The 144,179-nt window shown below is 41.1% G+C and overlaps 1 protein-coding gene and 2 long non-coding RNA genes across 3 annotated transcripts; 2 read left to right on the top strand and 1 right to left on the bottom strand.

The window, feature by feature from the left end:
• Window positions 1-44,335: 44,335 nt before the first annotated feature.
• Window positions 44,336-52,698, top strand: LOC145423647 (uncharacterized). Its single transcript, XR_013904707.1, has 3 exons — window positions 44,336-44,749; window positions 46,542-46,655; window positions 51,398-52,698. It is a non-coding gene; the product is annotated as an uncharacterized LOC145423647 (long non-coding RNA).
• Window positions 52,699-53,271: 573 nt separating this feature from the next.
• Window positions 53,272-129,938, top strand: csmd2 (CUB and Sushi multiple domains 2). Its single transcript, XM_080295851.1, has 38 exons — window positions 53,272-53,284; window positions 53,400-53,524; window positions 55,815-55,911; window positions 56,575-56,679; window positions 56,790-56,953; window positions 59,469-59,538; window positions 61,396-61,512; window positions 62,539-62,748; window positions 64,230-64,418; window positions 76,446-76,623; window positions 77,866-78,011; window positions 78,105-78,185; window positions 78,708-78,821; window positions 89,716-89,904; window positions 90,711-90,857; window positions 93,096-93,284; window positions 94,291-94,476; window positions 94,601-94,795; window positions 94,935-95,108; window positions 95,229-95,402; window positions 95,928-96,101; window positions 99,855-100,043; window positions 104,330-104,503; window positions 105,544-105,726; window positions 108,696-108,872; window positions 110,364-110,543; window positions 110,687-110,860; window positions 110,996-111,169; window positions 112,541-112,614; window positions 113,155-113,266; window positions 113,492-113,671; window positions 115,046-115,111; window positions 116,045-116,206; window positions 117,769-117,881; window positions 118,532-118,619; window positions 123,103-123,235; window positions 123,983-124,160; window positions 124,697-129,938. The coding sequence occupies exons 1-37, from the start codon at window positions 53,272-53,274 to the stop codon at window positions 124,140-124,142; spliced, it is 5,376 nt and encodes a 1,791-aa protein (XP_080151977.1). The 3' UTR covers window positions 124,143-124,160; window positions 124,697-129,938.
• On the bottom strand, window positions 80,793-83,592 carry LOC145423618 (uncharacterized). The gene is made up of 2 exons (XR_013904674.1): window positions 82,586-83,592; window positions 80,793-82,218 (listed from the first exon to the last, which is right to left on the bottom strand). It is a non-coding gene; the product is annotated as an uncharacterized LOC145423618 (long non-coding RNA).
• Window positions 129,939-144,179: the final 14,241 nt, after the last annotated feature.

Here is a 144,179-nt window from a genome sequence, read left to right as displayed (position 1 = left end):
TGCTTCCCTCATTTGTCTCGTTGATGTCCCCTCCGTTGTCTAGGTGATCAAGCTGACATTTGAAGATTTTGACCTGGAGCGAGGCTACGACACGCTGACGGTTGGAGACGGCGAGGTAGTGGGAGACCAGAAGACCATCTTCCACGTGTGAGTGACTCATTTGACCTCGTTTTCTCCTGCCTTTAATCTACCCTCTGTTCCCTAACTTCTTTTAGCTACCCGTCAGTTTCACTTTTGCAAGTCATGTTCCCGGTAATCATATTCTGCCTTCGCGCTCTCTTTCCTCCTCACCTTTGCGGGACACTCGCCTTTTCTTCCTCCCCCCGCGCCCGACAGCACCCGTCTGTCTTCCTGTTCCCCTCCAGCCCTTTTTTTTCCTACGGTTTCTCTTTTATTTCATCACCACCTGATGCAGCAGGGCATGAAAAATAGATGTCGCACCACATTGTCAATCATCTCTCTTTTCACTGTTAAAAACAAGATCACAGCCATGTGGCACAGCATTGCAAAACTGCATATTGATGCCCCCTAATGGAGTTTGCGCTAGCAGATGCTCCATAACAATTCACAGGATGTTGTTATTAATTGTGCCGAAATTTACCACCTTAATAAAGTTTTTATAGATCAATTTTTATGCAAGGCTGCCGAGCTGGGGTGGAAACCGGGAGGGGGAGGTTGGAGATAAATGAGGGAGAAGTATGCAAAGGAAAGGGTTACTGATGTGAGATCATCCTCACATTCATATTTTTTTGTCTACTTGCTCAAACACCAACAACACACACAGGACAAACACTGAATATGGCTTAATCTCTTCAATTAAAGATTTTCCTCCCTCTCCTCCCCCTTTATGGACTTCTTTATGCTTTAAAAGTAGAGAGAGTAATTGAGTCTTTGCGCTCCTGCACACAAACAAACTAGAACAATTTAGTACTGGAGAATATACTGCAGCTATCAGCACTGTTAAACTCAGGACTATATTTTTTGAGAATCAGTGGTGCAGCCGAGCGCGTGCAGGGTGTAGGGAATTATTTAATATTTTTTTGTAACTTTATGGTCAGAAGCATGTAACCTTAGTGCAGCACAGTCATAAATGTGCTTTATAGGCAGTTAGTCACAACCAATCAAATCCACTCTTTTCATTTCAAGACACTGTGCTCTGACAGTTTAGAATGGAAAGAAACTATTGCAGTGAATATGCGACAAGAGTTTTTCCCATAAGGGAAATAATGTCCTTGTTTTGGATCTAACAGTAACAATTAAAAGGGTGGTGACGATAACAAAAAACACACAAAAACATAAAGTAGGTCATCAACAAGGACAGTATTCTAGACAGTGATTAGCTTACAGGGAAATTATTAGCATACTGATATAACTTGTCTGGGTGGAAATTATATAATAGCCTTGTCTATTATTTTTGACAAGCTTTTTAGTGCTACATTAGACACGCAGCATTTTATACTTTCTCTCACAAGTGCTTAGGAGTTCACAGACATTCAGCGCATTACCAAAAGGCTGTAAAAGAGAACAAAAATCTATCCAGACACTAGTAGCAATCCCACCATCCTACATGTTCTGTCACTAAAATTAGAACCCTTAATCACTTACTCTGCAGCTATACCCTTCCTAATTAGAGTTGGGTGGAATTACTATTCAAATGAGATTAAATTACTTCTGTGGCATTGACTGATCTTGCATTCATTTTGCACTTTGTTGTCTCCTGCTATTTTGAATGTAAGTGTTGGGATAGGATAAAAACATTTCTTAGCTTAAAATTCCTTACAAAATTTGTAAAGTTCTTAATTTGTGTAATGATTTAGCAAAAACAAGGTCTCTCTGTATTTTCTAGGTGATGACAAGTCCACAGCTAAAGCACTTCTACTGCTGATTAAAATATTGCACAAAGATATAGAATATTCAACAGAAAGAAATGTCTTTTTATAAGGTGTATGTTGGCTTTTCTTGCTTTATAGTCTGTCTGGTTCGACTACTCCAGACCTTGTCGTGAGCACCAGTCATCAGATGTGGCTCAACTTCAAAACAGATGATACCAGTGGCTCGTTGGGCTTCAAGGTGTCCTATGAAGGTAAGGTTGCTGTATATATTTTGGTTCTGGCTCATTAACTGCATTTTAAAACGGATTGTTTAACTTCTTTAACCTCCTAAGACCTGAACTCTTTCATGGCATGCATTTAAAATTTTCTTTGCTATTTGTGTTGATTGGGACCCGATGAATGTAAAAACAAAGAATTACCCGATTTTATTTTTTTTACTTGATTTTTGTTTCTGACAAAAATGAGATCTACATATGAGGACATTTGTTTTAAATTTCGATAGAACAGTGGCAGTATAATGTCCTCGTAAGTGGATATCAGGCCCTTGTAGGGAAAAATGAAGTATTTCGGTCTAGTCATCGAAAAATGTGATGTCCACATATGTGGACGCCAGGTCCTAGGAGGTTAAATCATCTTAAGAGTAGCATCAAAGGGGAGTCATGTTAATGGTAAAGTATTTTTTTGTGGTTTTGCAGTGAGTCATCATGGTGCGGTGGTACACTGATGTTAAAAAGCAAAAGCAGTCTTTATAGTTAGACTTTAAATCTCGACTTTCTCCTTTTACAGTTTGAAATAGGAGTGGATTTCTTTTTTGATCAGTTACGCTTGTGCGTTGTGACTCACCGCTCAAGTCTAACTATCATATGTCCAAACATAACACATTTTTCTTCAGTTGGCTGCTGGTCTTCCCAGTATGTGTCATCCCAAGTTTAGCTTCAAAGACATAATCATTGGAGTTTATGTATCTGTCTCATATGAGACTTTAAACAGTAATATGACATCGATTTCATCCATTTTCTTCCACTTGTCCAATTCAGCGTTGCAGTTGGGCTGGAGACTGTCCCAGCTGTCATAGGGCGAGAGGTTGCGTACACCCTGGGCAGGTCGCCAATCTGACACAGAGAGACAGACAACCATTTACACTCACATTCACACATACGGCCAATTTAGAATCACCAATTAACCCAACATGCATGTCCTTGGACTGTGGGAGGACGCCAGAGTTTGCAGACAGACCATACAAGCTCCACATAGAAATGCCCCAGCCTGCCGTGGATTCAACCACAGGACTTTCTTTGCTGTGAGGCGATGGCGCCAACCACAATACTGTCATATCACGAACACAACTAATATATGGATGTTATCTAGCAAAAGAAACCCAAACAAACAAACAAAAAAAGGAAAAGAAGAGTAATTGGAACTATAGGAGAAAATTAAGTCTCCCTTTTTGTGTGCGATCTCAGTGCCTCTGTTCTTGGCTCTTGGCAGTAGAGTCTGGAGCTCTCAGGCAGCAAAACAACTAAACAAAGAATTAAAAAGAAACATTAACCACACATAAGCAAACAAGTATTTGAGTAGTTTATGGGTGATGTTTGTGTCCTCTTTTCAATTTAATTCAGTTTGAGTCTTTACTGCTGTTTTGCTTCTCTCCTTTGCTCTCTATTTCCCCAGCTACATGTCACGTCTGCTTCCCTTCAGCTCCGTGTCGCACATAGTGGAGCATAGGAGAGATAACGATAATGCTACTAGAAGAATGCTATTAAAATGGAGCCACTTTGATATAGTTATATAATATATTATTTTTTAGAATAAAATGTATTCAAATCATAACAAGGTATGAAATTTTAGACCCTCTGATCTCTGTGTACTTCATGTTGCAATACAAAAAACAACCCTGTTTCAAGACCTCATATTTGCGTTCACTAAACTGGTCATAAACAGTCAGTGGGTCATCTAGCTACATTCATCCTACTGTCTAATACCAGTGCGTCTATCTCTGTGTAATTATGTGTCTGTATGTGTGAGCTTTAACAATAGATCAATGTGTATTTTTGCACGCGTGTTTGAAGATCAGATACAAGTGTGGGTTTGTGAATGAGTATGTGTGCGTTCTGTTTTCCAGTGTGAAAGCATGTGAGTACTGGGTGTTTGCCAAGGTTTTTCTTCTAGATAAGTGCGCTGTTTGCCTCTCAGAAGCACAGCAAGTCTTCTCCCTTGCCCACAGATGCTTATTTTTCATCAGTAAAAATAACAGCAAAAGTGGAGCAGCATGCTGAACCAAAGTGTAATTAAAACAATGAGTTCTACTTAATGAAGGGGAAGAAACGCTTTGAACCACTTCACCTCCCAGATTGGAGCACCCAAAATCTAATTTGCATTCTCAATTACTTGTATTTTAAGCCTGATCATCAAGTGTAATTGCAAACACAGTCATACCAGAACCCACACTCCCACCTTACCCATACGTTGTGGGTTGCTCACACTCTGCAGTGGGCTCTGTCTGTTCTGAAAATGCAGCGCTTGCAAAGAAAATCAGTATTAATGCAAATGAGCCTAAAACCCAACCACTGTCGTGCTTTATACTGACAACTGAGGGTATGTGATATGAAACACTTGAACTTCTTGTTATCCAGATGCAAACGAACGCACCAATGGGCTAACACTGAGGGCAAAGCATCATGTCATTTGTATTTTGAGTACTCCAGCCCATTCATTGTGCAGGGCACTAACAGTTTATGATTAAACATCGGATATAATCATCTGTTAGCAAAGCAGCAGTTGAGAAAGCATCTGTTGACAGAATTTTGAATTTTCGCCTCATTGCAAGGTTACCATTATCTTCATGCACTTTTAAATGCGACTGCAATTTTGTAAATACTTTAAATACTGTTGATTCAGTAGTGGAACTGAGAGCCTTTAGAGCCCACTGAGACATTGTGTGCAGTACTGGGTTATACCAATAAACTTGACTAATAAAGTCCTTTTGTCATCCCAGGCCTTAGGAGATTGCAGTGTAGCTGTTGACAGTAATTTGAGTCTGTGTCCCATTAACGTGCCCGGATTATTCTGGAATGTCAGGGAAGGACAACAAATACGCCCTTACATCTCTTCCCTTATTCATGAGAATCAGCAGCTGTTTCGTTCACTTACCACCCTGTGTATGTTGTGTACAAGATGCTTTCATATGTGCAACACACACTTTTATAAATATGTTTTAAACAAGAGACACACACACACACACACACACACACACACACACACACACACACACACGCTCTCACACACACTTCAAAGGATTCTTATATATTAAGCCAATTTTTCCTAAAGTTGTAATTAGAGGGACCCATGAGGCAGAGAGGCCTACGGGTGTAGGGACGAACAAGTGATTGCATGATCTTGTTTGTGTTTGCACGCGTGTGCATTAATATGTAGATATTCTTGTGTTTGCGTAACAGCTGGATTGCTCTTTCAGATCTGGTTTCTGTCATTCCCTCGGTTCATTTTATCCTCCATTCTCTCTCATTCTCTCTTGGATTCACCTCAAAACTTGCTTTCAGCATCCCCCCCACCACCCCTTTTAAAGGTGACTTCCACGTAAGATCAATGAGTTGTCTTGTGAATGAGGCTGCCTCAGGACAGCCATACATCCAAACAGCAGTGAGCTCTAAATATGTGTTCTAAATGATGATCATCGTTAGGGCTGAGTATGGATTTATACCCGGCATCACCCCCGGTGCGATTTAAAATCGTATTAGGCCCTGCCATCATTTCCTGGATGGATGAGCTTATTCGCTCTCTGTGTTCCCCCATCCAGATGCCTCAATAGGATGCCTCAGCATTCCCATCTGCAATCTAAGACCTGAGAAAAGTAGAAAAAAAAGAGTTAGTGAATGAAGGCGGCCGCATAAATCTTGCAATAATGAAATTGGCGTGTTTGGTTTTAAGGAAGAAGAGTGGTCGCAGAGGTGCGGGTGTGTTTTGCGCACGAGTCGTGAAGTACTCACATCAGCTCCCAACACGAACGAGGTAGTTTGTCACACAGTAAGTCGAGGAGTACATTTTCAGTGGGGGGAGGGAGAAGCACTTGGGAGATTTGCACGATTAGAAGGTAATAGTTTAGGAAAATAAAGACACAGTAAAGAGACCAAAGTGGAAAACAGTGCATAAAGAGACAGGGAGTTCATTCATGTTGGCGTCAACAAAGGTAAACGTCAAAGTCAGTGAAGGTTTATGCACAAACTGCGTTATCTGAAACAAAGCCCGGACTTATCAGCATTCTGAATTTGCAGAGATTAAATCCATATTGATCTTGTGGGTGGTAAACAAGTGCATTTCCCATAATGACACTTTTGCATAAATGCTTGATGCAGATAATGTGGAGCAGCTCTTATTCTCCATGCGATGTGCCCTTCAGTGTTTCCCGTGAGTTAAAAATGTATTTTGCTACTCCGCTGCAAGGAAAAGGGGGCAGGGAATGTGCTGTTGCAATGGTCCATCAGAGAGTTGGTGCTTAAGCAGCATTGTATTGTATTTCATTGTATTTTCCATTATTTTGACTCCAAATCACCATTTTTACAAACTTCCTCTTTCAGCAAAAGAGATGATTGATTCTAAATTATTGATTAGTGATTCTAAAATAGTCTTAGGTGTGAATGTGTGTGAATGTATGTCTGTTTCTCTGTGTCAGCCCTGTGACAGCCTTGGCGGCCTGTCCATGGTGTACCCCAACTCTCGCCCTATGGGAGATCAGTGTCGGGAAGGTTACTTTTAAAATGTATTCCATTACAGAATACAGAATACATGCCCCAAAATGTATTCTGTAACGTATTCCGTTACTCAATGACAGTAACGTATTCTGAATAATTTGGATTACTTAATATATTATCATGCTTTTTACAACAACGTGAATGTACTATTGCTGTGTGATTTATTACTATTACTGAAAGTCCGCGACTCCGAACTGTAGTAAAGGGACCTCTGACTAATACGGCGGGGTCCCTGTCGGCTGGTAGCCGAAAAATAGCTTTACTTTGTTGTGTGGGTCAACTTTTCTTGCGAGAGACAGAGAGAGGCGTTGAAAGACTGCTCCAACGGAACTTATTGTTTTCGGAGGAAAACACGAACACGGTGTACAGTCGAGTCTTAATAGCTTACTTACAACTGGGCTCGTCAGGCACTCTTCTTGGCTGCAGTGGTTATTATTATATTTACATGCTTCCAGCTCCCGTTTTTCCTCGATGACAACTCGTACCTTTCCACTCCCCTTTTTCTCCCTCCTCGCGCTCACAGACCCATTACGTGTATGGCAGTCCATTCTCCCTGCAGCACGGACTACACTGCCCATGATGCTACATTCTTTAGAGCTATGCTTGTAGCGTTCTGCCTGTTAGCTTAGCACAACAACAACGAAAAGGCGCTCTCTCACCCAGGAAACACGCAGTCGCAGAGAGAGAGAGAGAGCGTCGCCCTGTAACCATGGCAACCGTAACGCTGCCGCCTGGAACAACAGAACGTAGCTGTCAAACAAAACCCAAACAGTCCTGACCCGCGACAAAATGAAACAGGGAAGTACCGCCGTGTAATCCGTTTATTTCAACAAAGTAACTGTATTCTGAATACCACCCTTTTAAACGGTAACTGTAACGGAATACAGTTACTCATATTTTGTATTTTAAATACGTAACGGCGGTACATGTATTCCGTTACTCCCCAACACTGTGGGAGATGAGGATAGACTTAAGCCCCCCCGTTTATCCAGAATTGGATAAACGGAAGAAAATTGATGGATGGAACAAACCAATGGGAGCTATAATCATATCTGTTGTAGTTTCATGAGGAAGAGGATCCAGATTCAGATTCCAGAGGGCGACAAAGTAAAATCCAAATCTTTCATCCGAGTAGTTGTCATACACAGAGTTCAGTCAGCAAACGCAAACTATGCAGACAAGTACATTAGCAGACTTCAAGTCCATACCCAGGAAGAACAAGCTAGGGTCTACTAACTACATTAATAAAAACTTAAATGAATAGTCAGACCTTTACTTTTTAAGAGTACAATGTGACAGGTGACCGACAGAAACAGGGCCATATATACTGAGGATAATGATTAGGTGAACAGATGTGGCAGAAAACTCGCAAGGATCAATAGTAAAACTATCAAACATTACAAACCCCAACAGGAGGGAACAGAACAGAAACGCAAAACCATCTCAGAGCAGGCTTTTTGCTCCCTCTCTCTCTGTAGTTGTACTGTGTACACCACAAATTCATCTTTCTCTGCATGACACAGAAATTTGCATAAGTCTGTTGCTTGCTGAATTGTTCTGTCTTATGTATTTACGTCCACCTGCGCAGAGATTGAGCAAGGCAGTTGTGGAGATCCTGGAATTCCAGCTTACGGCAAGCGGGAGGGGACAGGTTTCCGTCACGGGGACAGACTGTACTTCGAGTGTCTGCCTGCCTTCGAGCTGGTGGGGAAGAAGAACATCACCTGTCAGAAGAACAACCAGTGGTCAGCTAAGAAACCCAGCTGCGTTTGTAAGTTACTGGACGACTCCCCTCCGATTCGACGTACACCTTGCGCACACGTGCATGAATCAAACACTGCTCGCAGGGACGAGTACAGGGAGGGCTGCATAATAAATTGTCAGATTATCCTTACAGTTTGCCTTGCAGAGGCTGTGGATTTTGAAACAATAGGAGGGATTATTAGCTAATTAACGCCATGAAAGACAAACACAAAGTGAGAGAATTAGAGGGTGAGGAGAAGAGGGAAGAGAGCTGACCATGCAGATAATACCCACTGTTGTATTATTGATGAGACAATAGAATGGACAAAAAGCTGCAGTGTGCAGATAAACATCACAGAGCTGAATGACAGAGAGCTTCCTGGCCCAAATGTCATTTTGGCTGCATAATACTATGAAAAAATGGGTTATTTAGTTAACGCTTAACAAAATATTACAGTCATGTTGAAACAACGCAGCCGGCTTGCTTTTGCCGTTGAAGTTGACGCTGTAAATGTGATCGCATGCTTTTCTAACGTACAACTGTTCAATTGTGTGTTTTCATAGTGAGAGAGTCGCCAGTACGTTTATTTTTACCAAGCATCTTATTTTATCCTCCTTTTCATGCTTAAATGAGATTTGTTGATTTCTGTTAGGTCCTACTGTCAGCTAAAAGTATAATGTATCCAACTAGGACACCTTAGTAAAGCAAGCATTCTTAATTTGCCTTGTCTTATGCCTTTGATTATCTGTAACCCTTTGATGAGCCTAAGAATATGTGCACGCTCATCTGGATGCTTTTCAGAAGCAATTTTTGTCCATACTGAAAACAAAGTGCGTCGCGTAATGCTCAACATATTGCTCGCCTTATCTCCTGTGCATGTAGTCACCAGAAGAGTGACAAACTGAAGAATTTAGCAATGCAACAGCTGTTTGCACTGACAAAAAATGTCAACCATGGCTTTCAATTAACTGCCGGTGGTCTAGGCAGTCTTGTTGTCTTGTGGAAAAGGGTCACAGGATCTGACTAGTAAGGCACGCATAAGCAATTACTGATAAGACCCCATGAGAAAGTGAACATGAGTGCCTGAATCATCGATCAAGTCTCACTTTGTTCGTATCCAGACTTAAATGCTAATGTAGTCTGTAGTGTTTTTACACGGTCGACACATTAAATTGCTTGAATAGTGGGGACAGGAAGGTGAACACAGCAAAAGTGGAGTTATTCTAAAATGTAACATGTATTAGGTTGCACGTCGCCCGAGGTTGTTGTCAGCACAGTGGTGGTTATTGGAGTTGTCTCCTTCTTTTGAAATATGTCTACGGCACGTGTGTCTTGAGGTGGTACAGATTCAGTAAAATGAATCAAGTCATAGTGGCTTGTTGTCAGCAAAGGAAATGGAATTTGCCTCTTGTTTTCAGTCTCCTGAACAATTCTCATTTTTATGTTGCTTATCTGTATTTCTTCCTCTCACCCGCTGTCTTTGTCTCTATCTCTCTATCTCTCCTATAGTTTCCTGTTTCTTCAACTTTACCACTCCATCGGGGGTGCTGCTATCTCCCAACTACCCTCAGGAGTACGGAAACAATATGCACTGTGTGTGGCTCATCATCACCAACCCTGAGAGCAGAATCAATCTGGCCTTCAACGACCTCAGCATGGAGAAGCAGTTTGACTTCCTCTCCATCAAGGATGGGGGAAAGGTAGCGCATAAGCGGATGTCCTCGCTTACTTTGAAAGGCTCTTTGCTGACCTGTCTATCAGTCATGGTGCTTGTCAGCAGGAAAAGCAGCCTCTGTAATTATGCGTACAAGCTAAACAACCTTTCTTCCAGTATCACTGGACTTTATCGCTTTATCTGTCTACCTCACTGTAGGATCCGTCTGCTCTTGTTTTGGTTTTTTTAATGGTTTTAAGCTGAGTATAGCTTTGGTCTCAGCAGAAAATCGTTATCTGTCTTTGTCAGGCTGAATCTCCTATCCTGGGGACCTTCTCTGGTGATGTCCTGCCTCCTCCCATAACAACCAGTGCGCATGTAGCCCGTTTGGAGTTCCTGACTGACCACACCTACACAGACAGAGGCTTTAACATCACATTTACAAGTAAGTACCTCAAAGGAGATAAAGTGAAGTCTTTAAAGCTTATCACAAAAGCCCACATTGACTGTTGGATGTTTTGTATTCTCAATTGTTTGTGCATGTTTTCAGTATGTGTGTGTGTGTGTCTGTGTTTGCGCGCACATACAATAGGGCTCATGAATCATCCACAGTATCTCTGTGCTTGTCTCCCATAGACTGCATAAACTGGCTAAACATTACTTAGACACTCAAAGAAAAATGACAAACTCTCACTTTATTGTCTAAATAGAAACTTGACGTCTAAATAAAACCCAAGCGAAGATGTAGCATCTTTACCTGACAGATGCATTTGCACCTGTGCTCATTATATTCTGTTCTGGGTAGCTGCTGACTTCTGAGGAAATTCTAGAAGCACACTGGCTGCAGTTCTGGTAAACCGTTTTTATGGTTATACTTTGTTCTGAGTGTTGGAAGCAGGATTCATTGCATGCGCACTATTGTGTTATGAGTCTGGTATTGAAATTCTTCTACATTACACCAAAGAAAATAACTCGGGAGGGAGCGTCTAACCCTCACTGAGCCGCAAAGTGTCGGGTAGTTAAGGTGCCTTTTGCTAGAAAAAATCTAAATTTTTTCTCCCGTCTTTAATTGAGAGCACACTCATAGTAGTTTTAAAATGTAATTAGTTAATATTTATCATGCAAATCAAGATTATGAGATTATTAACTAAAACCTAATAAAAGATTCACTAGCTGCACCCACGTCCTCATTTATGTTTGACGGCGTTTTAGTAGGTAAAGGTGAATGGCTTGGACATGAATTGAGCTGCAGTTTGGGGAACGCCTCGAAGGGGACTGGCGGCGGCTCCCAGGCCTGGCAGATTTCCATGCATTAAATAGAAGTGAAGAAGTTAAAGAACTGAAAAGGGGAGCAAGGGTGGAGCATGTAAACGAGAATTAACAGCTTGTAGGACTGGGGGAACCTATATAGATGAGAACTGGAAAGAGCGTGTTCGTAGGCGTGGTCCCGCTCCTGAAATTCAGATACTTAATCTCCAACTAAGAAATAGGTGCCAACCCCCCCCCCCCACCAAAAAAAAAGATGAAAAAATGAACAGAATCAATATAGTGTAATTAGAAACCAAACAATACAGTCAACATGATTAAATATTAAAATATACAGAAAATGTCTACCATGGTTAAGGCCAGATTTGCTAACTCAGTGTGCCAGCGCGACCTGGGTTTTGGCGTTAAAAAAAAGTGCTGTTGGTATTTACGAAGGGAATGCAGAGACAGGATTGCGTGTAGGAGGTGGGAGCTCAGAGGTTTTTGCTGCTGACCCTGTTGCAGTCGTATTTCTGAGAATTCCTTTCGCAAGTTGTAAAATATGGTGAGAGATTAATGAAATCAAGCCTGCAAGCTGATATAAACATAAATACACCGATACTTAACACTGCAAAAAAAAAAAAGCACATCTTGTTTTTTTGCGCATGATATTGAAATAAACCAACTGCCCTCGTTTTTAGTAAGCAGCACCACCTTTGTAAATCATTCATAAAACTAACCACACCTACAGTACGAGTACTGTAGGCACTGCACTCAGATGCTAATTTGCCACATTTAGTCATTTTGAGCCATAGTCTTACATATATGTCTTATAGTATGAATCAGCATTGGCATACAAGTTTTGTTCTCACACTTAACAAAGCCCTGAAAGGATAGCTGCAGCTGGGTTTGTGTTAGGATATTTAAATCAAATCCCCTCCATGACAGAGATCTCTTACTGTTTATTTATATGTTCATTAAATGCAGTGCACAGTGATGCCTGTTTACAGTATACTGTGAAGATTGCTCATCCTGTTTCAACTTAACCTCGGCTCTCACCAAAATATCTCTTTGATGTTAATCTATATCAGCTCAGCAAGGCCAGAATGCTTTCAACCCCCCCCCCCCCCCCCCCCCACCCTTTGCACGAGCTCATTTGCAGACGCGACATCAACCAAGCCCAGGTGCATCTGGAAAGCCACAATGTGGACAACACATGGCGGCTAATGCATTAATTAGCATGCTAGATGAATAAATAAATAACCGTGCCGAACGAATGCCACGAGCAGTTAATTGAAGATGACGGTTTGTTCCTGAGAACAGTGTCATCTAACTGCAGGACGGTTTTTGAGGAGGTTGTGGGGCTGAGCACACAACTTTCATCATTCATGTTAATTAAGGACATGCCAAACTGTATTTAGGCAATTTCTAGCGCGTTAATGAATAAGATATTTGTGATGGATGAGGTGTAGCTGGCACTTGGTTTGGGTCCAGTAACTACAGAACAGGGATTCATCAACACCTACACGCGTCAAATACCTGCATGTGTTTACAAGAGTGAGAGTAAGTGAGAGAGATAGCAGCCGAGGTGATGTATTTGTTTACAGGCCGTGTTTCAGGGTTATGACTCTTCTTGTATGACTGTGTTTCTTTGTGCTCTTTCTACTTGAAATTTCATCGAGAGGCCTGATTGATAAAGTTGTGAGGCTGCATGAAAGCAATTACCCTTGTTTGTTTACCTCACGATTACTTCAGCAGTGTCATCTGGCACTGATGATCTGCATACGGTGTGGTTTCCCACCCTGTAGAATGACTGCAGCAGGGTGAATCAGTGTGACTAAGTGAAACAAATTCCCGCTTGTTACATGCTGGAGTGGCTAAGTGCTGACGGTACAATGACAGAAAAAGTTTTGTCTTGAAACTCAAGCAGTTATTTTGGAGTCTTTACACAGGACAGCATGTGATGTGGATTAATATCAGCAGAATTATAGACAATCTCTTTTTCCATTTCATTATCAAGCAAAGACTTTAAGCAACAGGGAAAGCATTTTTCCTGTTTATAGCTAATGTATTAAGTAGTCTGTTTTTTTTCTAAAGTCTTCTAAAAGCTGACTCTGTACTCGTCACTAACCCCCATCTCTTCTCTGCACTTCCACAAGCGTTCCGCCACAACGAGTGCCCAGACCCGGGTGTGCCGGTTAATGGGAAACGCTTTGGAGAGAGCCTTCAGCTGGGCAGTTCCATCTCATTCCTGTGCGAGGACGGCTTTGTTAAGACCCATGGCTCCCTGACCATCTCCTGCATTCTCAAGGACGGCAATGTGGTGTGGGACAACGCTGTTCCTCGCTGTGAAGGTGTGTAAGAGGGCTCATGTGTACCGTTAGAAGAAAAAAAAACTTCTGATAGCTCATTACCCGGACTGTCCTGGAGGTATAACACAGCTAAACGGGAGAATATGTCCTTCTGAAGGGGATTCTGGCCCCCAGACCTTATGCTTGACACCCCTGGCTTACCATTTGTGGCTGACACCTAAGCAGTTGAAGAGATTATTGGAGGAAAATGAATCCTTTTGCTAAAAGATGCCTGAAGAAAAATATGGAGCAGAACAAATGAAAACCCCTTCCTGGACAAACATACGTACAGCTGCAGGGACTTCAAAGGTTTAGATTACACGCTCCAATCGCTCTTAAATATCCTTTTAACCATATTAGGGAAAGAACAAGTACATAAAATGTTACCAGTAATAAGGGAAGGTTGACCCAAGGGGAGCAGGGAAGTCAGAGACGATCTATGATCTACATTTCATATTGAAACAAATTGCTCCCCTGTTTCTATTTCTGCATGTAACAAAGAGCTAGAACCTTAGTGTTTATATTTTATTTATTCATTACATTTCTCTGTACAGCAGACTAGTAAATTGTATATATCAGAAAAAATCCACATTATTTATTTATTATATACTGCACCTTGTTACCTTGGTATTCACTCTACTAGTTACTTTATGTCCTTCTAAAAAGCACTTCAGTAAAATGTATGACCCTCTATACGCAAAATATCCAAGGTTCACAGGATGTCCTGAAGATAAAAGACTATTTGGTTAGAATAATAAAAAATTCTAACACACACACACACACACACACACACAAAAAAAAAGTTCAAAACTAAGTTCAGAATACGCCTTGCAAAAACAAACTAAGGAGAAAAAAAAGAGATTAAAAGAAATATCTGTACCAGTTTGGACTTTGATGTCCCAGTCCCTCTGAATGCTTCTGCAGTTCTTATCTCCCAATGGTACTACCCAGCCAGCTATTTGCCTCAAATACCGCCAAAAAAAAAAAAGTTTTTGTCACCTCTTGTATACAAACGTTAGCAAACTTTGAATCGCGAGTAGTAGTTTTGATGGTATAGCTAGCTAAGTATGCAAAAATGTTATAAAATAATACTAATAATAGTAATAACTCCACCTGAATTAGATTTTTCTCAAATAGTTAAAGGAGATATAGTTAATTACTCCATTCTCAGTAACTTTATGTCAGTGACAGCTGAGCTCAAATTGAAGCTGGTGATGACCCGGAGGCTTTGTTCTTTCCAGTTTGTGATGCAGCGGCCATAATTTGCTTATATAGAGAGAGCTGAACAATCATCTCTGCCTGACTCAATACTCAATGAACTATCCCCAAGAAGTAGTTTAGTTTAGATAATACTCACCATTAACTAGCCGCTTTAAGTGCAGTCACCATGGCTGGAGCTCCAAGGGACTTAATCAGGTTCTCTGTCTGTGATACGCAAACGAGGCACCACTATTAAAACATGTCACAACCCCCCACCACCCCACCCCCGTGTGCCACAGCAGTTTTGTGTTCCTCCATCTATCATACCCCTGCGTTTGTAGCCTAATGCGTTTTATAGATGTCCTTCAGTATGCTGAGTTGGCTGATTAAATCATTCCACTTCAAAGGGAGCGAGGAGCTGGCACAGTAACGAAGCCGTCCACTGTGCCCGTGTGCTCTGGTTAAGGATAGGCAGTTAAAAGGAGATGCGGCAAAGAGAGCTGTAACAGAGATTAGGGTGCAGGAGAGGGGTCGGCGCACTCAAGTGTCTTTTGTGCTAGCGATCAAAGACGTCCCATTTCGTCTTTTTGATGGGAGAAGGGCTCGATGATATGTTTAAAACCCTGACTCCTTGCATAGGTGGCACACAAATGCGTAATAAATGCTCATGTGCACACAGACACGCAAACACTGACACGCGTGTTCCGGGAGAAGCGGTTAACCTTGAAGCGCGCTGTCACCAGCTTCCATAAGATAAACCTTGGCAGCAAAAAGAAATGGGATGAGCCCCAGCTGATGCATGGGAACATCTGTGGGCAATGGCATACATCATCCAGGATAGACGTGCATTCATTTTTTATTTTTTAATCTGTTCTTTCTCTACCTCTATTTCATCTCTCTGTGTTAGCCCCGTGTGGAGGGGATCTGAAGGCTCCCAATGGAATCATCCTCTCCCCTGGCTGGCCAGAACTATACAAGGAGGCCCTTAACTGTGAATGGATCATTGAGGCTCCTCCAGGCTACCCCATCAAGATCATCTTCGACAAGTGAGTCACCCACATAGCAACTGCTCTTGTGCCAGCACTTTCTGTTTTCTCATAACAGGCTTGGATTTTTATTGCTTTTACCTTCTCACTGTATCACTGTGTTCTTACATCGTTATGTCTCACTTTAACCTCTCCCAACGCCTTTCCTTTATCGGAGTAATGCAGTAGATCTAATGCACTTCAACACATCCACCAACCAGGATAATACTGCTTTATTTACTAAAGTCCTTCAGAGGGGTTTGATGCTTTCATTTGATATCCTGAGCCCTAAGTACGCAAACACACACAATGCAAAGGGCTATGTAAGTTGAGATGGTCTGTCAAGAGGGACTGTGGAAATGGGAGTGGATGTAATTTGTCCTGATGTTTGAGAGAGAGACAGTTGTAGGATCAAATGCTACATCAGTGTTTCACTGAGGCTCATCTTCGCTAACCCGGCTCATCCTGAGCGCTTCCACGACAGCGGGCCATGCAAAATGAATAGCGCGTAAATGTTTGTTGCTCTTTAATTTTATGTAACATCAATAAAATATCACGAACCGCTTCATTTAGATGACACGGTTCTGAAACTAAGCAATTTATTCACGCTTTGAAGATGAAGTGGCTCAGGCAACAAAGACAGAAACACACATACATGCTATTGAAATACTGTATACACCCACCAAAGCCAAATGTCTCAGGATTCTCCAAAAGCAGCATCACTCGCTTTTGTACAGTTACCACTGTTATTACACTGACTGGCTAAATGTCAAAAATACATTTTTAGATGGGATTCTCTACATTGCCTGTTTTTGGTTAAGACCATATTGATTCATTTACTTTACAAATTGTTCATTTCATCAAGTTTTATCCAGCTAGTCAAGCACAGATTAAAACATGAAGTGAAAATGAGCTCTTTGTCCACTCTTGATCTCTTTTCCCTGATAATTTAGCAGAAGGCAAATATATTTATGGAATATGAGAAACCTTATTTTTGATACAATCTACTAATGCAGATCTTACCTTTAAACTCCCGTCTGTTCGTTTGATATTCTGCTTTCGTGCTGCTTAATTTCAAATAAATGCACAGAAGTCCCAGTGGATATGTCACTGTTGTGTGATGGTGTGGAGCTCCAGGGCAGGCTCCACTTTGTCTGATTTGTAACCGAGCTTTGCATTTATTGTAGATCTGACTTAATAATGAAGACGATGAGGTTTGAATTGAGATGCTCATGTAAGACAGACTAGTTCACATATACATTTTTAGCATGATTATGATTGTTTAGTTCTTTATTTTCCCATTTCATTAATTTCAACAATCATTTACTAAAGGCATACATTATTGTCTCGGATCTTGTGAGGTGCAGTCAAAAAAAGCTTTGCTTTGTGTTTTCAGGTTTCGCACCGAGGTTAACTATGATGTCCTCGAGGTGCGAGATGGACGTTTTCCCTCTTCACCACTAATTGGCAGTTACCAGGGCACACAAGTTCCCCAGTTCCTGATCAGCACCTCCAACTTCCTGTATCTCCTATTCACCACTGACAAGAGCCACTCTGACATTGGCTTCCGTATACGTTATGAAAGTAAGGGCCTACCACGTTTGAACACAGTGACACAGGAAGCAGTTTGTTCACTTATGCACCACAGACGCTAAAAGAAATACATCTGTTGCATATACAGTGGGGGAATAATTATTTGTTTGCTCACTTATTAATAAATGAGCAATCTCTAATTTACTGAAGAGAGACAGAATATCAAACAAAATCCAGGAAAACACATAAATACATACATAAACATTATAAATTGATTTGTATGTCATTGAGCGAAATATGAATTTGATCCCCTACAACCAAGACCAAGGAGCTGTCAAAGGACATCAGGGACGAAACTGTTGTCCTGCCAAAGGCCATTAGCAAGAAGCTTGGTGAGAAAGTGACTGCTGGTGCTGTACTTTCCTCATGGGGTGTGGATGATCATGAGAAAGGTGGTGGATCAGAATAAAACTACACAGGAGGAGCTTGCTAATGATTTGATTACACCTGGGACCAGAATCACCAAGAACACCATTGATCTCACGCTACACTGTGATGGACTAAAGTCTTGCAGCACTACCAAGGTCCCCCTGTTCAAGAAGCCTCATGCACATGCGCAACCTAAGTTTGCCCATGAACAATGATTCAGAAAAGGCTAGGGAGAAAGTGCCAAAACTGAGCTCCAATCACCTGCTGTGATTTGAAAGTTGAGTTGAAACTATGAGTTGAAACTATGAGTTTCTAAGCAGCAGCCACGAAACCTAAAAGATTTAGTTTCTGTAAACAGGAGTGGACCAAAATCCACCTGTTGACCAACTACAGGAACTACAGTCTTACTGACTGTTCGCCAACAAGGGTTTCTTCGCCAAGTATTAAGTCATGTTTTTTGATCGAATACGTATTTCACTCAATGACATGCAAATTGATTTAAATAACCTTTATGCAGTGTTGATATTCTGTCTCTCTCCATTAAAATGAAACTATCATAAGAATTAGAGACAGTTTGTTTCTTTGGAAGTAGGGAAACTTTCAGATTCACCATGGGATCAAATAATTGTTTCCCCGACTGTAGATTGTGTAACCTATTTTCTGTACTGCACGTGTGAAAGCTATTCAGTTTTGGCTGTAGATGTAAATGTAAATTCACCACGATGCCACTGTTATTAGAATACGCATAATCAGAAAGAAAATGGGTTTTTCTTTCATATATTTCTGCCCTGACATATTGCCAAGCTCGAGACTGTATTTACACTCCCATGGTTTCACACTTACACATTTCTACCTAGCCTCGTTCCCACCTTTGCAGCATATACTGGCAACCTTTTCCACTTTCTCTGTGGCTAAATCTTTGCAAAGCTTCAATAATTCACTATAAGCACAACTTCACCACGCGAGGTGGAGCGGAAAAGTACTTTGAAAACTTCTTATTGGTTCATTTCTGTGGAAAAATGATATTCGTTTGAATTATTTATAAGAATCGTTTGATAAAAGTAAACTGCCCTTTAACATTTGTTGACCTCCTCGTAACCCGTTATGATAATTACACTTGCAGGTGAATTCGGAGCCTTTTGTGTCTGCCTCTGATCAAATGTCATTTATCCTTTATTTTCTCTTCACTCTGCAGCCCTGCAGCTACAATCAGATCACTGTGTGGATCCTGGCATCCCCGTCAACGGGCAGCGACACGGGAACGACTTCTACGTCGGAGCTTTGGTGACATTTAGTTGCGACGCAGGGTACACGCTTAGTGACTCTGAGCCATTAGAATGTGAACCCAATTTTCAGTGGAGTCGCCCCCTGCCTAGCTGTGATGGTACGTTCCATAATATTGACCTAGAAATGAATGGTCCCCCTGCCAGATTTCTCCCCACTCATAAATGGGATTAAAGCTAAAGTCATTGTTGTGTGTTGTTAGAGATGAAACATGAGAAATCATTTTAAGCACTTTGCTTCATATTGCATCACATTTAAATAGCTATATATTCCTGAGTTATTATAAAATCCATATGAGATGATAACATTTCTTTCAAGGACTCTTGTTTTAGACTTTAAAAGTTTCTGCTTCATTTCATCAGAAATGTTTTATATGTGCGGCAGTGAACATACCCTTTGATGTTTCCCTTTTTCCTCGTCTGTAAATGCTTTTATATTTAAGGACAGTATTGATTCTCCCGTCCTCTCTGTAATGATATTGTTAACATCCACTCGGTCTTTTTGTGTGCCATCTTGAAGGGCACATCTTGGAAAATGCATTCATCCACATTGGAATTGCACAGACGGTTTTAGCATTTATTTATTTATTTTTGGGGAACGTTATTTCTGTCTTCATGTCCTCTCTGATTTTGCTTCTGCGCTCATCTCTCTCCTTCATCCATCTTCCACTGTTTCCATTCGTCCCGCGTCACCAGCATTGTGTGGAGGTTACATCCAGGGCAACGCCGGCACCATCTTGTCTCCCGGCTTCCCAGACTTTTACCCGCATAACCTGAACTGCACGTGGATGATCGAGACCTCCCACGGCAAAGGTTAGCAGAGAAATTCTGTGTCGACACATGCGGCAGTCAAATTCAATTTCTGTTACAATGTCATTTCCCTCTACTGAGTGGCCTTTTTATTTTGCCGAACAAGCTGTCTTTGTAAGGCCGGGCTGCTGAGAGGCTGGCCTAAGGCTACGGCGCCATGGGATGATTCTCCAGCCTTTGGTCGAGCACTCATATCAAACTGACTGAGCCTTATTTGCAGATGCTTTATCTGCACAGGTGCAGCTGTGTTTGGAAAAGGATAGGGAATTTGTACTGAATGTGTTATGATATAGAAAATATTGTGTTTTCAATGTTTTTTTTTCCACCTTCATGATTATTATGTATGTGATGTTTATTATTATGCATATATAAGTTATGTAAAGATTTAAAAAACCCAAACATTTCAACAATGGCTCTTTCATCTCCTCGTATTCAGGTGTCCAGTTCACCTTCCACACCTTCCACCTTGAGAGCCCTCACGATCATTTATTGGTGACAGAGAACAGCAGCTTCTCTCAGCCACTTTGGAGGCTGACGGGCTCCACCTTGCCTCCGCCTCTCAGCGCAGGGCTGTTTGGAAACTACACAGCACAGATCCGCTTCCTGTCTGACTTTTCCGTTTCGTATGAGGGATTCAACATCACCTTCTCTGGTGAGAATAAATTTAGTTTTACGGATTTAAAGCCTTCTGAACTGTTTTTTGTCTTTTTTTGTTTGACTTCACAATTTTAAAAAGTACATTTTCTGCAAATGAATGAAAACATATGCCATATCAGATAAATATAGGACAGTCTGCTATGAATTATCATCACTTTTTCTGTAATCCTACTCATTTATCGTGTACTTTCACTGGTCTGGTTCGGCCTTGTTAAGATCAAAGTGGGCTGCATGTGCCCCAGAACGTAAAATCTCTGCTTTAGAACATTAATCATGCATTTCTTCATGTATTTTTAATAATTATGGTTTCTGAAAAAGTTATTGATACAAACAGTCCTCTGGAAATCTGTGATTACATGTACTCAAGAATGAATAGTAAAATAGGTTAACACCAAGAAAACGGACTCATTTTAAATGAATAAAGTAGAAACGAGCACTAATGACCCTTTACCTACTGAGAGCATAATTTACCTCCTTTGTTCTCACAGCATTTCTAGATTTGAACATTAGGACGCCGAAGAAAGAGATTCTTATAAAATCTAATGAGATGTTATTGATGGCTTAAAATAGCAAGTGTGAATTCTTATCAGTGGCTGAATGGACGAAAGATTTAATGTTTGGAATGGTTTCATTACTTGCAAAGTCCCTTTGAAGGCTCTGCTTGAATAATCTTAATAAATGACATATGGGCTTCTGATCCTTAGACGTGAACTTGGGTTTAGAAGAAAAGTGTCATATTTCAGAAGGTTTAGCCCTCTTTTACTTTTTGAAATATTTTCTTAACTTTCCTAGCATGACAGAAGTCTTAATTAGCCCGTTTCACACATTTACACATCGCAGATAAAAAGCCCCACACAGACAAAACTGTTATTACACTTTCTTTACTTGCCAGTGCTGAAGATTCATACTTTTTTCTCTCTATTTTCCAGATTATGATTTGGAGCCGTGCGAAGATCCTGGAATTCCACCTTACAGCACCAGAAAGGGATTGCAGTACGGAGTGGGCGATGCCCTCATCTTCTCTTGTTTCCCAGGTTACCGACTGGAGGGTCCAGCGAGGGTGGTCTGCTTAGGGGGCAGGAGGCGGGTGTGGAGCTCCCCTCTGCCAAGGTGTGTTGGTAGGTGGTCACATGCTTTATTTTGGCTTTTGTCACTTCCCCGCCTCCCCACCTCTCTAATCTCCCAATGCCATGCCAGCACATTAGCCTTCCACACACCCCCACAATTAAGAAATGTACAGAAGTGTCAGTCACGTTAGACAGCGAGGCATTCCCCTTTCAAATCTCCTCATTATCATCCCTCCATACACACAAGTTTTGTCTCTTCGTTGGATAGCTTCCCAGAAACTGAGCTTTTTTTTTTACTTTGTCCAAATTACATAGTGCCACCGTTCTAATGAGGACAGCATTAAACAGCTTAAATATGTTAATTATTGATCGTGCTTGTTGCTAATGCATGTGAAACATGTTGGGTCAGACTGCGAAGATGTAGGTCAGTGTGTTGATTCTGTGATGCAGCAAACCTTAATGGGCATTTAGGCTCTGATATGAAAATGAATTCATCTTAATGCTCGTAACGATAATGATAGGTGCATCAGTGACCATGGCAATCGTTGACCTACTTGTGTTTGTCCTCAGCGTGGCAGCTTTTAATAAACTAAAAGCACCATTAAAATGGAACTTAATGTGGAAACACTGGAAACTGCACGAATTACTTTATTTGCACATTCAATTTATTTTTTGTGTCTAAACTCGGAACGTAATTGGAACCGCAGATAATTTAACACGCTGCTGAAAACGAGCAATTAGACTCGAGTGAATAGCGTGATGGTGACGTCACAGTGCATTTCGGTTAATACATGATTTGTTTCTAAATGTTTGCTCGCAGAGTTTAGGCGTGTGTAAAGTAGGTCAGTCAATTTCCTGACAAAAACCTGCTCGCTCTGCTTTCTGTTTAGTTGTCTGAAGCTTTGGCTGCTGGTTTTCGGTTTGCCCTCCAGATGAATTCAGGTCTTTGAAGGATGGCACCAGAGACACATTTTGATATTTTCATACTGCTATCACTCTCAACCTCATTTTAGAAACTTGATTCTTCTCCACATGCCTCCAAGACAGCCCCATCACCTTACCTCATCTTACTTGGGTGCATTCTCAAAGTTAAAAAAGGAGGGTGCCTTTGTGGCCATTTCAATTCTGGCTGCCATTTTTTTAAGAGAAAACTTTGTCTTCCCCCAAGTTTCCCCCCCTGATGTGATTCAGAAAAAGTAATTTTCAGATAGAGCTGAAATTAGTGTTAATCATATTCAGATTGCAGTGTGATTATGATGATGTGCCACTCAACATTCAGGTTTAGTCAGTGACCATATTCCTCTCCCCATCACCTCTCCCATCTCCCCGCGCATGACAGCATGAATAAATACACTCGGAGTTTCAAGCATATAGCGATTGACATGTCCTCTGCTCTCTCCAACACCACCACTACCACCACCTCTTTCTCTCTCTCTCTGTCTGTCTCTGCTCTCTTACTTTTTCTCTAGCTGAATGTGGTTCATCCGTGACTGGTATGCAAGGGGTGCTGCTCTCACCCAACTACCCCGGTTACTACGGCAACAACCACGAGTGCATCTACTCCATCCAGACGCAGCCTGGCAAAGGCATTCAGCTACGGGCACGGGATTTCAGACTGGAGGAGGATGACATACTCAAAGTGAGAGGGTGGTGGGAGTTGTATCCTCCCCGTGTCTGTATGACGCCTTGTTAGCATATCTGCGTGCGCGCACCTGCTTCTCCTAATTCCAATACTTCCTCCCACTCTCTCTCTCTCTCTTCCGTCCAGGTCTTTGATGGAAGCAGTAATAAGGCTCGCCTGCTGGGGGTGTTTACAGGCAACGAGCTGCTAGACACAACCCTGAACTCCACCTCCAGCTCTATGTGGCTCGAGTTCATCAGCAATGCGGATAACACCAGTAAAGGCTTTGAACTACACTTCACCAGTAAGTAACTCACTCTGTTGTGCACACAAATACAATGTACTTTTTTTAAAAATTCAGAGTCTTTTGAGTGTAGTTTGTGCTTGCTTTGTCCAATTTTTTCTTTGTTGCCTTTGGCGCATTAAAAGCACAACAATTCTTTCTTTCTTCTCCGCCCGAATTTGCCTCTTTTTTACCTCTCGCTCTCTGCTAAAGGTTTCGAGCTCGTGAAATGCGAGGATCCAGGTGTTCCCCAGTTTGGCTACAAGCGGGAGGACAAGGGTCATTTTGCAGGGAGCATCGTGTCTTACAGCTGTGACCCGGGCTACACCCTGAAAGGTCCTGAGGTGCTCACCTGCCTGAGGGGCGAAAGGAGGGCTTGGGACAGCCCCCTTCCACTCTGTGTTGGTGAGTATGATCGTTTTGAATTTGGCTGGAGATTTTTGAAGTTTGAAGTTTTGAGACAGCAAAGACTTTGGCCAACTGGGTGCTCTGTTTAGATTTGCACTGCATTTTTATAAGTTTGTTTTGTTTTGTTTTATTTAACCCAGGTTTTTGACATCTTAACATGCTAAATTCAACTGTTGCATACATGAATAATTACGTACTTCAATGCAAAAATAAAATAACTAAGGCTGAAAAAAACTGCTTTCTGTCAGACACTGTTGATGCACACAAGGTGTCCTTTGGTGCCGGTGCCATTATGTACCAGACATAGCAATGATGGACATAGAGAGATAAGTTAAAGCGGTACCAGTCACTTGTTTACCCTCTGGAAGACTTTCATTTGTAGGTAAAGTTTTTGAGGGGGGGTTGTTATTTTGAGTAGGGAGGTTTGCCCGTCCTTTTTATTTTCACTTTCACTTGCTGGTTAAATGGTAAATGGACTGTTTCTTAAATAGCACTTTCTTACTCGAGCACTCAAAGTGCTTTATACAACATGCCTCATTCACACTTGCATTCATACAAGCACATTTTTTCTACCTCTGAGTTCTTTCTATCTAGCATATACACTCCAATCAACACAGTAAAAGTGACTTCAAGTTTAATATTTTGGAAAAGGATACTTTGACATGCAGACTGGAGCAACCGGGGGTCAAATCAACAACCTTTCGATCAGCGGGTGACCTACTGTACCTCGTGAGCCAAAGCCACCCCTGAAGCTACGTTAGTTTAGCAACCAAGATTACTTGGTAAACTTTAGGAAAATATTGTGATTTCTATTAAAATACTTCCAACTCAGTCCTAATGTTGTTAGGGGCCATCATAGCTGTATCTCAGCATCAGTGGTCTGTGAGAATTTGGGGGAATTTCAGGGACATAAAAAAGTTATTTGAGCAATAAGGAGTAAAAAGAAAAAAAAAAGCTATTTAAACAATGATAGACATGATTGAGTGATCTGGAGTGAAAAAACTAAAACTGTCTCAGAAATGTGGTGAAGTGGACCTATAAAATATAATATAAATAGATATGTTTCCATATTCAAGTGCAGTGTGTAAGAGCATGACATGTTGTGTAGTATCACATACTTTTGCATCAGTCTATGATATCATGTCTTTGTGTAATTCCCTTTTCTTCCATTGCTATTTGTTACAATATATTGTATTAAAATCAGGCAAAGATTTCCAGTTAAAGTAGCATTATGTGTTGCATCCTCATATATTACAGCATTTATCTGTGTTTTCTTTATAGTTTGCACGGCTAATCCAAGCCGGCTTCAGTTTTTTAGCTGATGTATGACCTAGTTCCTCTTCCTAATAACAATGTGAATATACCAGTTTGGAAAAAAAGCTCTGTGGTTTGTTTTAGCGCTGCTATTCTGGGGCATCCATTTGGTTGCTTTCCCAGCAATTCAGTGCATTATCTCATCCAAAATGACTGTGCTCTATTTTTTCTTTTTATATTCCTATTGCATCATGATTGCAAATTCCCCCTTTCACTCTGTTTTTTTTTTTTTTTCTAAAAAAAGACACTATATCAGCAGCAACCCTGAGCCCAGGAAGCAAGGTTTTAACCCCCCTGTCTGTACTCTGAAGACTTTCAAAAATGTGTTTGATGGAGATAATTTCATGAAAGTTTAGCGGAAGATCCCTCTATTTTATTTTCAGAGTTCATCTACAAGTCACCTGTCACTTATTGCCAGCCACCGCAGACACTGTATGCATATATTCTGGCACACAGACATATAGATATATATATAGTATCATGCTAACCCACCCAGAGCCATTTTTTGGACATTGTCAGGAAGAAAACCAGGGAGACAGGCGTTCTTTGACATCAGCCAAGGTGATTAGAATAGTGTTGCTCTGCTCCCTTTCCGAACCAAACTGACAGGTAATTTCATGTCTGGATATAAACAACATTCGCCAAACTGTATTTCCCCGAACACGTTTGTCCTCCCGATGCTCCTTTCACTGCAGATGATAGCTTAACATCCGGAGTGAATTTAGGAGCAGATGTGGGACTGTTTCTGCTTGTAATGGTGGGATTATTTTCTCGCAGTGAGGACACACTGAGCACAGATGGGGAGGGTATAGCGGGAAGGGCCAGGAAGGAGAATGGAGTTTAAAAAAAAAAGGGGGGGGGGGGGGGGGAGTCTGGTGTATACTGAAAGTCACAGAAGAAGAAATTTGCAAGGTTGAATCTCACACAGAAGCTCCGATGTGGACACCAGGATGTTATTATTGTTATGTTTGGGTATGTGTGCACATCTAATGTCATTCAAAAATGATAGCCCACTATACAGAAAACGAGAGAGAGAGAGAAATTCCATATTTGCAAAGCAGCAACATGACTTCATGGGTTTCATTTGTGATCATACTGAAAAAGCATTCTGGGAAAAAAATGAAAAAAATAAAACCACTAAGGCTGAGACTGAGACAAAGGGAAGAGACGCTGAGCTGAACTTTGATGAATGTGGGGGCAGATTGAAGGGGTAGAGTGGTTCGGGGAGTTATACTGCTATGGCAGAATTGAGCGGTAGTTTCTTAGGTCATAAGGCAAGAAGAAAGCGATGGCTTTGTCTTACTGTGATAGATCACTGCCTTTTCAATCCACGAAACAGCAAGTTTTCTTCAGCACAAAAAAAGGATAAGGGGTAGGAAAAGCTTGAAAATAGACTGAAAGCCTCAGCAGGAGCGTGAAGAATGATATGTTCATATTTTTATTTTTTGGGTAAATGGCCTGTATTTGTATAGCACTTTTCTAGTCCCTAAGGACCCCAAAGCGCTTTACACTACATTCAGTCACACACACATTCACACACTGGTGATGGCAAGCTACATTGTAGCCACAGCTGCCTTGGGGCACACTGACAGAGGCGAGGCTGCCGGACACTGGCACCACCAGGCCATCTGACTACCACCAGTAGGCAATGGGTGAAGTGTCTTGCCCAAGGACACAACGACCGAGACTGTCGGAGCCGGGGCTCGAACCGGCAACCTTCCGATTACAAGACGAACTGCCAACTCTTGAGCCACAATTGCACCACATCTTAATGTTTTTAAGAAACGTTTAACTATGGTGATCGTTGTTACTTAAATGTACACCAGTCAAGGATAACATTATGACCACCTGCCTAATATTATGTTGGTCCCGGTTTTGCTGCTATAACAGCCATCACATGTTGAGACATGGACTCCACTAGACCCGTGAAGGTGTGCTGTGGTATCTGGCACCTAGATGGTATTGACAGAACCTTTAAGTCCTGTAAGTTGTGAGATGTTGCCTCCATGGATGTTTGTCAAAGAAACATCCACATTGAGGGCTCGACCCAATGTTTCCCAGCAGAACATTGCCCAAAGCATCACACTGCCTCCGCCAGCTAGTACACCCTGGTGTTTTCCAGGTAAACGACGCACATGCACCCAGTTAGCCACATGATGCAAAAGAAAACAGAATTTATCAGACTAGGCCAAGTTTTTCTATTACTCCGTGGTCCAATTCTGATGCTCACATACTCATTGTTGGGGCTTTTTCAGTGCACAGAGGTCAGCATGAGCACCCAGATTGGTCTGCAGCTATGCAGCCCCAAACAAACTGCGATGCTCTGTGTCTATTTTGGCACCTTTCTATCAGAACCAGCATGAACTTTTTCAGTAGTTCGAGCTACAGTAGCTCATTCGTTGAATCGGACCACGCAGGCCATCACTCAGCATTAGTTTACCACTGTTACTTTTGATAGATACTGCACCGCAAACCAGAAACACCTCAGAACAGCTGCAGTGTTGGAGATGCTCTGACCCAGTCATCCGGCTATCACAATTTGGTCAAACTCGCTCAAATTGTTGTGCCTGCCCATTTTCCTCGTTTCTAATACATCAACTTTCTGGAAAAACTTTTCATTTGCTCCCTGATATATTCCATGATAAATGGGATATTTTGAGATAAAGTATCTGAATTTCAGCAGCGGGACCACACCTCCAAGCACACTCTCTCCGGTTCTTATCTATGTATGATCCCCCAGTTTTACCCCACTCTCTCTCCCGTTTTCAATTCTTTCACTTCTATTTAGTACATGGGGATCTGCCAGGCTCGGCTCACTTCACCTTTATCTACTAAAATGCTGTCAAAGCTAAAGTGAGGACGTGGGCCATTATGTTATGCCTGTTTGGTGTATAATGTACTGTATAAGGAGGTTTGAAAGACAGAAATATATTTGTTTGCATTTAGAAGAAATGACATATTTGCAGCATAAAAGGTAACAAAGTATTTTTGTCTGTTTGTGGAGAAATCGCAGCTTCTCCCTCTCTGATGGTCAGTTTGTAAAGTACTACAATCTTATGTTAATTTAAGTGCTCCTGCAGTCAGTCCCCTTCCCCCCCCTTCCTATTCTCTGTTTTTCTCCCTGCGTGTCTGTGTTTAGTTGCTGTATTGAAGTACAAGGCTTACTTGTCACTGATGGATTTCACAGACCATCATCACCATCATCATCAGTATGATTTCCAGACCTCAATTTTCCTTCTGTTTGAAGGATCCATTTTTCTCTCAGGGGAAGGAAAAGAAACACGAGCCACTTTTAACATCTTCTTGTCAGTTACAGTGGCCTCACAAAACGGGAACAAAAAAAACACTTAAAATCTGATGTTAAACATTTTTTCTCTTCTTTTTTTTCATTCAGAGTAATTTGTGGTAATTGAAGGAAGGGCTGAAAATTGCTTTTCAGTCATAGTATTTCTGAAAGCACTTTATTACTTAAGTTACTGGAAAAGAACCCGATTTTGTTCCCCTTTTTCTTGACAGATTGTTTTGGCGCTCCGATTTTTGCTTTGCTGTTTCCCAGAATGTGTTTTTGTGTTGACAAATTTCTAGAGACTGAGTTTATGTTGGTTATGTTTTGTGAACTGTGATATGATACTAGAGAGATCCTACTGACTGCAGCCACTAGTACTAAACACACACTCATAACAATGGCACTCATCTGATGAGCAAGTCATTCACAGCCTATCGTGTTGCGCACCTATACTTTTGTTTGACACTCTTCACACTTCCTTAAAAGTGGCAGTGAACTGGAGTCTGATGAATTGAATATTGTGTTGTTCAGTCAACAATTCCATCAGCTTTCAAAGATGAGATCACGGTTAAGATGGTGAATTGCCTTTGCTGAGCCAAAGAGACACAGAGTGTATTGAGTTGGCCGCTCTCCCTCCTATCATTCAAATTTCTAACTACATGATGGAGTCTGTCACATTGGAGGATTTGACTGCTATGTCAATAATTAATAATGATGAGAGGGAAGCGATGAGCTGTACTTTACTGGAAGTGCAGTAATGCAACTTTTGGTCTGTTAAGTATGCTAACCTTTGTTGTAGCAATCATTATTAACTTCTTTTATTCCCCCTCGCTGCTTTCACTCTACTTTTCAGCCGAGTGTGGGGGGACCATCAAAGACGAGCCTTCCGGTCGTATCCTCTCTCCGGGCTACCCGGCACCATACGAGCACAACCTGCACTGCATGTGGACCATCGAGGCGGCCCCAGGAAGCACTATAAGGTCTGAACAACAGTCCTTGGTTTCTTTTTTTTTTAATTTTTATTTTTGCTCTCAGTCTAGTTTTCTGATTACATTGTTTTTTACAGGCTTTCGTTCAATCTACCACCTTTCAATATACTTCCAATTTAGCCCAGCCCCCTTTTGCAGTGGTATTCATCACTTTCACAGGCTGCTGTGTAATCAATCTTCAGTGAGCTACTGTTGGCCAACAGCTGAGTTACAACTGGTTGAAAGGAAATGCGTCCTCTGAGTCTAAAGATGTCAGACTACAAAAAAAAAGCAAGTCAAGCGCTCTGAGTTTTTGAGAGATCTTGCAGGTTGTATTGGTTTTGATACATTCCTTGTTTGACACTTTTGCACTTTTGATCAATAGAAACTTAAGTTTATATTCAGTATTTTCATCGTTTCACCCCCTGGTGTTGTCAGTCTGTTAATGAAACTATTTGCTCTTCTTTACCTCGCCTCACCTCGTCTTACCTCCATAATTCAATACGTAGCCATTACTCTTGCCCTTGGAGGAAGGAAAAACACCTACAGGCTTCTGTGTGTTTGTTTAATCACTCAATTTGTGTTCTTATAAATGTAAGATTGCGCAAGAGTTTACTGAGTTCTTTTGAGCCTGCAGTGTCACAACAAAACATTTTACACATGATGAGGTCATTAGGATGTTAAAGCCATGGTCATGGTAAAAAGAAAGTGCATTTTCTATCAATTCTAAGGTTTTATATCTCAGGGTAAAAAAATAATCTGGTCCTTGCCAAGTCTTAAAATTGTATACACACACATATATGTTTGTGTGTGTGTGTGTGTGTGTGTGTGTGTGTGTGTATTATATACATACATACAATGGTATAGATATATTGAATGGTATAGAAATTTATCATTTATTCAGAATAGCACTGGATAACTGGATCAGTGTGCTGTGATGGAGCATCAATTAAATCTGATAAAATAATCGTGTAAGCCTCATGGCACAGTGTACTTCAGCCTCTGGGAGAATCCCCTAAATCCATAGGTACACAATAAAAAGGTTCAAGTGGGAGATCTATGATCTCTTATCACTAATTGGATAAACTTCCACTACAAGATCTCATACTAATCCTAATAATGTATATCATGCCTAATGCATCTTTATATATGCACTACACTGTTATTTGATGTGTGCCTCTGTATTCCAGTATACTTGAACTGACATAAATCATAACTGATGAGGAGTAATATCTAGTCACAAATATAGACAACAACACTCACCCAAACACAACAGCAGAGGTTTTGCCGTAGTGTTAATCCTTTTAATGCGTCACTTTTAATCGTGCCACTCTTCCTTGTTTCAGGACTTCTGTGTTTTTGTTTGGTTAGTGTCTGATTCATATCTATTTTCCATCCCAAACAATGCAAACATGTCTTTAAAAAGACATGTTCGGCATGTCGTCATCGTAGATTTGTGTATGCGTGAATGCCGCTGCATATCTTGAACATCTGACATTCCCAGGTCCCTCATGATTGCTAGTTTAGGTTCATTAGTGTCGTCCCTTCCTCTGGCTCCCTGGCATTCCTCTAGAAGGTATGCTCTGGCTCATGTCTTTGATCCTACGCATGAAATTCATTATTGAGAGGAATTTGCAATGCATTAGCCCAGGGATTCCTTGTGTATCATGTGGTGTAGCTGAAGGTAGCACACTAATCAAACTGTACTGAGTATGTGTGAGAGACCAGAAGTTGTGCTGAGTGACCGCTTACATATATACAGCCTAGAGACAAGGTTACCTGGGGACATTGATGGAATTAAAATATAGGTAGGAAGCAAAGAGTGGATTATAGGCATGAAGAGATAATAACAAGATCAAATGAACTGCGATGATAAGGGAGGCAATGAGCCATTTTACTGAGGTAACATTCAGTGGTTACTGCTGCAGACCACATAGTAAACTTAACAACGAAGCTGTAAATGTTCATCTTAAACACAGTGTTCAGTAAGAAAACATATACTCTAATTTGTATTTATGATATTGAACTTGGTTTTAACTGTTCGCAAGGCATCAGTGCTATAATTGGAATAAAGGATAAATCTGAGAAGAAAATAAATGTGGTCAGCCTCATCCCCCTGCATCAAATATTGCAGTTCTGTCAATTCAATTCAATTCAGTTGAATTCAGTCTTATTTACAGCATCACATCACAACAACGGTCACCTCTAGGCACTTTGTATTATAAGGTAAAGACCCTACAATAATACAGAAAAAAAAACAATCAGGCAAGCTGCTATGAGCAAGCATTTGGTGACAGTGGGGAGGAAAAACTCCCTTTTAACGGGGAGAATCTTCGGACATACTCAGACTCGGAGAAGGGCAGCCATCTGTCGATTCCAGTTGGGGTTGATGGGAGGAAGACAGGACAAAAGATATGTTGTGGAGATTAGTAATAACTCATGATTAAATGCAGAGTGGTGTATACACACAAAGAGTGAAAAGTGGTGAAAAAAGAAGAAACAGTAAATCATGGCAAACCCCCAGCAGTCGATGCCTATTGCAACATAACTAAGGGAAGGTTCAGTCTCACCTGATCCAGCCCTAACTATAAGCTTTATCAAAAAGGAATGTTTGAAGCCTAATCTTAAAAGTAGGGGTGTCCTAACCTTTACACAGAAGAGGGTCTGAAAGGTCTGTCTCCTACTTTTAAATACCCGAGGAACCACAAGCAAGCCTGCAGTCTGAGAGCAAAGTGCTCTGTTGGGGTGACATGGTACTGATTTCACAACATGTATGTGAGCAGAAGGATTTGGCGTCAGTGATAACACAAGCTATTATTTGGTGTTGGTGCACCAACCTCTGCACTGCTGGAGACAAAAAGATACGTCTTCTTAGTCAATAATGCTCTTTCACGGTGTAACCATGACACTTACCCACTTTACAAGCATCCATATGTGAGTTTAGAGTGACAAACCTGTCACCTCACCATTACCATAAACTCACCACATCAAGGCATCAATACCAAAGGACACTTTGCGCTTGTCTATAAGATGCCAGAACGATGACGAAATGGGAATGATAACAGGCTGGGTACCATGAGGTGGGTTTTTTTTTTATTTGGGGGGGGGGGGGGGGGGGGGGGGGTCTTCAGCCTCTGCTTTTATCTCACTGATTCATTTTCCAATGTCTTTCACACCTTTTCCTGCCTAAGAATAATTGCAACCTTACTTTCTTCTGCATGATAACACTGCTTACATGCTATTACATCATGTGCCTCACAGTAAATGAACTGGACAAAGATCGCCGTGACCGCAGAGTTTTTCAGGTGTCCAGCCGGCGAAGAGATGCCAACCGCACTGTCTCGTTTGTTCCGTCTTTTTTAAAGCCTGCTGTATAAATGCGTCTCCATCCTGATGAATGATCCCACAGGGACAGTCCCACAGAGGCCACATTTACACTTATTGATGAGGTTAGCTTTCACTGTGACATTTGCTTTATACACACGCTCTCAATTAGTTTTAAAAAAAGAGTTGCAGGAGTGTGTTCGCTCTACATCTCTTTTCTTTGTCATTCCCTTCACACCACACATATCCATACACATCCGCACATACTTACTTATTTATCATCTTCATGCACGCATGCACCTACTCTGAAGACTCCCCACAGGACTTTTGATTGCAGCTAGACTGTTTTGTATTCATATGAGAGATTCTCGACACTCTCTATTTCTATCATATGAATACAAAATAGTTAAGGAAGAATCAAAAGAGACCTAAGAAATCTCTTCCATCCTTCTCTTCTCCATCTCGTCTCCTCGCGGCGATTCCTCTGACACTTGATTGAACCATTTTATCTTGCTAAGAGGGGACTGAGTGTAAAAGGAGACCCCTCACCGTAAACTTCAAAACATGGTTCCCTGTGATTCCACAAAACGTTAACTGCACGCAGAGATCCAAATTTCCTTTTCCTTAGCGAGATAAACTGTAATACCCACTTTTCTCAATATGTTGCTTCATTCATCTTTCTTGTACCTCACTCCCGCCCCAACCCCCGCAAAGTACTTGAGTTAAGTGGGGAGGCTTGCTTCCTAGTTGGAAAGTAACATTTGTCTTCCTGGTCCTGGTCCCTCTGAAAAAAAAAAAAATCAGGGAATAGTCAAAGAAAAATGCCTGCCAGGAGGATTGGTTCTTTAAAAGACGAGTACATTCTCAATGGTCTTGCACGTGTTCTTCTGAGAGCTCTAATGTCAGCATGTGTTCTTACAATCGTCCTGCAGGACTCTTACTCTCTTTCTGTATTCTAGATGTCACTCTCTTCGCATCCCTCACATGTGAGTGTTCATTCCTGACTCAGAAAAAAAGATGCGGTATTCAGATGCTCTATAAAAGAAACCAGTTATCCCGACATGCACCCCAACGTCCATCCTATCAATTCAACTGCTCATCCTTATATCCAGAGCTTCCTTTGCTTGCCATCAACTTCTTATTCTCCTGCTAGTATTCTCTTCTTCCAGCAACCCAGCAATGATTAACATTGATCGTGTGTTTGCTCCTTGTTTCATTACACCTCTGTCTTTCCACACACCATTCCTTCTTTTATTTAACACACACATCTGGAAATCGAGAACAATGCTATTAAACAGCTTGGTTGACTTAAGGCATGAGATTCTTCTACACGTGAGTTGGTCCAACACGTGACTTGTGCTTGATTCTGACATTCTGGATTAGGCAAATCCCCCACTCCCAAAAAAACCATTATGCTCAAGCACAAAATCAATATTGTCTCAGTACACACACACAAGAACAAGAAGGCAGATGCCCATACATATATTTGAAGAAAAAATATTTTTTTGGTTTTATTCATTTATTCAATCTGGCAAATTCAGTGAAACATTTCAGCATCTCCTGTCTAAAGTATGGGGAGGTGGAGCGTAAGTGGATCATAGTACCTGAGGGTTTCATAACAGCATTTGCATAACAAGCATCTAACTGCCAGAGGCACGTACATGACCAGGATGGAGACCTTTGAACACAGTCTTTGTTTGCTTAAAGTGAAGGGAATAGTCAGCATGCGGAATATTAGCAGAGCAACACTCGAACTACTACAAATATAATGACGCTTAGGGTCATGTGAGAAATGCTTCAGTAGATCATCGCAATTGTGGCATGTGCAAAAGGTTTGCTTACTTACACCTGTGAGCTGTCAAGGAGAGTCGCTTTCTTGTGCTGCTGCACTTCAGAGTCAATTGTCCTGCTCAAGTGCTCTTCAGCAGGAGTTGATTTAAAAAAAAAGGTCACACTTACACCCACGTTTTGATTCAAACCACTGAAAGTTTGAGATCTGTTTCATCAGACTTTTGTTTGCAGTGGCAGCAGCCTAAAGAGGTCTTTTTTTTCTTTTTTCTTTTTTTGTTTAGCGTTAATAAAAATGTAAAGGTTTGACTCTAACAGAAACAGAAAAAATGTTAAGATGTCTCATCTATGCATTTGTAATATTAGCATTTTAGCAGCAGAGAGATTAGCAGGGAAATGAATACCATGAGAAGGAATGATATTTATTCCAGTTTCTTATCATAGGAAAGGTTGTGTTGTGAATGTGATGCCATACCAATATTTATTCATGTGTGGTGCTAAGCCCAAAAGTTCTGATGAAGGTCACAAACAAAAAGAAGCTCATAACTAGGATTTGCCAGTGAAAAATCCTTGTGCAACTTTACTTTTCACTATTCAGCATTGAGGCATATTATGATCCTTTAGCAGATTCTGAGAAAAATCTCAGAAATTCTATCGCTAAAGTTTATAACTTTAGTGATAGATTAGAGTGGTACATTTAGGAGAAGAAACTCACAATTTTCTAAGAGCCATGCCAACAATAAGTGTTTTTACCATTAGCAGACAGTGGTGTAAAAATAAGTGACATGTGCATCAGGATTTATAGCATTTTAATCCGAGAGTATTATATCACATTACTCACAAAGGCTCCAGTGCGCCTGATAAATGTAGCAGGTTTACGTCCGTGTGTTCGTATCTGTGTAAAAAGCATCAAAGCTTATGTAAGACTATGTAATGCTGCGTGTCCTTTAAAATAGCTATCGGTGTTCATTTATGTGAGTATTTACTGGTCCGCCTGTCTGCACATGTTTGTTTTATGTGCACTTCTTTCACAAGCATTGCGACAGCACTTGTCAAGTAGGTTACGTACAGTATCCACACACACACACACACAGACACACACGGCACATTGTGCGGGTAGCCTCTGGCTGCTGCTCACACATCAGACAGTATGGGAATCGGAGTCTGACACCAATTATGCAGAAACGGTGGGAACTTGTTGCTAAACCCGACATATCAGTGGGTTGCTGTTTCTCCTCTGCATCATCTATACCTCAAGGCTCTGTGTGGGTCTGTGTGTAAAGCCATGAGAATAGTAAAAGCACATGAAGTACCATGATCCCCAGCATTCACAGGATACTGGGAAACAGATTACCATTCAAGTCACAGATTTTTTTTTTCTTTAAAAAGTGAGCACTGGTAAAATTTATAGAAATTTAAAGCTCGCGTAAGATTCTTCACAAAACAGAAATATACACACCTCTACAAATTGTTTTCTTTAAAACAAATGAACTTAAGTGCAGCATAAGCATTATATTCCAATAACTTTAACTTCAGAATGCAGCTGTTTGCTTTGCATTAATGCTATAATTATTGAAACATGGGGGAAAGTGTCAGGAATTTGCCTCGGTCCAAAATGTTTGTTAGAGAATTAGCATAAAGTTGTTTTTTCTGGTGGATTTTCAAGTTAATTTCCCGCTAAAGTTTTGCACCACCATTTAGTATTTTCTGACATTTTTGCACCATAACTTATATCCACACACAAACAAACACAAACGGCACATGTGCGGGTAGCCTCTGGCCTGTGCACATCCGAGCTCTTATTGAAGGTGTATCGGTGAATTTGTATAAGTAGTGCGCTTGAAGCAACATTAGAGACTGTGTTTCTATTGCTGCAGCGCATTAGAAGACAAATAAACTGTGCGATAAATGCTTTTATTCTGTGTCAGCACAACAGTTTAGCACATCCTCATTACTTTATAGTCACCTATTTTGAAGGCTTGCCAGACAGCAGTGTGTTTCAGAGCGAGAGAAGAAAAAATCAAAGCAACAATTTAAATGATCATAAATACACGTTTGAGTCTCTCTTGCAGGGTAAAGCTGCAAAGTCAACAAATGCCATCTGATCTAGCTTGCACTACTTTGTGCCCTTTTACTCCTCCACAGATTGTCCAAAATCTAACGTACACGCAGTCACTGCAAACTATGCGTCATTATGAATCACGGCACAGTCGAGGCTACCGCACTTACAAACAGGCACAAACGTACCGCACGCTATAGTGCTTTTCACATCCATCGGACCACCAGCTGGCTGACAGCTGTCTAAGCCAAAGTGAAGGGTAGATATTTTGACAGCATCATCTTTCTGATGTCTAGACTGAAACTATTAAATGCTGTGGCAGATGTATCTGTTTGACTGACATTGTGGAACATCCCTTGAATGCTCTGGATCCGGCGTCAGTGATTCATTTTAAAAAGTTATTTGTTTCCCTCGTTTACACTTGACCTTAACTGTGTTTTTGTCTTTCCTCTATTGTCATTGCCTCCTTTAATCACATTAGCTGTTGTAATTTGATTCTTTAACATATACGGTTTGAGGTAATCCGTTTATTTCTCCTGGTCGTCTTCAGACGCATCATTGCATTTTAGAAAATGCGGACGTTATACCTGTTGCTTTATCATAGGGGTAATTTTTTCTTAATATGTATTGAAAAACAATTGCAGTCCTTTCTTGTCTTCCCTCCATCAGAAGGACATGTGGGTTGTAACATATAAGGGTTTTCTTCTTCTTTTTTTCAGAGGTGTTTTGTGTATTTTTTTTGTCTGAGGTTGCTTTCCATTAATTTCATCACAAAGACTCATCCATCAGCTGTCAGTGCCTCTGAAGTCTGTTTTTTTTTGTTTGTTTGTTTTTTTGGGTTTTTGTTTTTCAGTCTTCATTTCCTGGTTTTCCACACGGAAGAGGTCCATGATGTGCTTCGGATCTGGGATGGGCCCCAGGATGGAGGTGTCCTGCTGAGGGAGCTAAGTGGCTCAGTGCTGCCCCAAGACGTCCACAGCACCTTTAACACTATCAACCTGCAGTTCACCACAGACTTCTTCACCAGCAAACAAGGCTTCGCTCTTCAGTTTTCTGGTGAGAGAGAGAGAGGGGGGGGGAAGGATGATAGGAAGTGATGGGAAAGTTAAATGAACATGACTGGGTGGGACCAGTTTCAGCTCTCACACATTTCACTGCAGGAGATGACAATAATACCCTCTTTTCATCTTCTAATCGTGCGCCATTAAATACTCTTTCACTCACTGAGCCTTTCTTTGCTCCTTCAGTGTCTACTGCAACCTCCTGCAATGACCCAGGCATGCCTACTAATGGGACCCGCGGTGGCGACAGCAGGGAACCCGGAGACCATGTGGTGTTCCAGTGTGATCCGGGTTACATCCTGCAGGGGGCCAACAGGATCACCTGCACTGAAATCAATGGTCGCTTCTTCTGGCAGCCAGACCCTCCTACATGCACAGGTACTCTACAACATAACCCCATCCGTATTACGAAAGCCTGTATGGATGAGGATCACAGCTTTACTACTGCTGTGCAAGTGCTAAGACTGAGGCTCCTCGTATTTTATTATAGTCGTATTATTTCCTGCCGCCTGCCTAATACAGTCTACTGTATATCTCCTCTTACTGGCCTGACTTTTGTAGAACAGGTAGAGAATACAGATTCCTAACTCGATTACTTAACAGACTCCTTAAGTGAATCTTAAGTGGCAAACCTGATTGCCATGTTCCCTCGACATTTACTGAAGTCACTGCGGCAGACAGAGAGATCTGATTATCCTGTTCCTCAATAACAACACAGACCTCTCAGTCAGACCTACACTCTTTGTACAGTCTTTGTGTTAATATATTATCGCACGTGGTTCTCTGCTAAACAGTGTGAAGTCATTAACAATAGCAATTAAGAGCTTGTGATTAGCTGCCTTATTTAATTAGCACTTAGCTTAATTAGATCATTTTTGGCGAACAATCGGACACTTCTGACACAGGTGAGAATGAGGTAAGAGAACATCTGTGTGCATTAGCTAGGTTTCAGTTAGATAAATCAACTGCTGCTCCAACGTCCTGTGGGGAAGCTGCACAGCACATGGAGTACGAGCTGAGGTTCTTACAGCTATGTAGCTGTGTTGTTTTAGGGCAATTTTTGACCAGTAAGTTTTTCGTTTGTTTTTCAAATTGATTTTCATTATAAGTTGTCACTTTGCTTGTGCAAAACATTAGAAAAATAAAAATTTAAAGTTAGCAGTTTGTCAGATTCCAAAGCGTAGGGACACTTGGTGATCAGACACAATCCCAACACTCACTGATAAGTATTTATTTTGAGAACAACAAACTCTTTTTGGCTATAATCAGCCATCAGCACAATCGCAGGGAAAAAAACATTATATAGATCCAGGCTATCAAAGTCCAAAAGGCTTAAAGAAGATTTACTGTTGAGTTGTTTCCTGCAGGCTATTTTAACTACTTAATAGGACTTCTGATTCATCCTTCTTCCAGCTTAAACATTGCATATTTTCCTCACTTATATAAACTCTTTTTGTTTGGCAGCATCATGTAGTTGTAATCTATATATAGTTTATTTGAGGTTCACTTGCAGTATACACCATACAATTGTGTGTCCTCTGTTTTGATCATATTTGTTGTTTATTTGTTTTTAACTGGGATGATGGAGGCTCATACTAGAAATGTGTTGGTCTTACCCAACAATAAATGCTAAGAAGAACACTTATCAGTGAGTTCTCAAACAAAATGAAACACACATCTATGCAATGAAAAATAAAAGATTCCAGCATCTTAAGATAAACTGAGATCAGCTCTGTTGTTTAATAGCAGTTCAGTTGCTGTCCAGATGCCACTGCTGTTTGCTCCTCGACTGCAGTGAACTGTAATAGATTTCTTCCTTGTCATAGCTCCATGTGGCGGGAACCTGACAGGTCCTAGTGGGCTGATTCTGTCTCCAGACTATCCTGAACCGTATCCTCACGGACGAGAGTGTGACTGGACAGTTACTGTCACACAGGACTATGTCATCTCTCTGACCTTCAACCAGTAAGCATTCAGTAGAAAAGAAAAAGGAAAAAATGTCAACGCATATGTTTTGACTTTTCAACAGAGGGGGGGATTTATGCTTCAGTTGATCTTTTAACCTTTTCCACTTTTCACATTTTATTTTCAAAGTCATCCTAGTAAAGCTATGTTACCTTACTCGCAGCCTATCTAAGCAGCAGTTATGTGATTATATTTTTAATGTTATTCTCTTTAACCAGGTTCAGCTTGGAGCCAAGTTATGACTTTTTGCACATCTATGATGGACCGGACTCCCTCAGCCCCTTGTTGGGTAGCTTTTATGGCACAGATGTTCCCGATCGCATTGAGAGCAGCTCCAACACGCTCTTCTTGGCTTTCCGCAGCGACGCCTCTCTCAGCAGCAATGGATTTGTGCTGCAGTACACAGGTACATGTCTTTTCTTAAAGCAATGCAGTATTTGGTTAATTGGATAAAAAACAGTGATGCTTTTTTGCATTTCCATTACAATTAAAGTGTTCATTTTGGCTTCTTTTTTTCCACATCCAGCATCTTATAATTGTGAAGAAAACAGCAGATTTCAAGAAGGTTGCGCAGCTTTATCCCCCGAACAGTTCACATTTTAAAATTCTTCCTCTGGCACAGAGAGAGTGCATTTACCCTCTGCTGCTTATCGACCTTGCAGATTGTTTCTTTTTAACTTTCCCTTCAGTGTAGTCCAGAGCGGATACGATTACCAGTGTGAAAACATTCTCCAGTGAAAGAATGGGTTGTCTGCGCTGCAGCATCCTGATCGCAACCTCCCTGTTTCTGCTATGGCCTGATTGGGTGTCATTATTAACGTGCGCCTCCTAGCAGGAATTCTGAAAACAAACAACCGTCGGCTCGTGATCAGTGCAGCTGCACTAAGGGCCTCTGATAGATTGAAGCAAACAGCATTTTGTTGTGTCATATCTAAGCACGGTTGACCGCAGCACATTGTTCATGGGACCCAAATGTATCTGTTCACGAGTGGTCACAGAGGGCCACTTGGTTTAAGGATTGTGTTGCACATCTGTTTGTTCTGCATTTTTGTTTCAGCCTTGTAGGGGACTACCTCACTTCCTAGCAAATACACAGATGCTGAGGAAGCTCTAAATTAGACACAGCATCTATGTTAGGGGTTTTGCTTGAGAGAGCAGTGTTAAATCTTCCTAAGTCTCCCTACCTCAATTAGAGTTGTTTAAGGTATCAGACACTTAACCAATTCCACATTGACCCCAAAGCTTCCCGTTTCTTGGCTCGCGCTCAGATAGGATTTGATGTACAAGCAGTCGACTGATTTGAGAACTCTACCTGTTTATGCGCCGCAGCCCTCCAACTCATTGGCAAACTGTCCTTAAATGAAGTGAGAAACAATGTTTCGGCAAGACAGCGTTACAGAGTCTACCCCTTAACTCACTCCCAGCAACATTCACTGCAGTGTGTGATATTGTATGGCCAATCTGGTAGAGCAGATGGACCCAGTGTGTGGCTTCGAAAAACTCCCTCGCCCCACTTCCAATTCTCCACACTAATGAACCATAACCAAATAATACATAAATTACCTCCTCGGTTTCAGACAAACAACATGGCACAAAAGCGCGTTTGGCTGCGAGTTCGGGTCTGGTTGGTGAGAAGACAGCACGTCGACGAGTTGGCCCGATCCGGCATTTGGTCAACCCGGCCCTGAAAATCATATTACAAAATGCGCCTGAGGTGCTGTCAGCCTCTTCACTGAGCAGTCTTTATGTCTTTCTGTTTTCTTGTCTCAGGCATCCTTTGATTAGGTCTTTTACGCTTTTCACATTGGCTCTCCAGGGAAATATGTGGACTCAAAGACTTTCCATACCTGAGCCACATTTAAATGTGGCTCAGGTATGGAACATGCACATTATTTCTCTAATCCAACACCTTCATCAAATCTTGGGCTCTCTTCCAATTTACCACTAAATGTCTCCTTTAAAAACACAACAATAAAATGGAAAAAACAGACGATGCGTTTCTCACATCTTCACTCACATCTGTAAATCAGGGTCAAGGCTTGTTAAATCAGCTCATTTTATTTACAGACCAGCTTGTGCCAAGGGCCAGCCCTTTCCTAATGCCTACTATATCTATCACAGCTCCGCTGTCTCTTTTCATGTCCATCATTTTTACCCTTCAGCCCCAAAAGCTTGGGGTATTTTTGTCGAGGGTGAGGGCAGGGTGTCCTAGCTGACATCTTTCTTATCGTTGAAAGATGTTTTCACCACCAATATATATATTTCTTTTCATGACATATCAAAACAAGGTTCATGGCTAAATAATCCTTGTTTAGAACAGGTAGTGGAGGTCAGCAGACATACCTGGCCCTAGCACTCTGTGATATCATTAGTTCCCCAACTTTCAGCTTAGAAATTCAACATTTATTTCCTGTGTGTCTAATTTTGTCATCAATGAATTAGAAATTTGATCTAATACACCATGTACTTCAAATCAAATTCAAATTCAAATTTTATTTGTCACATACACAGTCATACACAGTACGATATGCAGTGAAATGCTTATACAACTGCTCGTGACCTAAAGATAAAAGAAAAGGCTATGAATAAGATGGGAAATAAATATGAAAATTAAAAAGGGTAAATTTAACTAGGAAGGAATAAAATAAAATAAAATATAAAAATTAAAGTTAAAAATGAAATAACTGTACAACACAAATTAGAATGAAGGGTAAATTTAACTGGGAAAGAATAAGATAAAATATATAAATTAAAGTTGAAAATACAACAAAATACACAATATAGAAATATATAAGAATGTATGAAGAAATATAAATATATATATACACAATAACAGCAGCTGTACAAGTATTAAATGGAAATGAAGAAACTTTTTTAAAGTACTTGGTGTACAATGCGAAATATAAATCTTTAAGTGCAAGATGATATAAGGAGGCCAAAAGTTCTTAAAATATAAAGGTGTCATGCTTTGATTATTTTCAGTGAAGCAATAAAATACAAGAAGAATGTTACATTTTTTGTCAGCTCTGGGACTCATTTTAATGTGGGTTAGTCTTTTTTTGTTGACCTCCCAGTGAACCTTTTTTAAGAAATGCTTCTGCTATATGAACATTGTTACAGTGTTCCCTGTTTAAAGTTTGCACTCAGCTAGCTCCTTTGACGCAGCTCAGGTTCTTGAACATATATTCTGTCAGACACTCAAGTGTCAGTTGAAATTTCCCTAATGAGAAAACAGTTGACTCACCTTCCTACGCTGGGTGTAAGTCATCAAATATTAAAGTTTGCTGGGAAAGTGGACTGGGTTTTAAGATTGAATTAAATTGCTTTGGGCATTTTTCCCCCCGTGTTTATTTTAGCAGTAAAGGTGTGAAGTGTGACAAATTGACAGGCCTCCACTCACGTGTACATTTTCCACCTGAGAACAATGCGATGGTAAATTGAGCAAGACATCTTTCTTATGATCTCAGAAGTGATGATTGATGTGTGTGGTCGGTTGCAGGTTTTGTGCAAGTGAAGTTTGGCAGGGTACGAGTGTAGGTGTGTGTGTGTCTTCGACAAAGAAAGCTTGCGTATGTGCATTGTCTTCTCTAGTTGACTGCACAGCGAAGCGTTGGTTGAGAGGCGGTTATGTGCAGTCAGCAGACCTTGGGCCAGAGCCATGCCACTCTCAATCAGCTGCCTGTCTTTCTCCACAGCCATACATACCCCAGCAGCCACAGATGAGAGGCCACCGTCAAGGGCTAGAGAGAAAAGTGGCCGTCAGTCAGTGAGATATATTTACTGACAGAGGAAAGCACAGAGTTGCAGGAAACGGTGGGGCGGGGGTGAAAGCAAACGCACCCACAAAGGAGGAAGGGAAGTTCGAAATCCAAGTGTATCAGTAACCTTAGGCAGAAAACAGCTTCTGTTCCAGTATCACGGCTACAGCTGGATGCAGGGAAAAAAAAAATCCTTTCATGAAATAACAACGCCTGCTCACTTCTGTCACTGATTTTCCACTGCGTTACCTCTCTCTGCAGAGAACCCTAGGGAGTCTTGCTTTGAGCCCGGCCTGGTGCGCAATGGGACACGGGTGGGCACCAATCTCAAGCTGGGCTCCACCGTCACCTACCACTGCGACAGTGGCTACACACTAGAGGGAGACCCAACGCTCACTTGCATCATGGGGGTGGATGGCAAGCCGAGCTGGAACAAACCCAAACCCATCTGCATTGGTAAACACTGACATCTGGAGACGGTTGTTAGGAACACAAACCACATCAGCGCTTATAGATTTGTCACGTGTAAACATGTCTATACAATTAGGCTATTTTTCCCATAGAGCAGTGTCCTACAGGTGTATGTGCAAAGCTGTGTGGGTTTTGCTAACATTAATAGTTGTGCAAGTGCAGCTTTAATTTAAAGAGTGCTGCTTATTTTGCATATATTCTCCTCACGCTCACAGCGGAACTGCTCTCTGATATTCCCATGACACGACTAGCTCACTAGTTCACCCCCCGGGAGAGCTCGTGAAAGATCCCTGACACCACAGAATCGTATGGCCCTCACAGTGTGAAGCTTTAGTTGTATGCCAGGTGGAAGACGAGCTCATACCACGCAGATTTTCACACGTGGGGAAACAAGGGTTCAGGGTACAAGCGTGTGCTGAGCATTTTTTGGGGGGGTTTAACCAGTAGAAGCAATCCGGATCTCAGCACGCCCAGGCTAACCCAGACGGACACTTAGAAAACATTGCAATTTCACTGTGACAATCACTGGGGACATCTTCCACTGAAAGCCCAATCAGACAAGAAAAGTAATTTAGGAGTGATGGAACAGAGGGGATGGAAAGGTAGGAGGAGGGGGGAGAGAAATGGAATCTTCCACTTCTGGCTGTAGACCTTCCTGTCATGTTTGCCTTGTCCTTTCCTTTTTTTTTTGGTCGTCTCTTTTTCATTTCTCATTTATGTCTTTTTGCAGCTCTATGTGGTGGACAGTACACTGGTTCAGAGGGAGTGGTCTTGTCTCCTGGTTACCCCGGTAACTACAGCAGCGCACGAACCTGTTTGTACTCTGTAGTCGTGCCCAAAGATTACGGTAAGCCAAGAAGTGAGAGCGTTCTTTTACACTCTTCCTGGCAGATGTTTTATTGTGTGTTTTTGTGCCGGTGTATAAAGGTGGTTAATTATTGGTGCTTAATTAAGATGAATTTTTTTCTGTAATGCCAAAAAATAATAATAATAATAATTCCTTATCAGGCTCAAACAATGCTCAAGTACCTCACTGAGTTATACATATTTTTCAAGGCTGAAGGCAAGAGAATAAAAAGAAAAACACTTGAGATTTTTTTCCCATAACTAAATATTTTTAGCGAAAGCTGCACCAGAGAGAGAAAGTTTGTGTCAAACTTGTAAAAGCTCCCATCCTCTTTCAGTCCTTACCAAATGTTTTTTATTTTTAAAATCACAGAGTGATTGATAGTCCCTATATTCATCGGTCTCATTGCTACACATACTTTTTTACATCACTGTGGAAGAGCAATTTAATCACCAGCTTATACACTAGTCATATAACACGTCAGTCAGAGGCACGCATCCACCGAAATATAATTAGATCCAGTGTTTCCGAAATTTTGCAGCTTTTTGGCATTTCCTTCTTAAAGGTCACAGTTTTCTTCCAATATGTGATGCCATACTGTAAGAGCGGGAATTTATTCAGAAAGCAAAGGGTGTGGGAAGAGGAACACAACACAGCACAAGCACGTATATTCAGATTTAAACATGTTTCACTTGCCTGCTCGGGATGCCGCTCCGTTTCACTTTCTATCTCGGGCGCTCTGTCTTGCTCTCCTTTTATCTCCTGCTTCCTCTTCTCTTCCCTCTGGCTCCTTAATGAGTTATCAGCACCATGCCTCTCGAGGGGCAAGCTCACGTCCTATCATTGTTAAATTACACCAAAAAAGCAGTGGCGGGCATGTGTTTGGCTTCTGGCTACTTCACCCCAGTCTTTTGAATATTGAGGTCATGACGCTCATTCAGAGGTCCGGCTCTGCTCCAAAACGACCGGGCACCTATCCTTCTTGGAACCTGTCGGCAGCGTATTTCGCTCGGCCGAATCAAAGCGAGAAAGGAAATTGAAATAATTAAAGTCCACATTTGCATTTTCTTGGAAAATGACAGCGAGGCCCAAGGCAACTCACTTTGTCGTGATGAGCCACAAATGCTCTCGCCTCCATTCTTGCCACTTCTCATTAGGCTGATGCACTAATGCTAATGATAGGCTATTTTCTTCAATGCAGAGGACAGGGTGGGTGTTGCCACAATGACTGGGTTCTCTTATCAGAGACGCAGATGAAGAGGATGCACAAATAATGGGAATCGCTGAAGATGAGGCTGGAGATTATAGATGCTGAATCATGTCAAATAAGTGGATCTCAGAACATAAGGAACCACACTTTGATGGAGGAGCAGTAGTCCCCTCTTTCACCTCTGCTCTTTTTTTACTCTCCACCTGCGATATGTGCTGCGAGTAAACGAGACAGATTGATTGTGGAGGGGCTGAATATGTTCAGGCAACAGCAGTGGAAAGGGTTGGTTGAAAGGATGAAAGCACTGTAGTGGAGATTTAGCTACACATTGTCATTGCAAAGCCTTTCATCTCCTGACAGGCAATCAAGGCCAGACAGGATTGCTGATCTCTATTGTAATATCAGGTTTTTTTGGCTGCGTTGTCATAACTGGCAGTATTATCTAGCTTGCTTTAAAGGAGAGTTTTTGATTACAAACGGTGTTGAAAATATTCTTTTGGATGATGAGTACTTTTATTTTGTTTTGTTTTTGAGTCATTTCTTCTCTGATGTCAATTTCATGACTGCGTCTGTTTTTCCTAGTGGTCTTCAGTCAGTTCGCCTTCTTCCAGACGGCCCTGAATGACATCGTGGAGGTTTACGATGGGGCAACGCAGCACTCCCGCGTTCTTAGCTCGCTCTCTGGAGCACACACAGGTACCCACACACGCACATTTCAGATGCCTGAATACGCGATTCCGATTTCAGCAGGTATCAAACTTGAGGGAGGCAAAAAATAGAAGCTATTTGCATGCAACTAGAGGTAGGCAAGACGTGACTCATGCACATTTGTATAGCTTTGTTTCATCTTCAGCACTAGCTCGTTCCAAATCAGTAACAGTGGTTTGACTATTTGAAGCCATTATTCTTGACATGACAGGGGACTGAATAAAATTGTTGTCTTAGACTTATCCTTCTCACAAGGATCCGTTTAAACTCAGAGACACAGTGCTGACGCAGACAGAACCGCGGTGGCTGCAGGTGGGCTCCACTGAGCTGTAACACAATTCAGCAGTGACAACAGGAGTCACAGGGATAACATATCTACAGACAGGCTCAAGCCTTGCATGAGCGTACACCTGAATTGGTATTACACAAATTATGTAGTTATGTAGGCAAACAAGTGCAGTGATCCACAAGGTGCCTGTTTATGCTATAACTTCTACTTTTTTAAACTAGTGGAACAACTGGATAGATACTTTTTTTTATATTAATTGTTACATGGAAAGATAAATAAGATAATATATTATGATATACAAAGAAATGGAAGCAGAGATTGTAAACACAGGGTCTTGCTGGGAGCTAAAGGATCTTTAAGGGTTTATGACGTCAGCCGCTAACAGCTTGCTATGTAAAGTAACGGTGTTGCACTCGTTCCATATATATTGCAATACGATGCCCTCACATGCCTGTGAGCACGTGTGAATGCTTCCCTTTAAAACTATTGCATATTTGCAATAGGTGGCCGGTAGAGAGTGACCTCACAAAAAAAAAAGTAATAATTGTATTCCTGGAGCTCAACCTACCTAATGACATTAGCAATTACAGGAAAACCTTCAAGTTTCGTAATGATGTTATGATTCAAATACATTTAAACAAGCACTTTACCTTCACTTTTTTTGAGCTGATATCTGTCTCTTCCCATTACATTCATGAGTGGTGCTAAATAATCTTAAATTCAGTCATTTATTTGGCCGTGTCTGCAAAGCTAGACTTGCACAGTGTAGTTCTGCTCGTGCTTCTAAGCCACAGATGATGAGCTACGGCACGTAGATAGTACTGCTTTAACCAGACAATCCATGTTCGGTTTGTTTGGTAACTTAATTCCAGTTTTTGTTTTCTGTCATTAGGTCAGCGTCCAAACTTAAACTTAACCTATACTGTCATATTTGAATCAAGTGCGTGTTGCAGACAAATACAACACAGTGGTTCGTGTGTCACTAGTGTATAAAGAGCCCACTTGTGTAGCAGTGCTGAGTAGATGTCTACAGAAAGTGGAGCACACATACGCACACAACTCACTAAAAGAGAGTTATGAGAGTGGAATATGGTAAAAAAGGACAACAGTTTTAAGGTTAAAAGTTAAAAGGCAAAAAATAACTAAATGTGTGCCATATTATTTTTGATGAATGGATGTCATAAATACTACAACTGCACTGATAGGCTATAAAAGCAATGGCTGTAGTCGGGGAGGTTCGACCTCTGAAGAGGGTGTGAGTGAAAAGGTGCCGAGTTTAGGGCACCCCTCCGTCTCAGCCTGCCCTCGCCCTGTGGCTTGACAAAAGCAAAATGATTACTTTGGTTTGTGTCCAGGGCAGCCTCAGAAAATCCAGTTTACAGCTCAATAAACAGGATGCTATATTAACTACGGACTCGAGGCAGCAGGTTCGCAGAGCTATCTAACCAGGCATGGCAGAGCAAAGCTGACACACTTTGGCAAGGGAAGAGAGATTTTAGCCCACACGTTGCCACTGAATTAGGCACAAACCAGAATCATGTATCTCCATTCACCATACCAAAGCAGCAAAGCTTACAAATCTACTAACATTTACATCTGCAAGCGTACATCGCACGGAATTAGCTTCATTCTTTTTATTTATTTTTTTTCTGATGTATTTCACCTTATTTTCACCCACTTCCTGTCCTTGTTTTACATGGTTCTTATCAGGTCCACACTTACTTTAGCTGGTAGACTTTATTAATACCATTATTTGATCAGTTCTTGTTTCTACTCTGATTTAGATTGTGGAACTTTTGTCTCCTGTGTTTTCAGTTGAATCTGTTTTTCGTCACACATGCTGTCATGTCAAAATAATAGACATTATCAGTATGTACAGTACAGTTTGGGGTTTTTGGTTAATGGCAGGATGGCATTTGCCAAACATGTTAAATCACAGAAGTCAAAGCACGGAGCATTTTTCTGTAATTATGCAGACCTTGAAAAACAGATTCTCTACTAAATGATCTCAGTCAAGTATTCAGCTGTATGCTTTCATTCCTTTTATGCTTATTGAGGTAAAATACTTTCTCTACAGAGAAATGCCAGTGATTCGGAGTTATCAGAGGCAGTGGGGACAAACAGAATAAAATAAGAAGAAATGAAATTTGGAATAAATTAACAGTAAAAAAAGGTGTGAATTAGAAAAGAGAAGAACAAAATGACTGATTCAAGAAATCAAGGACACCTATCTAAATGCTAATTTTTTAATAATCGATTTGAAAAAAAGAAAAAAGGGAAGAAAATGGCAGTTGTCTCTCTCCTGGCCATATAGGACTAGAGTTTGCTAAAGTCCCCTTTCAGCTCACTGCAGAATAAACACAAAATGTAACTTAAGAATTAAAATTCACCACCTGATATCCGCACTTGACTAACTCTTTTTTTAAATTCTAAACCTGTTGTTTAGTTGTGATTTTTAACAACCAGAATTTTTCTCGCTGACGCTGTTTATCAGTGCACAGAAGTAACTAGCATTGAAATTCAGGCACTGATCCCAGCCAAAGTCAGACTTGACCTCGTTAGCCTTTCACATGTCAGTGCTGAAGATCATTTTAAGGACAAAGTGGTCGGGATGCTGGACAATGGCCAGAGAGCCAGTAAGTTACATGCTGACACGTGTTTGCTCTTACTGCACGGATACTTGCCCTGTGCAGCAAATTATGAAACACTGTCACCATGACAGCACACAGCAAGGGTTCCTCTAATAAACTAGCCAGCGTGCTCTGGGATCCAGCAGTGGAACCTGAACATTCACGGTGATGACTCATTAAGAAACTGTGCCACTGGAGCTATCTCAGGACACTGCATTTAAAGGTGCAGAAGCTCTCAGAAAGCCTAAGAGCACAGAGCAGACTCACTGAGACTCACTAACACAGACACGCACACATCCACACACAGATGTTGCCTCTGAGGTTAAGCACGTCTGCCTCCCACTACAGTGTGACAGCAAGCAGACATAGAGTAATGAGATTCACAGCAGAACGCCAGTCAGCACCACACTGAGAGAAAGACAGAGAGGCAGAGACAGAGATGATCACGCTTTGTATCATGTTCTGTGTCAGTCAACAAATTTTACACCACACTGGATACATCATGGGGGTTCTCCTTTTGTGTAATTACAATATGGGCTAATGGGGATTGCAGGGGATCGTATGGGTAATTTTTAGGAATTAAAAAACAAAACAAAAACGTACTCTCAGGATTTGTTTCACAGTTAGATGTTTTTGACCTCAGTATAATCACATTTTATTTGACTAATGCTATCAGAGTAAAGAGTCTCGTAATGTGGCGAACCCCTTAAATTCTTAGTAAACTGTCCTTGCGTGTAGTTTAAAAATCAAATTTTATACCCAAAGAACAAAGAGCACTATCAAAAGGCCTGCTCACACCAATTACCCAAAGCAATTTAAGCTGTACAGTAAGACTTCCAGGAGCTTGATTGTGGAGAGCCTTAGGCAGCAGGTGAAAAATGCAACCTTGAATTTGATTCCGTAATTCGGAAACAGCCCGGGACAAAAAGTCACAGGAGGTCTGGTCACTGCAGCTGCTTCTCCAGCGCTTAAAAGTCATCTGACACCCCACCTTATAAATTATTGGGGAACTGAGGAACTCTTGAGAACTAAAAATTGGAATGTGAGTTGCCTTAGCCCAGCTGGAATAACACAAACAATTATCAAACCGGGAAAAACAAGAACATGATAGAGAGTGAGGCTCAAACACTGATCAAATGCAGGTTTTACGCTTCGGGACATCACTTGGTATAGGCAGACTGCAGTCAGAGGCTCAGCTGCACCCTCACACAATGCTATCAGTGCCAATAAGCAAGATTACCATTTAGTCACAATGTACCTGACAGATATTTCTGGCTTTCCTACAGGTATGGAAGATAAACAGAGTACTCTGTGGCTGCAAAGTATTAAGCTAATCTGAATAATCAACATGCATTTGCATGCACCACAGATGGTGCAAAGCCTTCTATAAGCATGTTATATTTTCACCCCAGTGAGTTTTTCTGTGAAAGCGTAACATCACCGAGCACAGCTCTAGACCAAACAGCAAGATTTCACTTGGATGAGATACCTACGTGTTTTTTTTTCCTCTTTGCACTTTCCTGCAATGCAGTACATGAATAGCACTTCTAAATATATCCATATCCAGAGACCTACAGAATGTCCTCTTTCCCTCAGTCATTGCAGATTCCCTAGCTCTTGCATTTCTTTAATTTTCATGCTGGATGTGCAGAACGAGTTCCTAAAAATAGTCTCCAGGATTCACATTCAGGAGGGAGGAAATTAACAGAGCTGGTGATTCAGTGACCAGAAAGCAACACAAACGTAAACTGATGCAGAACAAAGCGTTTTGCTAAAAATTTGTTTGCTAAAAAACCTTGATCTTATCGCAGGTGAGTCGTTGCCATTAGCAACCTCCAACCAAATCCTGATCCGCTTTACCTCCAAAGGCCAATCCAGCTCTAGAGGATTCCATCTGGTCTATCAGGGTGAGTGTGCAACACACACACACACACACACACACGCGCAATCACACACTCCGAAACAAATTCTGTTACCTTTTTTTTAATTCCCTCTCTTCGAACACCCCCCCTCCGTGTCCATATCAGATGACTTGCTGAGTGATTTTGCAAGGATTCACCTTCAGCCGCTGTCTCAGCCGTGATGTGCTCGAGCGCATGCATCTGCAGAAGCTGTGCGAAAAAGTTGTGCTTAAACTCTCCCGTTGTTCTTTTCCCCCCCAAGAGGGGCTTTTTTGAATTCTTATTTCCCTTAAACAGTGCACTGTACCAGAAATGACATTTGCTGTAGATATCCAAAGGCAGTGGCAGCCCCGAAGAATGTTTAATGAATAAATAATACTTTTTTTTTTCTTTTTTTCTTTTCTTTTTGGCAAGTACGCTGAAACAACGCCAAGGAAAAAGCAGAGCTGAATATCATATTTTGTATTGTCTGTTCTGGGCATTGTGATCACACTGACATAGACACTAAAAAGAAATCACAAAATCAAGCAGTGAGATTTTTCTATTGTATATTAAATGTGTAGGTAGTTTACATTTAAAGAGTAGCTGCTATGCTCTTTTTTTTTCCTGTCATGGTGAAATAATAAGTTTTAAATAATTAGCATGACGCCGTATGTGCAGGTAATCCATGTGAGTCAAAAGATAAAGTTTCATGGGTTGTAAATGCTTAGAAACAACAGACTTCTCCACCTTTGGCTCTGGATGATGTAAACAAAGGTGGAGATTCCTAATATGTTCATCTCAGGCACACAGTTGGTCATATGTTCTGTTTTTATTGAGGGAGCCAATCAGAAGACTCCTGGTTTAAAAGGCAAGGAACTAAAACTGCTTGAGCCCCTACTCAAATGTAAAGCATAGTAGGTCGGTATCTCTAACTCCAGGTTACGTAGAAGCACAGCAGCCTTTTACACATTATTTAATTTAAAGTATCCTGCATAATGACTCAAATCAAATCACATCACCATCCTACCTGTTTACAGCCGTGCCGCGGACCAGCGCCACCCAGTGCAGCTCAGTCCCCGAGCCCCGAAATGGCAGACGAATGGGTAACAACTTTGCCGTCGGCGCCGTGGTCCGCTTCGAGTGCAGCCCTGGTTACGTCCTGGAGGGATCGAGCGCTATCGAATGTTTAACCGTTCCCAATGCCCTGGCACAATGGAACAGCTCGATACCCAGCTGCATAGGTAGGACACGGATACTTAAAACACACAAAAACATACACACACTTGTTTTAAAGTCAGGCTGTAAGCTTTAACTCCACGTGTTTGATATCCTAATATAAGCATTTGTTTAACTGGACTCTAATCCTGAGCTGAGTTCTGCTTCTTTTTGTTTTCTTTCTACCTCAGTTTATTTGCCTTTTCACTCACTCTCTCCTTCTGTCTGGTTCACATACTTGATATTTTGAGCTTCAAGCTTCCATCTTGACACAGATGTGGGCTGCCAGCCATCGCCTGTAGCTATACAGTGAGATTCAGCCATGCAACGAGCAGGTGGCAGGCACTGCTCAGGGTCACAAATACACACCGATGGACATACACACACACACACAGATGCGCACACAGAAACCAACATGCTTATACGAAGACACACTCTCATACACAGCTTACAGCTGAAGCAGATGCTCCTGTGCTGTCGCCAGATGTGACTTGAACAAGACAAGCTGGGAGGACAATGTCTGAGGACTGTAAACACTCCTTAGGAGTTTGTGTGTGCAAGCACAAACCAGGCGGATCATGTACAGCATGTCGTCGTCGTGTACATTTTGATTCTGGTTCTGATATGAGCATGTTTATTACATGATCTGTTTCTCTTTGCATTTTGCACACTGTTAAAGTAACTTAGACCTTAACCTCATCCTCTTATCTCACAGTTCCATGTGGAGGTAATCTGACCCAGCGAACTGGCACCATCTTATCTCCTGGATTTCCTGAGCCCTACCTCAACAGCCTCAACTGTGTGTGGAAGATCACAGTTCCCGAAGGATCAGGAATCCAGGTTTGTACAATAAAGTTTCTGGTAGGCATCAGACCACCTCCTGGATGCTAGGATTGGTAAACCAGAGGCAGATTCACCAACGTTAGCAGTCAGTCCCCTAAATCCCTTTCCAATTCCACATGTTGCCCAAGGAAACCCCGCTCTGATTATATTTATGGAAAGTAAAATCACATTTGAAAATATTTTACAACGGCATGTTATAGTTAGAGTTTGGCATCTATGCTGGGGTTCTGGGTTGGTGAAGGTTTTCTATAGGTTTCCTATAGACATAAAGGATATAAGTGTAAGACCACATTTGTTTTTCTGCCAACACATTAGCTTTCATTGTCTGAGCTACAGCAGCCTGTTCTTGAGCATGCAGAGTAATCTTTCTAAAACTGTCTCTGACCACTTTTTTAAAGCCATTCACAGTGGTTGTCCACCTCTAGCTTCTAGCCTTTATGATCCTTGTTGTTTTGACAACAGACCTCTGTGTGACGAGATGCTTTCAGCTTACCAAAGACCAATTAATGGTGCTGCACACAGTATATAAAGGTATTGCTTTTACAGGCCTGTCAGTTGTGGGGAGCTGTGGGGTGATAGTGTCTCTGGGCCTTTTTAAAGGCTCCGAATTTAATTTGGCAGATCACTATACCAGAACCTTCAGATTGTACAACCTGAAATAAATTTTCCTATAATCACCTCTTCAATTACTTTCCTTTTCCTTTCCCGGGAGTTAATTCAGTTTGCATATTCTTATTCCGCGATGCGTGCGTGATGGAATCTCATGGAACCTGGGCAAGGTCCCTGTGGATCTGCCTGGCAGAAAAGTTTTTAGGCTTATGCTTCAGCTTCTGTGCTTAATAACCTCAGTGGCGTCCCTCAGCTATTAGCTCCCCTACCTCAGCTGACTGTCCTTGCAGGTCAAATACACAACATGGCCCAAAGGCACACTTAGCATGCCACACTTCACGCCAGCATTTGTTTGGAGGGGAAGTAGACCAGAAATAACAGCAGAGAGCTGACACTGTGTAATCCTCCAAAAGGTAAACAGCACAAAACTTACATACGCATTTCTCACTTTGGAGGTACAGTCAAATGATAGTATGCCATCATTTTTCTTTGTAATATTTCTACAGAGAGAGACACATTTGCACATTTGCTACACGGTCACTGCAAACTTAAGAGAGTTTACGGCTCTGTATCTATGTCTCTGCAGCAGAATCCTGCCCCCCTGTTCCTTCTCTTTTATGCAGACATCTTTTTTCTTGTTGCCTTCCATTGCGCTCCTCCACCAGCTCCCCGAAACACATTAGATTGGAGTGTCACGATCTAGAAGAGAACTTAAAGGAGCGAGGTGCCTTGCTGGCACATTTGCTGTGGCCCCCTAATGAAAGATCAATCTGTGATCTGCCTCGTCTCTCCGGGAGCCCGGTGCACCAGCGCCCCTACAGCCCCCTTAATTGGCTCATATCCGATCTATAACCATCAGAAGCAGAGAAGACAGCAGAGGAATGGACGTGAGAGGGAACAAAAAAGGGGAGGATGGGAAGGAGAGTGGGGGGAAAAAGAAAGGACAACAAAGACTGAGGAAAACAAAATCCATTGTCAGTTTCATAGAATTTGGCATGTTTTACTGTTTTTTTTTTTCTGTTTTAACAGCAAAATAAGTTTTGGTATCTAGACTGCTACTCTTATAGCATGTGGTATTTTGGTCTTCCTACTGGTCGCAACTGTCATTTGTAGATTTAGTCTCTTTGAAGAATATTCAGCATTCGCCACATGTCGCACAGTCTTCTTAATTTAAAATCCAATTCCCACCACTTGAACGCAGTCGGAAAAGGAGGCGAGTCTAATTAAGCATTGCCTTATTAATCGTGTCTTATTCTTTGGCTTTTCAGACATTTCGTGTCCTCTTTATGTATTTTGAAGTGAATTAAAAATGTCTGTATACTCTGAGAGGCTGTCGCAGCAATCTTAACTACTGTTGTTTTCTCTGGAACCCCAGTGAGCTGTACATAGAAATATCTTTTTTTCATACTTGGACTATTAATCACTCTGCAGGGTTATGTTTTTTCAGGCCTTACCCTAAAGGAAGAGTAGATATAACCAAATACCATGTTTTTAGTCCTTGACTTACAGTAACTAGCTTCACATACTTTCTTTCGTTCTAATTTTCTTGCCCATAATCCTCCCAGATCTGCTCCCTCATCCCTCTCTCTTTCTTTCCTTACTGTTTTTTTTGGTCTACATTTCACTAATTGTGTTCCTCTACCGCCCCCTCTTTCTCCCTGTCTGTTCCCTGCCTCAGATCCAGGTAATCAGCTTTGTGACAGAGCAGAACTGGGATTCGCTGGAGGTGTTTGACGGAGGCGACAACACTGACACCATGCTTGGCAGCTTCTCGGGTATTGCCGGATATGCATTTCTATATATCCCTTTATTTTCCTCAACGTGTCTAATGTGTGCAACCTTGGACATAAAACATATTTTGAAAACAGCCTCATTACTTTTCACAGAGCAGAGCCTGCAGTCTGGAAGAGATATTGTGTTTACTAACCAAAGCATAGATTTCTTTAGAAAAAAAAAGACGGCTGCCACATGTAGCTCAGGTTCAGTTCTAATCTGGTACAAATCTTGCTGCCTTTGGACAAAGGTTATGTTATTCTTTGTGGAGTTGAGGCAAATGTTTGTTTACAGTATCTTTGCGACTCCTGTCAGAGCGAGAATGCAACAACAGGGAACTTATACTTGGAACAAGACCAAAAGTAAATGTTAGATCTGCCCTGAAGTAAAGAGATGACAGAAAAGTGGCACACTAGTTTGAGTTGCTAATATCAGGTTACAGTTTTTTCTCTCTTTTGGAACAGTTTTTGGTTTTTATCATCTGAACACTTGCTAAAATATTGGAATAAATTCTCTACTTGTGAAAAAGTCAATGGGTCGTACCATTGTGCCGCTAACAGACGCGCTTTTCAGCTGTTTGCCTGCAACTCACGCATAGTTAGTTATAGTGAGCAGCTATAGAGGAGATAGCATTCCTGAACTCCACTGTTAATCTTCTCGCAAAGGCACGACGGTCCCAGCTCTGCTCAACAGCACCTCCAACCAACTCTACCTCCACTTTTTCTCTGATATCAGCGTGTCTGCAGCTGGATTCAGGCTGGAATACAAAAGTAAGTGGTGTGGGAAAAAAACATGTTCTTCAAACAGTGGTTGTTTCTTCTTAGAGTGACATTAAGGTTTATTTGATATTTTCTCTTGTTGTAATTTGATATTTCTTTTTGTTTCTCCCTCTCCATATTTTTGTTTCCATTCATCATCCACTTAGCCGTGTCTTTGACTAACTGTCCAGAGCCTGTAGTTCCTATGAATGGTATCAAGGTTGGAGAGCGCCTTCAGATGAATAACGTGGTGTCATTCCATTGTGAACCAGGATATACGCTACAGGTAAACTCTCCAACTTTCATATAGTTCTGTCATGTATGACCATCGAAAATAAGCTGAATCTCACCTTCGATAGTGTCTGTCTTGTCAGCCCTGCTTTTGTTCACTTGCTTGCTCATGCTGCAGTTTTTTGTTTTTTTTTACGGCACAAGAAAAAGAGAAACAGAAGTTGAATAGATGGACTTGGTCTTCTGGCTATTTTAGTTCATTTCAATTTTTCTTGCAAGTGATCACTTTTATTCTCTATAGTCTGTTGCAAACTTGCAATAAGGTAGGCAGTACCCTGGCTTTGGCTTTAACAGGTGCCATGTATGGGTTCTGTATTATGTTCTGTAAAAGCCAGATGACTAACTTGGAAGTAAATCATGACCAATATAGGATTTTAAGACCTATACTGATGACTGACACTAGTGATTTAAAAAGCCAAGCTCTTCTTCTTCTTTATTTCAGAGACAAAACGGATTTCCCCAACGTGTATTATGTGTAATTGTGTATTTACCCATTTACGTTATATCTGACTCTTATTGGATCAGCTGGTTGTTGTGTTTTTGGCAAACGTGTATTGCCAAGAATAGTGGATAGTGTCAATTCAACTATTCAATATCACTTCTCATATCATGGTTCAAGTGATTTTCCTAGTTCTGCCATGATAAATGCTAGCAAATAAGTAGCCACAATAGCTAATATCAGCTGATGATGAAGAAAAATGGTACTAGATAGACTTAAAGTCAGAAACTTCACACAGACAAGAGTGAGACTTAAACACACAAATTCATAATCAGATTATTTAATAATGTGATATATTAAATGGCACTGAAATGTGTGGGACTTTGCAGTGTGCATGACATTGCGCACATTGTGATATACTGTCTGATTTGTGACGATAACATTAGCAGCACTAGCATTATCAGTATTCCTTTGGTAAATAAAAACACGGTGGCGCAGAATATAATTACACACTGCTGTGGCCGAGTGTTATATTTCAGTTTCACTGACACAAATAGAACTGTTTTCTAGATGAAGAGCTGCCCTGATTAGCACAGCTGTCATCTGTCTTACCTTCTGCCTTCTTACCAACTTGCTGTCACAGAGACGGTGGTGCTGCCGCCAGCTAGGGCTGCAGACACATTTAGTCACAATTGGCTGCATAACACCTTACAACCAACAGTGAAGCTGTGTTGTACATTCATAAAATGTAAGTAATATCTATAAGCAAGAGTTACATTTCATTATGTAACTTACTAGTTTTGTAATTTTATACCTCTAAACTTCCCAATAAGCTTATAAGAAAGTTACCATCCAAATTCAAAGTAGGCATGTTGACAAGTGTCCTCGGTTTATTAGCTATAATATGAAGGCCGCGACGCTTGTGTGCTGAGAAATCAGAATTCTGTATTCCCTTCAAAAAAGTGCTCCTGAAGTCATCTGTCCTTCAGGAGACAGATGGTGACATCGGAGGAGAACACTGGGTACAGTAGTTCACACAAATTCTATTTGTACTCCATTGAGACTATGTGTCTCTGTCAGTTTTCACTCCTTGTTCTCACATTAAAATGCCAGGTTGGATTTACGTCACCCCTATTTTCTCACTGGTTGTGCTTAGCATTTTCCTTTCAGTAGACTTCATTCAGTAAGCTCGATTGGTCCGGTGGCAGTGACGTGTTTCCCTAAAATGACCAAATTTCCAAAAAGGTTTTGGGAACAATGTGCGAACAGTCAGCTTCACAAGGATTAACAATATTTTTTTGTGTGTGTTTATGTTTAGCATTGCTCATCAGATCACATTATTTTTATCACTGAGGTCTAATAAATAAATTGTACAGCATTTCTAATTAAATTTGTTTTGTAAATGCGTTCTCCTGTGTTAGTTCACTCTATCAGCTGGCAGACTGCTTTTCCTCTGCTTTTACACCAGACATACCGAGTCATGTCCTAACAAAGATATCCTGTATAGCTGTGACTGTGCATAAAACCTATCCCCAGCTTCAGGATTACTGTTCTTTCAATGCTGAACAAATACCTTCGTAATAAATGTTATAGCCACAGACTTCTGAGATTTTGTTCTAAAACATTGAACATTTGAAGACTTCTAATGGCCTGGCTGTCAGGGTTTGTCTGATTATAAACAGTCTATTTTGTCAGTCTGTTATGTTCCAACATGCACATGTGACATTTTTAAGCCATTTTCATGACAATTTTCTAAGAATTGCGTTAAGTGCTTTTAAATTTTCTGAAAAATGCCAGTTTTTCATATTTGGCTTTGTAGAATTTTTCCGCACTCTTTCCCTGTCTTCTTCTCGCTCTGTATGATGCTCTTTATATGCCGCTATTGTTCTCTGTCACTTCAGATGGATTTAGTCTTTTAGGCACCACATGAAGTCATGCAGAGAAAAGCAGCAGGATCAAATAATTGGAGCAACAGATGAGTGACAGTGGAGCGAACAAGTTAATTCATTGCCTGCTCTTTTTTTCCCTGTACTTTTGTCTTTGTGCATGTGTGCATGGACGCTTCTCGCAGGGGAACTCGCACATCACTTGTATGCCTGGAACCGTCAGACGATGGAACTACCCACCTCCTCTCTGCATAGGTAAAAATGCCTTTCTTTACTTGCTCCTTGTGTCCTTGCCCCCTCCTGTTTGCTTCCTGTGTCTTTTCTAAATACCAGCTTTTTCCTTTTATTGGGGATCTTTCGCTTTAAAAGAACAGCAGCCAGGTGATTCAAAGTATTTGAAATGAATTACTTTATTATTAAACAGTATAGTGCAGATGACAAAGTTCCTCCCAAGGTTGTTCCCAATCAAAAATCATTAAAACAAGACAGCAAAAGAAAAGGTTATAGTCAGTTGTTTGTCTTTTTGCTTGAGGCTGTGCACGCTTTTGCACTTTTAAAGTGAATTTATATTGCTACCTTGAAAGCTGAGCGAACACGCTGAAAGTAACTGCAAAAGCTCCTCTCTTTAAGTGTTTCCTGTCTGTTAGAACACCTTGACAAAGTGGTTCCACTTATTGGAGCAACCTACTATACCCTAATTAGTTCCAACTCACACCATGATTGGTTGAAGTCGGTGGGAGATTCATCGTGTTTACAGGCATCAGCAGTTTCCTGATTACCTCAGGCTTTCACTGCTACAGGATTACATTTAACCCTTCACTTGTTCCTTGCAGAGACACAATGATACATCACCTTGATTTTCTCTGTTTGACACATAGCCTGTTTGTCCCATTCATTTCTTAATCTTCCCCCCTATGTTTGCCTGTTTCCCCCTCCCAACAGTGCCTCTTTCATTCTTTTTCATTGAGTCAGCTAATTCTTTTACCACTAGCTGCAGTACACTTTCATCTCGGCGACATGATCTCTTGCTCTTTTCATCCTCTTTGATCTCATCACCTTTTTCCTCTAATTATTTCCGTGCATTTTTTAATCTCTTTTGAGACTTAGTCCTTGATTTCAATCAAAGAAATGCTTTTATTGAATAAGCTGTTTAACATAAAAGGAGGAAGATGAAGAACAGCAAAGTACACCATACTTGGCACCGCTAAATCACATATCTTGTGATTAATAAAAGTATGAGGTGGCTGTAGAGTTCATTGGTGGTTGAGATACCCTGTCCAGTTGCTGTCATCTTTAGATGTTAAATGTTTAACACATTTATCAGTATTTTTTAAGTTTATTTTGATATCTTTAACATAAAATACATTGCATTTTATCATTGCTAATAAGATCTGTAAATATTTTGACTGGAGTGAAAAAATTGTAGCTTTAAATTCATTTTCACCTCTGTTATACTTCAGTAAAAGGATGGTCATCCTTTTTTTTTTTTTTTTTTTTTTTACATTTTGACAACTTTATTTATGATTTTCCAATATGAAAAAAGTGCAGAAAAATATAACTCAAATTGCGATTACAAATACTGCCCTTGTAAAACTGGTTGCGCCACGCAGTGGCAAACCAGTTGGATGCAGGAGAATGTGTAATCTATGGGCACAAAAAAGAAAGAAAAAAAAAAGTACTACCATGTGAACAAGGCAAAAAAACAAACAAACAAAAACAAAAAACAAAACAAACAAAAACAAAACAAACAAAAATAGAATAAAATAAACACATAAATAAAAGGGGGAGGCTGCATTGTGCACAGTTCTTTTTGGCTTGCTACAGATAGTGGGTGGCATTAAAGAAAGAAAGAGAAATAAACCCAAACACAGATAAAAGCAGTATTACATCATACTTCAGTAAATGACAACCAGGTTTTGTAGTATTTACTTTGGGACCCTCTCAAACTGTATCTCAAGTGCTCTATGTTCAAGCACCTCATCACCTCTCTCACCCACATCCTTTTTTATGAATCTGACGACTGAGCAGATCATTGTTTTGTAAAATAGTTGTAATGTGGCTGAATCACTTTTTTGCGGATGTTAATGAAATGCTTTGTCTGGACTCTGCCAGCTCAGTGTGGTGGAATTCGGGAAGAGATGGAGGGCATGATTCTCAGTCCCGGTTTCCCTGGCAACTACCCTAGCAACAGTGACTGCACCTGGAGAATCTACCTGCCAGTTGGTTACGGTGAGAGACATGAGAGGCTCTTGCAGCATGTCACGCTGGCATTTCTACACTAAAGAACCTTTAATTATGCAACTTGTAAGGCTGGACCGTGGAGTGACAGTGTTTATACATGTAGATTTATCGTGATAATGACAGTCGTGTCTGGAAGGCTCTCAAGAGGTAGTCTAAAATAAATGCAACTATCTGGAGCCTTAGACTAAAAATAGTGGATAAACATTTTTGGGGAAGTTGGCCTTGATTAAATTGTGTTTCAAATATTGCTGAAATGTGTAGCATTATACACATACAATGCTATATTAGTTATGCTAGGTGTGGCTAACACTAATGGAGCTAGCACCATTAGCCCTTCTTTTAAGCGTGCTAGCTTCCAGAATGTTACACAGCCTAAATACGACTATTCTTTTCTACATGAAGGTATAATAGAACTGCATTGGTTCATACAGCTGTCATGACAACTTCTCAGGAATAATCCGCACTCATATTTCTGGTGGGGATAAGTGAGGGCAGCATTTAGCTACTCGCACAAAATAGGGGTGCTCTCATACTTTTTTTTAAGTAAGTATAAGAGCACCACAATCTACTTTACCACATTTACCTTTTTTATTTCATGGATGAAATGTGCAACAGCAGTCTGGCAGCAGCCACCTGACAGCAGTCACCTTAACAAGCTGCTTCCTATTCACTCAAGTAGGTTTCTGATGTGACTAAGCTACAATACAAATCCTTGAGTACCAGCATGCGTAAATCAGCTCCCCTGTAAAAACAAAAATAAAGGACATTCAGTGTCATTTCATTTTTGGCATTTTTTTTTTTTTTTAGGATTTTTGTTTATTTCTGGAATAATTGTAAACAATTGTTTTCGCCTCGTCCATTCACTCTTGTCAATTGAGTGCTACGGCTGAATTGCAACCATTTTCTGCACATAATAAGAAGCGGAATGACTCGCCTACTTTAACTTTGATAGTATTTTTGGGAGAACAATGCAATTTTGTTTTTTAATGGCCATTATCTATTTCTTATAAACAGGAGCCCACATACAGTTCCTCAACTTTTCCACTGAAGCCAACCACGACTTCCTCGAGATACGCAATGGGCCCTTGGAAACAAGTGCTGTCATTGGCAGATTCAGCGGCCAGGATGTTCCCTCTTCCCTTCTCACCACCTCTCACGAGACCACAATTTATTTCCATAGTGACCATTCGCAGAACAAGCCTGGCTTCAGGTTTGAGTACCAGGGTAGGTATCCAAATGGCCTTTTAAAAGATCGGGAGACTAAAGGTGGGATATAATCTGAACTTTTGGATTATGTCTGAGAAAGCAGACTTATTATATGCTTTTAATACTAAAAATAACAACCAAAAAATTTTACCCATTGCAGAGCTGGGCCAGTATCAATATTTAGAGCTACTTTGTTCTGCACGCGTTACTCCAGCACCTGTGGCACTTTTAGGCTGCTTCAGTCCATTTTTCCTGTTACTGAAATGTGATTCAGCAGAGGAGTGCCGAATGCACGTATCAGAACTAATGCAGAATATCAGAGCTATTTTGCGTGAATTGAAGCAATTCCAAAATCAGTATAAGAGTGAAAGCCACAGTGATGAATTTCATCTTGCGGAAGGAAACGAATCAATCATTATCTTCAGGAGTGTTTACTTTTATTTCAGCAAGTACACTTAAGTACTATTAGTGTCGCTTCAGTGTGAAATTTATTCATGTAAAGCCATAACATTACTGAATTAGTGCTATAACTGACTCTGAAGAACTAATCAGCGCAGAGAGGCAGCGAATTCCCCGGATAAATAGCTGTATATAAAACTGCTGATCACTTCAAAGATTGCTTTAGCATGTGCCAATAAAAGGCTTCATTGCATATCTGCACGTCTGCAAGGAATAAATTCCCCCGGTCCGCAAATGCAACAGGCACACTAAGTTTGTGTTTCGTGATTCAGCAAACGAGCCAGCAAATCGAAAGGTAGCATTGTGCATTTACATAATTATGTGTACATTAGCATATAAATTCAAGCATTATATTTGCAAATACCAGCCCTCCCCTCCCCTTTTTTGCAATATTTGCATGAGTTATCTCCTACAAAGAGAAGCTGTGATCCATAGAAATCAATTCCTTTAGTCATATTTATATTCGTGCTTTTCAAGGCTCACTGCTTGCCCTGGTTTTGTATCCAAAAGGAAAAAAAAATAGGAATAAGAAAAGTAAGAATTATTTACCCACGCTACCTCTGATGACTGCATCATACTCCTCTGGTACAAGTCAAACCTGCCTTAGGCATTTTTTTTTTCCCTCCTCTGAAAACTCCTGTCTAAGAAGGCGGAGGGGGATGAGGAGGAGTGAGTGGGAGGTTGTGCCTAAGGAACAACAGACACATGATGAAGGGGAATTGAAAGTGGGAAATAAAAATAGAGGATCCTCCGCTATAACAGTGTTGTTGTCTGGAAGCTGAGTATTCACACATTAAGGCAAGTCGTTAGTGGTTTGAAAGCTACTGTTAGCTAACTTCAGACAGTAAGAGAAAAACTATTTGAACATCCATGCGGGTAGCGTTCACAACCACAGCAATCATCAGAACAGTGAGCCTTTAGGAAACGTACTTTCCTGATCGACTTTGTTGATGTGAAAATAATATGATTCTCTGTTTAAGTTTCATAGCTGTATGAATGTATCTAGCTTTAATCGCAAATTTCTCTTCTTTTTCCCTTAGCTTATGAGCTACAGGAGTGCCCAGATCCAGAGCCTTTTCGCTACGGGGTGGTGGTGGGTGCTGGCTACAACGTGGGCCAGTCTATTTCCTTCGAGTGTCTGCCCGGGTATCAGCTGACGGGACATTCCATCCTCACCTGTGAGCACGGCACCACCCGCAACTGGGATCACCCTTTCCCTCGCTGTGAAGGTAAGTGATGCGAGCAAACAAGAGGACAGCTGTGCGCAGAACTAAACGAATAAAAAGATAACTTGCTTTTAAAACTGTAACGTATTGAACTATTACATCATTAGAGCAAAGTGTGGCCATGGAGATAATAATTATCTATTATGAATAATGTAATTAAACTGAATTATTATCCCCTATTAATGAAGCAAAGCACTCCTCAGCGAAAAATCAATACCGCGCTAAAGAGAAGCGGAGACAAATAAAAGATGAATAAAAGAGAGGCTCTATTGAAAGGAAAAGTAATGGATGCTGTTCTTTCGCCTCGTCCTTGACCCACATTCTTGCGTCGATTATTCAATAAGGCCAGCAAAATTACAGAGAGAGGTGATGGCCGTGACACTGGAACTTTGAATGGGCGAGCAGGGAGATAAATGGGAGTGAAAGGAGGAGCAACCGAGTGAAAAGGCACCGGGAACGGGAGATAGAGTTTATTCTCGCACTCGTGCTATTTTCTTGTATGTGGGCTTTTTCATGAGTCACGTCCAGTTTGAAGCTGAAAGATTATTTCCAGGGACCTGAAAGAAAATTATACTTGCATGTGTGCGCGATATGCTTCTTGTAGTATAATAGAATTCTTATTCTAATTATGTTAATGGGAAGAATTAGTATTGTTATTATTCAAATACTATTGCATTGTCCTATGATATCAGTACTTAGTATAAATGAACTGTTTATTTTTGTAATACTGATAGATAAAGCATTTAATATGCTTCATTTCATTCTGGCTTAATGCAGTATTTTCACTAATGAATACTACCCATTAAAATGCATATATGTAGTAATCTGTATGCATCCATGCACTCAGTATTTTGTGTATTCATGTGTACTCAAAGTGGGCATATGCTTGTATGTGAAGATATGTGTTTGAATAAGTCCTGACTGTTGCCATATTTCACTTTTGCCCTGATGCTGTGGCCTGGTTTGTGGTCTGATGAAGAGGTTAGAGATACCTCTGTTTAATGGCATAAATGCACCTGTGAACTGAACCACACTAATGCCCAAATAACATTCGGTTTAATGCTAAAACAGCAAGAGTTCAGCTATTAAAGCTGCAGACAGGTCATTCTAAAACACAGGGTTTGATAAGGAATGCTTCCCGTAGTCCCTGTTTGCTTCACATAAAGTGACAATAAAATAATAGAGCAATAAGCTTTTCCGTCTCAGGGTTGTGCGCAAACATGCAGATTGTGGTTTCCGTGTGTCTTTGACCGTGCGCGTGTTCTGCTCTTGTTGAATTTGTTGAACAAACACACGAGTGAGCGAAGAGAAGCCCATGTTTTATAACCACTTCAATAATTGCAGGCTATTTATAGCATACTTGTGTAGTGCATACTTGTCGTGCAGACTCTGGATAACTGTCAGATGAAAACCCATCAGATGCAGAATCAATCCAGGACGAATCACTCAGTCCTGAAACCCCCAGACTACCAGACTCGTCTTCAGGGAGCGCATAGAGCAAATCCAATTCTGATTTATGTCCATAACTCTGTTCTTTCTCCCGTCCATGCTGAAGGTTAGCTCGGTATGCGTGGCAGTAGAGGCATAGCATATTGAAAATTAATAACACGTAAAAAATACTCTTCTCAATGGGTATAAATGTTACTATTTAAATTTGACTTCTTTTTGTTATTTTGCCTGCACTAGCCCACTTTGCATTATTATCATGTCTCAGAACTAGATATTAACTAGATATTTGTGCTCTTGTTTGGTCTCTTTGTACTTTTTATTTAGATTGTTTTTTTATTTTTATATGGTTACAATAAATAAAATAAATTCTATTAAAATGATATATGTATATCAAATACTTGAGAAAAACACCTTTTTCAGTTTAACCCTTTTGTCTATGAAAAAAATTAAGTCTGCAAAATAGAAAAAAGGACTTCTGTTATTAGCATCTCTATTAGTACCACACTAGATCGTTATTATAACCATAAAGCACTTAGTAATCCTTTATTTCAGTTTCTATAACTGTTCCTTTAATATCCTTGCCATTGCCACCTATACTAAGTTGTACATGAATTAAAAGCTTAGTATGCTTTGTCTCCATAACTACCCATTCTTCATTAATAGCAAGTAGCACTGAAATAAGCTCAAACACAAGGCTGCTATTGCTACTAGGCAACAAGTTACTCTAGATTAAATATAGCTTATTCTGGTCTTATTTATAACTGACCAGTAGTTTGACACTTATTAACCCACACATGTAGATGGATATAGAATAAATATAAATATAAATAAGGCTTTGTTATGAACATGTTACAATAGTGCGAAAACGACAGAAAAATATAAACAAAACAATAATCCTATTAAATTTATTCAATAGGCAAGGCAAGTTTATTTATATAGCACAATTCAACACAATTCAACAACAAGGTGATTCAAAGTGCTTTACAGAGACATTAAAAACAAAAACAAATAAAAAGCATGATTTAAAATTGATTAAAAAACAAACAAACAAAAAAACAGTAGATAAAATCAGAACAATAGATAAAATCAGTAGTTAAAATTTAAGTTTTGAAATTTAAGCTTAAAAGTGTGGATTTGGTGTTTTATTCAAATGCAGCTGAGAACAGGTGAGTCTTCAACCTGGATTTAAATAAACTGAGTGTTTCAGCTGATCTGAGGCTTTCTGGGAGTTTGTTCCAGATATATGGAGCATAAAAGTTGAATGCAGCTTCTGCGTGTCGGGTTCTGACTCTGGGAACTGATAAAAGACCGGATCCAGATGACCTGAGGGATCTGGAAGGTTCATACTGGGTCAGGAGGTCACTGATGTATTTTGGTCCTAAACCATTCAGAGCTTTATAGACCAGCATCAGAACTTTAAAGTCTATCCTCTGACGGACAGGCAGCCAGTGTAAAGACCTCAGAGCTGGACTGATGTGGTCCACTTTTCTGGTCTTAGTGAGGACTCGAGCAGCAGAGTCCTTTACAGATTTTTTAGGTAGACCTGTAAAGATGCCGTTACAGTAATCAAGCCTGCTAAAGATGAATGCATGGACTAGTTTTTCCAGGTCCTGTTGAGACATCAGATCTTTTATCCTTGATATATTCTTAAGGTGATACTAAGCTGATTTTGTTATTGTCTTAATGTGTTTTTCTAAGTTTAGGTCTGCATCCATCACTACACCCAAATTTCTCGCCTGGTTTGTGGTTTTTAGATGTATAGATTGAAGTTCTCTGGTGACCTGTAATCGTTTTTCTTTGGCACCAAAGACTATTACTTCAGTTTTGTTTTTGTTTAGCTGGAGAAAATTGTGGCACAGCCAGTCATTAATTTCCTCAATGCATTTACCAAGAGCCTGTACAGGGCCTTGGTCTCCTGGTGACATTGTGATATATATTTGCGTGTCATCTGCATAGCTGTGATAGTTTATTTTGTTGTTCTTTATAATCTGTGCCAGTGGGAGCATGTAAATGTTAAACAGAAGGGGTCCCAAGATGGAACCTTGGGGAACTCCACATGTGATACTTGTCTGCTCAGATGTGAAGTTACCTATTGATACAAAGTATTTCCTGTTTTCTAAGTATGTTTTGAACCAGTTTAGTACAGTTCCTGAAAGACCTGCCCAGTTCTCCAGTCATTTGAGTAATATGTTGTGGTCAACTGTATCAAATGCTGCACTGAGATCCAGTAAAACTAAGACTGACATTTTTTCCACTGTCTGTATTCAGACATATGTCATTAAACACTATAGTCAGAGCAGTTTCAGTGCTGTGGTTCTGTCTAAAACCTGACTGGAAGGCATCGTAGCAATTATTCTGTTTTAAGAAGTAATTGAGCTGTTGAGAATCTGCTTTTTCAATGATCTTACTTAAAAATGGGAGATTTGAGATCGGCCTGTAGTTGTTCATTTGTGTCTTGTCAAGATTGTCCTTTTTCAGTATAGGTTTGATTACAGCAGTTTTTAGTGGTTCTGGAAACACACCTGACATTAAAGAAAAGTTGACGATCTGTAACAGGTCTGACTCCAAAGTCTTTGAGACCTTTTTGAAAAAACGTGTTGGCAGGACATCTAAACAGCAAGAGGAGTTCAGTTGACCTAAGATGTCCTCCAGGACTTTGCTGTTAATAGGGTGAAACTGTTTGATGGTGTTTAAACAGTTTTTTGGTGGACACAGTACATATCCTGAATCTGCTGTTGATGTACCAATTGCTTGTCTAATTTTTTGGATTTTTTCTGTGAAGAATTTGGCAAAGTCATTGCAGGCCATGGTCGAATGAAGTTCAGCTGCTACTGACACAGGAGGGTTTGTTAGCCTGTCAACTGTAGGAAATAAGACCTGAGCATTATGACTGTTTTTGGTGATGATGTCAGAGAAGTAGGACCTCCTTGCATTCCTCAGTTGTAAATTATAATTGTGAAGTTTCTCTTTATAGATTTCATAATGAACCTGGAGGTTTGTTTTTCTCCATCTGCGCTCAGCTTTCCTACACTCTCTTTTTTCATTTTTCACCAGTGTGGAGTTTCTCCATGGAGACTTTTTCCTTCCAGAGATAACCTTCACCTTAATGGGAGCAATAGTGTCCATTACATTTAACATGTTAGCATTGAAGCTATTGACGAGCTCATTGATTGAACGTCTGGACAGGTCAGGTGTTAATGGGAAGACCTGGTTAAAGATCACACTACTGTATTCAGTTATACACCGTTTTGTGATCACTGTTGTTGATATATTTGTGTGGCCTGAAATTTTACTTTCAAAGAAAACGCAGTAATGATCAGACACGCCCACATCAGACACAGTAACCTTTGAAATGCTCAGGCCCTTGGAGATCAGTAGGTCAAGAGTGTGTCCTCTATTATGTGTGGCCTCTGTTACATACTGAGTCAGCCCAAAGTTGCCCAGAGTGTTACTCAGGTCTTTAGTCCCTTTGTCCTGAGGGTTGTCCACATGGATGTTAAAATCCCCAACAATAATTACACAGTCGAAATCAACACAGATCACAGACAGCGGTTCACTGAGGTCACTAAAAAAGTCTGTGCAGTATTTGGGAGGCCTGTAAACATTAAGAAACACAACTTTGGATGGGGCCTTCAGCTGTAGAGCCACATATTCAAAAGACTGGAAACTTCCAGGAGATAGCTGCTTACATTGAAATGATTCATTAAATAAGACAGCAACCCCCCCCCCCCCCCCCCTCCTCTCCTGCTCACCCTGGCCTCACTGATAAAACTGTAGTTAGGAGGGGAAATAAACAGTAGGAAAAAGCACAAACTTCTCCCCTCCTACCTTAAATTCTACATTTTGCTACATATATATTTGGTTCCATAACCCCAGTAACATGCCAAAACATATCCATATTTAAAGAAATAGATGCTCATGCACATATACACACATATACATAAACATGTATACACACACATACCCTTAAATGCATGCATAGACATGCACAAATCAAAGGCCCCCCCCCCCCCCCCATGCCTTGGAAAAACCATATCTTGTTGTTTTTTTAAACTGGCTCATGCAGGGACACGTTATTCTGAGGCTGGCTCCTTTGCACACCTTGTGAATCTATTACTGCTGCAATTAACAGACCTTTTTCTTAAATGAACATATTAAAAAAATAACTGGAGGTCTGTTGAGATACACAAGGCCAGGTCGAACCATTGCCTCAATAAGTGACTTTAGGCATTTTCAAATTTGTCTCTCAGCAGACTAAGTGCTATAATAATGCTTTAAACAAAAAACTCAAAAGAAATTGCAGGGCAGCAGAAAGGAGATGGAGGAAAAATAAAAATAATATCAACCATCACATATTTTCCGAGCAACTTAAAATGTACAATAATACATTAAGGAAGTCAAGAAATTCATACTTCGCCAAAATAATCAGTAATAACAAAAATAATCCCAAGGTCCTCTTTTCCACCATAGATCATTTATTTAACCCTGATTTTAAAAGCTCCAACAGACTCGCTGTGAGCAGTTTGCAGACCACTTCAGGGGAAAAATCAGCGCCATCAGATCTGATATTTTATCTAATCGCGATATGATTGTAAACACATCTGAGGGCTCGATTGTACCTGAGGAGACACTGGACAGCTTTGTCCTGGTTAATGCTGAGAACTTTCAGACGGTTTTCTCCACAGTGAGACCCACCACATGTCTTTTAGATCCAATCCCTTCTTCACTCTTTAAAACACTTTATGGATTTTTTGAGGCTGAGCTTTTATACATGATGAATTGCTCTCTTCAGTTGGGTGTCTTCCCTGCTGCCTTTAAAACGGCGGTGGTGAGGCCCCTTCTGAAGAAGAGCAATTTGGATTGTAATGATTTTAATAACTACAGACCTGTATCCAACTTACCATTTTTAAGTAAAGTCTTAGAAAAACTTGTTTTTACTCAGATTACTGATTTTCTCAATGATAGACAGATCCTGGAGATATTCCAGTCTGGATTTAGGGTGAACCACAGCACAGAGACGGCTCTCCTAAAGGTTTTAAATGATCTTAGATGTAACTGGGACGCCCAAAAGCTCTCAGTCCTGGTGCTACTGGATCTAAGCGCAGCCTTTGATACAGTAGACCACGCTATTCTTTTAAACAGACTAAAACACATGGTGGGCCTCTCTGGTGCTGTACACAACTGGTTCACTTCCTATCTCTCTGACAGATCTTTTATGGTGAGTATGGATACATGCTCCTCTAAGATCCATGAAATGACATGTGGTGTGCCTCAAGGGTCGGTTCTAGGCCCTGTACTTTTTAATTTGTATATGTTGCCTCTCGGCAGTGTCATCAGGAGGCATGGAGTGAACTTCCACAGTTACGCTGATGACACGCAGCTGTACATCTCCGTGTCTCCTGATGACACCAGACCAATGGATGCCCTTTTTAACTGTATCTTGGATATAAGATCTTGGATGGCAGAAAACTTTTTACAGCTTAACCAGGACAAAACTGAAGTTTTAATTGTCGGTCCTGAGGCTCAGAGAGAGAAACTCTTGTCTAAATTAGAGGCATTTTCACTATGTCCTTCGCTACAAGTGAAAAACCTGGGTGTTATTTTTGACTCTGAGCTTGGTTTTATCCCACATGTTAAACATGTAACCAAAATTGGATTTTATCATCTAAAAAATATAGCCAGAGTCCGCCCTATTCTCTCTCGGGCCAACACGGAGATGCTGATGCATGCTTTTATTACCAGTCGCATTGATTACTGTAATGCCCTGCTCTCTGGTCTTCCTAAGAAGAATATTTCAACTTTACAACTCTTGCAAAACTCGGCAGCTCGTGTGCTGACAAAGACCAGAGGGCGGGCCCACATTACACCGGTTTTAGAATCGCTGCACTGGCTCCCCGTGTGTTTCAGGATCGATTTTAAAGTTCTTTTATTGGTTTTTAAATATCTTAATGGTCTTGGGCCTTCTTATCTCTCAGATCTGCTTTTACCATACGAACCCTCGCGGACCCTGAGGTCCTCTGGTACTGGCCTTTTGATTGTCCCTAAAGTCAGGACACATACTCACGGAGAGGCAGCTTTTCAGTGGTATGGTCCTCGTCTGTGGAACAGCCTGCTGGAGGAGCTCAGGGCCGCAGAGAACGTACATGTTTTTAAGAACAGGCTCAAGACCCACCTTTTTAATTTAGCTTTTACTTAGCGTTTATTTATTTTTTATGCTTATTTATTCTATCCTGTTATTCTATTATTAATTTAGGATTTACCTAATATTTCTTGATTTTATTCTTATTCATTTTTTAATCTTCTTACTCTATTTATATTTATATTTATATTGTATCCTGTTCTTATTTATTTTATCATTTTACCCTGTATATATCGTATTGCGTCATATCTCCAGTGTTTCCTCAGAGGGCGCTCTCTGCACCGGGGCTGTTATTGACCGTGGCTGCTGGTCTCATGGGTCCTCTCAGCCTGGTTGGGGGGCTCCTTGGCCTCCCTCCTGCTGTGTGCCCAGCCCGGAGGCTGCGGTCTGTGACCGGCTCCCGGTGCAGACGGCTCTCTGTTATAATGTTTCCTCACTTGGCTCATGCGAGCCCAGCCCAATTTTTACTCTTTAAGTGTGCGCGTGTGTGTATGTGTGTGTGGGTGGGGGGATATATGTGTATTGAGAGTGTGGGGAGTGAGTTGGAGGGTGGGCTGGGCTGCTTTTAACTATGTAAAGCACTTTGTGCTACATTTTTTCTGTATGAAAAGTGCTTTATAAATAAAGATTGATTGATTGATTGATTGATTGATTGATTGATTGATTGATTGATTGATTGATTGATTGATTGATTGATTGATTGATTGATTGATTGATTGATTAAACTTCTATATTATTATGACCCAACAGCTTTCTAGCTGGTAAAGGATCCTGTCAATTCTCATCTGTGTGGGTTAACATGTGTGAATGTTGTAATAAATTAATAATGTCCAAGGCCTCGCTTTAGATGGACTAACCTTTTTGGAGTTAAAAAGATTTCATTTAGACTCATTTGGACACAATTAATTTGTTTGATTTGGTATTAAGACTGACATGAGGAGTTCCAACATGTGAAGTTTTGGCGCTAATACGCTGCTGTTTTCTGTTTTTTAAGAGATAGTCGACTGAATTTTTCTCTTCTGTTCACGCCTGTTCAACTCCACAAGCAAACATATACTCTTCTTCACACAAGTCTTAAGTAGCTTTACAGTCAATGCGTCAACCGGAGGTGCAACTCCATAGAGTGTCTGGGGCAGAGGTGGGACCAAGTCATTGTTTTGCAAGTCTCAAGTAAGTCTCAAGTCTTTATCCTCAAGTCTCAAGTCAAGTCTCAAGTAATGTCAGGCAAGTCAGAGTCGAGTCTCAAGTCACTGGTGTAAAAGTCCGAGTCAAGTCACAAGTCTGAAACTTTGAATTTCAAGTCCTTTCGAGTCTTTAAAAAAAAAAAAAACAATGAAAAAATAATGTTGCAGTTATGCTAAATGTAAATATTAGACCATGTAATTTTAAAATCTGTGTTTTTCTCAACACATGACAAAATAGTGAACTTAGAAAATATACACAAATTGTGAAATTGCACCTCTTTAAAATGCAGCTCAATTAAACTTAGCTCCAAGAATAGTTTTCACCGACAGTTCTGAGATAAGCTGCATGTTATTCTTGGATGCGGTTGTAGGACCAGCTTTAAAATCGCATGACAAAAATATCACACACATTAAAAAAACTGTATCACCAACGTAGCCTGGACAACATTTGCTAGTTAGATGAAGTCAGCTATCTCATCGTAGCATATTTATATGCATATTTATAATCATATGGTTCTTGGAGTGAGTGCATACACTCATGAAGTTTAGTAACTTCAGGTCACTGCAACAAGCCCAGGTACAGTTTACCGACGGATGGGTGCAGGACCTTGAAATGCACCGTGTAGAACGAAAGACCATCGTACGTATCATAAGTTTACCAGTCTCACAAATTGTTGTCATAAATACACATTCGTTAACCGTTTATTAATAGGACCTTTGAGCTCAACGGTAATTAATTAGTAGTGGAAATAATTTCTGGTAGCATCACAGAAATGTAGCAGTGACAATAATACTGTATGCTGTAATCGTACTGGGCAATTAGTGATACAAAAAACCTGTTTTATCCTGTGAATAAAAGTATATGTTTTTGTTAATGTACCATAATAACAGAAGCGAAACGCAATATTGTGTCAGGACAATTCACTATTTATGCACAATAAATAAAGGAGCATAGCGCGACAATTTCTGTTCAGCGCCAGACTTGCTTGTAACCTATATCACCAATTATGTTATGAAAATGACGTATTAACTACTAAAAAACACTGACCTTCGTGTAAATGCTTGGAGCAGACTAACCTGTGAGCTGGAGTGTTCTGGGACGTTATATTTGACCTTTGAATGGCTGCAATCCAGACCATCCGTCGCCTCTTTGTTACTTCGGAAACATGGCTCGAACAATTTCTCTTCAACGAGGTAATCCGATAACAACCGATCTCTTTACCCGTCGGCTTCCCGTGGCTGTCATGCGACCGGCTATTGCAGTTAATAATACAACGGCTTCTTGTGTTTCTTTTTATCGCTGTATAACTGATTTTAATTGAAAGCCTGCGTGCGTTAGTACCGCTTGCCACGAGTTCCCAGAATCCTTTGCGGTTCTACCCGTGAATGACGTCACATTTTCAATCTCTATATAATATGCATGTTAAATTTTGTATTTGGGGTAAAATATCAAGTCTTTTCAAGTAAACCGGTTCAAGTCCAATTCAAGTCCCAAGTCATTGGTGTAAAAGTCCAAGTCAAGTCACAAGTCTTAGAACATTTTTTCAAGTCAAGTCTAAAGTCATAAAATTAATGACTCGAGTCTGACTCGAGTCCAAGTCATGTGACTCGAGTCCACACCTCTGGTCTGGGGTTTAATCAATAGGCCTGATCGATAGCTCATTTAACAGGTGATGCAGCAGCAGAAGGGCCTCTCCGCTACAGGAATACAATTGGCAGTTTTATAATGTGAACACGCGGCCCACAACATATAACCTGAAAGACAAACGCAAGGATAAAACATGCAAGGGTGTGTCCTCAAGCTGAAAACCTCTTCTGGGTTGATTCCTGCACTACTGCGATTACTACGCTCTCTAAATTTCTGTGCCCCACCACAGTGAATATGAGGTTTCCATTTGCCCACCAGCACGATTGTTCGGATCTCCTTGAAGGGATATTTAAAATATGTCTATGGGTGGCATAATTTGAGGCCAGTTACAGGGATGTGTTTGCAGATAACAGTCATTTAAAATTACTGGCTGGTCTGTGACCATAATGAGATCCTCTGCTAGTAACGTAATAAGTGCAGCCACAAGTGGTAATGCTCCTAACTAGCATGTTGGAAAAATGGTTGTAATGTCTTGCAGCCTTAATGGAAACTGCTAAATTCATGCATTTGAACTTTGTTAAGTTTCTGGAATCATGGAAGCATATAATTTAACTGTTCTGAAAAGGATTAATACATATACAAACTAGAGGTTGCAGGAAGTGACGTATACAGAATAAGGTGGTTAATGATTAAAGTTTGTGCACATGAAAGCCTAAGAAGATATTTAAAGAAGAACTGGAAATGTTTCAATAGAAATCTAGGTTTAAACGGGAATTCATTATTACTAGATCAGAAAGTGAATGGTGTTTTAAAAGTGTTTTAGGTGTTTTAGTCTTTTAAAAAAAGAGTAAGCGAGATAGAGAGTGTTCAGATTGCGCAGTGCTGCGTGATTGTGTTTTCTTCTTTGGGCTTGGTAGATTTAATACACATCAAAACAACAAAATTACTGGCAGAAATAATATGGCTTTTTTCAGGAAGCTAGACTAGATATATTTTTATGCAATGCTGAGCTGTGGTTAGAAATTCCTGGGGACTGTGAAGGATTTGTTCATTTCCAAAGCAAATGAAGACATTTATGTGATGCAATGAATAGTGGTTGAGTGTGATTTACTGTTTGTGATTGTGCAGTTGTTTTTTTTTCTTTTGTTGTTGTTGTTTTTTACTCAAGGGTATCAGGCATGTATCGACGTGTGGGGTTCTAGTGTTGCCAGATCAGATCAGTGTACACGCACTTGTAACCTTTTCCTGTCACTCAGAGTTTGCACACTCACACATATCTACCCCTTCTACACTTGCTGTACATATATACACACAAACACACACACACACACCTCAAAAGCCTCGTCCACATGAAACCCTCGCCTCATCTCCATACTCCCTCTCTACTGCCCCAATGGGAAAGGGTTGAGGCCTTATCTTAGCAAAACACTCCATCCAAGTCCCCACTTACTAACAGGCTTTACTGGCTAATCTTTAGCTCAGACAAGCGCCTGGGCACCAGTCGAAAAGTGAAGGAGAGTGGGAAAGAGACACTGAGCAGAGAAGCAGGAGGAGAGAGGGATGAAAAACTCTTTTTTCGCTGATTGTGCCTGAATTATGTATCAACCCTAATGTATCTGTCCTGCCTATATAAAATATACACTTTCCCTGTCTTCACCGCCCTCTCTCAGTGCCTTGTGGTGGGAACATCACATCAGACAATGGGACCATCTTTTCCCCGGGTTACCCTGAGGAGTATCCAAGCTCAGCTGACTGCTCCTGGCTGATTACTGTGGCTCCTGGATTTGGCATCAAACTGAACTTCTCCCTCCTTCAAGTTCATGGGCCACACGACTTCATTACTGTCTGGTAAGAAATGACAGCGTAACAGGCTCCAGATATGCAGAAATAGTTTCAATGAGACAATGCGGACAGTTTGTTATTTTGAGGAAAGCAGTATTAAACTTCACCATCGTCTCAAAAAATTCTCAAGAACTTGTTATCAGGCTTTCTTTAATCTTTGATTATTTGTTGTTTTTGTCTTTTAATACGATGTGTTAAATACACTTTTGCCTTTGTGCTTGACTGAGCATCAGTGGGTAAAGCTTCCTTTCATCACCTCCATAATACATGGTTAAAATTGCCATATGTGGCACCAAAGCCAGGTTTTTGCATACACGATGTTTGCCAGTTCTAGTTGATCCTCCAAAGCTTCCAAAGGTCCCAGCTCTCAGTGAGACAGGAGGTCTGACTGCCAGCCAACCTGGCAACATGACCACATGAAAGATCCACATGGTTTTCTGGTGACATCTACGTTTAACTGTTTGCGCTACTCATAGAAATTTGTTTGAGGCTTTTTTAGACCACCGATAATTTAAGTCAACATGGCTAAAGCGAGCCAAAATGTCCACTTTCTATCGTATTGTTTCTCATCTCTAAATGGTCCCCGCTGTGCTGATCTTTCCCAGCTAGTTCCTACAGAGCCAAGATGGGGGACTATCTTGTTCCCCATTTTCCAGCTACCACCGCTGTGTATCTATCCACTGAACTACTGAGCCAAGGAAATGGGCCCCTTAATGGCGGCTTGGCTAGAGTGCTGTCAGGCAGAAGTCCCTAGCCAGCCGTTTCCAGAGCTGCTTGTAATCTCCCATGCCCAGTCTGACAGCCAAAGACAGATGGTTTTTAAGCTGAATGGTTGTGGCAGGAATCTGGGAGCTGGCTTAATCGGCCATGCCCACACCAGGGGACTGCCAAGGCTGGGCCACAGCTTCCAGAGACACTCCCTTTGGATAGCTGTTAGCAGGAGCACCACAGTCGAGACCTGTCACTCCACGCTTACTGTATCTCAAATTCTACCTTATTTTAACATAATCATCCAAAACAGGTGAGGGGTAATCTCTTTGGGTTTGTTGAAGTGTGAGCAGCTTGATTATACTCTTCTGAAGCTGCTTGACAATAATCTGGCATGTGGCTTAGTAGTTTGTTTGCATCACAGACCCTTAAGGTTCTTTATGGCTCCTATACAAGTGAGCTCTGGAGCATAGACTGGTGTTTCCAGTGTATTGTTGTTTTTGCATTTATGGTTGACTTGCAACATTCCTCCATTTTTAGGGATGGTCCACAAGAAACAGCCAGGAAACTAGGTGTGTTTACTGATGGAGAGCCCAACGACCCACCCAGCAGCACATCTAATCAGGTGCTGATACGGTTCCGTAGTAATACAGAGAAGGGTGGACTCTTTCGTATCAGCTATCAAGGTTTGTACATGGTGTGGATCTAGCTTTGTTTCTAGCTCTTGATTTACATACATTCTTTGTTTAACTCCTTTCATGTCTTTGATGCACTCACAGCTTACAGACTACAGTACTGCCTCCCTCCCTCCATCATTCCTAATGCTGAGATTCTGATGGCAAGCAAGGAATTTAAAATTGGTAGGTGGAAATGCTGTCACAATAAGACCCATGCACTTAAACACAATGGCACTGACACTTCTGCCTTTTTGTATTTAATGTTGTTCCCATGCAGATTTGCAGAACCGTAGCATTTTGAAGCATTCATGAAGCTTCTAACTTTGGCTGTTTTTATTGCCTAGGTTCGCTGAATACACAGTCCATTCAGACACACCTCAAATGCATCACCTAGGGCAGGTGATCTCATTCCCTTTGAAGACAACAGAGATGAATTCCTGTTTCTGTATTTGTGTAGCTATTTGACCTTTATTATTCAGAGGCATAAACGTAGCAACACTGACATAGTGTCTGTAGGATCCCATGGGGATTTTTGTGTCCACAGATTCATCCCAGTTTTCACTGAAACACATGACTGATGATAACTTCTGTATTGTTATAGAATCCTTTATAAGGAGCACTTTTTACATGTATCATAACAGTTAATGCTACTGCTTCTGACCTTGACCTTGACTGTTGCTCTCCTTTGTCCATCACTGTTTTCAGGTGATATAGTGCGCTACCGATGTCTCCCAGGATACCAATTAAGTGGAAACAGCATCCTGACCTGTCGGCTAGGTACACATTTGGAATTTGAGGGCCCTCCACCCTCATGTGATGGTAAGTGTTTGTTTACAACTTGAAAACATCCTGGAGTACCATTGATATATCCCTGGATATCCTAGCTTTGAGCACACTTGTACACATCAAACAAGGGTTGGGAGGTGATTTTTGTGACGTATACAACACTGAGTTGGACACAGTATGGTGATGGGTTGTGAAGGATCTTGCAGAAGGCTAAAGCACCTTAACTAGTGTGCCCTACATCAAATTTGCCAATGTTCATAAGGTTGAGTCATCAGGGGCCACCAATGAGATCAGCTGGTCTACTGGGATTTTACCTCATGGCCTAAATATAAACTCACTGGCCACTTCATTAGGTATTACTGTTTAACTGCTCATTAGGACAAATATTTGATCACATGGTAGCATTTCATTGCATTTAGGCATGTAGACATAGTGAGGACAACCTGCAAAAATTCAATCCGAGCTTCAGAATGGGGATGAACGGTCATTTTAGAGATTTTGAATGTGGCATGGATTTGTTTCAGAAATTGTTGATATACTAGAGAAAATGCCTTACCAGAGGTCAGACTGTTTCGAGCTGATAATAACAACATGGAAAAATCACTGACTGGTCTGATGAGTCATGATCTCTGCTGCAACGTTTGGATAGTGGGGTCAGAAAACAGCATAAAGAACACGAAAGCACAGATCCATCCTCTGTTGTATTAAGAGTTCAGTTTGATGGTGAAGGTGTATTCGTTTTGGCAACATTTTCTTGACAATTTGGGCTTCTGTATGGCAGTTGTTTAATGCCCCTGCCTACCGCAGTACTGTTGCTGACTATGTCCATCCTTTTATGACCTCTTCTGGCTGCTTCTAGCATCATAACATGCCATGCCACAAAAGGCAAATAATCTTACACTGATTTTTTAACATGACATCGAGTTCAGTGTACTCAAGTGGCCTCCACAGTCACTAGATCTCAGTCAGATCCAATAGAGCACCTTTGGGATGTGGTGGGAGGGGAGATTCATATCATGAATGTCCAGCTGACAAATCTGCATTAACTGTGTGACGCTATCATGTATCATGTACCAAAATCTCTGAGAAATGTTTCAAGCACCAAGAAAAATAGGGTCTAACCTCTTCTAGCAACATGTAACTGCCACTAAGTGTATATTTTGCCTAAAAAGCACCAAGAAGACAAATGGGTTCTGCTGCTGTGAAATAAACAGTATGTCAGAACTATATATGGTATAGGTAAGTCCTACACTGAAAAAAATATGTTGTTGGATTTACTTAATTCAATGGTGGACATTTGTTGCACACAGATGTTTTGCTTTGGCAGCAACTTAAACAATTGAGTTAAATTAACACAATTTATTCATGTTCAATAAACTTGTGCAATTTGTGTTGATAAAATGTGACTTAAACATGTTTTGATGAAGTAATTTGAGCTCTTGGAATATTTTAATCCTTCACAATTTTCTCACGTTATCCCAACACGATTCAATAACTTTTACCCAATACTACTTGGTCACTTAAATACTACATGTTATCTTCAAATTACATTTTGCTATTATATTCTAGTATCAAATACACAATTTTCAAATGGAGGCCTTATAACAGATTGTATTGTTCTCTTCCAAGATGGTTGCTGGCATCCACCAGTAACCTTTCAAAACAAAATGTCTAATTTCACTGCAGTAGGTAAAGAATTAAACTGACATTACTCCTCTACTGAATCTACATAAATCAACAGTTAAATAATGTCAGTTCTTCCGTGTTCTCTGGAATCAATCACAGCAAAGAAATTAGACTGTTTCTTTTGAAAAATGTTGGGAAAGAACAATACAAAACATTCTATTTAAGGCCTCTGACATCAAGATTCAGTTAAACAACAATTATAACTAAACAATTTGAGGTAATGTTAGTTTCCATTAACATTAAATTAGGTTACTGAATTGGCAAACACCTTCCTATTAACACCTCCCATTTTACCCCAATAACTAAAGAAATTAGCACTTGCAGGTCAAAACCTTTATTCAAGAGACGCAAAAATAACATTGATACAGTGACTGTCAAAAATTACAGCACTGATCATACTGTGACATCTTGGTTCAAAACAGCACACTTAGAAATATTCAACGTTCTTTACTTCAACTGAATGAAACTGAAAATACCATTTCACACGACCCATATGGGATATTTAGACTGTATAACTGTTCACGCTACATCTCTTCACTAGTAAAAGAAAGAAAAAATACAAAGAGAAATTAAAAAATGCTGCCAAACAGACAAACAGAACTTGTACAGAGCAAAAGGAAAAACAAACAACAACAAAAAACGGCTCGTCCTCATGGCAGTTGCAGAGTATATAAAAATGAACCCTGCGATCCGTTCCTGGAATTGAGCTTCAAAAATGCAGCAGAACAAGTGTGAGATTTAAATGTCCTCTCACCTAGAGCTGGTCACCTCACATGCATAACAGTGAGCTTCGTTGCAGGAGCAGTTTTGTCTTAGTTGTGAGCTTTTCTTGAGAGCTGAGTTGCATCCAACTCCATTACCACCCATTGAATCACCTCAAAAGTGTAGCAGAGTTGTGATGGGTAGCTCATGTTGAAGGAATAAAAAAGGTCCAAACAGCATGGCTACTGCAAAGGTCATGTTATCCAGATCTTGAAGAACAACATCAGAAAAGTCATTGCCTGCCGCATCCTCTGGAGACAGATGTTCATTGTGGTTTTCTCAATCTGTGCAGTGGCCTCAGTCAAGTCCTGGTTAAACACAAAACATTTCTTTAAGATTCCTTTTTAAACTCATCTCTTTTGAATCTACCAGTTCTAATGTTAGAGTAATTTAAACCAATGCAAGCAACATAGTAAATAGCTATAGCCAAAGAGTGGCCTGCCATGCTGCCATTCATGGTCTAACAGAGTTTCTAAGAGAGGGTGAAAAACATAATAATTTCAAATGCTTTACATTAGTTTTTGTTAGAAAGACACCGGCCCATCAGAAATCCAGGTTATGTCACTCAGAAGATGTTAGAATTTAGACTTTCAGCCCCACAATTTGGTTAGCTGTTGGTCAGTTGGTCATTTTTTCAAACAAAAGCTAATATAAATATTGGTGGGATTTTCCTTTGTTCATTAGAATGACAAATTTAAAGTTTTTTCACACTGATGTGACCCCTAATACAGGGGTGGGGATGGGGCCTCAAGGGCTTCACTACCAGGCCTCATGTGAACTTCAAATTATTAAAGAGGACTACTGGTCCTAACCAGTCCAATGAGGATCAAGTGGATAACTAAATGCATTTTTAAATGTTGCAAAGCCACAATCTACTCATAAAACACTCACCATGAACTCCTGCACCAAGATGTTACAATTGTCTTTCACACAGATGCGGAGCACTTTGATGAGGGACTCCGAGCATTAATGTCATCCTTGACTATTATAACAAAGAAAACAGAGATTTGTGAACTTTTCAGTAGCACAGAAGAAAATGATCCCAGACAAAAACTCTTGACTTTTTAAACCAGTCAACATGCAACACCAGCATCTACAAAGCAATATCAAAAGTTCCTGTTTGACATCAACTTTATGGATATATAGTTTCCAGAACATTTATTTTTAACAAAAAGATAATTTTTTCTCAGTGGGCCAGTAAATGCATGACGAAAATTATGGCATCCTTTTAGTGGAATCATTACTCACAGGTAATAGTTGACTGTTTCAATGGATGTAGCATAAAAATCTTTTACTGACCTAATGCAATACATATACACTTTGTAGTTAAAGAATTTTAAAGTTCTTACTGTCATTATGGCAGCTACATCCTTTAGCTTTGTGCCCTGTTCCCCCGATCACTTTGCAAACACTTTCAGCAGACTGTCAGAGAAAAACTCAGCTCCGTCAGAAACCTTGACTGTAAAGGCATGGTTGGGATCCACTGGAATGCTGCATTTTGCATCATGCATGCACCTAATAATTATAAAAAACCTATTATAATTAAGTTACAGAAACGAAAATAGAATATACTTTCTTACCATAACACCTTGAACCCACAATCCATCAGCTGACTCCTGGTGAAATGCAGAATAGAGGTCATCTCTCAATGTGCAGCAAAAAAAACAAAAACAAAAACAAAAGGACAGCAGGTGAGGGCAGGAGGGGTAGGGATGTAAGCTAGCATAATGCCGCTGATGATATTAGCTAAAGCTGTTCAATGTCCAAAATCTCACTAACACCACGGTGCAGTAAATACACAATGTAACTGAAGAGTCAGTTGACAAATCTATTCACACAGAAAACCAAATTATGTTATGAGTGCCTCGTAATTAGGTTTAATGTGATATTACGGCTCTTGTGCCAAAGACAAATTCAAATGAAAAAGCGCCAATTCTTTGACAACAGATAAAACAGCAAATAAGCTAACGGCTCTTTTTTAGCATGTTACATGGCGACACTCTAGACGTTTAACTACATTTGGCTGAAATATGGTAAAAATGAATTCAAAAAATCAAGACATACCAAAAACGTAGAGTTGGCTGCTCGACTTGACTGAGATGGATGCCTTTTTTAAACCACGATCCAAAGCCCGCGAGATGAAATCACGCGTGGTTTCACGAGATTTAACGTTGCTATCTTATTGACTTACTTCACCTGAACATGATATGAACAATTTAATACACCCTTTCTGCATATCATGTAGTTTTTACACTATATAGTTACATTTAACTTTAAAACATGAGGCAATTGTGTTAAATGCATGCAAGATGCTTACATAAATCCAAGAGATGGCCAGTCCCTTTTTTTCAGTGTACTGGTTATGAGTTCTTGTGATAGTTAAGACACTTTACTGTCAAAAGAAATAACTTACAGTATTCCAAAGTAATCCTATCTGCCTGTACCCTTTTTATCCTCTCCTACATTTAAGCTGATCAAATAGCATCAAGCACATGGTGTAAAAAACACACATTCTACGTGCACCAGCACAGAAACAACAGGGCCAGTCTGAATATGAACACACAAAATGTTTAAGCACCAAATGCAGTGATGTGGTTTGTTTACATAATATATATCTTAAGATGCATCGAACCATTTTCGAGTCTGATGAATCATAATGTTTTATATGTAGCACAAGTCAACACTGCCTTCATCCTCCAAGAGGGACTGTATGAGTTTATTTTCAGCAGTGTTATGTATCCCTTAGCTCTAATCATGGACTGATGACTCAAACATGGAGCTTCGCCTCTTTTCTTGCTCCTGCGGGTACCCTTTTTTGCCTGTAGTCAGGGAGCGACAGCCAGATATCAGCTTGGTACCATTTCCCATCTTGGCGGATGATGCTTGGCTCCCGTGAGGCCGAGCGCGGCTGCTGTGGCGCTCTCTACATGCTGAGATATCGTCCTCCCAGAGGAATGCAGCACCCACCGCACGCGCTATAACATCGTAATGCTGCACGTTGTGCACGCTACTTTTCCTCGGGGCGAGAGTCTGGGTGCATAAAGGGGTTTGTGCTTCACAGTATCATAAAAGCGTATCTTTCATTTTCTTTATTTCTTTATTGGAAATGTGTGTCTCATTTAAGAATGCTTCGTGTGTCCCGTTCTGTTTGTGGGTTAGGTGGTGGGCGAGAGGGAGGTTTAGGCGAAGTTTGATAAATGCAACTAATTTAGTGTACTAAATAGGAAAAATATGCAAAGCTCTCAGCATGAGGTGAAAAAGGAGAGAGATACAAAAAAGAATTAGACGAAAGCAAGAGGGTAATGAAAGGGGAAGAGGAACTATGTGTAGGCTAATAATGGAGATGTGGAAAGTGCTTAGGACACCCAGTGAGAGGCAGAACGGAGAATACCGAAAGTGTCAAAAAGCGAGAGGAACAAGGCAGTCCCTTGTATGTATGTTCCCTGGATTTATTTGCCACCCATTTTTACCCCACAGACAGATATTTGCACCTCTATATGTGCAAGAATAAGCCTACAGTGTTTACAATCATGGAACATTGGCAGATGGTTGCCCCTCCCTAAATCTAGTTCTGCTGAAGGGTTCTTCTTGTTAACAGGATTTTTTTTCTTCCCACCATCGCTAAGTGATTGCTCAAAGGGGTCATCTAATTGTTGGAGTTTTCTCTGTGTTGTTGTAGGCTCTTTAACTTATAATATAAAGTACTTTGAGGCAACTGTTGTTGTGATTTGGCGCTAAATAAATAAAATTGAATCAAACTAATGCATAAAATCCAGTAATTTTTTTAGGCTTTTAATATAGGTTCAGTTGCAAAATTCCCTTCAACAATTTGTTTCCCTTTGTGCTGACTAATGTACTGAGAACAGACAACCCACCTCCTGCTCCCCTTTTCTCCAGCTTTTATTAGCTTTTTTTAGGGAGCTGAAAGCAGAGAAAAAGTTAAAAGACGATGCTCGAATGAGAGGGAGAGAGAAGAGGGTCAAAAGATAAACCGATAGGAAGAGAGCAGTTTGAGTATAACTCTGGATATGCTGGAAAAAGCCAAAAACTGGCCTGGAAAAGATGGAGGAGAAATTGCTAAATGAGCAGAAGGGTAGTGAGTAAGTGAGAGTGGGGCTAGAGTTTAAAAGCAAGGCGAGAAAGGGAGACAGGGAGAGACTTAGTTGGAGGGCAGTGAAGAGACGAAGAGCAACAGCTCATTGAAATGCAGGGGACATGCCGGCTGCAGCTGCACCTATCAAATCACCACTTCTAGCTCTGACAAGCAAAACCCTCCCTGCACATTTAGCAGCCCTCACTCCCCGCACACAAACACACACCGAGTCGCTGTATACGTATACTGTATGCACCTCCACGCCGGTCTAGCTGGTGTCTGGGTTACGCAGCGTTGGATGTTGTCATTCTGTGACAGTCTTCCAAGAGTGCAGCCCTGGAACCACTGCCGGGTCTGCAGTGTTCCTTGCCCCCTCGGCGCCAGCATCCTCTCTCATCCTCTGCATTCCCCTCCTCCCTCACTCGACACTCACTTCTCTCCCATGACTCACTAACATCAGACTTATGTTCTTACATAACACATGTAGCCTTTGTTCCCCAGACTTTCTTTGTCATTGTCTGAGGCTGCTTGAAAACAGAGCGCCGTGCATTCCCACACACTTTATAACACACAGGTGTCTGTCAATACCCAGATCTATCTGTCTCTACCTTCCCAAAAACCTGTCATACAGGCAGAGAAATAAAACCTACCATCATAAATATGTAAACACTGACACACAGTAACTTTAGTTTTTTAGCTGTTTAATTCAGAGAACAGTTGCCAGTCATCCAGATGGGTATTTGCTGCCATCGGAGCAACCGGTGGCTTGGTTCAGCATTTGATTTCCCTTCTATTTGATTACACTGGGTTGTATTGGACCCACGGCCCTTAACTACATTTGCTGTCTGCAGAGACCACAGGGAGTTCAGGCATCACACACACAAAGCTGCAGCATCAGTACAAAGTGTTGCTTGAATTCATTAATGAAAACACAATGAGCTCTGATGAGTCCAAATCCCTGTGTTTATCCCCCAGACAGATTTCTGGTTAAAACCTGCATAATAATCCATCACATTACTTTCCCAGCTAGTTACAGTAGCTTTCTTCATCCCTGTCCCCTTTTGTTTTTCTCGCCTCTTCATTTATCTCTCTTCCGCTCCGATTTTTTTCCCCTCTCTCTCTGCCCCTGTCTTCTTTTGTTAGAATGGATTACAGCTACCCCCTTCGTTTCCCATCTTCATTGTCATCCCTGACTTCTAAGAGTTGTTAGGCCCTGATCCACATTAATACTTATGTTGTGGCCCTTCCTATTCATTCGTCTCGTTATCAGACCTCGGCTTATGCTAATTAAAAGCCATCTCAACGGCAATGCAGCAGTTCAAGCTTGACACATATAGTAGATTTATGTATAGGGGCAGTTTGATTGGGAAGATATTTGCAAACTTTGAACAGTTTCCCCACAAACAGAAGGGACGCTTCACAGAACGCTGTCCCTGCTGCCTGTTTATTCCGCTCCTCGTCTCATTAAAGTGAGATTTCATTTTGAGCTCTATCAGGGTTGATCTCACCTTGTGTGTCGAAGCACCCCCCCTCACACACACACACTTTCTTTTTCTTTTTCTTTTTTCCAGCTGTCAGATTTGTCCCCTAATACCCTTTTGTTTACAGCCAGAGTGATGCTTCATTTCAAAGTGGATTAGTTTAATAAGTAGCAGCCTATAGATAAGCGCCCCTGCCCATCTCTTTCCATCAGCTCCGAGACAAGCTGAAGTGAGTTTTGAAGACACATCCAGGCTTTCTGAAAGGTCACTGACAACACATATCTCATCCTCGGAGAATTGATCATTTAATGAACTTCACTCTTAGATTTTATATGCCACTTCCAGGTGCAATCACTTCCACTATCGCTGACGGATTTAAACCTTTTTGACTCATATCCACTGAGGGGCTTGACGTTGTAAATGATTTTTGCAGACTTGGGGAATGTCTTCTCGGAATTTAGGATCATAGGTGATTAATGTTGCTTTACTTCCAGAAGTCGATGCCAGAAGTGGTACTTTGCCAGGCTATTTTCTTTTTTCTTTTTCTTTTTTTTTAGACAAAACTGCTGTTTTTGGTTGATGAAGAACACTGACAAATATTAATTGTTTGTTTGGAAGCATTATACTTAGGGAAATGTAGCAAATGCAACAAATGGTTACATTTGACAGAAAATAATTCTTACATGCCAGCTTACCTGACATTATCCGAAATTTCCTGAGGGAATAAATCCCATCTAGCTGACACGCCAACCCCAGTAAAACAAACGGGAAGAATTATTTGCAGATGCTGTTTAAACCAAGGCTTTCTGCCATATTTTTATGCAAATTTCATAATCTTTTTCCCCTATGAACACAGAGAAGATGATGAACAAACCAAGGCATGCACAACTGTTCATTCACACACACAGGCTCACCTATTTACAAGTTAATAGTCGCTTCACATTGCTCAAGAAAAGAGGCACACAGCTTGAGCTCCAGTCAGAGAATTCAGGATTTCTCAGCTGTTGTGAAGGACCTCAAAGTGCCAAGTGCTTCCTTTGCCCTAAGGTAAAACAGTGCATGGGTATTAAAATTGCAGCACACGGCAGATACTTTATACCCCAAGCAAAGTTTTCTGCCACATTTGTTTGACAAACACAAATGCTTGCAAAAAAATCTATGCACATGCAGAGAGAGCACCTGGTCGAGTAAGTGCTGTTTTAAGCGGTTTGTCAGTACATTTTTATGTATGTGTGTGTGTTTTTAATGATTTCTCCAATGAAAGAATTTAAAGCCTTTGGCGTGTAACAGCTTAAATATACTCTTTTTTTATTGCTATTAGTTGGAATGGATGTATTCATAATTTCAACAGGACTTAAACTGTTGGGTTGCACGTCTTTTGTCCTGTCTCCCTCCCTTCATCTCCGGGCTCGGCAGATGGCTGCCTCTCCCTGAGCCTGTTCTCTCCTGTTAAAAGGAGGTTTTTCCTTCTCGCAGTCACCAAATGCTTGTTTTTAGAGGCTCGTCTAACTGTTGGGATTTTCTTTCTATTGTTTTAGGGCCTTTACCTTACAATATAAAGCACCTTGAGATCACGTTGTTATATGGTGCCGTATAAATAGCAATGAATTGAGTCTAAGGAGGTTGGAAAGAAAATGATTGGACTTCTTTGAGGTTTTCTTGAAGATGTTGCACCTCTCATCCATAAGGCTTCCTCAGTTCTAAAATCAAAAGGTGGAGAGTCATCTTGCATCAGCTGACTTGATAGGGTCACATTATAGGATTGGGCAAGCCCTCACAGTGGTTTCACCCGAAACCTCTGGAGGTAATGACCTTCGCATTTTTTCCCATCTTGGCTCATGTGATGACACACATGATTAATAGTGGCTCAATGACCTTTCTAAGGGACAACCTCTGCTAAGGTTTATTCATGGGATTACCATGACTTGGATGACTTGAATTCAGTGCAATTTAAATTGAGTTGCAGCAGGGCTTCTGTGTTAAAACAGTTAAATACTGTTAGGTATGGCAAAATTTGTTCTTAGATAATTTTCTATGGAAACTATTGAAAGCTGTAATCACAGCAGTAGAAAAATCCTTTTTTAATGTTTGTGTGCAACTACAGAGATTTTTTTAGCTTTGTTGAAAGTGTTATTACACATCAGCTTCATCTTCTCTATGCATATAGACACAGTGAAGACAAGTAGTATTTAAACAAACAGTGTAGCTGTTGCATTGTGTCGCCATAACAGCATGTTGCATCCTTTCATTTTGCAGCTTGTTTATGGGGCTGCAGTGTGCATGCAGACATCTCTGTCAGATTAAAAGGTTGGCTTTACAGCACTGCAGCAAAAACACAACAGACAGGAGCGCTGCGTGCTGTCTGATAATATGGAATGAAACCACTAGAAAATGTCAAAGGAGACGTCCTGCAAGAATGCAAATGACAGAGGGAGAAAATGAGATGAGCGGATGTATGAGGTCCGCCCAGACGTGCCTCTTCAAAAAGGCGCTTTGAGGCAGATGTGAGCGTTAACCACCGAGTTAGCATCACATCTGTCGCACACTCACAATGGGAAAAGAAGACGGAATACGCTAATGGCAAGTCAGTAATATTATGTAACGTATAAGCCGTTTCCTGGAGTGACTTAGCATGGACAGCTTTGTTTCCCCGTGACAGCATCAGGACCAGAATGACAATTAGCTTAGCTATGCTTTTAGTCACATTGAGTTGCCCTCCAGCAACAGTATGGCTCTAACCAATCCAATTTGTGTTTCAAGGTAAATTGATTCCACTAAAACAAATGAACAATCGCTGAATGTGATGCGCAATTATGAAACGACAATACAGGAACAGATCATCATTCCTGTAGGTCACAATAATAGATTTACGTTTTGTCTCTCTGCTGTTTCTTTCTGTCAACAGTGACGTGTCCCATGAACGAGATACTCACAGCCTCCACGGGCGTCATCATGAGTCAGTCGCCCGGCAACGGTTTTCCCCACTTTGAGTCCTGCTCCTGGGTGGTTAAGGTAGAACCCGGCTACAACATCACTTTCACTATCGAACATTTCCAGACCAGCCGTCAGTTCGATGAGCTTGAAATCTTTGATGGTGAGTGACTGCATCTGTTAAGACAGAGAACTTGTGTTCATCAGTGCTAACATAAACGACAGTGTTTATCTGTTTGTACCTGTTTGGTTTATACCATTACATTTCCTAGTGGTTTTCTTGGTCTGGATTACCAGCTGGACTCCCTGTGACATCTCCTTTCACATATCCCCTGGCAAAAAGAGTCATTTTCACAGATATCTGCAATTAAAGGCTAAAATAAGCCAGAAGGCTAAATCCACTATTCCCAACAAAGCTCTCTGCCACTGGTAACAGAAAATCAAACGTAGGCTCCCTTTTATGGTGACAGAACATCTACATCTGCCTTGTACATTTGCATGTGATTAGAGGTACAGTCAGCATCTCTGCCAGGCTGCTCTGAGAAAGTGGTGATCGTATACACTGGTGATGCTGATTAGTGCTTTTTATCTTCTGCCGAGTGTAGAGGAACAGACATTTGCTAACCTTGGGGCTGCCAAGCCAATTATGGACTGAAGTCTTATTTTTTTCCCCATCATTAGAAGATTAGGAAATTGTGATATTTTTCAAACTTCTGTGCTTCTGTTTGGATAAAGATAAATTCTGTGCAAATATATATATGTGGATATATATATATATATGTATATAAATTATGTGTCCTCATTACATTTTTGTTTTTTACTTTTGACTAGAATATACTTTACAGAATTTATCTCACATTTATAGAACATAAAAGCTTAGATAAAAACCGTGCCTTTTTAGTAGTCTTGTGATTTTTACAGCTGGATGCCTCTCAAATCATCATTCCCCTCACCCATGTCTTCATCCAGGCCCATCCAGACAGAGTCCTCTCCTAATCACACTAAGTGGTAACTATTCCAGTCCGCTCAGCATCACCAGTTCCAGTAACAAAGTCTACCTGCACTGGTCCTTCGATCACACTACCAGCCACAAAGGCTTCCGCATACGCTACTCAGGTGAGTCTAAAGCAGCGATTTGCTAGCATGGGGTGCATGGCTTCTTTCGAAATCGAATTTCTCTAAAGTTTTCAAGTCTTTATGAAATTCAAGGCCAACACCGAAATGCTTAAAATGTGTGGAATGGCAGACATTGACAGCTTCATATGTACACTGGGGAATATTAACTTGATAATTCTGGACCTCGTTTGTAAATTCAGTCTCTTCAGTGGTGTGTTCGGTTTACTCTCTAAAGGAGACCAATATTTGGACTGCCAACTGCAGCTGAGATGACCAGAAATATCAGCCATCTCTATGACAACCTAGTGGGGGTGGTAGGCATCTGCAACACTTGGGAATTAGTAAACACTGTGTCTTGTATTGCCTATTATTCCTCTGTTTTGTCCTGCTCCTGTGAAGGATCTGTTGGTATACGACACCTGCATAACTCGCTGTGAATTATGACTGTGTAAATATTTAAAAGGCTCCCTCCGTTCTGTATCAACACCACTCAGCCAGATTGACTAATCGTCTCTCTCCCCTCCTCTCAGCGGAGCTTTCTGTCTCCCCAACCGGATGTTCTGCCCTATTTTTCTTTTGCCTCGTTTAATATCTTCTTCCTAAGCACTGACGGATTTTGCTGTAGCGGGTTAAGCCACAGACTGAGGTCTGTTTGAGAACCCAAGAGTTGCCTCGGTCTGTATGGAATCACCTTTTGTGGTATCTTAGTGGGAAGGAAGAAACAGATAGGACTGTGTTCAGCTATGCTCCTCATCAATCCATCTTTTCTCTGAAGGGGAAGGTATTCCATTCCATTACTTCCTGTTTTTACTCTCCATCCAAGACTTCCCTCACTGTTTCACTCCATTCATCTTCTCCGTGGATTCAATTAACTTACAGTGAGCCCGACTCTGTCGGCAGCTGCAGGGTTGATTGCAAAAAGACAAACTGTATAACAGGGCAAGTAGAAATGAACACGGGCAAATGAGCTAGACCCAGATAGAAGTAAAGAACTGAACTCAAGGGTGGCTCAGAAGCCGCCAGTCACAGTGACTGACAGGAAAAGGCCTTGCAGAGGAACATATACAGTACCTTTGCAGGGTATTTAATTTGGGTTTGCATGTCTTCTTTTTCTTATCTGTGTAGTCATCAAGAAGAACATTAATGAGAAGCCATCCTCCTGATGAGAGTGGAGATGTCTGGCTCTTCAACATTAAGCTCAGACACTACTTTTGACAGCCCAAGGCCTGCACTGAACTGCCGTGTATCATCGCCTAAGAAATCTAACATCTTTCTTAGTGAACCTCAGTGTCAAATTCTGCATAAAGTGTGTTTTATCTAACATCTCTTCTGTGCCACAAAAAGGTCTGTCAGCTCACTTGAAAAGGCTCAAATTACCTCTCGCCTTGGGAAAAAAAATGTTTCAAGGTAGCAACAGTTTAAAAATGGGCAAAAACATCCTAACCTTTGACATGGCTTTAAGATTTTATACAGCAGGGAAGAGTCATCTGATTGTCTGTTTTTAAAAAATTCACACTAACTTGAAAGAGAGGCCATTTCCATTCCCACATGTTAGCAAGTTGAATTTAAATTAGCATTTTTCTAAAAATGTAATGCAGTCAGCAGTTCCCACAGCGAGCGTCATTTCCTATGTCCCGTTATCCCGTTGCATAAATTGAAAACCGTTTTGACAATCTGTGTTTCTTTACTTAAACTCCCTCAATCTTCAGCTGATGTGCAGTGATGTGCCACGCTATTGTGAAATCTGCAAAAATACAGTTTAGGCCTGGGAACCTTCAGTTCTTTGGAAACCTGGACTCCATCGTCGGCACCATTTGCCATGATGAATGATCATCGCCGCTACCAATTTTAACCGAAAACAACAACATACACTTTGTTCCTGCTTTTTTGTACCCGTCACTTTTACGAATCTCCTCTGGGGTAGCTGACAAACTCCAGCTTTGCTTTGCAGAACAATATTTTTCTTTAATCAATTTTTCTTGTCTCAAGTAGTTTTGGGGGGTTTTGCCAGAAAGAAATTGCAGGTTAACACTTGTATAAATTCATATCCTCCTTTATGTCACCTGGGGTAGAAGATGAAAAAGGGATCTGGGACTATTGAAAGAACATTAATCTGTCACCTTTTTTTTAACAACTGCATCTTATTGGCTCGTGATTGTTTGTTGTCCTCATTGAACTCAATTTTATCTTTTCCTGTATCTTTTCTTTCTTTCTTTCTTTCTTTTTTTTGTGTCAAAGCTGCCTACTGCAGCCCTCCAAACAGCCCAGTAAATGGCACAGTGCACAGTCTGACAGGCACAAAACTCGGCAGCACCCTGCGTTTCAGCTGTGACCAGGGCTTTCGTCTTATTGGCCAAAGCAGTGCCACCTGTACGCGGACTGCACAGGTGATCTACCAGTGGAACGCACCGGTCCCGCTTTGCCAAGGTGAGCGGTCGGCAGCAGCAACTGATGAGTAAATAACAAATATGTTTAATAAAATCAGTAAAGGGGTCAGATAGTTTTGATTGGCCTCGATATTTTGCTCATAAAACTATTTTCACCATTATCCTTCTGATTCAGCATCTACTCTCGCACTGTTTCTCAAAAGTAATGAATTGCTCAAGTTTTAGCACACTTTAGCTAATTGGGATTCAAGAAGACATTGTGATAGCATGATTTGATAAAAACGTTTCTCTGAATCTCTGAGATTAGAGTTTGATGATGTCACCTGCAGCCCTAAGACGGTTTTAGAGGATGCACACTTCATTGTTGCTTTAGAAGATCTTCAGTTCAATTGCTTTATGTGTTAATCTGCTGGGTTTTAGCCTGTTGTTTGCTTGTCACTTTTTGAAAACGTCCAGCAGTTTAATCGATCTTTGAAACTCCCCATATTTAACAAAAACTACACAGATGTTTGATTGAATTGCTTGTTGAAAGAAAATAAATAAATAAAACAAAACAAATAAAACCACAGAGTTGTAATATATGTCTATTTTAAAAATTTCACAAGGCTATTGTGTCACATTCATCGAGTTCCAATATCAGTGAAATGTGTTTGTGTGCGTGTTCAGATTTTCGCCTTTATTCTATAACAAAAGCATGAAATCTAAAAGCTCTATTTCCACATTCTACTTTCCACCAGCCCTGCTAACAAAATCAGCTGAAGCATAAACTCAGAGCCGCCAGTGCCAGCCATTCAGTGTCTGGTCAAGTCTGCACCAGGTGTAATCTCCACATGAATTGCATGTGTTCTCTCTACACTAGACTGTTTATATTGTGCAGATGGTGGCCCAAGCTAATGTTTACTGCACATCGGTGAAGGCTTTCACAGTGTGTTTGTACAGGAAGCCAGTTGTTAGCTAAGCACCCCGCATACAAAGATGGTTTGTGCATTTTAGTTTTTGATATCTTACCTACCTGCTGCATTTCCCCCCCTTTATTTCTTTCCCAGTCATGTCCTGTGGGATGCCAGTTCCTCCTGTTAATGGCAGCATTGCTGGCCAGGACTTCTCTCTAGGAGCCAGAGTCACCTATCAATGTAACCCTGGATTTCGGCTCTCGGGGCCCATCACCACCTCAGTGATCTGTCAGGAGTCTGGGAGGTGGAGCCCCATAGAGGCCCCACCTAGATGTATTCGTGAGTATAGTAGTGGTTTGCAGTCACAAGTAGAAAAAAAACCAAATCATTACAAAAAACCCACCACCAACAAGAAAAAAAGAATTAATCTGAATGAATTATGGTTTGATCTTTGATCTTCCAGCTGTCACCTGCCCCGACATTGGTCACTCTGCAGTGGAACATGGGAGATGGAGGCTAATCTATGGGACTCAAAACCAATATGATGCTATCATGATGCTCACTTGCGACCCAGGATATTATTACAGAGGTCAAAGGGTAATTCGCTGCCAAGCCAACAGCACATGGAACTATCCAAATCCTCGCCCAGTTTGCGAGAGTGAGTGTAAACAGTTTTCTTACTTTAAAGACTTTTAACATCTTGCTCATCTGACCCAAACAAAAAGAATGGAGCCAAACAGAACTGTTTTCTAATCAATGGGAATCTATACCCATTTGTGTTTTTCCCCCCATTTCAGTCATCTCCTGCGGGGACCTCGGGACTCCACCGAACGGACACAAGATTGGAACCCTTACTGTGTATGGAGCTACAGCTATTTTCTCATGCAACACGGGCTATACCTTGGTGGGCTCTCGGGTGCGAGAGTGTATGTCCAACGGGCTTTGGAGTGGAACACAGGTCCAGTGCCTGGGTGAGAGCTTAAACACCCTAAAATGTTTTACTACTTTCCATGTGTCCTGCACTTTGCTTCAAGCATTATTAGCAACACTTACGTGGGACTTTTTCTTTTTTTTCTCTTGCTCATCCTCAGCGGGCCATTGTGGTACTCCAGAGCCAATAGTGAATGGCCAGATCATTGGGGAGAATTATAACTATCGAGGCAGCGTTGTGTACCAGTGTAACCCAGGATTTCGGCTCATTGGAGTGTCAGTGCGAGTCTGTGAACAGGATCACCACTGGTCAGGACATACTCCTGTTTGTGTTCGTAAGTGCCACAGCAAACACCTATTATTTGTAAAGCTGTGTGTGTTGTAAGCTAGTGCGTGTCTGACTTTCTCTCTCTGCTTAAAGTGCCGTAGTGATTTTTAGTAAATGGACACACATGTCGTCTTGTTCTGATCATAACTCACTAACTGACTGCCAGTTCATAGTGATTATACTTGGGCCTGCTGGCACTAATCACCAGTTATTTTATTGCTGCAAGCATTTTTACTTAGAAGCTTCTATATATGTTTTGCACTTTTACTTACAAAGACAAAATTATTATTCCAAAAGAATGCATGGTATTTGTCTTTTAATACAAATAATTTTGTAAGAAGATTACTTTACAAGATGCCAGCGGTTAAAGCAAAAATCAGACATGTCACTGGTGTAGAGCCTGTGGCTTTAGTATCTTTTGTTTTGTTTTGTAATACAGGCCTTACTAAGGTGGTGGTGTTAAGCCCATTCATTCACTCAACTGCTCAGCAAGTGTGTAGACATGACTTTCTTTCTCCCTTGACTCTCTCAGCCATCACCTGTGGCCACCCTGGCAACCCTACCTTTGGTATGACCCAAGGAACCCAGTTTAACCTAAACGATGTCGTGCGTTTCATCTGCAATACTGGATACGTTCTACAAGGGGCTGTAAAATCGACTTGCCAGGCCAACGGGCAGTGGAGCAACATCCTACCCAGGTGTAAAAGTGAGTGCCAAATCAATGCTCAGTACCTTATTGCTGAAATTCCAAGAATACATGTGAAGATAAAAAAAATATATGTGCGGGATGTCATCTTTTACCAGATCCTGTGACCAGTGTGATGTTCATTATTTCATTAAAAGCAAAGGAAACAAAGTTGGTTAACTAGCCGTGTGTAGACAAACTAGTGTGACAGTTTATCCACGACAACTCCATCATTTCAAAATATATGTATCCATTTTTAATATAAAAAGAAATGATGACCTCACAGCCCATTGTTCGCTAGTGATCCTAGTTTCAGTCACTGTGCTAATGTACTGTTTATAAGGTTGTAGAAACCTGCAGTCAGCTGAGACTGAAGAAGTTCCAGCTGAAAAGTTTCTCCCACTGAAAACGCAATGACCAGATGCGTTGTGGAAAGTTGTGGAAAGAGACGACAGTTAAAAATACATAAATGCAAAAAAAAAAACCATAGCTTTTGATTCCAAAATAAAAATCTAATGCAAATTCCAGATTTTTAATAATATGAATACAATAATAATAATGACAGTGCATTAGGAGCAGTTGTTGACTTGAAGCTTTATCAGAAAGGAAAGTTTAAGCCTAACCTTAAAAGCAGTGTTTGTCATGAATTCAAACTGGGAGCTGGTTCCACAGAAGAGGGGCTCTAAGCTGAAGGCTCTGCTTCCCTTTCTATTTTTAAATACCCTGGGAACCACAAGTAAGCCTGCACTCTGAGAGCAAAGTGCTCTGTTGGGGTGATACAGCACTATGAGGTCTTTAAGATAAGATGGGACCTGATTATTCAAGACTTTGTATGTGAGGAGCAGGATTTTAAATTCAATACTAGATTAATAAGAAGCCAATGAAGAGAAGCTAATGTGGGAGGAATATGCGCCCTCTTTGTCATCCCTGTCAGTACTCTTGTTGCACCAGTCTGGATCAGATGGATCAAAGGCTGAGATAATAATGAGTTACAATAGTCCAGCATTAGGCACAAGTCTTGTTGAGGTATTCAAAACCACGCTAGCGTTGGTACCTGATGCAAAAAGTGAGTTTGTATCTACACCCTTGCTTATGGAGGTGCAGGTATTTTTTACTCTCCCCCAATCACAATGAGAGCGCAGGCGAAGCACAGCAGCATCTGGGGAGAGGAAGAGTTTAACTGACACGTATTAGAGGAAAATGAAATGAAACTCAAAGAGAAGACCCGATCATTTAATTACCGCAGTTTCAACCATATGGTCCGTGGAGGTTCTGGGTAATATTTACATGTCGTATTATTTCCTCTTAGCCTAGCTGCCTCTGTTACACCCTTAGGCTCACCTGTCTGTCAGAGAGACAAAGTCAGTTAATAACCATGCAGAGAGAGCCAAGAAACAATCGCAGAATCCTTGAGCTTGTATGAAAGGCAGCCGCCTTTGGAGACCGGCGTCCTGGCTTTAGCTCTGAATAAGAAGTACCCTGCTTTGCTTTGAATGAGCGAGGCAAGGACTTTTAATTTGACAGTGTTTTCGTGACAAGCGGCGCATCTCAGGCACTCGTGTCTGTCTCTAAGTCCGTACTAACTGAGGCTGTGTGACAGGCGCAGAAACGGGCCGCTCGCAAGGTCGGGCCCTAAATGTGACAAGACAGTGACAGAACCGGAGACTGATGGACTCATGAGTTTGTTTTAAATGAGGAGAAAAGGAATGTGGCCTCTTTTTTTTCCCGACACTTCTGATGGGATGGGGAGGTTACAAGTCTCACAGGAATGCTTCTTTGGTTAATAAAAAAGGGGAGAATCACATTTGGCTGCTGCATGCATAAGCAGGCGAGATTTTCTCCCAGACATACGCTTTAAATCTCTTCGCTCTAGCAGTGACATCATATTAGCATTGGCCTTGTTTCGATGCAGATGCTGACTCTGAGGGGGCTTTTTTTTATGTGAATGCTGTGTTGGTGGAGGATGCGTGCGTTCGACGGCCATTATCCCCACTGTTGATGTGGAGACATAAGTAGCTTAGAGGTCTCGTTGTCAATCAGATTTATCACCGTAATTATAGCAATCGAGGCGTATTTAGTGAAGTGTGCTCTCCTGTCTGGCATGTACTTCCTCCCTGAGTGGAAAACTGTGCAGTAATAACACCTCAGTTCTAACTAAACCTTTAGCTTTTCTCTTAGATGAAAACATAGAGAGAAATAGACGCAGAAGGCAGAAAAAAGGGGTAAGGGCGGGAGTCAGTCAGACAAAGCTAATGATTTCCATGGTCTAGATTTTAACTATAAGAGTTCGTAGGTGCCATCAATAATGCAGGGAACACGAGAGCACCGTCAGTGCAGCCAGTCTTCTGCCCCTCTTTAATCACCAATTTTAGTTGCAGCTATACTTGCCTTTCTTGGAAGACTCGTGCGTGTTTGTCTTTCGGTGATAAAAGCGAAGAGACGCAGGATAGAAAAAAAGACCCTTTGACATACCACTTACAGGGCTGTTACTTGACAGAAGGCCAAGAGGAGGAGAGGGTAACCAGGGTCCCCGCTTCTGAGTTGAACAGAGATGAATTACCTCATCCCTTCTTCCCCTCTCCCATTTTAGTCGTCTTTTCCTTTCATCCTTTTACTTCCCCTCTCTCCACACACAAGAATTTACCAGGAGGTCAGTCATTTTAGATGAGTGTTGGATCGCTTTGGAGTGTCTCTGTGTGTCTGTGTGTGTCTGTGTGTGTGTGTTGCCTGAGTACATTTTTTCAAAAACTGAATTCCGAGCTTGGAAAGCCTCGCGCTGAAGCAGCTCCACTGCTTCAAATGCGCTTTGTAGTGTTATTATGCGGTAAGTTGTAAATGATGGCACCACAGGTCAGCGCTCCGATGGAAGGAATACATTATAATAGGTATTTGGGGGATGATTTAGCTGTGCTGGCCAGCTTGGGAGCAGGAGAATGAGCAAGCTTTTAGGCACATTAGCATACAATAGGTTCATTTTGGCTGTAGCTAAGGCATACTCATGGGGGCGAGACTGGCAAGGCCAACTGGGGCATAATGGCTGCGTGGGCACTCCCAGACAGCGTTGTAGAGGCCATTAGAACTTTGGCTCCGTAGTACACATTTAGTGGCGGTTAACGGTATAGACTAGAAAGCAGCTGCTCCCCAATGTGTGCTGACTTTGTCGAGGTAATATCAGATTTCAGTTTGCTTGCTTTGGTAACATTCTTCAGCTCACATTCTGTTACGACTTTTAGTATATTCGCCACTATCAGGGCCTATTTCTCACTAACTTTGTACAGCACAGCCCTCCACCCTCTCCCGTGCTGTCCCTCACTCATCCCTCATTCTCCCCTTCCCTAACTCTCTCCATCTGGTGTTAAACTGACATGGTGCCTCTTCTCCTGTGAGCTTTCCATCCATCACCATCTCTGCACCACGACGGCCGGCAGGAGACTGCCTCTAATGAAGCAAATGTTTATTTCCGGAGTCTGCCTCCTACTTCATTTGGATTGGGGTGGATAGATGGATGGGCGGAAGGAGTCGATGGGGAAAGTAATGGACAGAGTTGGCATGAAGAAAAATAAACCAAAAAAACTATGCTTCTAAAACTGAGTCTCTATGTGGGAGACAGTCATATCAATATCAGGACATGTGGTCTATTACCAGTATGAGAGTCTTCTTTCATCTTTCTTGCTATTAACTGTAAAAAGGAAAATGTAAATGCTTATTGCTTAATGTGTTGTTTTTTGCAGTCTCGCTAACTCCCTCGCTCCCCTCTGTGTTCCTTTCTTTCAGTTGTTAACTGCACAGAGCCAGGACATGTGGAGAACAGCATTAGGCAGGTACTGTCCAGCGGGCCGCATCGCTACAGCTTCCAAACCACTGTGTCATATCGCTGTAGTCCAGGCTACTACCTGCTGGGCACCAGCTCGATCTCCTGTCAGGGAGATGGCACCTGGGACCGCTCTCTACCCAAATGCCTGTGTGAGTAATCTCTGGGTTGTTGTAGGTGATGAGGCATATTGTTTTGTTTATTTGTTTGCATTATACACTGAATAAGATCACTTAGATCACATCCAGCTGATCAGAGCAGACTCATAAATTAGTACAAATAACACATTTTAAGGAAATCAGTGTATTTATATCGGCTGATATTTCAGATACCGGTAGTGAAAATCCGATATTGGTTGAACTCTTCCTGAACAGTTATACAGGGAGTGCAGAATTATTGGGCAAATGAGTCAAAGGAGCTTGCAAAGAAAAGCGTCTGGACTTCTTTAAGTTGCTTGAAAACGTTTCACCTCTCATCCGAGAAGCTTCTTCAGTTCTAAGGTCAAATGGTGGAGAGTCCCAGATATAAACCTAGTGGGAGTAACCCCCCACAGAGGGACAAAAGGACCCCCTGATGATCCTCTAATCGCCTGAGCCAAGGTGTGAAACTGGGTGTGGGTCCCAATCAGCCAGAGTTTTGGGTGAGTTCATTGTGAAACCTGGCCCCACCTTATCATGCGAATTCCTGAGGTCAGATGGCCCAGGATGTGAGTGGGCGTTAAGGCGTCTGGGAAGGGATCTCAAAACTTGATTATAGATGGCAGAGAGTTGGTGTCGTAAACCCCCGCCTCTGTTCAAAGATGGTCGCTCACAGTGGACATAGATGGCTTCTTTCACTCCTCTTTCAAACCATCTGTCCTCTCTGTCCAAAATGTGAACATTGGCATCCACGAAAGAGTGTCCTTTATCCTTAAGATGCAGATGGACTGCTGAGTCTTGTCCTGTGGAGGTGGCTCTTCTGTGTTGTGCCATGCGCTTGTGAAGTGGCTGTTTGGTCTCTCCAATGTAGAGGTCTGAGCATTCCTCGCTGCACTGTACAGCATACACCACATTGTTAAGTTTGTGTTTTGGCGTTTTGTCTTTCGGGTGAACCAGTTTTTGTCTGAGCGTGTTGCTGGGTCTGAAATGCACTGGGATGTCATGCTTGGAGAAAACTCTCCTGAGTTTTTCTAATACACCGGCTACATAGGGGATGACAATGTTGTTGCGTCTGTCCTTCTTATCCTCCCTCGCTGGTGTCTGGTCTTCTTTTCTGTGCCTCTTTGCTGACTTTAAGAACGCCCATTTAGGATAGCCGCACGTTTACCGGAAGCCCACACACACGGACCAGTACCTCCTCTTTGACTCCCATCACCCTCTGGAACACAAACTTGGAGTAATTAGGACCCTACACCACCGGGCAGAACATGTTCCCTCTAAGCTTGAAGGGAAAAAGAAGGAACACACACATGTAAAGGAAGCACTCAAAACGTGCGGCTATCCTAAATGGGCGTTCTTAAAGTCAGCAAAGAGGCACAGAAAAGAAGACCAGACACCAGCGAGGGAGGATGAGAAGGACAGACGCAACAACATTGTCATCCCCTATGTGTATCAGAGAAACTCAGGAGAGTTTTCTCCAAGCACGACATCCCGGTGCATTTCAGACACAGCAACACGCTCAGACAAAAACTGGTTCACCCAAAAGACAAAACGCCAAAACACAAACTTAACAATGTGGTGTATGCTGTACAGTGCAGCGAGGAATGCCCAGACCTCTACATTGGAGAGACCAAACAGCCACTTCACAAGCGCATGACACAACACAGAAGAGCCACCTCCACAGGACAAGACTCAGCAGTCCATCTGCATCTTAAGGATAAAGGACACTCTTTCGAGGATGCCAATGTTCACATTTTGGGCAGAGAGGACAGATGGTTTGAAAGAGGAGTGAAAGAAGCCATCTATGTCCACTGTGAGCGACCATCTTTGAACAGAGGCGGGGGTTTACGACACCAACTCTCTGCCATCTATAATCAAGTTTTGAGATCCCTTCCCAGACGCCTTAACGCCCACTCACATCCTGGGCCATCTGACCTCAGGAATTCGCATGATAAGGTGGGGCCAGGTTTCACAATGAACACACCCGAAACTCTGGCTGATTGGGACCCACACCCAGTTTCACACCTTGGCTCAGGCGATTAGAGGATCATCAGGGGGTCCTTTTGTCCCTCTGTGGGGGGTTACTCCCACTAGGTTTATATCTGGGACTCTCCACCATTTGACCTTAGAACTGAAGAAGCTTCTCGGATGAGAGGTGAAACGTCTTCAAGCAACTTAAAGAAGTCCAGACGCTTTTCTTTGCAAGCTCCTTTGACTACGATGACCTGGATGACTGAGAACCTTCACAAACATTAGGCAAATGAGTATTTTGTCCACATCATCCTCTTCATGCATGTAGTCTTACTCCAAGTTGTATAGGCTCGAAAGCCTACTACCAATTAAGCATATTAGGTGATGTGCATCTCTGTAATGAGAAGGGGTGTGGTCTAATGACATCAACACCCTATATCAGGTGTGCATAATTATTAGGCAACTTCCTTTCCTTTGGCAAAATGGGTCAAAAGAAGGACTTGACAGGCTCAGAAAAGTCAAAAACAGTGAGATATCTTGCAGAGGGATGCAGCAGTCTCAAAATTGCAAAGCTTCTGAAGCGTGATCATCGAACAATCAAGCGTTTCATTCAAAATAGTCAACAGGGTCGCAAGAAGCGTGTGGAAAAACCAAGGTGCAAAATAACTGCCCATGAACTGAGAAAAGTCAAGCGTGCAGCTGCCAAGATGCCACTTGCCACCAGTTTGGCCATATTTCAGAGCTGCAACATCACTGGAGTGCCCAAAAGCACAAGGTGTGCAATACTCAGAGACATGGCCAAGGTAAGAAAGGCTGAAAAACGACCACCACTGAACAAGACACACAAGCTGAAACGTCAAGACTGGGCCAAGAAATATCTCAAGACTGGTTTTTCTAAGGTTTTATGGACTGATGAAATGAGAGTGAGTCTTGATGGGCCAGATGGGTGGGCCCGTGGCTGGATTGGTAAAGGGCAGAGAGCTCCAGTCTGAGTCAGACGCCAGCAAGGTGGAGTACTGGTTTGGGCTGGTATCATCAAAGATGAGCTTGTGGGGCCTTTTCGGGTTGAGGATGGAGTCAAGCTCAACTCCCAGTTCTACTGCCAGTTTCTGGAAGACACCTTCTTCAAGCAGTGGTACAGGAAGAAGTCTGCATCCTTCAAGAAAAACATGATTTTCATGCAGGACGATGCTCCATCACACGCGTCCAAGTACTCCACAGCGTGGCTGGCAAGAAAGGGTATAAAAGAAGAAAAACTAATGACATGGCCTCCTTGTTCACCTGATCTGAACCCCATTGAGAACCTGTGGTCCATCATCAAATGTGAGATTTACAAGGAGGGAAAACAGTACACCTCTCTGAACAGTGTCTGGGAGGCTGTGGTTGCTGCTGCACGCAATGTTGATGGTGAACAGATCAAAACACTGACAGAATCCATGGATGGCAGGCTTTTGAGTGTCCTTGCAAAGAAAGGTGGCTATATTGGTCGCTGATTTGTTTTTGTCTTGTTTTTGAATGTCAGAAATGTATATTTGTGAATGTGGAGATGTTATATTGGTTTCACTGGTAAAAATAAATAATTGAAATGGGTATATATTTGTTTTTTGTTAAGTTGCCTAATAATTATGCACAGTAATAGTCACCTGCACACACAGATATCCCCCTAAATTAGCTAAAACTAAAAACAAACTAAAAACTACTTCCAAAAACATTCAGCTTTGATATTAATGAGTTTTTTGGGTTCATTGAGAACATGGTTGTTGTTCAATAATAAAATTATTCCTCAAAAATACAACTTGCCTAATAATTCTGCACTCCCTGTATAGACGTATATGAGACAAAAACCTTATTTTTAAGACTTCATTTATGATCTTTGTAAACACTTTCCTGATGAACTGATCTCCTCAATGAGTAGTTTCAAATCTTACTTATTAAAATACAATATTTTTGTTTGTCTTATTTTTTTTGTTGTTGTAATAGACATTTACAGAGGGTATACTTTAAGGCACCTGGGCTTGCTACCATCAGATTAGGCAGCGTTCTTGGTTCCTCTGTCAGACTGACTCGTTGTTCCTGGTGTCTGGTTTAAATAAACAAAAACATGGTAATAGGCAAAACACTCAATTTCAATCTTCAAAACAGGAGCCCAAAAAACTAAGGGGTGATGTTACACCAGCTCTTTTAGCTATTCTTACAGATAATTATTTTTTACAACTTTACAGCAGAGGAAAGATACCCACACTGTTAGTAAATATAAAGTATTGTATTCATTTTAAATCAACATATTCAACATGTGATGCCTAAAACGTTTCTTTGCTCTGTTCGGACAGTGGTGCTGTGTGACCGCCCCAGCGTGCCTCCTTACACCCAGCTTTCAGGTGACCGTCGAACAGTGGGCTCCGTCATTCGCTACAGTTGCATCGGTCAGCGTAGCATCATTGGCAATACAACAAGAATGTGCCAGCTGGATGGGCAGTGGAGCGGCTCGCCACCACATTGCTCTGGTATGGAAAAATACACCCAGAATGAGAGTTCGAAACGCTTAACCTGACAATATTTTCTGAAGGAGATCCATAAGAAAAGACTCTAACCATCGAAATTCCATTCATATTTTGGGGTGTTTCCTGTGCTAAGCCACACGTTTTGGGTTTCTTTGCATTCTTTGCATATTTCCCCATCTAATAATTGATTATTCAGATGCAATAGCATCGCCCAGTCACACTGAGGCCCTCACAACGGCATGCCAACAAATAAAGAGTTTAGGTGGCAGCTGCTGGAAGGTAATGAGCAAAGTAGGTGGACCAAAGATGGAGTTGCCTGTCTGTGTCACAGACCTGAAGGGCAAAGAAAGTGTCCCCCATAAAACTGTTTTAATCTGCTCACATTAGACTGAGGAACATCAATGCCCATACTTCAGCCAGGTTATGAAGCAGTATAAAGACGTCAGCCCCCCCTTACTCCCACTCCTCTAACAGCGCTTTGCTTCAGGGATTCAACTATAGTCGCGCATGGAAAAAGGCTGTGGGGAAGCCCATACATCCAAATGCATATCCACAAAGTACAGACATAGAGACACACAAGCAGTTTAAAATAAAGTACCATTCTGACAGTTTAATGTCATAATTCATGACATCCATATATGGTATATCCTGCAGATTGCCAGTGTTCTCTCGACAGGCAATAAACACAACATTTTTATAAAGATTTGGCCGACTTTCTTAGCTGTGCGCTATTAAAGCGATGTTGGATGGTGCCTTGTAAAATGAGCAGCAGTGCTAAGCGTTTTGAGCTTGTTTAAATGGAAGACCTGGAATTATTGAAGGAAGGTGTAAAAGATATGTCAAAGCAGTGAAATGAAAAAGTCACATCATTTTTTACGTGTTCACCGTGCTGAATAAAGAGCAGTAAAATGTGTTTGGAAGTAACTGACTCTGTAGTGAGGTGAGAAAATATAGAGCGCATTTCTCATATGTGTTCGGGTTGTCATAAATTATTTGTTTCGTGCTACGTTTAGTTTTTATTTCTTTGTCATTTTTTTTTTCAGGAGAGGCTGCTGGGTTGTGCGGTGATCCGGGCGTTCCCGTGCATGGGATCCGTCTAGGAGAGGAGTTTACGGTGGGCAGTGTTGTCCGCTTCAGCTGTGAGCCAGGCTATTCGCTGAAGGGCTCTCCGGAGAGAACCTGTCTGGCCAATGGAAGCTGGCTGGGCACACAACCAGAGTGCCATGGTAAGGAATATATACTCTTATTTGTTCTCATAGGCTGGTACAAATGGGCGGTCGAGTCATGTTTTTGTAAATTGAAACTCACACATCAATTCAACAACTGGATCTGACTTCTGAGCTTTTCCAGGAACGAGACGTCAAAACTTAACCATTGAATGGATATATGCAGTATGGACTTGTCTCCTTCTATCATCATCCTTACAGAGATATTAAAGCTTCATGTGAGGTTTGGTTGAGAGCTGCATGTGTGCAGGAAACTATTGTGTACTGTCAGAGTAAGAAGTGCCAAAATCATAGCTATTTGCTGGCTGTCTTTAGGTCTTTAGAAGCATATAGCTGGAGTCGTGAACGTATACCTGGTGATAATTTAGGTACTTCACAGTGAGTGCTGTACTTCAGAAAATCTGTGTGTTTTCAGATATTTTATTATACTGAATCTTCTCCTGAGTGAAGAGCTCTAAAGATACTGGGATTCGGTGAGGTAAGAGTAAGATAGGATCAATAGGTGGATTGATGTGGAATCTTTCAAATTGTGGAAAAGAGGGTGCTGAGCACTAAGGTAAAGCCCTCAATTTAGCTGTCAATTGAAGTTCCAACCCGCCTTCGCCTTTGAGCTTTTGGTGCTCCAGTATCAAGTGAGGGCTTGGAATACAACAGCTGCTTCAGAGGTTGTTCGAGAACCCGATCACGGTGCCTTCCCCTGTGTACTGTGGAAATATTCTGGACATGTCCAACTAGAGACCCTGGAGCAAACCCAGAAGATGATAGAAGGGTTACATATCCCTGGGAACACCTCAAGATTCCTTATGAGGAATTGGAGAACCTGTTTGAGGAAACCACCACAACCCGAACCTGGAAAACTACAGGGAGATATATAAGCACATAAATAGCACATTTACATTTCCTTTTGCTCTATTTTAGTAATTTATGCACAAAGTTTGCTTTGACTTTTTGTGAAGCTAGACTTTAATTTCTAGTGCAACAGACACGTAATGAGTGAAATATATCTACCAAAACTGTGCTTGAGGTGGCAGCGCGGGTTCACTAATTGCAGGTTTGGTTCCTCAGTTTCCTCATGTCACCATAAAGTTGTTGGGCAAGACAATGAAAACCCAAGGTGCTCTTAATGACGGGTGAGCACCTTGCGTGGTAGCTTTACCATAACTCGGAAGTGTGTGAATGAGTGAATAATGATAATAGTAGCCTCATCAAGTCCACGGCACAAAGTGGAGCAACATCCCCCCCCCAAAAAAAACAGAAAATCATCAGCTGGAAATGGTTATTACTAACGCGACAATCAGCGACTGTGTAATTAGGTGTTGCCTTTTCAGTTTCATTGAGAAACTCGTAAAATATGCATTTATTGTGTATTTGTAAGTGATTAAACAGAAGAGAGCACATTACAGAGAATGCGTTCTCTATTGAGCACTATAAAGGTTTGCATATTTGTCCTTGTGCAACACTGCGTCTATTCCATTGCAGTCATTTGGGGGGCAAAAAAACCCAAAATAGTTTGCTGAATGTGTATTTTGTGCGCAGTCGATGGATTTAAGCTTTTCGCTGAAGCACACTTTATTAATATTGCTGAAATAGAAGACATTATGCACAATGAGAAAACAAAACAGCAGTTATTCTTCCATCAAACATCTGGAAGGCAGGAAAAGGGAAAGAAGTGTTTGTGAGTGTGCTTGGAGTTTAGATTATTAACACATCAGTGAGTATGACTAGTATGTATAGTATGGTTTATATACCTGAAGTTTTTTTTTCTATTTTCCCTTTCATATCAGCTTTAGAAGTGCTATAGTAATAGGAGTATTACTCCAAAAACACCCATATATTTTTTCCTGTTTTTTTTCTATGTTGCCCTCTGTGTGTTAAACTACATTTTTCTTTCTGCACTCTAGAATTATAGAATCACTGATACGCTCGGTTTGCCATTTTGGCGAGGTCTCTTGGCAGCTATCTGGTTGTATTTCTTTGTCCCTGCCCTTTTGTTGCTCTCCATATAAACCTGGCCCTTTTCTTCCATAATCCTAGTGCAGAGTGTGTGATTTCCAGAAGCATCATCCAGTCTCATGGGCTTTTTCCACTTGTGCTCTCAGCACCCCTCCACACATTCACACAGACCCCTCTCTCACACACACCACCACCACCAACACGACCACGTCTTTCCTTCGCCTCACTCTGTGTCGATGCCTCTCTGGTATGTGTGTGGTATGCCCACTGGCTGAGGTTGCCCACCTGTTCTCACTTGGCACTGACTTCAAGGGCCAGGCCACATCTGGTCATTAAGGGAGGCCGATCATGTCCACAGGGCTCTGAGGGCCCGGGGCAAGCTGGAGACAGTAATGAACAGAACCATTGCTGGCGGCCGGACAGACACTGAGGGATTTTCTGTGCAAAGGATGTGTCCATCAAAGCAGAGTTACTTATGAAGCAGGACACAGGGGAGCATGAGTAGTGTTAGAGTGGATGGATGAAGAACAGAGAAAAAGAGGAAAAAAGCCGAGTGATGATGCACATCAAATATGTCGATTAATTAAAAGTAATTTTGTAAAATACATAGTTTGATTTTTCCAAAATGCATACAAATAAAACTCTTACATTGATGCGGAAGTCATCTTTCAAGAAAAGAAACACCGAAATAATGTGCTTTATGCATATTACAAAATAAATATATGTAATTATAGGCTTTGGGATTTTAGAGTGAAAGGTTTGAAGGTTAAATAGAAAATAAATGAGTGAAATGAAGGAATTAAAAAAAGATTTAAATAATTTCTCATGTATAATTCAGACTTTTGTCTCTGATCTTTTTAAAATAATCAATTAAGTTAAATTAAATTCCACACCAAAGACCTAATGCTCTTTCACATCTCTTCTATTTTCCTAGTGCTGGTTATCGGTAAATGAATATGACTTATTTTAATGGTTTCTCTCTCTTTTCTCTGTTTTTTTCTCTCTTTTATTTGCAGTGGTTTCTTGTGGAAATCCAGGAACTCCACGGAATGCCCAGATCCTCATTCACGATGGCCTGACTTTTTCCAGATCCATCACTTACGCTTGCAGGGAGGGCTACTACTCTACTGGACTCCTGACCCGGCACTGCACTGTTAACGGGACTTGGACCGGCAACATGCCTGAGTGCTCAGGTAATTAACAGCTCCCACAAAAGAACTTCTCAGGACTGTCAGATTATCAATAGTTAAATGATAATAGTTTCGTTTTCTGTGCTTGATTTTGTTTCCACGAAGGCTTTGCTTTTAGAGAAGGGAAATGTAAAATTTAGTTATTTAATGCTCCACAAGAATTGTAAGAGAACACGTGAGTCACAATAATTGCTTCTAGTGGCCTTTGTTTTAGTGGTGGATCGCTCATGTGGTTCACTGGCTCAGCTGGAGGAAATTGGTACGATTCATGGTCCATTTCAAGGGCCTGACTGACAGCCCTTTGTCATCATGTCTCACAAAAGACGTGTGGCTGCTGTACAGAACCAAGAGACCCCAGCAAATAGAGGTCACTAAGAGAACCAGTTTCTTCTGAATGGAGGGGATAAAGCCCTAAGCAGCACCATTATGGATTTCAGAACTACGTAATTCATAGAAGTGAATGTGGTACGTGTTGAAGCTCTTTGGAAGGGCACCTGGAGGCAGAGAGGGAGGCACATGTGAGGCGAAGCAATTCTGGCTGAATGATTTCTATTGATTTGAAGGAAAAACTCTATGTCAAGGCCATGCTTGACAAAGATGGCTACAGGAACGGGAAGATGTGGCAATGACACTGGATTTTGTAGATGAAATTTATACTTGCATCGTTATTATATTATGGAAGAGGGGAATGATCTCAGTGCGCGTCAGTTCTGTGTGTGTTGTTAAAGAGATGACAGTCCTGGAAAGGTATTGTGGTTCCAGGTAGAATCTTGCCAGCCAGGCTTTGCCGGGAAAAGAGGAGCCACTCCACTTCCAAGAGGACCAGCTCCCTCACCCTGTATTGAATATTGCTGAAACATGCATGTACACATTTTGCAGTGCCTTTTTGTCCCAAGGCATCTAAGCTCAAGTTGTCATATGGCCTGGATTTTCCTTCTTTGATATTTACAGCAGAGCTGAGCAGCAAGGCTGCTGAGTCACACTGTGGAATTCTCTCTGTTGTTACTCAATCATGCTGTTTTCCCTGCAGGATGTAAAAAGTACAATAAAGGAGAAATGTGGTTCATTTTGGAACTATAGGGAGCGACCACAGACGGATACTCAACACAAGATTTTGTGTCTGCATCCTAAAAACTCAAAATAGGAAACAAACTACAAGAAGAGAGCTGTGATAGTTGCATAGCTCTCGTGTGCCATAAACCCAGTGTTATCTAAAAGAGGTTGTTTATAAGTTAACAGAGGGTTAATGGTCCATTCAATAACATCAGAAATTTTCAGTTTGTGTTTTACACAAAGTTTGGGGGTAAACTACTTGGATCAAGTGCCTATAGCACCTCATTAATTATAAGCCTCGGTCTATTGTCACTCTAAATATACATTTATTAACTTGTTTGTGTTTGCTCTTTTCACTGCAAATAATCAAATTGTCAAATATCTCAAACACAACAGGGTAGCAAGCTGAATCTATTTTTTAGTACCTTTATGTTTTTCCAGTTATCAACTGCGGCGATCCCGGAGTGCCAGCTAACGGGGTGAGATTTGGGAGTGATTTCACCTACAACCACACGGTCACGTTCCAGTGCTCCCCTGGTTTCACCATGGATGCCGATCGGGCCTCCTCTCTCATCTGCACCAAGACCCGCACCTGGAATGGCACCAAACCTCTCTGTAAAGGTAGAGTTGTATACGTTGACCTGATTGTATTTTTGGGTTACAGAATGATTAGCCTTTTTTTTGCCTCTATCAGTTTTTGCATTAAAACACTGAAACCGACAGAAAACATAAAAGTCCTCTAATGCACCCTTGTTTCCTTGCAGCAATTGTATGTGGTCCACCACCCACCATCCCCAATGGACAGGTTGTTGGGACAGACTTCACCTGGGGCTCCAGCATAAGCTACTCCTGCAACCAAGGTTACCAGCTGTCCCTACCCACTGTGTTAACATGCCAAGGCAACGGCAACTGGAGTGGAGAGAAACCACAGTGCTTCCGTAAGTGGCATGTCATGATTTGTCTCTGACATTGTTTTACCCACGTATAGTGTAGTGTGTGTCCTCAGAAGAATATCGATTTAAAATGAAAAACGTGCAGTCGGTCACATCATCTCTCTGCTTCCATCTTTACAGCTGTTTTTTGTGGAGACCCGGGAATGCCAACACAGGGGAGAAGGGAGGACAGCGGTTTCACCTATCTCTCCTCCGTCTCCTTCTTCTGCGACCCGTCACTCGTCCTGGTCGGCTCATCGCGGAGATACTGCCAGTATGATGGCACCTGGAGTGGCACGCAGCCGTCTTGCATAGGTAAGCATGATTGTTTATGATTTGAGCCTATTGGGTATGTCCATAATCCTAAAACAGCACAGAAATCAGTGCCTCTATATAACAATATAAAAATAAGCTTGAACCTGACAGAAGCTTCTCTTTGGCTGGTCTGATTACTGCTTTCGGCTCACTTTTTAGTTCCGGTTGCTATTTTCCGCCAAGAAGTAAAACGGGAAACAGGCAAAACCATTAGACCTAGCTAAATAGCTGCTTAACTCCACGAGTCAGAATTAACTTGTGGAGTTATTTAAAGCCAGTACAAGAATTTATTGAATCATTTTCCAAGCAAGTATGGACTCAGTTAATTGCTGTAGTTCTGACAGGGTCAGGGTCCTTATTGATAGAATTTACAACATTTCTTATTGAATTTGATTTATTTCACTAATTGATGCAAACTCTATCCTTGCGATGGTGTGCAGTGCTAAAGCCATGAGGGGGTTGTTGTTAAAGGCATTCAGAAAGTCAGGAACAGATTAAAGATTAAATAAATAAAATAAATGTTTCCAGCCCTGGAGGTTGTTGTGGTGTTTGGATACTTTAAAATATGCACACATGCAAACCTTTGACCCTGCTGCTAGTAAACAGGAATTTCTTAAGGCCGCAGTCAATTTCTGGACTTTGTTTAACCAGATGTGTCATGTTGGAAAGATTAAACTAAGATTTAGTGAGATTCAGTCTATAAAAAATATGAATGTCATTTTACTTACTGTGTGTTACTGTATGGCTGCTGCTTTATTCTGCCTCTCGCAAAACCTTGGTTCACAGCAGAGTCTTCCTTTTTGTGGCTTTGTTCACCGTACAGAAAACAAGATGACTTCACAAAAAACTGTTTAAAATCTCTTTGAAACCTCGTACAAAAGTTCCGTTCATTCCTTGTCTTTATCTCTTTATTCTTTAAACTATAACTATACTATAGCTTATCTTATTTCCATAAGCTAAAATAAAGTTGTTTGAGAATGTTTATGTTCTTGTGAACAGAAAAGTAAAATGACAGACACATTGAAAAACAGTTGATTAACATTAAGTAATGGGCTTCATTCCTTCAGTAATATTCTCCATTAAGTAACTATAAAGTGCTACTGTTATTATTCATTTCAGCTGACATAAACTCACAAAGCCACCTAAATACAATAAAATGTTTCCTCTGCAAGCTGTACTACTACCTCCATCAGTAATAACGGCACTATGTGATGCATGAGAATCTGAAACTTTTGCACAGTACTGTATGTTTAGAGGACCTTCTGTATTGCGGGAATAGTTAGTATAGTTATCAAAGCATTTTTGTGTGTGTGTGTGTGTGTGTGTGTGTATGTGTGTTTGTATGTGTGTGTGTGTGGGGGCGTATTTCAGATCCCAGTCACACTACCTGTGGAGATTCTGGCACGCCTCTCTTTGGAAATCAGAACAACAGCCAGGGCTACCAGGTGAGAATATGTGGTCACTCCAGAAATTGATTTCCATATATTAAAAATGTGATGAAACCCCCAAAATGTGTTTTTTCTTTTACCTTAATGCCGTTCATATTGTACACTTCCCTCCTTTAATACTTATTTTGCAGGAGCAAACAGGAAGCATGACTTAATGGCTACTGCAATATTGATGTTACAGCACCGCTCAGCCCACATCTGTCTTTCTTCTGATACCATATTGAGAATGTTTTCTTTGTCTGTACTCATTTGTTATTTTCTGTACAGAGTTGAGTGACAAGGGCCCAGATGGCTTAGGGAAATGATGAAATAAATAAGCAATACAATAAATGGCAGCTGAATCCCCTACAGCTGCTTTATTTTCGTTGTTCTGGTTTTGGGTGTACTCCGAGCGACACGCTGTAATGCGCTGTTAATGTGATTAGTAACCCGACAACGGCAAGTGTAATAGCAAAGTTGCAGCTCCACTTCAGTAAAAACTGAGGTGTTATTTGGATTTTTATTCTTTTTTTTTTTTTTATGCATTTTCATTTACAGATCGGCAGTACGGTGTTCTTCAGCTGCAGAAAGGGCTACTTACTGCAGGGCTCGATTTCTCGCACCTGCCTACCAAACCTCACTTGGAGTGGCTTTCAACCTGAGTGCATTGGTAAGAACACAATCTAATAACAAGCTGAGGCCAATATCTCCCACATACTTCTGTCTTAACCCCTTGTCACGTTTTCTCTTCTGCTGTATAAACTTTTCCTTTATTTCTTGACTATCTCTCATCTGATTCCTGATCTCGCTCATCTTTTCATCCTTTTCTTGTCCCCTTTCTTTACTATTTTCTTTTCTTTTTTGGTCTCTTTAATCCTCCTCCCTCTCTCTGCAGCCCACCATTGCAGCCAGCCAGAGCTGCCAGCCCAGTCTGATGTGAGAGCCATTGAACTGCCATCCCTGGGCTACACACTGATCTATACATGTCAGCCCGGCTTCTACTTGGCTGGAGGATCAGAGCACAGGACGTGCAGGTCTGACGGTAGCTGGTCAGGGAAACCGCCTCTGTGTGCAGGTATAAACATTGTTACATTCGAGCCATGAGGGAACGCGAAGACGTGCTCGACACTCAAAAAGCTCATGCACCTGCTTTGCTGTTTTTTCTGATGCTAAATTTCACTCACATGGCTAAACAATGTAATCGCTGTAAGACTAAAAATGTGTGCACATGGCCATCCACTTTCAACATTTACATAGCTACGTGTATTAGACACTTAAAACACCCTGTATTTGTCATGCACAACTCCATAATGTGTATTTATAAGGATTATTGAGGCAGATAAAGAATTTGGGAAAACCGCAGATTCAGCTAATCCTGATGAATTGCTTTGTTAACGCTCGCTTATTCTCAGACACATGCCAGGGTAGGGTGGCCCATCCATCACGCAATTAGACTGCATGGAATTACCTACAGAAGCACGCACAAACGCGTAAGCTTCGTATCATTAGCAAGGGTGCAAAACTTGATTAGGCCAATGCTTCCCATTGATTAGGTTAGCAGAAGTAGCTCTTATAAATGGTGAAGTAGTGTTAAAAAGGTCTAGCAGACAAATAGACTGCCATTAAGATACCCTCATTGACTTAAATACATATGGAGGGGCCAAAAAAAGAGTAATCGACATACGATTATGTAGTGTAGAGAAATGCTAATAGCTGAAAGAGAAAGCTGCACTAGAGTTGGGGATATCCACGTGATAGATTCCATGTCGGGGCTTCTGCTGAAATATATAGGCTGATGGGTGTTTTTAAGGCCATGCCATTAAGTGTGAAGGCAAAAAAGAGAGAGCCTTAGCACATACAGGATATTAACAGCGCCTGTGGGTGAAGTGATGGAAGGGCAGCTCAAAAGACTGGCAGCTAATAAAGTACAAGGCAGTGGGAGTGTGTGTGTGATGTGCATGTTTCCTTGTGTCTGTATGCGTTTATCCGAGGTGATTTTTTTTGTCCTCATAAACTACCATCAGTATACCTGTCTTTGTTTGCGGTTGCGAGTAAAGCCCTCTCCGCTCTGTTTACCTGCGTGGGTGTATGTTTACTACTGTGATGTATTCCCGCGGCCCCCTGTGAGCAGTAAGGCATTATTAAAGCACTTCCGCTGAAGCTGTGAAACCGTGTCTCTCACGCCGCAGGGATACTTGAGCTGCTTTTTGACACATGACTCAAGTCCTATCACAGGCAGCCCTCACTCTGGCCACCACAGGGGTTATTAGGCGTAGACAGGAAGTGCTGATGGTGACATCCTTCTACTGCAATTACCTTCGAGCTGTTGTGGTGAAAGTAGAAATGAGATCTTCTTTTGTCACTTCTTGAGGCCCACACTGTACCTGTTTACAGGATACTCAGGTTTATTGTTTTCTTCTGTTAATATTGTGTGTTATGCTCTCTTTAGCTGATATTCGCCCAAGTGGTAGGGGCCCGGTGGTGCCAGTGCAGGAGCCGTCCTCCAAGCACCCAGGTAAGAAAGGCACTCCTGGGATGTAAGATTACCATACTTAAACTCCTAAATGTGCTCAAATAAAGTCTATAACAAAAAAAAATGTCGTGTGAAACCTTGTTATCTACAATACGTACCTGACTTCAGTGATTAGTTCTACCTTTAAGCTGATTTCGTAGTCTGACGTTTTCTGCTGAATTGTGCAGGAACTGCGAATCGTGTCCTGAACTGTCATGGGAAATCTGTCTGTACATTCCAAACATTTGTTTATTGAACCTTCTGATGAATTCTTTAAAAGACAGAATTTAAATATCAATTTGCAATATTTTTGCTACATCCAGGATTTTTGTGCAAATTATTGTTTAGTACTCAGAGAGCGCAAATCTCCCTGAAGTTCGATGTATAGCTCTCTCAATATGATATATTACCTGATATGGTTTCTTGAATTTTTTTTTCAAGCTTTGACCTTGGGTGCTAACAGCAAAGGTCAAGTTAAAACGCCAGCCTAGGTACTCATGTTCACCAAGGCCTAGCAAATTGTTGTGTAGTCCATCCATTACAAATTGTGGGTAATATAGCTATTTAACAGATTTTCACATGTGGTGTAAACTTAACCTTGACTTGATTTTCACCAAAATTAAATCAGCTTGAGTTCTTATTGGTATCTACCGTCACACATTCAAAAATAACATGAAAACTGTGGACTCAAGGCTGCTGACAAACAGAGAGACAGTCAAACACAGAAACGGAAGCAATTACAATACTTCCTCGCTATGGGGGCACAAAAAACATACGAGGGTTTAGGGTTAAAAAAATCAAACCGAAGATCTAGAGGTCTCAAAAACTCATGTATCAAATATCAAAGACTTGTAATCACGAGGTTAATTTTGCAGAAACCCCCTCTGCAAAATAAAACACCTTATTTTTACTATTCATTCTTCCTTTGTCTTTCAGTTCCTGTTGGTGTGTTTGCTAAGAACTCCCTCTGGAGGGGATCCTACGAGTACCTCGGGAAGAAGCAACCAGCTATGTTGAGCATCACTGCCTTTGAACCCTTTAGCAACCGGGTTAATGGGACACTCATCGACCACAGTGGAGTAGAACTTAAACTGGCAGGTGAGTACAACAGTAACTCAAGATCTTCAAAAGATAAACATCACTCATAAAAACAGTCTGTGTGGGTCAGTTCTTCTAAATTGCTTCTCATATCAGAGATCCGACTGAGTTTGCTTTTATCCAAATTTCAAGTGAGTTCAAGAAGCAAGAAATCAGTGTGGTCTCTGCTTGAATTGGATTATTGCTGCTGTAACAGAGCAGCAGACATTTTATATTATTCTCAGTGGTATAATCACTGCACAGCTGCAATCATCATCAAATTTCATCAGTAGCAGCCTGGACACTTCACTCCTGTAGCTGCTAGTATTTATATATAGTATTCACATATTTTCAATAGACAAACTGAGCAACAAACTATAAATTTCCCTTTTTTAACTAGCTTTCAAAATGTTTAAGATTGTTTTTATGAATTTTATCTTTTAATAGATCCATCATTTAAATGGGAAGTCTGATGAGATTTTTCCTCTGCCTAGGCAAAGCTTTCGCATTTCCAGAACTCGGTTTTGTCCCTAAACGATTAAAAACCCATCAGTAAGACCTGCTGTAGCACCGGCTGACAGATATCTTTATTATAGAGGTGTTATATTGAGTTGACTTCACATACACTGTAGGTTTTTATGGGGTTTATTGACAGTGACAAAAAAAGTTGGTTATTGTCGGCCATAATCTTTCATTACAAATTGCCTCGCTTGGAAGGGGAATAAAAGTGAAATGGGAACGCTGTTTAATAAAACTTAAGCAACTGTGTGTTACTATACGAGTTATTGTATGAATCACAGCAGCGAGCAGCAACGATTGGGCTCTCGCACCTTCACAGTTTCTTTTTTTTGTGTTTTGTTTAATGGCACGTCTATCGCTGCATGTCATGTGTAGAACACACAATATAAATACAGAGAAAATTAAAGATTCATTAAAGCCAGTAGACTGCGCTTCGTGCCTCCAGGCTGGGAACCGTCTCAAAATTTAATAATGTATTTTTACCTGCAGTAATTCTTGGCAAAACAGTGCCATAGCCAGTCAGTTTATCAAAAGTGCAAAAGTTTCACTAAGGTCTTAAGACAAAATATGTTAATTTTAAATGGCTCTCAAGGAAGAAAAGTACAAGGTCTGATTTTTTTTTTTTTTTTAAAAGGAGATTGGACTGTTGCTGCTCCAGGATTTTCTTTTGCACGCCTTTGATGTTTCACGCGGCCTGCTTGCGGCCTGCCATATGCTGGTGAAACTTCTGACGTGCACGTGTCTATTGTGCCTCCTCAAAAATGCATTTTAGTGAGAGGGGAACATGAAAGTAGAATACTGAAACATTTTCAAGAGGGCGCCACCTTGCACCCGTTTCCTAAAAGCCTAAATTTAGATTCATTTATTAGACAGTGTTGGTGACTTGCCATTATCCATAAGAGTTCCATTTTCCCACGGGGGATTCACAAGATAACGACAGGTGGACAGAAACAGAAGAAAGAGTCGACATGAACTCAACAAGAGGCCGGCTCAGAGCAAATGTCATGTCTTTTTATCAAACGAGTGTCTGTTTTTCCGAAATAACTGCAACCCCTTTTCTACAGGTACATATAAGAGAGAGGATGCTCAGCTGGTGCTGCAGGTTCATCAGATCAGAGGCCCTGTGGAGATCTTTGTCAACAAGTTCAAAATGGACAACTGGTCCCTAGATGGACGTGTAAGTGCAAGGGTCTGGTCCAGAACAACACCTCTTGTTGTACTTGAAAAGATTTTACACAACATACACACACGCATCTACATTGTGAACTATGTCGAGCACACTAACCTTGTCACTCTAGGGAGATGGAGGGCCCACCAAGAGTTTTCTCTTTAATTAAAATGTCAGTTAAATCATTGCCTGGTAATCAGGACTCCACAGACCCACACCACCCCCTTTCACTCTTCTCTCCCATATTATCCTCCGACCTCAGGCACCACTAATACACTCTCTCCCAATTAATTAAAAAAAAGCAGGTCACAGTAAATGTGGTTATGTGGTGCTGTGTTTATTCAAACATGCGTATGTGTCATACGATGCACATCACATGAGTGTGCCCCGGTGCGAATCCTCTGTGTAATCCTCTTGGGTAACAAGCTCACATGTGTGCAGCGGGGCTGAGTGTGCGTATGTTTGTTCTCTGGATCAGAAAAAAAAAAGAAAAAAACCCGTCACATTAAATGTCAGCCACGCGAGTGCCTCTCAGCTCTTTTTGACGTGATATTTCATTTTCTGCGTGCACCAGCTGCTGACACTTTGGTGATACGCTCCTTTGTGAAGCCGGGATGTGACACATTAAGCGTCTGTCTTCCAATCCTTTCTCTCCCCAGGTGTCCTACATCTCTTCTTCCAACTCCTACGTGTACCAGGGAGTTGTCACCGGAAAAGGCTTTGGCCAATTTGGTCTCCAGAGACTGGGTGAGTGAGTGGTCCACTTGGTCACAGAAACCTGTGACCGAGTGATCTCCTGGGAAGATTTTGTTTTTCTTTGGATTTCTATTTGAAAAAAAATGTCACTTGAGATGTATGTAATGTCTCTAAGCTCTTACAGCATACACTGTGGTGGGTTTCACTTATCTGTACAGTGTAAATACTCTTTAGGATCATGTGTCTGTGAAGCTAGCAAGAGGCAAACACAAATGACATCCGTATACACAAACCATACACTCACATTCATAAACAGCTAAACAGAATGTTTCCTTTGACAGTTATTTGTTGACACCTGTAGTCTTTGCCAAGTAGCCTCATATCTGGCAGTTTTCATGTAGCAAATATTATCTGTTCATTGCTGTGCGTCATTCTGTAGTTCCTTCAGCAACTTCAGCTTTGCTGCCAGAGATGTAGAAGTGCTTTTCAAAGAGTTACAGCTGTCCACATACAAGGTGTGATCAGAAGGTTTTGGAAACAAGCCCATAAGATTAAAACATTGAATCAATTAAAACTGATTTAAAGTTAGTATCTGTCCTGAGTGCAGTCTGGATAGCCCCAAGAAAATCATACTGAGCAGGAGATCTGACATTTCCCATCTACCTCCTTTTGCACTGTGAACAAGATTTTTCCACAGAATTAAAATTTTACTTTTAACCTGACCTGGCCTTCATGTGGATGATCATCCCTGGTGATGGGGGTCCATCTCAGCAGTTTTTTGCCAAAGGGTCCACAGTTTGTTTCTAAGCTCAAAGGCAAACCGTCAGTTGAAGAGTGACCAGGAGCATGCTGTTCGATTATTTTTCTTTTAGACATGGGGTTATGCACTGTAAATCTGTCCCCCAGGGTGAGACTGTTATTGTAGAGTTCTACTGAAACGCCCTGAGGCGTCTAGGGGGAGAGCGCTGAGTGGAAACGGCATCAAGTGTGTGCCAACCTGCCATCTCCAGCCAGCGCAGAGCACTTTGAAAACGCAGGAGGTTTTTGGCTACACGTACACAATCTTTGATCACCATCTGCCCCACAAGCCATAATTGCCTCCTGCAACATTGTCCACTCCTTGAAAATGAAACTGAAGGGTCCCTGTTTTGACAGACTGCCGCGCCTCACATAAGCACAAGTGCAAATGGACGGAACAAAACTTCCACTGACAGATCGAAACGTAGCAGTTGCGGTAAAAACAGCCGTGAAAGATATGAACAGAGCTTTAGATCTTCTCATGCACCCAAGAGCTGTTTAATCAAGCTGTAGATGAACTGTGCATTAGTATTTTTTAAGGCACATTTTACACCATGCCTTGTATCCTGTCTCAAATTTGTGATGTATTATGCAACTCATACATGCCTTATGTGTTAAAGGTACAGTGTGTAAAATTTCACCACTAGCTGTCAGCAGATTTCTTACTCAAGTGCAGAATCCTTGCTACAGGGGCCACTTATTAATCCCTAAGGAAATTGGGGATTAAGATCAAGGATTAGGGAAAAACAACTCTGGCCGCCCTTCATCTGTAGAGAGTATATAGTCGGTCAGTCTGCTGTTTACCTGTCAATATGTGCCCAAATCTATTTACCCTGGAGGAAGCTGTAAAACTGTGAAAGGAGTCCGATACAAGTCGATGAGTCAGTCAAGCTCACTTCTGGCGAGTTGTTGAGGACATCCTGAACTTTATTGTCAGTAAGGACTGCTGTTAGCTGACAGTAGTGAAAACTTCTTTGAAGTAGATCTAACATTGTTTAAGTCAATGCAGATAACCTCTCATACGATGTTAAAATGTAATCAAATGGTTTATCAGAGGGAAAGACGGATTTTTAGGACACTCAAGACTGAAACATTAGCTGGAATAATGCTAGCTTATAACAAGCTGTTGTTGTTATTTAGCCGTCTCGTTATCAGCTGTGTGGAGACAGGAGGGTCCCATGTATAATTTGCTAACAAAGATTAATTGCAACAACATCGGGTATAAAAAAGCATGTTTGCACATGTTTTCATCTGTTAGCACCCTGACTTTAGTTTACCAGATGAGGCATGACGTGAGGAAGAAATGAGGGACGAGAGAGAGAGCAGTGTTGGAGGAGGAGAAAGATATAATGAGACAGAGATGATGAAAATATACATTAACAAATTGGACAATGGGCTTGCTCATAGGGGGTCATATAATTGTTGGGTTTTTCGCTGTATCTATTAATGTGCGATCTACTGTACAATATAAAGCACCTTGAGGCGATTTGGCGCTATATAAATAAAATTGAATTGAATTGACAAGACCCGATTAAGCAATTTAATTCAGTTCAATTTTATTTATACAGCGCCAAATCACAACAACAGTCGCCTCAAGGCAATTTATATTGTAAGGGGTAGACCCTACAATAATACATACAGAGAAAAACCCAACAATCATTTGATCCCCTATGAGCAAGCACTTTAGCGACAGTGGGAAGCAAAAACTCCCTTTTAACAGGAAGAAACCTCCAGCAGAACCAGGCTCAGGGAGGGGCGGGGCCATCTGCCGTGACTGGTTGGGGTGAGAGAAGGAAGACGGGATGGCAATGTCCTTCTTGTCCACTGTTTTCAAGATGTTTGGGCAACATCAAAACATCAAAAGCACTTGCTCCTATGGATTTTGAAAGTATTATATCTAACTTTAGGAGAATGCATCAGTGTGTTGGAAGCCATTATGGCTCACTAATCAGTGTATATATTTATAAGTACAATATTATTTTTTCTGTTGAACAATATCCCTAAAATTACATACTGTACCTTTAAACCTGAAGTAACATTGCTTTTGTGTCAGATCCACCTGACATACAATGCTTCAATGCACCAATACATGGCTTTCTTTTATGTCAGAAATTAATGATGCATGTGTCATAAAAAAAGAGAGTATATTTAAGGCCCTTTTTTAACTGTATTGCTGTACATTTATTCTTTAATTTTACATCATTCTTCATATTAGTTCTGGTTTAAGAACTAATCCACAAAAAAATGGGAAAAGTTGGGGACGTGAATTTAAAGTTCCTATAACAGAAACCGTACATTGGGCTTAGTGTGATTTCTGAGTGGGTACCTTAAATTGCTTAGTAATCTGATAATAACTTAAATGAAAGATTACTTTTGTCCTAAGCTTCCATCAGCAGTCAGGGACGCTTGATTAAGCATTGTTAATTTCTCACGTACCCGTGATAGGTTTTGCCTCGCTCCGAGTCTCTTTAGCTCACGGTATTCATTAAAGGTCGCTGCGCTATACAGAGAAACGAGTAGAGGAAGAATGAATTGTGACATTGTTATGTTTAAAATAGATCCGCTGTCCTCCAGATTTTTTCTTTTTAATCTGCTCACATGATGTCATATCTCGTATTCACATAAACAGTTAAATCGCAAATGCTGCTGCTGCTTTGGCTGCTTTCGTATTTGCAGAGACATATTTCAGAGGAATTTAGCAGCTTTTGAAAAGCAAAGCCCACGCTGGAGACGCTTCCATATTGGCTGCTAGACAAACTAAAGAAGCCAAAGTGTAGGTACAAAGACGGATCAGATACAAGCAGGAATTTGGAATTGAGCGCGAAGTTACGCCGAGGGTAACATAGATTAAGTGTGTGTGTGTGTACACGGTGAAAGTGGATGTGAAAATCTGCTGTAGTGACAAAGGTGTTTGAACAGCGGGTGCGGTCCACAGATACACACATGCACATCCTGCTACAACAAACTGATTGAGCAAACAGCTCTTAATTAATACCGAGGGTTAGGGCTTATACCAGGGTATTCATGTGTACGCAGGTTTAAGCGTTTATTTTAAAAAAATTTAAAAAGCAGATGCGTGTGTGGGAGGTGGGCTAGACATCTTTGAAATAATCCAACTTAATTTGTCGACATTTTGCGTTTTGTTTTTAACTCGGCGGTGTAACCGCCAGTGCGGTCTGCCTGTGTTTGTGCATCTGTTTGTGTGCGGTGGGGGGTTGATTGGCAAACACCGCACAACCCGCTAATTTAATTCCTTCCTGTTTATCTCTCGTCCTTTATTGGAGTGTTTTTGGCATTCCGTGGCAAACAGGTGGGCTGTCACTCCTCCGCTGTTGCTGTTACAGACACACACCTCCATAAATTAGAGAATGAATCTGAAATGAGTTAATAGCTGTCGGGCTTTGATGTCAGTAATTAAGAGTCATTGTTGGGATAATGAAATTTGACATTCCCAGGGGGCGAAATGAAGCTAAAGTAAAGCAATAAACCAAGAAGAAGAAAAAAAGCCAGTTTATGCTGCTCGGGCTATTATTTATAAATGGAGTCTTCCTGGTAGCCTTCTTCAGTCATCACAAATTCTTTTATGACATTGTTATCCTATTTATTTCCACTTATGGACTGAGGAGGATAATATCACTTTTGTTTATTGGAACTTTTTTTTATGGGACTTAATTGTAGTCATACGCTGAAGTAATGCTCATGTAATGTCTCAACTTCTTGTCTGTCTCTCTTCCAGAGAGTTTAGATCCCAGCAGAGACCAACAAGGCTACAACTTTGCCTCCAACAGCAGTTCAGTGGCAGCAGCCATCCTAGTGCCTTTTATAGCCATGATCATTGCAGGCTTCGCTCTGTACCTCTACAAACACAGGTAAGGCTCGCTACAACTCCAAGCTGATCTTTATTATTTCCCTATTCAAGGAGGAGTGTCCTTGAATAAGACCAGAAAAATGACAAACAACATTTTCTGATAGCTTATTTTATTTGTTGACAGTGCTGAAGAAATGCTTAGTGCGATTACATTTCAGGAAATGAAGCATCCAAGTGGCCGCATCCTATTCAAGTCATTCTCCCTATGTTTATAAAAGCAATATCATTGCATCAGTGATTAGGTTACCCATATTCTGCACGGATTCCTTTTCTTTTTTACTTTGTGAGCCTGCAAGAATATTGAGGCGCACATGCTTTATTGTTCAAAATACACAATACACTGCAGACACAGGGAACAGCAGAGGCATGAAGCAGACCAATATGACACAAGACAAGTGACAAGGGAGAGAAAACAACACATGCATATAAGAGAAGCTGACAGGGAATATGTTTACTTGAAGTTCTTTCCAAGTTGGTGAAGTTTGCTCTTGCTTGAGTATATGCATCCTCCTCCAAAATACATTAACTTCAACTTCACTTTTTTTAATCCACTAAAGGCATATGTTACCCTCAATATGAGAAAATCTGTGATAACAGGAAACCTTCCCTGCAGAGAAAATTTGCTTCGTAACCATGGCACAGCAGATTGTGGATGCTCACAACATTAGGAACATCTGGTGCTAGGAGTGGATAAAGATTATTGTTCATCCACCCCCACCCACACCTCCTTTTGTTTTGTTTTTTTTAGAAGAAGACCCAAAGTTCCCTTCAATGGTTACGTGGGCCATGAGAACACTAACGGGCGAGCCACGTTCGAGAACCCCATGTATGACCGCAACATCCAACCCACTGACATCATGGCCAATGAGACAGAGTTCACAGTCAGCACAGTGTGCACAGCTGTATAGCAACCGCTTCCTCTGAAGGTGAGTACCACACCACCGTTGGGTCACCCTGGCTGCACGATATAAAAATAACTTGGAACTTCAGGCATCCATGATTTCATATTTTTCTCTGAGCGTAGATAACGTGAGTCTGAGATAATCGCACATCTGAGGCGCCACAACTGTTGAAGCAAGACACAGTTTCTCCGAATGTAGTTTCAGACTCAACCTTTTACCTTCGTCCCATAAAGACTTTTCTATGAATAGAAAAAAAACCAGGGATTGGTTTTCCTCCTGCAGTCTTCCCTTTGATCCGCACACCATCATATTAATTGTATAAAAAAAATAAAGTGTAGTTTGTTTATAAAAATAGAATGGTTATTTGGAATCATGGGAAAATGACATTAATGCATATATTTTCTCTGCTCTCTGTCATCTTTATCGTCTCCATTGTTTGTTTCTTTATCCTTTTCTTTTCAACCCACTTCTCTTGTTTCCTGGATTTGAATATATCTCTTTTCCCTCACCCTTCCCCACCATTTTCTACACACTCATCCTCTGTTACATCACCGATTCAGTCCGGGGACGAGAGGTGCACCACGTCCTCGCCTGCGTGCCAGCTGAGGACATCTATAGCTCCTTGAGCAGAGGGCAAGACAAAGATTATTTTATTTGCTGAAATACCTTCAAGAAACATCTCCAGCGGAAAAGGCGCTTACCTGCTGGCGATAAGAAAACAAACAGAAAGAAACCACGTGAAGACAACCACCTGAACACACGACAACAACAACGCGCTTTTCGTAACTTTACGTGGTTTCTTGATCATTCTCCATATTTCGAGGAAAAGCTTCCACCTTAAACTGCAGCCAGCGGGGAGTACGACTGGGAGCAAAGCTGTGATGACTTTTCTCACCGCCTAAACCCAAAGGGAATTTTACCTGTAAACTTTTAAGTCGAGAAATATACCTGTAGCTTACGGAGGCCTCTGTGCAAGCGAACTGTAAGATGGGCAGCGGCGTATTGGCTTGTGTGTGAATCTGAGGGAGACGGTCTGGACTGTTTCGATTCATCTTTCTCGTTTTTTTGTTTTTTGTTTCTCATTAGCTATTTTTATTGTGTTCGCTCTTATATGCTGCTCACCTTATTCTTTGAGTCGCTGGATGCCAGTTTTCTTCCCAGCTGTCCGCTACTGAGGTTCTCGAAAAGTATCATCGGGGACCCCTCAGTTTCTGGAAGAGGATGAATTAAAATTCAGTGAGTTTTTGAAGGCCTTGCTGGAGACACACACACACAGACACACTCGACTTCATCTTTTTTTTTGTAGCAGGAATAAAATTCTGCTTGGCGAGGCAGCTGTGTCCAGTGTAGGGGTTCAAAGGTAGCTTGGGCTGCTGAAATTAAAAAAAAAAAAGCACTTAGTGAGGTTGTAGTGAGAGTTGTACATGCGAGTGTGAGTGCGTATGTTCATGTGCACATCTTGTAGCTGCCCTCATCTGTTCTCACCCTAAAAATCCAACCAAACACGCAATGCTGTCTTATTTTATTTTTTTGTTGCTTTAAGAAGTGAAAGTATTGAGTTTACGAGTTTAGGATTACGCCAACTCAGAGGCTCCGAAAACCAGTAAATTAAACGTCGACAATCTATAAATCCAGTCTCCATCATTTTTCTTTCTTTTCTTTTTGGTTGGTAGCGATCGATCAGATAGATCAAAGGGACCGAAGAGAGACAAATTCACTTCTCAAGCTAACACACTTGAATCAAAGGTTAAGCAAGGGGAAGTACTCTTGACATTTGCTCCAAAAACAGGCTTTTTTTTAACCATGCCGCCACCTCTGCTCTGAGGTCCTTGAGGAGAAGGGACCATGTCGCAACAAACCACAATGTAGCACAGCAAATCTGTATTTAGATTACACTATCTGCTTTTTTTCTTTTCTTTTTTAAAGTTTCTTTTAATCCCGGATCCAGCTTTGCTCGTTTCACTGGATTAAAAGGTGACACAAGTTGCAGCAGTAGCTCCGCTAAACTTTGGCCTTAGGAAAACAAAGATCAAAGTGCGGTCATGTTCTCGCTCTCTGGAAATGTTCAAATGAAGGCGCTGGGGTTTGAAGAATGGATGAAGCGAGAGATGCGTTCCCTCTGGATTGCATTCAGGTCTTTTTCATGCAAGCTCACTTCTGACAGCTCGCTCCCCTTTGGAAAAAAAAAAGAAAAAGAAAAAAATTGCGGAAATGATAAATATGATTTTGGGAGGGGGTTGAAAAAAGTGTTTATGTCTTTGCTGCTAACGCTTCCCCATATCTATGGCAACTGGGGAGTGATATGCAAAAAAAAATTATATTGAAAATGCAACACAGGAGGAAACTGTCATCTAATATAACAGCGGGGCTCTACCTTGGCTGGTGAATGACACGTCTGATGAAAATACGAATGCTTTGTGACCCGTATTAAGTGTGTGTGTGTGTGTGTGAGAGAGAGAGAGAGGGGGGGGGAGATGTTTTCAAAAACACCCTGCTCCACTTCCTGCTCCCGTACCTGTAAATGCTAACCTGCAGCTGCTAGGTGAGGTGAATAGTGTGCGAATTTCACAGGAGCAAATTGGGCCATTACGTCTAATTTGCATTAATTTTAGCTTCATTATCAAACCCATAAGAAAATTCATTTTTACATTCCCAATATCAGGACACGCTCAGATCCTTTTCACTTCTTTAGTTCCTTTTTTGTGTGTGTGAGTGTGTTAAAATCAAAAAAGGAAATTCATCTTATGGATTTTTGTTGCTGCGTTATTCTTATTATTATACATTTCTTTTTTTTAATGAAGTCTTTAAATTTGCCCGTTGTACAGAATTTCCCTCAGAATTCCAGACCTTTTGAAACCAATCACCGTATTGTTTCTTCAATCAGTTTCGCTGTGGGTCGGTAATTGCTTTTACAATTTTATTACTTTTAAAGCTCGCGTTTATCTCGGCCGTACAGATAGAATATTGCCCCGTGCTTGCTCTGGTAGTGAATTGATGGGAGAGGAAACGATTGAATTACCCTGGATATTTCACAGGGAGAGGAGAAGTTGCTCGCGCATTATCTCAAAGGAGCTGCTACTCAGTTCCTATAGTTTTCTGTGGCTGTTGCACGTTGCATTTCATTTGGTTTTTTTTTGTGAAATTGCTCCAAATATGTCAGCAAAGTGGACAGCTTCATTATTAAATCGCAGCTTCTGTTGAGGGCACTTTCAAGCGGTCTTTTCCCCAACTTACACAAAACGATCAAACGAACACGTGTAAATAAGGACGGCGTGTTCACGAACCCCAGAGGAAGCAATTCCGTTTGCCTAGATTTAGACTATAAATCTGGATTAACATAATACAGAAGCAAGCGCTCACACAAATATGATTGTTTTTACTAACAAGGGCTCATTCCCCACAAATTCAAGGATTAAAAAAAAGGGCCAAACACAATTTTCTTTTTTTCTTTTTTTCATGTTCGTACCTCCAGGAAGCACTTTATGTTAATTATAGTGCCTTGTTACCCCCTTATATCATAAATATGCTTTAGACGCAGTGTTCTTATGTTAAGGAATTCCAGTATCTTTCCTAGGATTTTTTTTTCTTTGGGAAGGGGGGTTTCCTCTTGTTATGTCAGATATTAGAAATGTAAGTCTTTTAGGGTTTTCGGTAAAGCCCTTATCCCTGCCTGAGTAACCCACACACACTGAAGAGTCCGCAGGCTTTGTAGATCTGTTTTTAATCTTTGATCTCACTGAAAATCTGAGCTTGTTAGGTTCATGCCAGAGTCACCATCAGTTTGTTTTTTTCCCCCCCAAACGAGCCGTGTGCTCAGTCGTACTGTATTTTGGTGTGCAAGGATTAATGGCCAGGACTTTATGTTGTTGGCTTCGTGCTCGGCTGGGTGTTTGCCCTCTGTTTGCTTTGCGAGTTTAAAAATAAACCAAAGAAAGTTATCCAAATTCAGACGATTTAGAATTAGACATATAGTGATAAAAATTAAGATTTATTATTCTGTCACGTCTTGATGTTGCTTAATTTATTTCTGCTGTTGTTTTTTTATGTCAAGCAAACCATTTTATGGATACATTTCCCTTAATGGTCAGTACATCTATAGAAGTATTTAACCTATCTAGTGTTAGCCCAGAAAGTCCAGTCATATGAAAGTAAAGATCGCAGAGCTCTCAATGAAGCCGTGCTCTAAGAGTCAGAATTAAGTCTTTCTTAATAGCAGCAGGCTACTTCCTGGTTCTCTTTGCATATTTTAAGACACAAACGGCGCTCATTTTCAGTTCATTTTCGTTATCAGCCGGTCACAGCTCTGGGTTCTGTCCTGCTCTCCCATCTCTTCTATAATGAAACACACCACAGCTATGGTCTTTGAGTTTCCTTCAAAAGTTCACAGAGTTTTCCTCGCAGTCAGGGACCCGACCAACGGCTCTCCCTTTCTTCGCGCAGCACAGGACAGCACTGCACATGTATTGAAAGACCGAGCGATCCATCAGTTATGCCGTGTGACACGTTCTGCATCAGCTATCATTTATAATCTCCCGTCTCTCACTGCCACCACATATTGATGGCCAGACAACAAATCTCAACTTCCCCGCTGTGTTTTACAGGCCCATTCCATGCAATTTGCCTTCACTATTCAGCCCATTTCAGCTCTTCTAGTGGACTAAAGCGTGGGGAGAGAGGGAAGGGATGTATTTTGAAAAGCTTTGAAGCTTAAATGAGTTTTATTCTTTCAATGTGAAATGCGAGCAGCGTGGTAGTAGGATCATTCGTGATCAGATCACTGGATTTATTGCTCAAAAACTACTGAATGTATTTCATTTCACTGAGTGCACCAGAATTTATCTATCTATACTGTGTTGAATATCTGTAATCCCACAACTTTTTCTCTGTTTGTGTGCAGTAATGGATAAAAAAAAATAATAAAAAAACCTGTCAGTATGTGTTATCTTTGGACTAAAAACAGAATGTCCAATTTATCTAGAGTATAATATAGCAAAGTATTTACAAAGAGCTGCTTTTTTATTACCAGATATTTTTCTGTTAGTTTTTCCATGGCAACAAACTTATAAAGTCCCATATTTTCATTTTGTTTTCTTTCAACATGTTTTTTTCAAGCCAGTTCTGTAAATCTCTCAACTAGTCTCTATGTGAGACTGAAAAACCCGCAATGCCCAAGCAGGTTCGACATGGCCATTAAAGGCCTCAACGAGAAAAAAAAAAAGACAAAACGGCGAAAGGCAAAGAGCCAGTGTCGGTGTCTCGCTGTACACCAAAAGGATTTACCGGTGACGACGTGGACAAACGTGAGCTTAAGCAGACTGTGCAACGACAGAGCAACTGCAGAGGAAATATCTCTGAGATAAGAGAATATGTTAACAAATAAAAAAAAAACCTTTTTTTGTACAGAGATATATTTTTATGAAAATACATTTGTAATATAAAAAGAAAAAATGGATTGACATATATGTAAATGTTTTTCTTTTTCATTATTGTAGTACAAATGCTAGTGGGGAGTATATGAAAAATCTATATATAAATATAAATATATATATATAAATATATATATAAATATAAATATATACAAAGAAAAATAGAAACAAGGCTTTTTTTTGTATATGTAAAAAAGATTGTATATAAAAGTTTACATACATACTGTACATATGTAAGACCCACCATGGCTTGTCTGCAATATATAAAATGTATTTTATCTGTCTGTATATGATGCTTTGCATTGTGTCTAAGCTTATTCTACTTTCTTGAACTTGAAACTTATTTTGAAGGTTTTGGAATAAAACATAAAACCTACCACTTGGGTGAATTCTTGTGTTTATTGCCTCAAACCCATAATCATTAGTTAATGCATAGTATGATGTATGTATCGTGTATAGCCTTTCTAAGGGGGGAAGAGGCAAGGCCATATATCCAGTGTTCCTGGTGCGTGTTGCAATTGTGGGTCAGAATATCTGATTTGCTCTTTATGGTGTTTTTTTTTTCATGTATGTTACTTTTTTTAATGGAGAGACACAGAATATCAACCAAAAACAAATCACATCACATTAAGTATGTGACACAGATTACAATCAGTTGTTCAAAACAGATACTCCTGGTCTTAACTCATTATGTGTACAAGCATGTCCAAAGATCTTTTTTTTTCCCTATTCCAACCTCTAACCACCAACGAGCTGTCAAAGGATATCAGGGACAAGATTGTAGATCTGGTGGAACAGCCTAAATCTACATGGGAGGAGCTTGTTAGTGATCTGAAACCACCATTGGCAACGCATGTCACTGTAATCTTACAGCGCCCATAAGGTCCCCCTGCTCAACAAGGCACATGTACAGTGGGGCAAAAAAGTATTTAGTCAGCCACCGATTGTGCAAGTTCCCCCACTTAAAATGATGACAGAGGTCAGTAATTTGCACCAGAGGTACACTTCAACTGTGAGAGACAGAATGTGAAAAAAAAATCCATGAATTCACATGGTAGGATTTGTAAAGAATTTATTCGTAAATCAGGGTGGAAAATAAGTATTTGGTCACTTCAAACAAGGAAAATCTCTGGCTCTCACAGACCTGTAACGTCTTCTGTAAGAAGCTTTTCTGTCCCCCACTCGTTACCTGTATGAATGCCACCTGTTTGAACTCATCATCTGTATAAAAGACACCTGTCCACAGCCTCAAACAGTTAGACTCCAAACTCCGCCATGGCCAAGACCAAAGAGCTTTCGAACACACTACAACGGCAGGGAACCAAATCCCGCAGTGCCAGACGTGTTCCGCTGCTGAAGCCAGTGCATGTCCAGGCCCGTCTGAAGTTTGCCAGAGAGCACATGGATGATACAGCAGAGGATTGGGAGAATGTCATGTGGTCAGATGAAACCAAAGTAGAACTTTTTGGTATAAACTCAACTCGTCGTGTTTGGAGGAAGAAGAATACTGAGTTGCATCCCAAGAACACCATACCTACTGTGAAGCATGGGGGTGGAAACATCATGCTATGGGGCTGTTTTTCTGCCAAGGGGACAGGACGACTGATCCGTGTTAAGGACAGAATGAATGGGGCCATGTATCGTGAGATTTTGAGCCAAAACCTCCTTCCATCAGTGAGAACTTTGAAGATGAAACGAGGCTGGGTCTTCCAACATGACAATGATCCAAAACACACCGCCCGGGCAACAAAGGAGTGGCTCCGTAAGAAGCATTTGAAAGTCCTGGAGTGGCCTAGCCAGTCTCCAGACGTCAACCCCATAGAAAATCTGTGGCGGGAGTTGAAAGTCCGTGTTGCTCGGCGACAGCCCCAAAACATCACTGCTCTCGAGAAGATCTGCATGGAGGAATGGGCCAAAATACCAGCTACTGTGTGTGCAAACCTGGTAAAGACCTATAGTAAACGTTTGACCTCTGTTATTGCCAACAAAGGTTATGTTACAAAGTATTGAGTTGTATTTTTGTTATTGACCAAATACTTATTTTCCACCCTGATTTACGAATAAATTCTTCACAAATCCTACCATGTGGATTCATGGATTTTTTTTTCACATTCTGTCTCTCACAGTTGAAGTGTACCTCTGGTGCAAATTACTGACCTCTGTCATCATTTTAAGTGGGGGAACTTGCACAATCGGTGGCTGACTAAATACTTTTTTGCCCCACTGTACAGGCCCTTCTTAAGTTTGGCAGTGAACATCTAAATGATTCAGAGAAGGCTTGGGAGAACGTGCCATGGACAGATGAAACCAAAATCAAGCTTGTTGGAACCAACTCGACCTGTTGTGTTTGAAAGGAGTATAACCACAGAACACCATCACCAAGGTCAAGGGGTGGTTTTCCTGCTGAGGGTACAGGACGACTTCACCAGATTGAGGGGAAAATGGACAGGCTTTCAGTTGCCAAGCAGCAGCCAGGAAACTTTAGGATATAGAGAGTTTGTGTATAAAGGAGTGAACAAAAATCCCTCCTGACATGTGTTCAAACTTGGTGACCAACTTCAAACTCTTATCGTTGAGTTTCATGTTTTGATTTGGGATCAAATATTTATTCCACTCATGCCAATAACCTCAATACTTTTATGTAATGTGTTGATATTCTGTCTCTCTCCATTAAAATGACACTAGCATAAAAATGATCAATTCAGCCATGGATGAAATAATGACTCCCCCCAATATACCAGTAAACATCTTAATGGGCCTTTGCTGGTATACTTGTATGCCTGATGCAACCTGATGTCAAAATAAGCTTGGAATTTATGGCTCCAAGCTTATTTTCTTTCTTTTTTCTTTTTAAAAGAACATTGCAAGCATGCGCACACTTCATGATCTGAGAAAACAAGAAATACACTACACGAAATTGAGTCAGAAGGAGTATTACAATGCATCTTGTGATTTTGGGTGCAGATGTAGACAAAATTGAAAATGCGATGGCTCGTGTTCGCAATATTTTTGCAGCGAGTAAAAATGTTTAAACAAGTCTGGATGAGAAAGTCAGGGAGAGAAGTCAGCTCGAGTTGTATATTATTAATCAGTAATATCTCAACAAGGATGAATTAATATAAACTATCAGGAAACATCTTCACCAATAGGGAGATAATTGATCAATAGATCTAGTGAGGGCATGCACTCTAACTCCCTGGTACCTCAGTTGTGAAGGGGAGTGGTCCTTCCACTAATGAGGACAGTGGCTTTCTCTTTTAGATCCAAACAGAGTTTCAGCTCATACATTCACTGCTCTTACAGCTATCCTCCAGATTAGCTTGCTCATTGAATAATCAATCCAAAAATCCCAATCTTTTATCCAGGTAGATATATTCATACACAGGTGTTTGTTTGTGAAGCAAGTGATGAGGAAAAAGGAAAGGTCCAAAAGTCAGGCAACAGGTCATGCACAATCACAAGGAAGTACAAAAACACACAAGGAGTCTGGGGTCTTGAGTCTCAGTCTGACGAGACAACCTGCCAGCTCATACACTGAAGAGACTGACTGACTACCTCAACACAGGTGTGGCACAAAAATGATGGAAAACTGAACAAAAAAGCTGGAAGGAAAAGGAAAAAGCTAAACGATTTCACATGGAGTGACTAAACTGAAACTCAATCTTAAGGCAAAGGAGAAAAGATGAAGCTTACGAGACAAATCTAACGAGTTGTTGTGAAGGAGTGTGTTTAAACCCAAAATAAAGTAGTCTTTGGTGTCCTAGTCTAATTAAATATGACGTAAGTGACTAAAGCTAGACGAGAAGTAAAAAGTGGATGAAAAGGAAAAGAATCCTGTAATCATCTGGCTGATAAACTTGTGAAACCACCTCTCAAACCTCTTGATGTGGACTCTGTATGTGGGTCCCCTTTGATAATGTTATATTGCCTGAGTTGGGGCATTAAGGCATTGACATCTTGTTTGTCGCTCTATGAGCCAGAGACGTCTGACATTCAGCATTTAATGGAATGCTTTATTAACCCTCTCGAGGCAGGCGTTGTCGATTTGCAACAGTTAAATACTAACAACCTGATTACCCCACATACATATTTTATGAGTTTTTTTTACTCAGAAGTACCACTGCAGGGCTTGGTTGTGCATTAGCAACAAAAAGTTTAATTTGAGTCTGAGAGGGTTAAGCTTCTAAAGTGTGGGTGCCTGTTGCTGAATCACCGCACCGATTAAGAGCAGAAGTGTTTGACACGACAGGATGTGTCACGTACTCATGAGCGTTTGCTTTTTAGAACACCACATGACTGGGAAGTTTTTCCTCTGAGAAACATTTAATTTATCTGTGCAGCACTTATCGGTAAAAAAATGTTACTGTCAAAAATGTCATGTCACTTTCCTTTTGGCTCTCGGAGGAGGCGGACGCACTTTTTCTCCTCTCCTCTCCCTTATCTTCCCTGCTTAGTTCTTATGCCCTTGTCTAGTCTTGTGTTTTTTGTATTACTGTCCCTGGAACACTCTCTCACAGTCTGTTTCTAAAACCTAAAGAGAATTATGGATTTGATCAACTGGTCTCTGAATGCTATTGACACCCTTTTCTCAATGAGAAGTCTGGGCTCGGGAGAGCTCGAGTGCCCTGGAGGGACTTTCCCTGCCGGATACACGATGGAGTGGTGGCAGACATGGAGGATCGTGTGCCTGGCGGGACTGTCGATCGAGGATGCTGAAGATATCAACCTATTCGGAACCATGATAACAGGGTTCTTGCTGATCGGAGCTGGCTTGGCCCTGGCTCATCGGAGAATTAAGAAAGCGGAACCGGCTGTTCAAACCCCCCCAAGGCTGCCCGCTGGGATTGAAACGATGTTTTCAGTTTCAGTTTTCAGTTTTATTTGTCATATGCAAGTTAGCACAGGGTCAACATTGCAATGAAATGTGTTTGACGAGCAGCAGTCACTCAGCAGCATGGTACAGTAGAAGAAAATATAATAAAATAAATAAAATAAAGTAATAAAAAAAATAGAAAAATACTAAGGAGCAAAATATTAGAGAGACGTGGTAAAAGAGAAAAGATGACTAAATATATATGTATCTATAAATATAAATATATGTACATTAGTGATTAAATAAGAAAATCTTGAAAAGAAATGTGATGGGAGGGCAGATGGGATATTGCACAGGAATGAGCAGCAGAAAATTACAGTATTGCACTTTTTAAATATAAATATCAATGACAATAAACTGGAGTGACCAGTGCAGATTAAACAGAGTACTTGTGAAGCTGCAGGTAGCTTCTGAGTGCTGTGCTGTGTGTGTTTAAGTGTTGTGGTTGAGGTGTCATATGGCTTGGTGGTAAAAACTGTTTTTGAGTCCGAGCAGACAGACTCCTGTAACGTCTGCCAGATGGTAACAAGGAGAAGAGCTGATGTGCTGGGTGGCTGTGGTCCTTGATGATGCTGTGTGCTTTACGGATTCATCGCTGGAGATAAATGTCCTAAATGGCAGGAAGCCTCGTGCCAGTGATGTGCTCTGCTGCCTTCACAACCCTCTGTAGTGATTTACGGCAGCTTGCCGAGCAGCTTCCGTACCAAACTGTGATGCAGCTCGTCAGCAAGCTCTCAATTGCACACCTGTAAAAATTTGAGGTGATGTTGGCGTTCATGCCAAACTTCCTCAGCCTCCTCAGGAAATAAAGCCGCTGGCGAGCTTTCCTGATAGCAGTGTCTGTGTGAAGGGTCCAGGAGAAGTCCTCTGTGATGTTGACTCCAAGGAATTTGAAGCTGCTCACCCTTTCGATCTTGACACCGTTGATATGGATGGGCTGGTGTTCTCTGACTGGTCGTTTCCGGTAGTCCACTATCATCTCTCTAGTTTTGCTGATGTTGAGAGTCAGGTTATTTTCCAGACACCACTCGTACAGTGCCATCACCTCCTCTCTATAGGCCGTCTCATCATTGCCTGTGATGAGGCCTATGATGGTTGTGTCATCCGCAAACTTGATGATGATGTTGGACTCGTGTTTAGCAACACAGTTGGGACGAGCGAGGCGTGACTTCTCAGAAAGGGCTCACTGAGTGCAGCATGGTTAAGAGCTTGGAGGCGCCTACGGCAGCAGTGAATACTCGGAATAAGACCTCTGAGCGTACATTGGATTACATCAAGGAAAAGTCCACTCAGAACAACACCTCTGAACGGAAGTTGGATTACATCTTGGAACAGCTGACTGCGGTCGTGAGGTCTCAGAATCTGCTCTTTGAGCAAAAGAATGACAAGACCACGGAACTGAAGGTTAATAACATCATGGAGAAACTCGCGGCTATCCAACGGGAGATTGAGAGGCCAGTGTCGGAGTGTTAAAGAACAGCTTGAAATTCTCATGAGTTGCTGCAAAAGAAAAATTACCATCATAATCCGGCTACCCCTTCAGCGCCAGCTGTGGGCTCAAGGCTGGAGTCGAACAAAAACTCCCTGATAACGACTGTGTTGAGTCTGTTCCTTCCCATTCCAAGCATAGGCCACCTGGGTTGGCTGGTGACTGTTTACTTAGCCTGGCAGGGCGAAGGACACTGTCTCAGCTGAACTATGGACACACATACATATACTGATAAGCACTCACTGACGCATCACCCTCCCTACCTCGGATCCAACGCCACCTCCAACGCTTACCTCCCCTCTGATGTGGACATCGGGTCAGTTGGAGGCGCAGTCGAAGATTGCAGCGGTCCCAGATCAGATGTACACACTGGAACTCTTTCCCATGTTGCTTGTCTGTGTTTATTGTGCTATGGTGCGTTGATATCTGTGCATTCCTGTATTATCCTTTTGTGTTACACATTTCGATGTTTTTTTCCTCGCTACCTAGCCTGACCTGTCTCCCCAATGTGATGTTTGTGTATTGTATGTACGGTCGGCAAGGTCTGTCATCTTGGTTGTGGGCAAAAGACCTGCAACTGACAAATAAAGGCTATCTCATCTCATCATATTTGCATCACTTACAGCAGTGACACTTTGTGTGACTCTTCTTTTAATAGCATTATAGTTACACATATTATGTGTATCTATAATACACATAGTACAGTATGACTATATTATGTGTATAGACATACTGTATTATGGCCCATGAAGACTCCATAGGGCTTATATTGCATGCCGAAGGCAATATTTTATCTTTTATTTCCAAACAGAAAGGTATACAAACCCAATTTAAAAAAAATGGCCCTGTGTAAAAATTAAATTTAAAAATGTAGTGAGCTGCACTGCATTTGCTTCTTAACTTATTCACAGAACAGAAAATATATCGAATGTTTCAACTGAAATTTTTTTTATAGTTTTAAGAAAACATAAGGTGGTTCTGCATGTTCTCCACACTAAACACAGACCATGAGCACTCAGTTCAAAAGCCTGCATCTCTGAGAGTATGGGGTGGACCCGTGATTATGGCAGTGACTGCCTCCACATCTGAAAAGCCCCATTAACAGTGAAAAGTATATACAAGCTTTTGAGCAGTGTCCTCCCATGGAGATGATACTTTTTCAGGGAAGTTCTTGCATGCACAATCTGGAGCTGAACACTCTTAAAACTGTAGAGATGACAGTGGACTTCAGGAGACATCCCTCAACTCTGCTGATGAGCTGGAATCCTAACATAAGAATAGCACAACATTCCTCTCCCAGAAGTCCAGCAGCCGCTCTCCTCAGTTCCCAGACATTTAAAAAAAAAAAGAAAAAGAAAAAAAGATTCGATGCAGTTGTACATGGCTCTGTCCTATATAGCAAATTCAAAATAAGATAATATTTTTTCTTAAAATTCTACATTTTCTCAGCTTAGACATTTTGATTTGTTTACTGTGTTCTGCTGTGGATAAAATATGCATTTATGAGATTTGCATATTCTTGTATTCCTTTGTTATTTACATTCTATGGACAGTTCTTTTGGATCTGGGGTTGTATTTCAGTCTCCATAAAAAGGAAGATTTGGGGGTGTGTGGATGATCAGAAATGCACATATTCAATTCAGTTCAGTTTTATTTATACAGCGCCAAATCACAGCAACAGCTGCCTCAAGGTGCTTTATACTGTAAGGTAAAGACTTTACAATAATACAAAGAAAACAAAGGAAGACTTGAGGGTGGAGTGCATCTAAGGTTGCAATAATACGTGATGTGCAAGTGAAACTTCACAACTTGCTCTCCTACTTTCACAGATAATTTGAGACATCATATAAGCTCTTGTAAAGTCAGCGACCAGGTTATCATCCCCTTGGATAATAACTTTCAACCAGCCGGCTGATTGTAAATGTGCTTTAGTTTTTATAGACAGATGCTGACACAGCCAAAAACTCCATCCCTCAGGCCTGCGTGTCACTCTTAGCATGTTATGATGCAGTGGCTGGCCACTAGCTTTAATTACAATATATTTATATCACAGAAAGGTGTCGACGCCTTGCGATCATGATCACGATGATCACAAGAGAAATCTGGGAAAGCAAAATATCATCAGATTTCTCAAGGCACTGTGAAGCAAAGTCCAAAAGTGCTTGCAATAATTTCACGAGGACAGTAACACACTGTATGCATTATTGCATTAATGGTACGGAAGTTAAACTGACTTTTATTAGTAGCAAGGTCATTCCTCTCGATTTAATGGATCTGCTACCTCATTTCTCATTCTCCAAATGCATCTCTTTATGAATACAAAGGATCCAAAAGGACAAGTGGCCACTAGAACCTGAACTGTAACACATTTGCTTTGACTCCGAGTGCATCAGTTAGCCCTATACAGACAGGAAGAATGATCTAGGTCTTACCTGCCTGTCTTCAAAAATCCCAAGGGGCTGGCTTCCACTCTCAGCCAATCCCCTCTTCTGAAGGAAAACCACATATCCTGCAGTACTAACACAGCCAAGTGATTGTGGTGAAAAGATTTACAGAGAGCAGGGAAGAAGCGCTGATCCGTGTGCAGATAAACAAAAGAAATAAGGGAAACGCTAAGTTTGCGCTGTGGGAAAATTTCTGTTAGTGCTCAAGTAGTGTGGAAAGGTCTTCACTCATACTTGTGTGGGATTTGAGTAGGTGTGCTGCTGCCTCATTCACTTCGGGGCTGACCGGTGGCAGACGGTGATTGAAGTGGAATGACTGATCGTTTGATTTTTAGAAATACCTGAGGAGCTGAACAAAGCAGCCTTTCCAGCAGCCTTTGGGTTTGGTGTTGTTGTGTTTATTCAACCGGCTTCCCACAAAGGCAGATGGCTCGGAGCTTTTCCAGCACAGAGTGTGTAGTTGATTGCATTTTCTCCACCACTCTCTGACGTGTCTTTCGACATACAATACCTACTCTTCTTACTCACAACCGTCACTAGAACGCCGCGGCACGTCTCCATAAAGCCTCTCAGTTTAAGATGGGGGGGGGGGGGGGGGGGAGACAGAAAATAACACAAAACTACAGAATTTCAGGTTTACTTTTTTTAAACTTTTAAATATCTCTTTGCTCGAATGTCATGTAACCACAAAAGACCAGAGTCTCTCTGTAGTTTTTCATACTGGACTCAATCTGTCATCTACATTTAGACACCAGCGCCAGAAGAGCAAAGAGAGAGACGTGTAATCACAGTTTAAAGGCAGCGGGGAAATCAAGTGCTTAGCTCTGTTGATGTGGCTTCAGTCACGCGAGAATACTGTAAACACATTAAATCAGAGGTGTCAAACATAAGACCCGGGGGCCAGAATTGGCCATGCAAAGACTCCAATCTGGCCCAGTAGACTGCTTTGGAATATAAGAAGGAAGGCTTAAATTTTGGTCTTTTAATTGTATTTGAATAAGGTTTGCAGATCCTTCTGATTGATAAAGAACTCCGCCATGGCCAATCAAACTTCACTATCATTCTCAGGGAGTAAATGTGTAGGTTAAACTTTTTTAAAGAGGACTTTTACTGGTCCGGCCCACTTAGGGTCAAAGTATGCGTCCCATTATGTAAAATGAAGTTAACATCCCTGCATTAAACTGTCTCTTAGTAAGTTACTATATAAAAATTGTAAAATCAGATGCAGCATGAATCAAAGCACCAACAGAGAAAGAGAATAGGAAAGCAATTTTGGTTCATTTTGAACATTTGTTGGGGAAATCAAGCTGAAAGCTAAATATACCGGCACGTCTAAAACAGAATAGAAATACAAAGTTCCCTTTTTTTTCTTTTCTTTTTACTCAAGCAGAATAAGAAAACAAGGACATGTATAAACTTACTCATGGAACCAAAAGAAAAAGATTTCCCCTCTGCTCAGCTTCACCATTGAAGTATTGGACAGAGAGGAAACCCCACCGTGTGTCTTCACTTTGCTTTACAGATTTATGTATGAGCGTGCTGTGTACACGCTTAAAAAAACATGTAGTGTGTCATAAAAAATGCATAGACGAACATGAGTACTTGGAGGAGGGAAAACAATATTTTACAACGTGGTTATTAAAATAAAGTCAAGAACTCAAAAGTCACAGTCTCAAGAGCATAGAGGACATTACCAGAGACAACCAGTGCCTTTAGGAGAACTGGACACCGCCGTAGAAGGCCCTTAACCCATCAGCAGGATCAGCATCTGTGCCTTTATCAAGGAGGAACAGGATTAGCACTGCCCACTAGGTGTTGGGATGAAATGCTGCACTGTCAGAGCCTAAGATGGTGCAGTGGGTCCTGGGTTCCTCCTGGTGCACAATAATGCCTGACCACATATGAGTACACAGGCAGTTCCCGGAGGATGAAATAATCGATACCACTGTCTGTCCCCCACGTTTGCCTGACCTAAATCCAATAGAACACCTCTGGGACATTATGCTTCGCTTCATCTGACACTGCCAGGTTGCACCTCAGACTGTCCAAGAGCTCAGTGATCCCCAAGGATCCCCCATCTCATTAGGAACATGCCCTGATATTGACAGGTAAGCATGTGTACAGGCATGTGGGAGCCATACAGACTAAGTTCATTTTGAGTTGCTACAATGAAATTTCTGAAAAATGGACTAGCTGCCCCATCATTTTTTCACTTTGATTTTTAGGGTGTCTTTGAGTTGATCTGTCTTTAGGTTGATAATTTGCATTTCCATCAAAAGAAACACAGTAGTTTGAGATCTGATGTGCTGTCAAGTGTTATTTTTATCAGTCTATAGCAGTGTATATGATGACAAAATGATTTTCTTTAGCAATGGAGTGGAGAATCATAGTGATGACACGCGATCCGAGGACAAAAATTAAATTAATACTCTCCACAAGTTATTGTAGAGAAACCACTAAGGCCAACAAGATACTGCAAAGGGTCATAAAGGGTCTGATACACCACTAGAGGCAACCATGCAAAGCAATTTATTTTGCTACTTTATAATCACTCTCTTCTGCTTTTCTTCCATTACAATCACTGAAATGGGCCCAGGCTACGGGGATTTCTCGCAAAACACCTCGGATCTGCTGAATTTAATTAGAAATGTCTTAAATATCCCCTAGTCTCCATGAATAAGTACATATTTTATGGATGCCTCATTCATATTTTTTCCATATACATTCTCTCAACTGCAAAAGCGGATCGGAGTACACAAGATGTGCAATCCGCATCAAGAATTAACAATGGACTCATCTAATTATGTTACTGAGTCAACACAAAGGTGAGTCCTGTGTTTTTTGCAAAGTTGTGTATTAGTTAAAAAAAAAACACAAGTACAATGGCGCACAAAGAGGAAAGAGAAGAGACAACAGCAACAAAACACTGGTGAAGTTGTGATGTTGTGGCCATGAATGCCACAGCTGAACAGCATCTGCTAGTTAGTGGGGCTGTACAGCCATGCGCTCCTTCCAATTTGGCTATCAGGCGCTGTGCTGTGTGGACACTTTGATTAGGCTTGTTTGTCATGGTTTTAAACAGGTGTCTTGAGACTTGTAAAGCTGACTTTTCTTTTGTACAGTTTTAAACCTTCCTGTGAGGTTAAAGGGAGCTTGGCAGGGGCTCGCTTCAAATCACCTTTCAGCCATGGAGTCTTTGTCATTGTTGTTATTTTATGTTTTGCAGCTTAGCTTTTTTTCTTAGTGGTTTCTTTTCTGTTTGGCCTTGACGACTTGACAAATTCTTTTCATTATTTTCATCATTCCTTTGCCATCCATTCATCTGCATTGGTTAATTTGAATGATTGAGGAAAATCTACAACTGAGCATGTGGGCACATACTCACAGGCAGTTTTTCAAACCTGTCCACCACCACACTAATTACCAACAGCACGACTAAATGCATGCCCTTTCAGGAACAGCGGCATTCTTTCACATTCAGCTAAATTTTATGTTCATAATACTAGTTGAATTGTTGTTTTTCTTAAAACCACAAGGTCTTGATAATCATCTTAGACTCTTATGTTCAACGTGACCATGCCATTACACACTGGTCCACAACACCAATCAAGAATTCAAGTTCACACACTGCTTTGCATTTAATCATTTATTGTTAATCTCTGGCTCTCTCCACAGTCGGTCTCTTGTCCCATCTCATTCTATGATCAACTCCAAATGTTTGCAGCAGATGGCTGCCCTCCCTGAGCCTGGTTTGGAAATTTCTTCCTGTTAAAAGGGAGTTTTTTCTTTCCTGAGTCGCCAAGTGCTCTTTGGGGCGGAGTGGTGGGGGTTTTCACACTATTATTGTCTTTAACTTTACAATATAAAGCATCCTGATGCTACTGTTGTGATTTGATGGTGTACAAATAAAATTCATTTAAACTGACAGAGATGAGATAAAGTCAGGTCCTGGTTGTAATTAGTTGAAGCCAGAGGAATGTTTGTTAATCTGCATGTTTGAATCTGTATGTAAGAGACAACTTAGCAATTGCATTAGGAGTTTGATGCAAAAGCAAATCATTTGTTCATGAATCTGTGAAAAATGCCAGATAACAAAGTTTGACAGAGATAAAATACAACATTTTGTACTAACAAGGTCGGTGTGCAGCGTCCTTAAAAAAATCTGAGCAAGCTGGACAAGTGGAGGACAAAAGAAGTGGCAGTCCTATAAAACAATTTACAGCAGATGAACAATATCTGAGAGTCCTTGGGGAATGGGGGGGATCCATCAAAGATCTGACACAGGACCTTAGAGATCCATCTACTGTCCACTGAAGCCTCATCAGAGGGGTTTCTGTCAGGGTGGCTGTCAAGCAGTCATTCTTAAGGAGGGGAAATTGGGAGAAAAAGCTGAGGTATGCCAAAATACACAACACTGTTTGGACTGTAAATCAGTAATAATTTTTAAATTTTTTGTTGAAATCGTGTATGGAGGGGTCAGGAAAGCAACAGTGAGTCTCAATAGCCATCTGTAAAACACGGTGGAGGCTCTGTCATGGTTTGGGCTCCATTTCAGTCAATGTTGCTGAGGATCTTGTCAAAACTGATGAAATTATGAATGCAGAGAACTACCATCAGATTATAAACCACCATGCAATACCATCTGGAAAGCATCTGATTGAAAACAGCTTTGTCACGGAGGAGCAGGGAGGACTCGGCGCAGACTGAAATCTCAGAAAAACAGGTTTATTTACACACTCCAGGTGCACTATATACAGGTGAAGGAGAAGGGGGCCAGGGTTCCCAGGGATGCAGAGAGGAGTCGGGAAAAGCGTCCAGAGTCCCCAAACCAAGCACGAGAAATCTGCATACAGAGAACAAGAGTTAGCACGGAACTTTCACGGACAGAGCTCAAAACTGGCTGAGGCTAAAGTAGCACTGACGAGCGTTACTCAATAGTCCAGCGGCGAGGTGCTCTCAGTCACTGCCTTAAGTAGCGGGAGCAAACAAGGTGAGGAGCCACAGGTGATTGCCTACAGGTGGTGGAGGCCGGGAGCTCACAATGAGCTCCGCCCAGGCAGCGAGCAGAGAGAGAGGGGAGAGAGAATAGACAAAACATAACATGTAGCCACACAGGGCCAGCCGAGCAGGCACGGGGACCATGACAAGCTTATTTTTTAAGCATTACAACGATCAGAAACATATTGCCAATACAGCACAAGCATCACTGGTGACCTCAACATTACTGAACCAGCGTGGGACTGTCTTGACAGAGAACAGAACAAAAGGCAGCTGACATCCAGAAGAAGAAAGCTTCTCTAAGAGAGTTCAGGCTGTGCTGAAGAATAAAGGTGTTCCTACAAAAAATTACTTTTTAAGCTTGATAGAACTGTTTTTACCTTATTTACTGTATTCACTTGTACATTTCAATGAATTGCAACATCTATTTTCCATTTTCCTAGCAAAATATAAAGAAATGACTCAAGCCTTTTACACAGTACTGTACCAATACTGCCTTTCTCACTCTACTTTATGTCAACCCTGAGAAAACATCTCAGTGTTTTCTTCTTTGAAAGCATTTTTAATGGAATTGTCACTGGATAAAAGTAACCGGGAGCTTGGTGTTTACACTCACTGTGAGCACTTTTGAGATCTACGTGGTGGCTGTTGACACATAGTGTGAACAAACAGGATGCCATCTTTTACTTGATTGTGTGGCCCACTGACATTACTGGAGACCTTTACAGTTCGGCGACTAAAAGGAAGAAATTCACAGGTGTTAATTTGCGTTATATTAAAGCATTCCTTTATCTAAATACTAATATAAACCTA

This window comes from Astatotilapia calliptera, chromosome 22 (assembly GCF_964374335.1).
Source record: "Astatotilapia calliptera chromosome 22, fAstCal68.1, whole genome shotgun sequence".
Classification (NCBI taxonomy): domain Eukaryota; kingdom Metazoa; phylum Chordata; class Actinopteri; order Cichliformes; family Cichlidae; genus Astatotilapia; species Astatotilapia calliptera.
Note: the sequence above shows the minus strand (reverse complement) of the source record. Positions and strands in the feature narration are given on the sequence as shown.

Bases quoted from the DNA above. Each gene is read 5' to 3' on its own strand.
- csmd2 (XM_080295851.1), top strand. The intron at 108,873-110,363 runs GTAATTAACAGC...ATGTTTTTCCAG, and splicing joins CAACATGCCTGAGTGCTCAG to TTATCAACTGCGGCGATCCC. The intron at 115,112-116,044 runs GTAAGAAAGGCA...TTTGTCTTTCAG, and splicing joins GCCGTCCTCCAAGCACCCAG to TTCCTGTTGGTGTGTTTGCT.